General features: G+C 45.8%; 2 protein-coding genes across 3 annotated transcripts; both read left to right on the forward strand.

The window, feature by feature from the left end:
• The first annotated feature begins 22,803 nt into the window (after positions 1 to 22,803).
• CMTM8 (CKLF like MARVEL transmembrane domain containing 8) lies at positions 22,804 to 30,662 on the forward strand. Its single transcript, XM_089918973.1, has 3 exons — positions 22,804 to 24,675; positions 28,678 to 28,794; positions 30,237 to 30,662. The coding sequence occupies exons 1-3, from the start codon at positions 24,574 to 24,576 to the stop codon at positions 30,318 to 30,320; spliced, it is 303 nt and encodes a 100-aa protein (XP_089775099.1). The 5' UTR covers positions 22,804 to 24,573; the 3' UTR covers positions 30,321 to 30,662.
• A 10,518-nt stretch (positions 30,663 to 41,180) lies between these two features.
• CMTM7 (CKLF like MARVEL transmembrane domain containing 7) lies at positions 41,181 to 83,410 on the forward strand. 2 transcript variants are annotated; one of them, XM_022553701.2, is made up of 5 exons: positions 41,181 to 41,375; positions 73,803 to 73,976; positions 78,641 to 78,739; positions 81,199 to 81,280; positions 82,827 to 83,410. In XM_022553701.2, exons 1-5 carry the CDS (start codon positions 41,217 to 41,219, stop codon positions 82,838 to 82,840), a joined length of 528 nt encoding a protein of 175 aa, XP_022409409.1. In that variant the 5' UTR covers positions 41,181 to 41,216; the 3' UTR covers positions 82,841 to 83,410. The 2 variants fall into 2 exon arrangements, 1 of the variants encoding a protein (XP_022409409.1); XR_016394675.1 differs by lacking the exon at positions 41,181 to 41,375 and adding an exon at positions 41,778 to 42,167 and having other exon boundaries at positions 78,641 to 78,808.
• Positions 83,411 to 113,130: the final 29,720 nt, after the last annotated feature.

The raw sequence follows: 113,130 nt of genomic DNA on the forward strand, positions 1-113,130 counted from the left end.
ATCAAATCAGACTTCAAAGAAATGAAAATGTATGGCCACACAAACATTATGATAGTGAATCATAAAAGCCAAAAAGTGGAAAGAACCCAAATTTCCATCAGCTGATAAACAGACAAACACCATGTGGTGTGGTATACAATGGAATGTTATTCAGCCATTGAAAAAAATACATGCTGCAACAAGGAAGCCAGGCACAAGGGCTGGGTATCGCATGATTCCATTTATATGAAATGTCCAGAGTAGGCAGGTGTGTAGAGATGGTACATCAGTGCTTGCTCAGGGCTGAGGGTGGTGATGGTGGGAGGAAAGGGGGAGGGATTGCTGATGGGGAGGGGGTTTCTTTAGGGTGATGAAAATGTTCGAAAATGATGGTGACAGGTGTACAGTTCTGTGAATACACTAAAGTGCGTTCATTGCATTGTACACTTTAAATGGGTGGGGTTTATAGTGTGTAAATTACATCTCAATAAAGCTGTTATTAAATAGCATTGGATTAATTTACAATGCCTCGAGATGTACCTGAACCTCTTCCTTGCCATCTGTTTTTGCTTTTTGTCCTGGACTTGGGGTGTGGTAGGTGAGATGAGAGAGGAAGGCGATGTGGTTTCTTTTCATCTCTGAAACTCCATGTAAACTTAGTTTCTCTCCCCGCAAAATCACTGGAAAACAGAAGTGACTTTATTTGACCCTGTGATCTTATTTTACTTCCCATCCTTCATTCGGGGTTAGGACAGTGGTTCCTTTAGCAACTAATGGCTTCCTTCCTTCTCTACCCAAGACCCCCCCCCCCTTATTTTAAAGCATTGTTGTACTTCTTGGGCAATAGTCGGTGACTTTCCTTTTCTGGAGTTTTCCTATGTCGGCAGTTACTTTGGTCTTGAGAAATCAGTGCTGGTATCGGCTAAGGACCAGCTGTTTTATTTATATGACCCACAAGGAGACAGGGTTTAAATACAACACCCAAGGGGATTCCCTGGTGGTCCAGTGGTTAGGACTCTGCATTTCCCCTGCTGGAGGCCTGGGTTCATTCCCTGGTCGGGGAACTAAGATCCCAAAAGCCAAGTGGTGAGGCCAAAAAATTTAAAAAATAAAAGCAACACCCAAGTCAGAGGTGTATTTTCCTGCTGGTGTAAAAGCCGTGCCAGCATGCTTCCCAGGGAAACGTGGCGCTATTTAAACGGTATTGGGGACCTAAGTGAGGTTTGGGTCTTGCACCAGCTTGTTCACTTGACAATCTGCTGAAAATAGAAAGTTGTATGGGGAGAGGGGGAGGACCACACAGTTGGTGAAAGTGTGCCTGTGGGCCTGCGTGTGCGTGTGTGTGGACTGACTCCTCGGGCCTCCCTCCTGGGACACAAGAGGGAGAGGCACACCCTGTCCTGACATCTTCAGGGAGATGTTCTGGTGAGCAGCAGCGTGCCTCACAGGTAGGGGAGCCCCACCATAGTATCCCAAACCGCTTTTTAGGTGCAGGGAAATTGTGTCTGTAATCTGCTAGATCAGCAGTTGGCAGACTACAGCCTGGGGGCCAAATCTGTGCTGCTGCCAGTTTTCAGGAATCTTGGTTCAAACACAGCCATGCCTATTTGTTTGCGTATCAGCTGCTCCCAGGCCTCAGCCACAGAGATGAGCTACTGCAACTGTCTGTCCTGCAAAGCCTAAAATATTTACTCTCTGGCCCTTTACAGAAAAAGTTTGCTGACTTCAGTGCTCAGTGATGAATTCCCTTCCCATGGGAGTCCGGAAACAGGCCTATATCCATAGTACTTGGAACTTGAGCACTATGTGTGTTTGAGAGGAAAAACCACAGGTCCCAGAGCTAAACTACAGAACCCAAGTTAGCAGGCAGTTCAATCCAGATTATTCTGCACGGCATGTTAGCTCTGTATTAATCAGATGGCTCTTTCTTTTTTTTTTCCCTTGGAGTTACCAGGTAGGTCATTATTTTTGGTCATCTTGCAAGTGTTCTTTAGTGGTGGGTTTATAACTTATTAGGAGCATTTAAAGTCATTGAGGAGCTGGCATGAAGCTAATTTCCATTTTGCATGACATCAAGTTTAATATTTTATCCATGAGGGTTTTAATGTCCTCGTGGATTGGTAACCCAGGTAGCTTGCTTGCTGGGCCACTTTTAATGCTGTCCTGGTTCCAGACACCTGTTGAGTTCTTTGCTTACAGGGTTTCTAGGAATTTTCTTCTCTCTACAAATGGTGGCAGTGGAAGAGGCAATGGTGGCAGCCACCTCTCCCCAAACCCAGCCATGGCTACAGTTGGGTGGTCTGGGGATGGGCAGCTGACCCAAGTCGGCCCATCAATGGTGTCGCCGGGAAGTTTTTTTTAAAAAAATATTTATTTATTTTGGTTGCGCCGGGTATTAGTTGCGGCACGCAGGATCTTCACTGCGGCATGCAAACTCTTAGTTGTGGCATGCATGAGGGATCTAGTTCCCCAACCAGGGATCGAACCCTGGCCCCCTGCATTGGGAGCGGGGAGTCTTACCCACTGGACCTTCCCCAGAAAGTTAGACTTGAGACTTGAGTTGCTGTCATCTCTCCCTAAGTGGCCAGAGCACTGACACTGGCAACATGGGTGGCCTTTTTCTTCTTTGTGGCTGGGTTACAGAGAAATCCAGAGGTGGAGACAGCAGAGGGAGCTTCTTGCCTTCCCCACGGCATCTTGGTCAATCTTGGTTCCTGTTTCTGCCAAGTGGGTGTTTTAGGGGCGGGTGGGGTTGGACCTCCTGGAGAACCGTATGAGCTCTCACCATAAACGCTGGCCCAGGTGCCAGCCCTGGGGCCTGACCTTTCGCATAAGCAGGGAGGCAGTGAGGTCCAGCATAGTGGTTGTCAAACAGCCTGAGGTTGCTGGAGCAGATTCAGGCAATTTGGTTGGAAGAGGTTTGGTCCTCCCGACTGCACTCTGACAGCTGCTAAGCTCCCGAGGCCGGCAGGGCTGGGGGCAGAGACGGGGCTGCGGGGTGGATGTTGTGGACCTGCCCTGGTAGCTTTCCACTTGCTACTCTCTGCCAGGCTTCCTGTCCCCAGTTCGCTTCCTCGGGCTGCATTCATGGGTTTCTGGGAGCGAGCATCAGCGGTAAAACAGCCATTTCCGCTTCTTCCCCTGACTCTCCATCTTCGTCTTAAGTCGTTTACACACACAAGCTCTATGTATAAAAAGTGTGTTTTAAAATTTACACCAGCAGGGCCAGACTTTGACTCTCAAACTTGGTAACTTTCACCCATAATGTAGCTCTGTGGTTTCTACCCCTAATAATCCTCCCACATAAATAGTTCCCCGTAGCTCCTGAACCAGAGGCCGAGTCATCACAAGCTTTTCCTAGTATCTGGGAGACTCCCAAGAGCTCTGAGGCTCTGTCACAGAGCGGTGTCTGTCATCCAAGGAGTCTGACCTGCTACATCCCTTTCCGGCTTTTTGAGCATAACTCCAAAGAGGCGGCCCAAGATCTTCTAAGTGACCACAGCCTCTAGAATCAGAAAAGCAGGTGCAGATCCTACACCTGCTGCTGGCTTTGGGCAAATTGCCATCCTCACTTCTGTTTCTGCATTTTAAAATGTGGACAAAATTACCAACATTGTCAAGTTGTTGCCTTGATAGGTGGTGATACTTAGGAATCCCCTAGCCCATAATATGGACTCAAGGAATGCTAGTTGTTTCTTTTTTTTTCCCCCCCGTGTAAAATGATGCAGACCCAGCCCAAGGCTGATCAGTTCTGCTAGTTGCCAACACATTTGGGTAGACGCAGCAATGAATGGCTTTGAAACTGGCCAAGTGAATTTGGGGTATTTCTGGTGAACTTTGACTCGGATGCCAGCCCCCCGTTTCTACAACTCAGTTGGCTGGGCTTTATTTTGCCATCAGGGCCCTTCCCTTCATTTCTGTGTGTTCACTATGATGAGACTTTTCACTGGTGGCTTGCAACACGATCTATTGGACCGTTTACTTAAGAACAGTAAAGTGTGGTGTCGGGGGCCTGGTCGTGAAGCTGTTTGCTTGTAACGTGAAAACATTTCTCCCGTCTAGGAGCCCTACCTTGTGAGTGGTGGAAACCTTCTTCCATCCACAAATACCTTCTAGTTATCCCCTGTGAAAGATGTTCCCTGGGCTCTCCTTTCCAAAGACAACACGGACTTGTTATAAATATTATAAATGCCTGTTTGTTAAAATGCTCTGCCCCCAGTGGGCTGCTGCCAATTTAGTGTACCTCCTCTTAATGTGAAGCTCTGCCAGGCCTCTCTGCGAGAGCACAGGAAATAGCAGGTGGACCTTTTTTTCTCATTTAAGGAATTATTACTGTTAAGCTTGTTTAAGGGAAAAGGAGGCTGGGGTCTGTCACACCATCTTGCCCAGGAAGGAGCTTGGTGAACTGTTTAAAATTTCAGCTCCTTTGGCAGCAGCATCTTATTCCAGCTTTAATGGGAGCACTGGTTTGTGACCATGCCCGGTGGAGCATCGCCTGCCTATTTAAATTGTGAAATAAACTAAGGGGTTTCTAGGTGTAACTCAGCTGCAGGGAAGAAGTTCCAGTAATAGAGATGCATGGTTATTGGCAGCCTTAAAAAAACCTCCATGGTCGCCTGTTCTTCAGAGAAAAGTCCAAGCTGAGCCACGGATAATTAGCTTCTCCCAGGGGAGGGGAGGGGAGGGGACTTGTCATTTTTAGATGCTCAGTGGAAGGAAAATGTGACAGTAAGTATGCAAATTAACAAGTCTTGTTTCTATAAGCCTGGGCTTATCAAATTTTTCAACCAAAAATCTCCCCAACCTCTGAGAGTGAACTCAGGGATCTGAGGGTGAGGCTTGATGCTGCCCAGGTGGATTTTTCTTTTTTTTTGGAGCTTTATATTTTATTTTTAAAATTCCTGTGAGCCTTCTCCTCTGTGATATTTCTGGTTTTGATTTTCAGTGAAAAGGTACTGTCTTGGTCCGTTCGGCTGCTTTAACAGCATACCGTAGACTGGGTGGCTTGTAAACCTCAGAGATTTCTCTGTCACAGTTCTGGAGGCGGGAGGTCCAAGGTCAAGGTGCTGGCAGATTTGGTGTCTGGTGAGAGCCTATTTCCTAGTTCATAATTGGCTGATTTCTCACTGTGTCCTCGATGGCAGAAGGGAAGAGGGAGCTTCCTGATGACTTTTTAATTTTTATTTATTTATTTATTTATTTATTTTCAGTACGCGGGCCCCTCACTGCTGTGGCCTCTCCCGTTGTGGAGCACAGGCTCCAGACGCGCAGGCTCAGCAGCCATGGCTCACGGGCCCAGCCGCTCCGCGGCATGTGGGATCTTCCCGGACCGGGGCACGAACCCGTGTCCCCTGCATCGGCAGGCGGACTCTCAACCACTGCGCCACCAGGGAAGCCCCCTGATGACTTTTTTAGAAGGGGCCTAACCCATTCACGCACTGGCCTCGTGCAAGCTCCACCCTCATGACCTAATCGTCTGCCAAAGGCCCCACCTCCAAATACCATCACGTTGGGGGTTAGGTTTCAGCATATGAATTTGGAGGGGACACAAACTTTCAGTCTATAGCAGGTATTAAGTTATTTATCTGTGATAGCACTTTTGCCCTAACTTACCCCCAACTCTTTGGATAAAATTGATGCTAAGATAATGTGGCTTCCCATACAACTGTGCTGCAGTGTTGTTTTCTGTTTGTTTCATCTCCCTGGCCACACTGAGCATTCTTCAAGGGAAAGAGCTGTGTCTTTTTTCTTGCATGCGCTGGCCTCGTGTAAGCCCATCTCTTTGGTTGTCCTGGTGTACGGTAACCTTAGTGCCCCTCATTCAGCTGGTGGAAGAAGGAATGTGGCAAAGTGCCACGTCCTCCCCAAGATTAGTCATGTGTACAGTATTCCTGGACAGTCACAAAGGAAGTCCCCAGGGGCCAGTGGCTGACTGTAAAATGCCGGGTTGAGCATCTGAACCCACTGAGTGGAGGGACATTACCCTCCCAGGAGCAGTGGTAGGTGATGTCATCACCTAGGATGCAGACACTTAATGGGAGCCGTGAATAAGCCGGCTCAGGACAGCTGGCTTAGAACCTTCCCTCAGGAACGCAGGTCTGCTCCTAAGATGAAGCAGACGCAGCCAGGTGGTGCAGAGGGCAGCCCGGCAGGGGCCCCGGCACTCCCCCGACCTGCTGGCCGTCCAGGCAACATTACATTGAAACAGATCCTCCCAATGACGAGCCGTGCTCGATTACATGACTGGTTCACCCCATGCAGCCATTGCCAAAGGAGATTTTGAAGGTGTGCCAACTCAGAAATGCTGATGCCAGAAATATCTGTTTCCAAAAGTGCCTCTGGTCCTGTCATGCCCTCCTGGTGAATAAAATCTGAACTCCTTAACCTGCCATCCTGAACTCTCCACAGTGTGGCCCCAACCACTCTGTCCCTCCCCGTCTCTCGCTGCCAGCCCTCTGTTTTTGCCCACATCCTTAAAGCAGGTGGGTGCCAAGACCCCACCTCACCACTGCCTGCCATCCTGGCCTTCCTGAGGCTGTTAGTCCTCTCCGAGCACCCAGAGTCATTTTTTGCTCCTTCTGAATGAACCTCTCAGCATTTCTTGACCTGATTGCACTTCCTAGGCCCTTACCCTGGGCTGTGCTGCAGTGTTGTTTTCTGTTTGTTTCCTCTCCCTGGCCACACTGAGCATTCTTCAAGGGAAAGAGCTGTGTCTTTTCTCTTGCATGCACTGGCCTCGTGCAAGCCCATCTCTTTGGTTGTCCTGGTGTACGGTAATATTAGTGCCCCTTATTCAGCTGGTGGAAGGAGGAAAAAATGGAGTTTCACACAGATGTGCTATAAATAGATGCAGTCTAGGAAAACTCAAGTTTACATGGAGTTAGAAGGTAATTATGCTCCCAAACAGAATTTTATGCATCCTCTTGTGAATGGCACTTCTCTAAGGCTTTTAAAATAAATTTTGATTTACAGCAACTTGATAACATCTTTTAGGAAAAAAGCTAGAGTGAAGTTTGAATTTGAGACTCCCAAACAAGATTGCCAAAATAATCCCATTGCATTTTTCTTAATTACAAAATATCAGATTCAGCACATGAGGGGTTTTTGGAAGGCAATTGGAAGGGTCCATTCCAAACTACCAAACCGTATAAGCTGTGCTGCGGCCTCTCCTTGTCCTTAATGTAGAGAGAACTTTCATTTTTTATATGACAGGTCAAAAAGACTGAAGTGTAGAATATCCTGATAACGGAAACTGCCCGGACAGTCTTCAGTAATATGGCAAATTAGCCTCCTTCTCCGTGGATTCTTTTCTGTTGCAGTAATAGGTGAACCTTCAATCAGTGAATATTAAAACCCATGAATATATACCTATATGTGTGCTATAGAGGTATGTGATCCTCACCATCAAGAAAGAAACACTTAATTGGTTTTTTGAAAAGATTCAACAAAATTGACAAATCCTTAGGTAGGCTAACTAAGAAAAGAGAAGAAAGACTGAAACAAAATAAGAAATGAAAGAGGAAACATTACAACTGACGCCACAGAAATTAAAATGCTCATAAGAGACTGTTGTAAACGATTATACGTCAACAGATTGGGCAATCCAGAAGAAACAGATAAATTTCTAGGAACATATAATCTTCTAAGACTGAATTGTGAAGAAATTAAAAACTTGAACAGACGTATAACTTAGAAAGAGATTAAATCAGTAATCAAAAACCTCCCAAAAAAAGAAGAACCAAGGACAAGATGGCTTCACTGGAGAATTCTACCAAACATTTAAAAGAGAATTAACACCAGTCCTCTCAGACTTCCCAGAAATTGAAGAGGAGGGAGCACTACCAGACTTATTCTATGAGGTGAGCTGATACCAAAATGAGACAAAGATACTGTAAGAAACCTGCAGACCAATATCCCTAATGAACGTAGATGAAAAAATCCTCAACAAAATACTAAGAAACCCAATTCAGCAACACATTAAAAAGATTATACATCATGATCAGGTGGAATTTATTACTGGAATGCAAGGATGGTTCACCATATGAAGGTTAATGTATAACACACCACATTAACACATGAAGGGCAAAAGCTGCATGATCATTTCAATTGATGCAGAAAAAGCATGTGACAAGATTCTACACCCTTTCAAGATAAAAATGCTCAACAAACTAGGAACAAACTCAACATAAGTAAGGCTATATATGAAAGCCCATAGTTAACAATGTTCTCAATGGTGAAAAACTGAAAGCTTTCCCTCTGAGATGAGGAAAAAGGCAATTCTTACCACTTCTTTCAACATAGTACTGGAAGTCCTAACCAAACTAAGTGGGTAAGAAAAAGAAATAAAAGGTGAGATATCATGCAGATCCTATCATGCAGATAGGAAATGAAGAAGTAAAATTCGCTCTCTTCCCAGATGATATGATCTTGTATATAGAAAACCCTAAATATTTCACCAAACAAAGCTCCTGTTAGAACAAGTAAATGAATTTAACAAAGTTGCAGGATACAAAATCCACACACAAAAATTAGTTGCATTTCTATACACTGGCAGTGAATAATCTGAAAAGGAAATTAAGAAACAATCCCATTTACAATAGCATCAAAAAGAATAAAATACTTTGGAATAAACTTAAGGAGGCAAAAGACTTGTACAATGAAAACTACAAAGCACTTCTGAAAGAAATTAAAGAAGACAAATAAATGGAAAGACGTCTGTGTTTGTGGATTGGAAGACTTAGTGTTGTTAAAATGTCCGTACTACACAGAGCAGTCTACAGATTCAATGCAATACTGTCAAAATTCCAATGGCATTTTTTGCAAAAGCACAGAAAAAAAAATTTTTAATAACGTCTTTATTGGAGTATAACTGCTTTAAAATGCTGTGTTAGTTTCTGCTTTATAACAAAGTGAATCAGCTATACATATACATATATCCCCATATCTCCTCCCTCTTGCGTCTCCCTCCCTCCCCCCCACCCTATCCCACCCCTCTAGGTGGTCACAAAGCACCGAACTGATCTCCCTGTGCTATGTGGCTGCTTCCCACTAGCTATCTATTTTACATTTGGTAGTATATGTAAGTCCATGCCACTCTGACTTCGTCCCAGCTTACCCTTCCCTCAAGTCCATTCTCTACGTCTGCATCTTTATTCCTGTCCTGCCTCTAGGTTCTTCAGAACCATTTTTTTTTTTTTTTTAGATTCCATATATATGTGTTACCATATGGTATTTGTTTTTCTCTTTCTGACTTACTTCACTCTGTATGACAGACTCTGGGTCCATCCACGTCACTACAAATAACTCAATTTCATTTCTTTTTATGGCTGAGTAATATTCCATTGTATATATGTGCCACATCTTCTTTAACCATTCATCTGTCGATGGACACTTAGGTTGCTTCCATGACCTGGCTATTGTAAATAGAGCTGCAGTGAACATTGTGGTACATGACTCTTTTTGAATTATGGTTTTCTCAGGGTATATGCCCAGTAGTGGGATTGCTGGGTCATATGGTAGTTCTATTTTTTTTAGTATTTTAAGGAGCCTCCATACTGTTCTCCACAGTGGCTGTATCAATTTACATTCCCACCAACAGTGCAAAAGGTTTCCCTTTTCTCCACACCCTCTCCAGCATTTATTATTTGTAGATTTTTTGATGATGGCCATTCTGACTGGTGTGAGGTGATAACCTCATTGTAGTTTTGATTTGCATTTCTCTAATGATTAATGATGTTGAGCATTCTTTCATGTGTTTGTTGGCAATCTGTATGTCTTTGGAGAAATGTCTATTTAGGTCTTCTGCCCATTTTTGGATTGGGTTGTTTGTTTTTTTGGTATTGAGCTGCATGAGCTGCTTGTAAATTTTGGAGATTAATCCTTTGTCTGTTGCTTCATTTGCAAATATTTTCTCTCATTCTGAGGGCTGTCTTTTCGTTTTGTTTATGGTTGCCTTTGCTGTGCAAAAGCTTTTAAGTTTCATTAGGTCCCATTTGTTTATTTTTGTTTTTATTTCCATTTCTCTAGGAGGTGGGTCAAAAAGGATCTTGCTGTGAGTTATGTCATAGAGTGTTCTGCCTATGTTTTCCTCTAAGAGTTTGATGGTGTCTGGCCTTACATTTAGGTCTTTAATCCATTTTGAGCTTATTTTTGTGTATGGTGTTAGGGAGTGTTCTAATTTCATTCTTTTACATGTAGCTGTCCAGTTTTCCCAGCACCAAAGCACACAAAAATTTTAAAATTCATATAGAATTTCAAAGGATCATGAACATCCAAAAAATCTTGAGAAAGAAAAGTAAAGCTAGAGGCCTCACACTTCCTGATTTCAAAACTTGTTATAAAGTTGCAGTAATCAAAGCAGTATGGAAATGACATACAGACAGATGTCAAGCTGAGTACCATCACTAGTTTTCAATCCCAAGGGAGGCGAACATCTTGAACTGATCACCAATCTCAGGCAGCACTTCAAACACTTCTGCCACTGCACCTTGGAATTGGAGTTACCAAGAAAAACACAACTGGATGGGACATCGCTTTACCTAAGTAGAGAAGAGACATCAGTTTCAATAGTAGACATCAGTCCCTCCTCACTAGGCAGCCCCCTGGTGCCCAACATAGGGCAGCTGGCCTGTGAACACCCTTCTTAAGCCACAGCAGAAAGCCCCCAACGCTTCCCCTTTGGAGTCGGAAAGCTGGGGACATGCCTGAGGGCCATTGTGTACATACTAAAGCAGAACAAAGGAACACTCGTTGCGATTATTGTGTACATACTAAAGCAGAACAAAGGAACACTCGTTGCGATTGAAACAGGGAAGGATATTCCCACACAAGGTGATAAGCCCTGCACAGGCTCTCTGGGTTCCTTATCTCTTGGTAATGCTGTGTTCCAGGCCCGAGGCCCATTCTTTTCTTTAAGGGAACTTTATTTTTATTTATTTATTTATTTATTTATGGCTGTGTTGGGTCTTCATTGCTGTGCGGACTTTCTTTAGTTGTGGTGAGTGGGGGCTACTCTTCATTGCGGTGCGTGGGCTTCTCATTGCAGTGGCTTCTCTTGTTGCGGAGCATGGGCTCTAGGCACATGGGCTTCAGCAGTTGTGGCACGAGGGCTCAGTAGTTGTGGCTCGCGGGCTCTAGAGCGCAGGCTCCTTAGTTGCGCCGCACAGGCTTAGTTGCTCTGCGGCATGTGAGATCTTCCTGGACCAGGGCTTGAACCCGTGTACCCTGTATTAGCAGGCAGATTCTCAACCACTGCACTACCAGGCAAGTCCCTGCAAGACGGATTCTTAACCGCTGGACCAGCAGGGGAGCACGTCACTGGTGCCTTTCCAGCTCCATGGAAGCAAGACCTGACTGCTGAGGGATCCGAGCCCTCAGCTAAAGATGCGCAACCTTATTTCCTGCACTCAGAGTCACTTAGACACCCAAAGGGCGTGTGGACCGAGGGAAGGACAGACTGCATAGAACAGCAGCCTGGACAGAGAGCTGCAGAGCCCCCAGCGTCCAGCACATTGATCCGGCTTCCTCAATGTGAGGGTTCGGCTTTTCACACCGCAGCTGTGGGTCGAGCGCTCGGCATCTTTGGTGGAGGAAAGCGGTTCATAATCCTCCTAGCTTGGTTTTTATTACAGTGCTTTTAAGGTTGACATTAAAGAGCGGCCGTGTGACTTCTGATACTGTACTGTTTACAGTGTCTGAACTGCTTTGTCTGACCTCCTCCTTCTCCTGGTGCCTCAAGGGCGGAGGACAGAGGTGGAGCCCCACCCCTGGGGGGATGTGCCCACAGGGGGCCTGAGATGCAGTAGAGTCAGTACACAGGAAGGCTCGTTCGTGTGAGATGCTTCCTTGACCTCAAGCAGAGCTGTGCTCCTGTGGGCGGTGCTGGGAGGTTCTATAGCAGAAAGGAGTCCTCAGACCCGGCTTTGTAGACTGTGGATTTGGACCTGACCTTACACTGGGGAGCATGACTCTCTACACCATGCGGCTGTGTGTGGCTGAATGAGATGAGTGATGTAACTGGCAATACCATAGGCAGACACTGATGCTGATGAGAGAGCAAGACAGTTACGTTGTGATGGGATGGAGGGTCCCCCCAGGTCAAAGAGGAAGGTGCTGCTTTGTAGTGATCCCCACTCCCCATAATTCCTTTTTTCTCCTCCTTCCTATTGCTTCTTCCCTATAAGCCTTTCATCTCTCTTCTGTTCCTTAAAAAGTATCCCTTTTCCTTCCGCCCTTTGCCTTTTATACCCCAGCGCTTCACCAAAAGGGAAGGAAGCCAGCATTCAAAGAACTCTGCTGAAAGAAGCAAGCAGGGCTGGGAGCCGGGCCGGCGTCTGACCACAAAGGGCTCTCTCAGCCTCAGGGACTGAGGAGGCCTTTGGGTATCACTGAACCCAATCCTTTCACCCTGAGAGTGCTGCTACCACACAGTTTGTTCTGTTTTCTTGAAGACTCTTAAGCTGTTTGACCAGGACTGACTGCTCCTTTGCTTACTGGTGACCCAGGACCATGAATCCAGTGTTGTTCACTGATTCATGGAGAATATTGAGATGATGTGTGTCCTTTGTGAGGCCTGAAATCTTTGATCAGGTCATTGTCACCCAAGATCCCTCGTAAGCCCCTGGTGTATGGGGTTCGGGGGAAAAGAGGGAAGAAAGGTGGGCCTTCTCAGAGCTGAGCTGCTGGAGGCTTTCAGAACACGTGGCTGGACCCCTCCCCCAGGGATGTCGATTCAGTGCTGGGTGGCCTGAGAATCTGCATTTCTTCTTTTAAAAAATATTTATTTGGCTGCGCTGGATCATAGTTGCGGCATGCGGGATCTTTAGTTGCGGCATGCGGGATCTTTAGTTGCGGCATGCGATCTCTTAGTTGCGGCATGTGGGATCTAGTTCCCTGACCAGGGATCGAGCCCGGGCCCCCTGCATTGGGAGCGTGGAGTCTAAGCCACTGGGCCACCAGGAAAGTCCCAGAGTCTGCATTTCTGACAAGCTCCTTGGAGGTGTGACTTGCTCTGGGGACCACACACTTGGAGAAGCAAGGCTCGAGGGCAGCGGCTGGCAGATGATAGCCTGCCGGCCAGTCCAGCCTGCCACTTGTGTCTGTAAATAGTTTTCGTGGAACACGGTTACTCCCATCCTTTTGCATATTGTCTGTGGCTGTTTTCATGCCACAGGGGCAGAACTGAATAGTTGTGATGGAGACCATATGGCCCAGAAAGCCCGAAATACTTACTATGTGGCCCTTCACAGGAAAAGTGCACCAGCGTGTCCTCTAGCACATCCTTAATGCCCTGAGCCCCATGGTTCTAACTACAGGAATAGACCCCACTTTATTTCTAGGACCCTTACTGCCAAGATGCCAGCTCTGCTAAGCATTGCATCATGTTTCCTAGAGGAGAAAAGCATGAGACCAGTAATCACTGCTGTTTATGTAGCTCTTTGCAGGTCACAAAACACCTTCAGACCCTGCAGCAACCTAGATGGTGCCATGCCCATCTCATGGAGGCACAGACTGAGGCTTAGAGGGGCCAGAAAGTTAGTGACGAACTTAGGTCTTCCGTCCTCCCTCCCTACCACTCTGCCTCTTGGACACAAGCCCACATTGGATGAACTTCGTGTATTAGTCATCTATAACTGCGTAACAGATTACCCCCAAACGTAACAGTTTTAAACAGCAGTAAATATGTATTATTACTTGCAGTGTCTGTGGATAAGGAATTCAAGATCAACTTAACTGGGCATTTCTGGGTCAGGCATTTTCCTGGGGCTCAGTCAGGTGTCTTCTGGGGCTGCAGTCAGTTAAAGCTTGACTGAGCCTGGAGATCCATTTCACCAAGGCAGTCACTTGCCTGGCTGGCAAGTTGGTGGGAGGGCTCTGTTCCTCTCTGTGTGGGCCTCCCCGCAAGACTGCTTGAGTGTCCTCACAAAGTGGCTGCCAGCTTCCCCAGAGCCCAGGAGAAGCTGGATCCTTTTTATGACCTAGCCTCCCAAATCACGTAGCATCTTCTGCCGCACTCCGTTCAACAGAAATATTTGAGAGGAGCCTGTACTCAAGAGGTGTGTCAAAGAATTTGTAAATATATTTGAAAACCAGCCCAGTATGCAGATTTCCATTCAGTCGCCTGCTGGGACTATTGAGGTTCTGTGGTTTCCCTGAGAGCAGGCCTTTAATTGATCATAGATGTCACACTAAAGTTCCAAGCGAGAGCAAGGTTAAGTCACAAACTACTAGCATCACGTAGGCCTCAAGCTTTGTTCTGCTCTGCAGCACCCAAGGGTCTCCTGTAATGGTACTTGAGGAGCGGTCAAGCAGGGCCAGAGGGAGACACCCACCCTCATGGTGTGTGAAAGTGGGAAGACGACCAAGAAGAAAGTGGTTAGAAATACCCCCAGGTGATTCACATATGCATCTCCCAGGTGCTGGTCCCCCCACTCCCATTTGAAAACTACTTTCCTAACTCTGTCTTCCCCATTTCCCAGATTGGGAAGCAGAGGCCTGAAGAGGCACAGTTTCTTGTTGAAGAAAGCAGCAGGTATTAAGCATACTTCAGTAAAGCTTAGTCGGGGCGCATGGATTAAATTTGCCCTTCCAAGTCTTTGTATTAATTAATCCTTATCGCAAGCCAGCCGAGTACATTCTTGTCAGATCTGTTTCCAGGCAACATCTGGGTCTAATGGGTGGGTCCCAGACCGAGTTTATTCTTCCACATCCTGCCACCTCTGTGGAATGTGCTTCAAGTGTAGGAACTTAACCAGACAGATGGGTAAACTCTGATCTCATCCCACCTTAGAGGGACCGTAGCTCCTAAATCTTTCGTAAGCAGTGTTTGGTCACCCTCTAGTGGGTAAATGGAAAAGTTCGCCATGCTTGCTGAACAGAAGCACTACTGATCTGGAAGGGGCGTGGAGGTGACTCGACAGCACTCAGCAGGTGTAGGGAGCTGTCATCTTGAGTATGATACAGTTCCTCGGTGGTGCAGGGAAAGGGTGCACGCTTTTTCCCTATCATCTCCTCTGGCTCAATGTGTTAGTAACCTGGTTTATTTGAAACAATGCAGGAAACAAAACTGTAACAACTATATGTGCACGTGTGTATATTTCCTGATGCAGAGAGTAAGTGTGACGGTTAACAGGATTGGCTAAATTTTTTCTGTAAAGGTCCAGATAGTAGATATTTTAGGCTTTGCAGCCAAAGGCCATGCACTCTGCTGTTGTAGCATGAAAACAGCCTTAGATAACGCTTAAACGGATGAGCATTGGCCATGTTTGTGGATTGTACATAACAGGCAGCGGGGCTGCGGGTGACCGTGGCCCACAGTTGTCAACCCCCATGAAAAAGAAGGAAGTGGATTGTGTTCATCTCTCACACGAGGTGGTAGAGTCCTCAGGGGTGGGGACTCGTGCCCTGCTCACCTTTGGACCCTGAGCACCCAGCACTGTGTCTGGCTTGTAGCAGGTGCTCACGGCGTGGTTGCTGACCTGAGGTGGCTCTGATGTCAACCTCTGTAATATATCAGCTTTCTTCCAGGATTTCTTGGTCTTCATTGAGTTAAAAACAGCAACTCTCTGAACCGGATGTTTAAAGCATCAGAGCAGATAGGATTTGCAGCCATCCCTGTTTTCTTTCTATTTGTCTCTATTTTAAATGAACCAAGGTGCCACATGAGAGGCCAGCAGATAATAGGCTTTGTAACGATGGGCTCGAGCGCTGCCTGGTGGCCCAGCATCAGTGGGCAGCTCTGAGGAGTTTTGTTTTGCAGAACCAGGCATGGGTTTGCATCAAGGCATCTGCTCATTTTACCAGAGCTTATTTCTGCCCAGAGACTTGCGCTTGGGAGGGGTTGGCTGGTGGCATTCTAGGTGACGCTCCGAACCAGCACAGCAAGAAAACAGAGCAGGTGCTGGCCTCTTCAGCCTTGCATGTGGCTGGCCCTCAGGGCAGGTTTGTGGTCTGCCAAATGCTCTGTTTTTGACATTATTAATCACAATAGTAGTTATCATTTATAGAGCATCTTGTCTCATGTGAATTCTAGAAGATACATTTTATCCCTGGGTACAGATGAAGAAACTGAGGCACAGAGAAATTAACTGATTTGGGGCATGTTATTGATATTATGTGGCAGCATAGTTAAAAGCCTGGGCTAAGTTATGTAACACGTAGTGCCTGTTTCTCCATTTGTAAAACTGTCCTGATGAAAGTTATTCAGGGGGCAGCTGTGTGGGTCAAAGTGAGGCGAGGTATGTAAAGCTCTTCCTTACTCTCTAGGACATAATATGCTATTACTGTTACCTGGGGCCTGGGCACATAGTAAGTGCTCAAAAAATATTGGTTAAAGAGATAAATGTTATTTGCCCAGTCACACAGCTGGTAAGAATTCAAAGCCTGAATCTTTCTACCAGGCCACATGGCCTTGGCATTGTACCATTTAACCAAATAGGAATGGAGGACATGGTAACCATGATATTGAGGGTGTCCACACAGGCAGAGGGGACAGAGCTGAAGGGTCAAACGCTCCTGGTTCACTTAGCCTGGCATCTTGTTGGGCATCTTGCCCATAGGAGAGGCCTCAAGTTCAGTCCATATGTCCGGGAGCTGGACATAGGTAAGACTCCTTGGCTCCATACAGGTGTAAAAATCTTGAAAGATAGAGAAGAGGATACTGGGAAAGGAGGAGGGGACGGCTTCCCGGGAGTCACTGTCAACCCTGTTAATAATACTAGCATAATAGTAATAACTGACCTAGCACCCAGCTGATCCCAGGCACTGCTGTGCATATATTAACTCCCTTTGTCTTCCAACAACCCTATGAGGAAAGTTTCTGTATCCCCATTTTACAGATAAGGAAACAGGCTCAGGTTGGTAACTTGGCCAAGGACAGGCGGAATCTGGAGTACCTGATTTCCCCACTGAGCCAGCTCTGCTTCTCAGTCTGATGTTACCGCGAGTGCTAGCACATCACCCCAGCCAGAGAATGGGGAAGTGGAGAAGCGGAGGAAGGCATCAAGACCCGATGCTACAAATTAAAATAACATCAGACTAGATGTTTGGTTCTGCTCTGGCCACTAACTAGCTCTAAGCTTGTTGATCCCAAACATCTCCTGAACTTCTCTTCCAGCATTCACATTCTTTGGCCCTCAAACCACTATGGAATGAGTCTTGACTTTGAGAAAAGGTGCTGTCTGGAGACTGACATCCGATGCCAAGCCATGGGTCAGTCTCCTCTGGAACTGAACTTCCATGTGACCTTCGTGTATTGGGTCGGAGCCTGTGGGAGACTCACGTCATCAGATGGGATGTCTTTGAGATCTCAGAGTCTTGGCTTTCCCTCCATCACCCAAATGTTGCCTGGCTAACTCCCATTCACCTACTTAATCTTAAACTGCCTCTGACCATCCAGACCTGGTTGGGTCCTTGTGCTTTACATTATTGTATCAGCCTAGTTTCTTTTCATAGGACTTAACCACAGTTCATAGTCGAATATCCATTGACGGACCTTTTCCAGAGGCAGAAACCATGTCTGTTTTCCCACATCATTGCACCACCAGTGCACACTCAGTGAGTTTTTTTTTAAATAAATTGGGTCTTCGTTGCTGCGCGTGGGCTTTCTTTTTAGTTGCAGCGAGCAGGGGCTACCCTTCGTTGCGGTGTGCGGGCTTCTCAATGCGGTGGCTTCTCTTGTTGCGCAGCACAGGCTCTAGGTGCGTGGGCTTCAGTAGTTGTGGCACATGGGCTTAGTAGTTGTGGCTTGCGGGCTTTAGAACGCAGGCTCAGTAGTTGTGGCGCACGGGCTTAGTTGCTCCGCGGCATGTGAGATCTTCCTGGACTAGGGCTTGAACCCCTTGTCCCCTGAGTTGGCAGGAGGATTCTTAACCACTGTGCCACCAGGGAAGCCCTCAGTGAGGTTTTTTAATGTTTGAATGTTGTCTCGTGTGTGTGGTATTAAACATGACAGGAGGAGACAGCCTGGCGTGGTCATATTGTTTGGTTCTCTCCTTGCAGGACACATAAGAGTAAGTCTACAGTAGCCCGTTTTCAACGCCACTTTATTGCAAGGAATTAATATGGTCAATGATCTAAAGCCCAATGAGGTATTTTGGAGGTGTGCTGAGCTCACACCTGGATCAACACAACTCCCCCAGGGCAAAGCCAGCTGGAAACAGCTGGTGCGTTGCTCCCAGGGTAGCCTAGTTCATTGTCAGTAGTCACCTGTTTTCAAGGCTGAAGGACAGATGGTGTCCATCCCAGTTCCAGGCTAAAGTCAGAAAGAAATCAGCCAACCCGTCAGCCAACCCGTAGTGCCTCGAAAAAGCCCTGGCTCATAAGAGATGCTCAGTGTACATTTGAATAAATGAGACCCTTTAAACTCCTCTGAGCAGCAGAACAGCTGTCACAAAGTTCAGAGTCAGGAGAGAACTCACAGACAAACTCAGTGTGTCTTTCAGTGTGATTTTTAAAAATCTAAGGCATCTGTTTCCTTGGTCCACAGGACCCTAGAATAAGGAAGCTGCGTGGGGGCATGTGCATGCGGAGGGTCCAGCAGGGCTGTTGGAATCAGCTCACTGACGGTCTCAAGAGGTCACGACGTTGAAGGTTTTCCGTTTTAAAAAACTTTCTTCATAGTAAAAACACATATCTGGTACCATTCAGGAAGCGGGGTGGGTAGGGCAATCAATCTCATTCCACAAGGCAGTTAATTGAAATATTCAGTCCATTGCATCATCCCTATTGCTTTCCTCTCCTTGTTATCATTTGTTCAGGTCAATATTCAGTATTTGTTATCTCTGTGTAAATATTAGAGTCAAGTGTTACAGTGAACACTTAACTACAAACAGCTGCTAATAGTTTCTTCTGGTATTTAGTGACGTTAATAACGTACATATTTTTTAAGAATTTGCTCACTTTTCTTTGTAGCTAATTCACCTCGCGTTTTTCTAATAGCCTTTCAGTAAAGTTTCCCACAAGCCATTCCCATCAGATAATCAGAGTTCTCATTTTTATCTTGGATGCATTTCTCCTGGGGATCTCCCTTCACCTTGGAATTCCCTTTACCTTTCTGTTGGGCTGACTTTCTGGTTTCCTGGATCCCTTGTCTTCCCCTTTCTTGGCTTCCTCCCTCACTTGGGGTGGAGCAGATTCCCTAATCGACTCACCAGGTTAAGAAGGTAAAGTGACAAAAGGCACGGTGGTGATGGCCTTCACCATGCCTGTCTTTTGTTTTTGGGTTTTTTAAATTATTATTTATTTGGCTGCGCTGGGTCTTAGTTGCGGCGCGCAGGATCTTTTAGTTGCGACATGGGGGGGATCTTCCCAGACCAGGGATGGAACCGGGGCCCCCTGCATTGGGAGTGTGAAGTCTTAACCACTGGACCACCAGGGAAGTCGCTGTCTTTTGAGTCACTCGGCTCCGATCTGACTGGGTTATACCTTCTGTGCCTGGGTCGTTTGTCATGCCTGGATTTCCCCTCCTTCTGGGGATTACCCTCACCTTTCTCCCACAGCGTTCTGTTGGTTTACTCAATAGTTCCTCTTTTAGAGTTTATACCCTCATTTTGTTGGGTCATATCCTTCAGTAGATTACTGAGAGAGAATGTGTGGAAGGTGGATTCTTTTTAGATGTTGCATATCTGAAAAAAAAAAAAAGTCTGCCTCTTGCTCTTCACTGATTATTTTCCTGGGTAATTTCTGGGTTAGAAACCACTTTCCAATTTGAAAGCATTTGCCATTATTTTCTAACATTCTGTCTGCTTCTGGAAAAGGTTAAAAGCCTTTCTGTTTTCTGATCCTTGGCGGTTCTTTGATTGTTCAAAACATCTTCTCTTCGCACCTGAGGTTCTGAGATTTCTGAACCTCGGTTGGGTCCGTTTTCATCCATTATGCTGGGTACTCAGGGGAGCCCCTTCCAAAAATGTGTCACTTTTGTCTCCTTTCCTATTCATCTCATTCTGATGATAATTTTAGAAGGGTTTGGGAAAGGAACAAAGTTAGATTCATGTGTCCATTTTGACATCTTTACCTAAAAGCCTAAAATACATGCTGAAGCTACAGGAATTGGTGGTGGCACAGCAGTCAACATAGATGAGTGGAATAAAGATTCCAGAAACTGACCCAAAATGTGAGAAGTCATCAGTAAGTGATAACAGATCACCTGACCATCTGCTGGAAAAAAATAAAGTTGGACTTTCTTCACCCCATATATAGAATTCAGTTCTAGTTTGTTTAAAGATTTAAGCATACACACAAAACTATGAGAAAATATAGGAGAATATTTTTATAATCTTGTGCCGAGGAAGCCCTTCCTAAGCACATAGGAATAGAAGAAGGCTCAAAGAGCTACCAGTTAACTGTGTAAAAATGTTAAACTCCCACATGACTAAAGACTGAATTTAAAAAAGCTGGATGGGAAAATATTGCCTCATATGTAGTTTGTTACCATCCCTGTTATGTAAAGATTTCTACAGATCAGTAAGAAAGTGATTTTTTTAAAACGTCAATAAATCGGAACTAGAAGTGGCTAATAAGTATTTGAAAAGATGCTCTTCCATCCTCAGGACTGATCAGGAAAATGCAAACTAAAATAAGCAAGAAGGATACAGTACATCTGTTCTTAGTGTGTGGTCCCTGAACCAGTGGCATCCCCTGGGAACTTAGAAATGCAGGTTCTCAGATCCCTTCCTAGACCTACTGCTAATCACAAACTCTGGGGGGAAGCCCATCCGCCTGTAGGTTAACAAGCCCTTCAGTTGATTCTGATGTTTGAGAACCATCGCTGGGCAGCTGAGAGAGTGAACAAATGACGTTCAGTGTCGTGGATGAAACTCATGATGTTGAGTGAGAGAAATCAAACATGGGAGCATGGACGATAGGATTCCATGTCTCTGAAGTTCCAAAACAGGATGACAGAAACCAGGGGGCCTGGGACCCTCGGAGGAGGGAAGGAGTAACTAGACGTGATGGAACCCCCCCGCTCCGCCACAGCAGTGCTAGTCATGTTCTCTTTCTTGAGTGGATGCTGGTGACACAAGTTGGTCCAGTTTGTGAAAATTCATTGAGCTGTTCACTTAGGATTTGTACACTTTTCTCTGTGCTGTACTTCAGTCAAGCAGTGAAGGGCAAAACATGAGATCTCTTTTGTTTTGTTTTTTAGTCAGGTTTTTAATCATTTAAAACCTGGGCATTTAATGAGGTTGGAAGGGAAGAGCAGACATACTCAGATGAGAGGATGAGTTAGCACAAGTTTTTTGATGAGTAATTTGACATACCTCTAAAGCTTAAAATATTCTAGAAATTCCACTTCTAGGAATCTATCCTGGAATTCACGTTTGCAGAGGTATACATTATATAAGAATGTTCCCTGGGTATTTTTTGTACAAACATAAAGGAGACAACTTAAATTTTTCTCCATAGGGAACTGGTTACATGAATTATGGAAAACTGGGCAGCTGTTAAAATCGACATAGATCTGGAAAGAGGCCCTCGGTGGCATGGCTGACTGAAAGAAACAAGTTATAGACACCATATACTGAGTGATCCGTATTTTTAAAGGAGAAAAGGATTTGCAGGTGGTAGTTATAAATGCAAGCGAAAGAAGTTAGGAAGGCTCAATGTAAAATTTTTATATTGGTTTCTCGAGAATTTACAACTGGTGTTTGTAACTTCTTTGTGTGTTTTATATATAGTTTTTATACTGCTGTGCTTATTTTTACCTGCACGTATCACTTTCTTAAACTTTAAGTCTTAGATTTACCATTCAAAAAAAAGGGTTGGCTTAAAATAATGTTTATCAGTGAAAAAACAAACTATTTTTGTAGTCTAAACAAAGATCTACTTACACACACACACACATACACACACAGGGCTGAGTAACATTTTTGTAGAGTGCTTTTCATCAGTATTGGTTATAGTGAGCGACAAAAAGTGTGCTTCTGGATATATTTCACTTGCCTAGGAAATTCACTTGGGTAGAGTAATTGTTTTCTTGACAGTTCTTTTCCTGTGTTTGCTGATAAGATCTTGGGTCAAGGATTCCTGTTTTTTGAGAGACATCTCAGTTAGCGATATTATCTCTGTGTGTAAAAGATGACCACCGCTAGCACATTAGACAGAGCGTCTCTGGATAGTGGACTGCACTTGCTTTAATAATGAAAACCATTTTCACATTCAGAGCCGAGAGCTGTTAGCTGAGCCTGTTTAGCTGGCACAAGCTTACGCCGGCAGCTCTTAAACTCTTGCACACTCCTGGAGAGACAGCTGCCACATTGCCGTGGCTCTTCCTGTGGTTATTTCCTGTGTGAATCAACAGAGGGCCCTTCTGACCTCTTCAGTTTGAATCAGGAAGCCCTTCTTGTTGTTTCAGACCCTGCCATGCTGGATGAGGTGTGTTACCTGTCTTACTGATCCAATGGAATAGCACACCTGTGTGTGTAGATGACCTGTCAGTTGTGATGAATTCTGGACCAAAACCCCATGGGTGTTGAGGCTTGGCACTTCCTGGGATTTTATCCTGTTTTGTGCTGCTTCACTTTCAATTAATTCCGTTGCCACAGATGTAAACACAAAAATACGTCTCCATTAAATGTTTCTTTGGAATTCATATACGACATCAAGCAGATAAAAGAACATCAACTTTCGGCTCTAAGGAGGGGAAGCAACAGCACTTAGAGTCTGTTCCCTGTTCCCCAGCACAGACATCCAGACCTCGCCAGGGAGGTGGGCTTGTCTCAGTGAACAGTTTAAAAGGTCCCCTGGAAGCCTGTCTGAGGGCTAAGTGATCCTAACACGAAGTCTTTCCTAAAGAGGGGCCTGAACTCTTCCTCCTGGACTGTCCACTTCTAACCCCATCCTGAGGTCTCTGGCTCCCCTAGACTGGATAGGTTGTAAACTGAGCCCAGGTCAGCCCTTTAACCTGTTCCTCTTTCATCTTTCCAGCTGAGGAAGTGACACCCTAATCCACTGGGGAGTCTTTCCAGAAACCTGGGGGTAATTCCACTTTATCCTAATCTAATCTGTCAAATCTGTGAAGGTTCTGTCTCCTTCTGAAATTTCCCTTGAATCACTCACTTCCCAGTATTCACCAGCATCTTGGTGTTGGATGCATCCTCTTCTTCCACTTGGATTATTACAGCAGTCTCTGAACTGTTTCCCTACCCCTGCCCCCGACTCTGCTTGCCTGTTCTCGCCATGCAGTCAGAGTGATCTTGCAAAAACTTAAGCTGATCTTATCATTGTCTGGCTCAGAATCCTCCTGTAGCTCTTAGGATAAAGTACAAAATCCTTAGGTGTCCTGGGCCCACGTAATCTGACCCTCCCCAAACCCTCTAACATCTTGTACCCACGTCCTAACGTCCTCCACTCTCGTACAGGTTCTAGAAGGCCCCTCCCCTGCAGCCCTCTGCCCATGCCATGCTCTCTGCCTGGGACGGTGCCTTCTGCCTGTCTTACTAGCTCCCACAGGGTCTTCACGCTCTTCCTCAGCACAGCCCCCTCGGACATTTGTTGTTCCTGCCTAAAAGGTCACAGCCCCCGTCACAGACCCTTGTCACACCCTTTATTTCCTTCAGAGCATTTTCACAACTGTAACTATTCAGATATTTCCCCCCATGAGACTCTAAGTCATGCATGAGCAGGTCTGTTTGGTTTCTGCCCTGCTCTATCCTCGGGGCCCACGGAGCAGGAAGCCCGGCCTGTGGCATGTGCTCAGGGCAGGTGCTCAGGTGTCAATGCCGAATGACCAGCTTTGTGATCAGAGTCACTTTCACGTCTTGTCCCACATCCCATGGAGAGAGCTGAGACAGGAAGGAAATCACTTGCCCCGAGTTACACAGCAGCCAGATCTGCTGCCAGAGTCCGTCCCACACGCCTCATGCTGTCTCCTGGGAATAGAGTTTAGATGCCAACTTTCCTGAGTTAGGAATAAAGTCCTTCTGGGCCCTGGAAGGCACACCTCACCGTGGCCTCCCTCCTTGAGGACCAGAGACTCACACAGCGTAGACCAGCATCCTTCCTTCACTCAGTGGTGATGTGATGGGGCTTTGGGCTTGTCTTGCTCTGTAGCAGCAGTGAAGTTGGGTGACCATTGTTGGAATAAATGCATGACTTATATCTTGTTCCCTTCACAGGTATCGGGAGCAGATTCCAGCCACAGATGTGTGTTGTTTTGCCCCTCTTTATTAGTGCTGACATTTAAAAATCGAGATCATCATGTACAAACTTGAGTTTCTGTGTTCTCCTGGGGGTGGGGGTGGGAGAAATATCGAGAAAACCAGCCCACAACTGGCCGGAGCTGGGCAGAGACTTACCCCGGAAACAAGGCGTGGGTTTCTTGTTTGTCCTGGTCTCTGCCCTGCCTGTTCTGTTCATTCATTTTACCTTCCTAGCATTTGCAAGAATGTGAGCTTGCGGCCAGATCACATTTGGTACATGTACCCATATATATGAGTAAAAATTGTAATTACTTTTTTCTCTGTCCCCACTTCCTCCTCCTCCTTCATTTTCTCTTCCGCCTCCCTTTTCTTTTCTCTTTTACAGGTTCTGGGACTGCTGGTATGGACACTGATCGCTGGAACTGAGTACTTCCGGGTCCCTGCGTTTGGCTGGGTCATGTTTGTAGCTGTGTTTTACTGGGTCCTCACTGTCTTCTTCCTCATCATCTACATAACGATGACCTACACCAGGATTCCCCAGGTGCCTTGGACCACGGTGGTAAGGAAACCATGGGTGTTCTTCCTGTCCACTGCCCATTAGGTAGGACGGAACTTAGTCCTTCTCCAGACAATTTGGGATTGTCTCTGCCAACAAAGCAGAGGGCAAAGCCAGGGAGAACCCAGCACAGGTGTTTTAAACCTGAGTGTGAAACAGCATTGTTGGAAGGTCCAGGAATTCCTTTTAGGCAAAGTAGCAAACCGGTCCTCAGAAGACTGAATCAAGAGATACACTGCGTACACTCTTGTTTTAGTAATTCCCTATAAACAGTGTCATCTAGGAACAGGTGTGTCAGGGCATAGCCCCTGCAGATCTTCTGTCCTCCAAACCCCTCCTGGGGCCGTGGCTTTAACCCTTTTTGTACCAGTGTTCTTTGATGTTGAGAGGTGAAGAGTTAGAATGAAAAATGAAAGTCACTGTTAGAGCAACTAGGTGACCTCACATGGGGGAGCAGGAGTGGTCAAGAGCGACTGGATTCTTGGGCTTCCCTGGTGGCGCAGTGGTTGAGAGTCCGCCTGCCGATGCAGGGGACACGGGTTCATGCCCCGGTCCGGGAGGATCCCACATGCCGCAGAGCGGCTGGGCCCGTGAGCCATGGCCGCTGAGCCTGTGCGTCCGGAGCCTGTGCTCTGCAACGGGAGAGGCCACAACAGTGAGAGGCCTGCATACCCAAAAAAAAAAAAAGAGTGACTGGATTCTTGTCCTGACTCCATGCTGGGTGCATGATTACAAAGGGAGTCACAGCCTGGGGGTGGGGCAGGGGGAATAGATAAGAAAATGTGTAGATTACAGAACCTGTCTTTGTCTGCTTGGGTGCCAAAACAGAATACTCTAGACGGGAAGCTTCAATGACTGAAATTTCTCTCAGTTCTAGAGGCCAGAAGTCTAAGATCAGGTGTCAGTATAGTTGGTTTCTGGTGAAAGCTCTCCTCCTGGCTTGCAGATGCCTGCTGATCTTGCTGTGTCCTCATATGGCAGAGAGAGAAAGAGAGGATGTGAGCTCCCTTTCATCTCTTCTTAGAAGGGTACTAACCCTCTCAGGGGGACCCCACTCTCATGAGCTAACCCTAATTACCTCAAAGGCCCCATATCCAAATACTATCACGTTGAGGGTTAGGGCTTCAACATATGAATTTGGGGGGACACATTCAGTCCATAATATTCTGCCCCGGGCCTCCCTGGTGGTGCAGTGGTTAAGAATCCGCCTGTCAATGCTGGGGACACGGGTTCGAGCCCTGGTCCGGGAAGATCCCACGTGCCACGGAGCAACTAAGCCCGTGCGCCACAACTACTGAGCCTGAACTCTAGAGCCCACGAGCCACAACTACTGAGCCCACGCGCCGCATCTACTGAAGCCCACGGACTCTAGAGCCTGTGCTCCTCAACAAGAGAAGCCACCGCAATGAGAAGCCCGCACACCACAACGAAGAGTAGCCCCCACTTGACTCAACTAGAGAAAGCCTGTGTGCAGCAACGAAGACCCAACACAGTCAAAAATAATAAGTAAATAAAAATAAATAAATGTATAAAAAATACTATACTAATATCAATAAAAATAATATATTTTAAAAAACTCTGCCCCCCCCCCAATCTTGACCATCTCACATGCAAATACATTCGTTCCATCTCAACATCCCCCAAACTCATTCCAGCATCAACTAAAGTCTTGATCCAAAGTCTCCTTTAAGTATCATCTATGTCAGATACGGGTGGGGCTTGAGGTACAGTTCATCCCGAGGCAGAATTCCTCTCCAGCTATGAACCTGTGAAACCAGACAAGTTGAGTGCTTCCAAAATACAGCGGTGAGACGGGTACAGATAGACATTCCCATTTCAAAAGGGAGAAATACGAAAGAAGGAAGGGGTGACAGGTCCCCAGCAAGCCCAAAAGTTACGAGGCAAATTCCATCTGATCTTAAGGCTCCAGAACAATCCTTTTTTTTGGTTCAGTGCTCTGCCTTCCTGGTGCATTGGGGCAGCATTGTCACCCTGGTGTCTCTGCAGGGCGGCCCTGCCCCTGGGGCACTGGGTAGGGACATCCTGACTCACAGAAAACCCACCCTTTGAAACTGAGGAGGAACCAGCCTGCCCACTGGGCCCGCGATGAGAGTGGCAGCCCTGATGATCTCTGAATCACCTTCGGGTGATTCATTCTTTTCGTGAAAGATAAAGCTATTTCGCAGTCAAATAGTTCTGTGGTTCATTCTGTCCCGTAGAATCCAAGAAGTTCCACAGCCCTCCTTCATTTTGGCCGATCTGCATCGCCTTCAGTTCAAACTTGTAATGTTTCTACTGGTATAATCCCTTACCTATTCCTGGCTTCTGCTGAGATGGTCGATTAGATCTGTGGTTTGTACCTGTAATCTCTTTCTCAAAAGGCTGTTCGGCCACACCCTGAGTGTTCTCTTCTCAAAGAGCTTTCTCATTTTTCACAGTATGGCTGAGCTGAGAATTTTTCAAATCTTCAAGTTCTGGTTCTTTTTGGTTTTGTTATTTTTATTTTTTGGCTGCGCCGCACGGCGTGTGGGATCTTAGTTCCCTGAGCAGGGATCGAACCCGTACCCCCTGCATTGGAAGTGCGGAGTTTTAACCACTGGACTGCCAGGGAAGTCCCAGTTCTGGTTCTTTTTTGCTTAACAATTCCTTCTTCAATTCATCTCTCTCCTTTTGCATTTTCCTCCAAGCTGTCGGGGGAACCAGCCCACTCCTTCGGCACTTTGCTAAAAAAATTTCCTCAGCTAAATGTTCAGTGTCATTGCTTAAAGTTCTCCCTTCCACAAAACACTAGAACACCTTTCAGACAAGTTCTTTGCCACTTTATAGCAAGGATCACCTTTCCTCCAGTTTCTAATAACATATATTCCTCATTTCCACCTGAGACCTCACCAGAATCTCCTTAAACATCCATATTTCTAGCATGTGCCTCAGAACTCTCCAGCCGCTCTTCATTAGCCAGTGCCAAAGCCACTTCCATATTTTTAGCTATTTTGTGACAGTTCTGAAGGGACTCGAAGTCTTGGTCTCCTGACTGCTGGTCGGGGTTCTTATTTTGCTGACCTCTGGCCTAGGGCATCTATTAGTCTGTCTCTCCTCCAAACCTAAGCCTCCTTCATTGATTTATTACATTAAGAACTTAAAATATTGCCTTTCATGTTACTTTTTTTTTTCTTGTTTAACACTGCTCCCTTCCGAAACTCCCTGGCTTTAAAATGCTCTGATTTGCATTTGCAGAATTTATCATCATGAGGTGTGTCCCCATTTTATAGCTAAGGAAACAGGTTTGGAGCCTCCTGACTTTGCACAGGTTCACGCACAATTGGGCCCATGTCTCTCGACTTCCATCCAGCAGTTTTTTCTGATGTCATCCTGCTCTGGGTGCTCCTCTGCCTGAGTAGTGAGTAGAGCCCTGGCCAGCAGTCAGGAGACCCCTCCATGTTGGGGTTCCACACTCACGCGTGTGAAGAGACCAGAAAGTCATGCAAGTGAGCGTAAACTGTTGAATCCTTGCCACCCATATGCACTGACTTAAACAACAGCAGGATATTCTTCACAGAGAAGTAAGCTGGAAATGTGCTCCCAGGATCGCTAGATCTTCTGTTGTTGTTGTTTTTTTCCCTTCCTAAGGGAATCCAGAAATCTGGGTTTCTGTGTAAACTCCCCCAGTTTTAAGATGTTTACAGACAAATTTTGAAAATTTTGCTTGCTGCTGGCAGATGCTAAACGTCAGACGCGTCTGCCTTCTGGTTGGGATATTTTATTTGCTGCTCCAACTGAGGAGCCCCTTTGCAACCCCTCAAAGCGTTGGTAAGCGAGGCAGCAGCGTGCACTGAGTACCCCCAAGGCGCCGAGGAGCTGCCTTCTCATCGCCCTTGTCCCCTGCCCTGCTCACGAGTCCAGGTGGGCCCCTTGCCACAGCCGGGGTGCGCTTCTGGCCACTTCTGAGGTCCGGGTATGCCCGGACCTTCCCAGGCTCCCTAAACACTCTGCGCCTCTGTCTCCCAGGGTCTGTGCTTTAATGGCAGTGCCTTCGTCTTATACCTCTCAGCCGCTATTGTGGATGCGTCTTCTGTCTCCCCGGAGAGGGACAGTCACAACTTCAACAGCTGGGCAGCCTCGTCGGTGAGTGAGCATTTCATCCCCACGGTCTCCTCCTCCCTCCCCAAGGCCGGCTGAGGATCTGGGCGAGGAGGACAAAGTTATCTGCAGGGAAAAGCATCACCTGTGGGAGGGACACCTTGGCAGTGAATTTCCTGGTTTGAGCATCATGGGGCCTCCCGATGGCCTGGAGCACAAAGAGGCTGAAGGAGTCCGCTCGAGTGAAAGCCAAATGCTAGAACAAAATAAGTGTTTGAGGGAGAAAAAACGTTTGAGGGATTCTAAGAATAATTCTGCTGCCTACAGTGTCAGTGGGAGAGAGAGACAGAAAATGAGCACACTGGGATTCTGTTTGTTGAAGTAGAAATGTTTGTTCATGCTCTAAGGAGGCCTAGGAAGATAGACACCAGCAGAGGCTCCTTCCAGGGACTGTGATGGACCATGAGGAGTGTGGGATGAGGGGCTTCTGCTTTTTAATTTATGTGTTTATGTACTGTTTGCATTTTTAAACCATAAGTGTGTATTTTTCAAATTTAAAAAACTAATTTTAAAAGTTTCTCTGAGATGGGCCTTATAATATTCCATCCGCAGTAGAAGTGATGGGGGCGGGAGGCAGACAGACAGGAAGACCAACAGTATGATGTTAAAGCTGGTGGGTGATCCATGGGTGTTCATCGTATTCTTGACCTATATCTCAAAATCTCTATTTAAAGGTAAAGAGCGTGGGTCCATGTGAGATTAAAAGTCACAGGGCTCAAGTTAGCACACAGCAAGAATCAGCTGGGCAGATGCAAACTAGGATATATAGGATGGATAAACAACAAGGTCCTACTGTATAGCACAGGGAACTATATTCAATATCCTGTGATAAACCATCATGGAAAAGAATATGAAAAGGAACGTACATATATGTATCACTGAGTCACTTTGCTATACAGCAGAAATTAGCACAACACTGTAAATCAACTGGACGTCAATAAAATTTTTTTAAAAATGAAGAATCAGGTGGAACTGTGCTGCGGTTGCCCCAGGAGAGGGCCCGGCGTTTTCCCGCCTCTGCACTCACACCCCATGTGGGCCTCTGGCTTCCTTCCGCCCACTCAGCTTGTTTGTGTAAACTGAGCCTGTGACAGTGTGAGGTTAAGCTTTGGTCTAAAATCACCGATACTAAATGAGAAATACACGGGCTTTTCTCAGATGCACACCACCATATTCACCCCCACGTGAACACCCTGGGCGTATTGGAGTAAGACTACAGGCTTTCCAGATAGGTTCCAAAAAAGAAAAACAGCCTAGCCTGAAATTGTTTCGGAGGGAAGGTAATTGAACCAATAAAGCAGGTTTAGATGAGAAAGCTTGGAGTCAAGGGATGCCGTAAGTGCATTAATCAATAGAGGTGAAATGACAACTTTTGCTGATTCGGATGTGCCCTAAACCCCCTTTCTATTATGCTTTGTTTTCTCCAGTTCTTCGCCTTCCTGGTCACCATCTGCTATGCTGGAAACACATATTTCAGTTTTATAGCTTGGAGATCCAGGACCATACAGTGATTCGCCATTTTGAGAATTAAAAGGGAAAAAAAAAAAGGAAGAATCTCCCTGTAAAAACAGCTGTAGGTATAATGTATATTTCCAGAGAATTGTATTTAACTAATGTTTTTATATACTTAGTTAAATTTGCTCACAGTGGTTTGTTATAATTAAACTGGATACTTATTTGCAAAGTGCTGTAGCTTATAATGAATCTTAAAGATCTTGTTGATGTCTTCATAGACCTTATTTTCTTAGGCAATGTATTAGAAATAGATAAATTGCTAATATTAAGAATGCATCAAGTTTGTAAACCTAACTTTTAAAAATGCCAGATTCTTTTTTCATTAAATGTTTCGCAATCCAGGGTAATGTGGCGTCTGACTCAAGAAAGGAGACTTATTGCTGAAGCCTGAAGCTGGGGGCTGTGGGGAATTCTCCATCCTCATGGGGTTGCCTGGGGTGATATTGCCAGGAGACACTGTCCACAGCCCCCAGGCCAGCGTGGTCAGAGAGACCCATCTCCCCAAGTCTGGGGATCGCTGGCGGCATGAGTCTCACGTGCCAGCGGGTTGGCACAGAAAGCATCTAATGAGACACTAGCCTTAGAACTTAGTAATGAGCTCGCCTTAAGTGGTGCTCTGAGCACAGTGGCTGATGTGCTGGTGGTATTTTTTTCTAATACAGATTAAAATAAGCTCATAACCATTAAAAGGATAAATACTTGCATGTACCTTAAAAACCATCTTGCTGATCATAGAGACACAGGTACCATATTAGGTGGAACATATTGGACCAAAAGGCTCCAAATCTCCAAGCCCTAATATTTTGTAACATTGTTATTAGATATTATGAGACCATGGGAAGAACTGTGTTCCGAAGGCAGATGTGCACTTAGAGGAAGTGTTTTTAGGCAAGATGGTTCTTGCTGGAATGGCAGTGTATCTTGGGTGATTTTTCAAACTGAAAAACAAAAAACCACTGAAACGTTAGTATAGTTGATGATAGGGAGAGGGTTCAGCCGTGCACTCTGTGGACATGGCCCCGTGGCCGCCTCTTTTCTGCTCTTGTGGCAGTGCTGTTTCTTTCTGTTGTGTTGTTTGCGTTGGTTTTCCTGTTCATCTGATTCCTTAGCCAACAAGCTCTGTTTCCCCCTATAAAGGAGAGTTGGGATTTCTTCAGTGTCTAATGACACCCACCCCAGACCTTTGAAAGGAACAATGAAGAATGTTCTTGGGTTGTGTGTCCAAAACACAGGGGGGGAGGGGACACCAAGAGGGAGAGGTGGGGTGGACGGTGGGAGTGGGTGGGCATGGGGAACACGAGAGGCCTCTTTGGGTCCCGCATGTAGCCATGAAGCTTCAGCTTCAGTGACGCAGACCTGCAGGTGACCAGGGCTGCGATCTTTCTGGAGCAGTGTTCCCAGTCATCACCCGGACAGCCTCCGACTCGCTGATTTTGCAAGAAGAGCTGAAATAACTAGTCAGGGTTTGTGTGTGCTGCCTCTCTGTCTATCTCTCCCTTTCACACTCCCAGAAGCATGTTCACCTTGCATGCACCTGGTGGATTTTTTTTTTTAATTGAAATATAGTTGATTTACAATGTTGTGTTAGTTTCAGGTGTACAGCAAAGTGATTTAGTTATATGTATATATGTACACATATATTCTTTTTTACATTCTCTTTCATTACCTGGTAGATTTTTAAAGTACTTTATATTGCAATCAAGTCTCCATAAGAGGCAGAAAAACTGTAACCTAAGAGGTCTGTTTCTGGAAACAGTCATAAAGAAAGAAGCCTGCTTTTATGATTGTGTGGGGGTGTGTGTGTGTGAGTGTGATTTCTGTAATCATGGACACATATATAGCAAGTAACTTCTGGAGTAAAAGATTTCATAAGCCACTTTGAAATGTCTTCCAAATAGACCACAACCAGCCATAGGCCTTTCCTGAACCGGTAGCGCCAAAGAGATCTATTTCAAGAGATCAGTGATTCATTTGCATCCATGTGGAGGGGACTTGCTGTCATGTTTTTATATATGGCTTTTCAAGAGCATGACCATTTGTGTTGCCTTAAAAGTTCACCCCAAAAAACCACTAAAAAACCAAAAAACATTTATTTTTGGCTGAAAGGAAATTATTTCTTCTTTTGAATGCTGAGAGACTTTGTTCATGAATAATTTTTAAGTGTGGGTTTTTAGACAACAAAATGATTCTCTGTTATTCAGCTGAAGCTGTAAGTTTTGAACTGGGTTTAATTTTTCTCTCGAGAAAGAAGAGAAAAACAAAAGCAACGCCACATGCAACACAGCCAGCATAGCAAGAAGAATAGGTTTCTGGGGTTGAAAATGTTGTTACAGGGATAGTATAGAGTGTGCTTACACTCTGCTGTCTGCATTCACCTCTCAGCCCTTCCAGAACCATCACGTTCTCTTTGATAGAGCCGGGTGGGTTTTAATTTGATGTATTTCCACACTCATGGCAAATCAATGAAATGCTTTAGGCATTTAATCTCTCTCCATTGCTATTTCCAACTCATAGCCCCCAAAGGTAAATATTTAGCCAATATTTTAAAACTATAAGAAAATCTAGGGACAAGAATGTTCAGTGTCAGTTGCTTTTGTACATTTTTAAATTGCTCCCTTCATAGGGAAATCCCTTCAGGGTATCAGCACACAAAAGATTTTAAATACATAAAATATCTCTGCGTAGAGGACAGACATTTAAAACCACTAACTGAAGATGGGTAGAAATCAATTTAAAAGTCTGTATTTCTGTTCCCTAGACAATTATTAAATCGAAAAGAGAGATTTTCACAGAAAAAAATAATCCAGGCATACAGGCAGACCTCATTTTATTGTGCTTCACCTTACTGCACTTCACAGATACTGTGTTTTATACAAATTGAAGGTTTGTGGCAACCCTATGTGGAGCAAGGTGCCATTTTTCCAGCAGCATTTTCACACGTCATGTCTCTGTGTCACATTTTTGTAATTCTCCCAGTATTTCAAACTTTCTCATGTTTCTTATGGTGATCTGTGATCAGTGATCTTTGATGTTACTATTGTTCATTGTTTGGGGGCACCACAAGCCATGCCCATACAAGATGACAAACTTAATCGGTAAATGTGTGTGCTCTGACTGCTCCACCAACCAGCCATTCCCCGTCTCTCTCCCTCTCCTCAGGCCTCCCTATTCCCTGAGACATAACAATATTGAAATTAGGCCAATTAATAACCCTACAATGACCTCGAAGTGTTCAAGTGAAAGGAAGACTCACATGTCTCTCAGTTTAAATCAAAAGCTAGAAATGATTAAACTTAATGAAGAAGGCATGTCAAAAGCCCAGACAGGCTCAAAGCTCAGCCTCTTGTGCCAAACAGCCAAGCTGTGAATGCAAAGGAAAAGTTCTTGGAGGAAATTAAAAGTGCTCCTTCAGCGAATACACGAATGATAAGAAAGCAAAACAGACTCACTGCTGATATGTAGAAAGTTTTAGGGGTCTGGATAAAAAGAAGATCAAACCAGCTTCAACATTCCCTTAAGCCAAAAAAAAAAAAAAAAACCTAACCTAGAGCCAGGTCCTAAATCTCAATTCTGTGATGGCTAAGGGAGATGAGGAGGGTGCAGAAGAGAAGTTTAAAGCTAGCAGAGGTTGGTTCATGAGGTTTAAAGAAAAAAGACGTCTCAACATAAAAGTGCAAGTGAAGCAGCAAGTGCTGATGTAGAAGCTTCAGCAAGTTGTGCAGAAGATCAGATAATTCATGAAGGTGGCTGCACTAAACAATAGATTTTCAGTGTAGACAAAACAGGCTTCTGGAAGAAGATGCCATCTAGGACTTTCGTAGCTAGAGAGGAGAAGTCAGTGCCTGGCTTCAAAGCTTCAAGGGACAGGCTGACTCTGTTGTTAGGGGCTAATGCAGCTGGTGATTTTAAGTTGAATGTAGTGCTCATTTACCATCCTGAAAATCCTAGGGACCTTAAGGGTTAGGCTAATAAGTCCACCCTGCCTGTGCTCTGTAAGTGGAACAACAAAGCCTGGATGGCAGCACATCTGTTGACAACATGGTTTACTGACTATTTTAAGCCCACTGTTGAGACCTACTGCCCAGAAGAAGATTCCTTTCCAAATATGACTGCTCATTGACAAGGCACCAGATCACCCAAGAGCGCTGATGGAGACGTACAATGAGATAATGTTGTTGTCTTGCCTGCTAACACGACATCCATTCTGCAGCCCATGGATAAAGGAGACATTTCAGCTTATTATTTAAGAAATAACATTTTTCATAAGACTTTGACTGCCATAGATAGTGACTACTCTGATGGATCTGGGCAAAGTCAATTGAAAATCTTCTGGAAAGGATTGACTGTTGTAGATACCATTAAGAACATTCTTGATTTATGAGAAGAGGTAAAAAATATCAACATTGACAGGAGTTTGCAAGAAGTTGATTCCAGCCCTCAGACTTTAGTGGAGGAGGTCACTGCAGATGCGGTGGAAACAGCAAAAGAACTAGAATTAAATGTGGAGCCTGAAGATGGGACTGAATTGCTGCATCTCCTGATAAAACTTGAACAGAAGAGAGTTTGCTTCTTATAGATGAGCAAAGACAGTGGTTTCTTGAGATGGAGTCTGCTCCTGGTGAAGATGCTGTGAAGCTTGTTGAAATGACAACCGAGGGCTCAGACTGTTAGTTGATAAAACAGTGGCAGGGTTTGAGAGGATTGACTCCAGTTTGGAAAGAAGATCTATGGGTCAGATGCTATCAAACAGCACTGCAGGCTGCGGAGAAGGCATTTGTGAAAGGCAGAGTCAATTGATGAAGCCGACTTCACTGTTGTCCTATTTTAAGAAACTGCCACAGACGCCCTGGCCTTCAGCAACCGCCTGATCAGCAGCATCAACATCCAGGCAAGACCCTCCACCAGCAAAAAGATTAGGACTCACTGAAGGCTCAGGTGATGGGTAGGATTTTTATTTTTTGCGGTACGCGGGCCTCTCACTGTTGTGGCCTCTCCTGTTGCGGAGCACAGGCTCCGGACGCGCAGGCTCAGCGGCCATGGCTCACGGGCCCAGCCGCTCCACGGCATGTGGGATCTTCCCGGACCGGGGCACGAACCCGTGTCCCCTGCATCGGCAGGCGGACTCTCAACCACTGCGCCACCAGGGAAGCCCTAAACAGAACTTTTATATGCACCAGGAAACCAAAAGATTTTTGTGACTTGCCTTATCGTGGTGGTCTGGGACCAGACCTGCCGTATTTCCAAGGAAAGCCCATATAAGCCTGGGGCAGACGTGTGCACACTTACGCTGAAAAAGGGCAACCTGAGAAGTATTTCCTAATTTGGCCTTACATAAATGTTCTGGCTATGTTCTTGCTGCCAGTTGTAAGCAGACAGCTGTAAAGGAAGGTGAGGTAACTGTTCCAGTGCTGATGACCTAGGATAATGGGGAAGATTAGAATATGTGTTGTTATAAGTAAACTTAGTTGTTCGGTGTATATAAAAGAGGTTCAGGTTTGGGGGAAAGTGCTTGGCAATCTAGAGGTGATGATTTTCAGAAACTTAGGAGGGTGAGTGGCAAGAAAGTTGAAGAGACATTCCATTTGGAAGGTGTGTTTTGAGAAAACGTGTGTCAATGGCAGACTTTTTTCTAGAATATTCGGAATAACTCATCCAGGATGTAGCCGACCTTGTTGCTGCCTCAGCATCCCTTCTCCCCGCCTCTTGTTATCCGACTACCCTAGTTTTTATTGCACATCCATACCACCCACTTATACCCCAGCAACTTCGGGGAAAGCCAGCTCCACTGTGCTCTAGGGATGGCCTAAGCCAGTCCCACCTCAGCCACAGCGACTGGTTCAGGCAGGGGCACGTGACCAGGCTTGCTGGGGAGTTCTGGGAAAGGAGTTCTGAGGAAATGCGTAGGCAGGAAGTTGTTGGCAAATATCTTGCGACCACAAGGAGAAGCCAGTCGCGGGATGAAGGTGACTGGAAGAGAGATGGAGGGGGAAAGAAACTTCTTAATGATGACATCATTGAGCTTCCAGCTCCTCCAGCGTAGTGGATAGAGAACATCTGTACTGTGAGGAAAGGAACCAGGTGAAAACTACATAGGCTGTAGGGATGAAGTGGTACATTTCCAGAAATCTATTTCACTATACATATGAAGAGCCTTAAAAGTTATCCATTCCCTTGAACTTGGGGATGTTTCTCTTAGGAGTCTAAGATTCACGCACAAAGATGCTAATCCTGGTCTTATGTATAATGGGGGGGGGAAGAACTAAATTAGCCTAAAACCCTAACAGTAGGAGAATGATTCAATAATTAATTAAATCCATTGAATGAGACTTTAGAAATGAATGCACTACAACCCAAGTTTATTCAGAGTCACCATCATTAATGATTTAACTTTGTATTTTTAACACATTTTTCAAGCTGTGCTTGAACTGTGGTTGCTAGATTGGTTATTAAAACGAAGAGCAGTTGTTAAAGTGCTGTGTTCCTAAAAATATATAATGGAGAAAAATAAGTTGTGCACACACAAAAAACCAATGCTGCCACTAAAAACCCTTTGTGAGTAATTTTTAACAGGAAATGTTTGTGGTATAACTTGGAGTTTACAAAAGGCAGAACAAACCAAACTGTAAAAGGTGGTGGGATCATGGGGTGATTTCAATTTTCTTTGTTTTTTCTGAATTTCCCCCAATTTTCTACAATGAGCAGGAAATACCTTCATCATCAGGAAATAAATATTTTTAAAAGACAAGAGAAGGCAGCGGTTTCAGCAGGTCAAAAAAAAAAATGATCCTTATTATTTGTGGAAAAAATAACATCTTCAAGTTCTCTTATGGGCAGGTGACCAGAGCCATTGCATAAAAACCATTCAGAGGACCATGCCCATTCCTTTTGAAGGGAAGTGTAGTCATCTTTGGTCATCATTTATTTCATTTATGAAAGATTTCATGGATAAAGAAGGAAAAAGAGCCTCCTCTCCTCTCCTCCCTCTCCCCTTCCTTCCCTCCCCTGTCCTGATAACTTCATAGGAATACTGATGCTGATAGAAGACGTTAGCACAAAAAGCTAATTATTCCTTACATTTGTATGTTGCTTTGTTACCTTTCTTAACATTTTCAGATTCATTTCTGTTTGAACCTCAAAAATGAGCGCTATCAGCCCATTTCACAAATAAGAACACTGAGGTCCAGATAACTTCACTTATGGGCAGACCAGCAACCAAAGTCCCATCTCCTCATTCCAAAGGTCAAGCAAATAAAACCAGGACCTTTATGCAGATTGTCCCACTGCTAAAGGAGTTAGGGGTCCTCCGTTGCCCCACTCTTGCAAATGTACAGCCCCAAAGCATAGCAAGTCACAGCCAGTGGAGAGCATTCACAAAGCAGATGGTCTACAGGGAGCCTACAGTCTACTTGAGGAGTCACGGCAACACACAGGAAATTATCAGAAAATGAGAGAAAATTGTCCAAGGTCAGCTCCACTGCTGATCCATCCAGTGTCACCATGCTCTCATCAACCACTGCCAGACATCAGTCTGCAACGTGACGTCCACCATACAGGGTGGGCTTTCCAGAGACACATTGGGCGGGGGTGGGGGTAATTCGGGGACCACCTGTGTGAGTCAGCGCCAAATTCTCAAGTGTAGGCAGGAACCAAGTACAAACATCCTGAGCGGGGCAGCAAGCGTTAGCAATGTTTCGTGTCCCTCAGTTGTTTACAGACGTTTCTTGGGGGTATCGGAGGGACATGGTACAAGGCGTGTAAGCTGGTCAAGGTTTATGAACAAAAAGGGCAGGTCTGAACCAAGGGCAGCCCAGAGGTATTTGCTTTGTTTGCTTGCTTGGTTTTTGCTAGGTCCTGGCTCAGAATGGTGTTTGCCCGTCTGCCAGTGCCCCAAACTGCCAGACACAGCCGTCCTCCATCCCAGCCTATTTCAGGGTCTACTAACGTGTACCAAATGCCTGAACACGTGTAATCTCATTCACTTCTCACAGCAGCCCTGTGAGTAAGCAGCGCCGCCCCCTGCTTTGCAGATCTGGAGATTCCTGCTCCAAGGCACCTGGATTCCCAGCCAGGTCTTCTAACTCTGAATCCAGTGCTCTTTCCACGCTACTCTTTTCTTGAATCTCCAGATAGGTTTCCCCCCATTTTCAAGTAGAAGATTATTCTTTATGCACAACAAATAATGCAAAGTGAGCATTCATGTTCAGACTTAGTTTTAATTTAATAGACCAGTGAAATTGATGTGACCTGTTAGTCACACCTGATAGTCACGATTATTCTTGGGCTTCATGGCAATTAAGCATAAATAAATGGTTCTTCCACTATCAAATTGAAAAGTAATAAAGATGCACCGTTGTGTTCCAGGCATTGTGATTGGTGCCATGGATGTCAGGATAAAGGCCCAGAAGAGCCTGCACACTGTTGAGGACTTGCTATATGCCAGGCACTGTGCTGAGGACTTTCCAGGCCTTAATTTATCTAATCCTCATAGGAGTCGTGGCAGGTGGTATTTTCCAAAGATGACTTGACAGTATCACCATGCAACTTCCTAATCAAATGATGGGAGACCACCAGGGTCACCTTACCCTTACTGGAAAGTGGTGGGAAGTCAGGGAAGGCTTCCTGGAGGAGGAGGGGCCATCTCAACCACACACACTGAAGGATAAAGAGCTGTTAACCAGCCATCAGTGAGTGGAGAAGGGAGTTCAGACAAACACTCAGAAGCGTGATATAGCAGGGGGCGTGACGTTCATTCAGGCTTGAGCATGGGGTCCAAAGGAGTGGAAGCTGCTAGATGTGGCTGGAGAGGTGGCAAGACAAGATGGCAAAGGTGGGTGGGCCCCCTCACTCTTTTGAGTGCACCCAGCCCTGCACCCACCAAAGCCCTTCCTCCCCAGGGGGCAGCCCTTCCCACCAAGAAGTCATCACCCCGTGTAGACACCTCCGTGTACTTGGCCGCAGGTCTGGTCTGTGGAACCTCTTCTTGCACTCCGGGCCAGCACGCAGCTCTTGTGCTGCCAGGCCTCTCGCTCGGGCTTTTAAGTGATCATGATAAAATGATTAACACAGAGTGGCCACCAGCAGTGATTATTTCCGATCTAAGCTGGGTGGCACGTGGGCCAACAGCAGTCCGAGAAACCCAGCCAAGTCTCAGCTCCAGTGGACTCCGGAAATGCCAGTGGTTCTCAAACTCCGTCATGCATCTGAATCACGTGGGAGGTGGAGGGCCGACCTTGCCAAAACACAGATTGCTGAGCCTCACCCCCAGAGGTTCTGATTCAGCAGGTCTGGGGTGGATGGGGGGGTGGGGCTAAGAATTTGCATTTCTCACCAGTTCCGGGGTGATGCTGGTGCTGCTGAGCCGGGGACCATACATTGAAAATCACTGATTTAGAAGATTGCTGGAGAATTGGATGAAGGCCCCTGGAAGGAGGGGAAATTATCCACTGCTGGGTTTTTCTGCTTCCCTGAAGCCTTCGCTTCAACAAAGACCCCCTGTCATCTCCATGATGGGTTCCGAAGCCTTGGAAAAGTACAAAAGTGAAGATGTAAATCTGTATGGAAAACGACATGCATCTGGAGCCGTCACAGAGCGCCTGCACGGCTATCACATTGTCACAGGAGCCCCGAGATGCAACTATCTTTGTTTTATAGAGAACGAAATGGAAGGCACCGTGACTATTATCTAAACAGAAAACAGATATTAGAGGCAATTTTTTTTGGTCATGAAAACTTTCAAATGTACACACAAGTAGAGAACATGGTATTACAATTCCTGAAATGCCTCAACTTTGGCAATGATGGTGCTCAACTTGAGTGGTCATCAGAATCACCTGGGAGACTTGTCAAAACAGAGATTGCATGATTATCTCCACATTCTAGAATTATCAAGACTTTGCCACATTGACAGTCTTCTGATGACAGGACAACACTAGCATCCAATGATGTCATGAGGTAGATTTTTTGTGTTATTTTGAAACATTTGGAGATATATCAAGTTTGGCCACAGGGACACACTGCTCAGAGAGAACACTGATAACATTTCATTTCTGTAGTCCTGCTTGCTCATTTTAAAAGTAACCCGGAAGGAGTGCAATGTAGCATCTCTGTTTGACAGCTTCTACTAGAAGTAAACCTATGTTCACCTTGTGACCCAGCAAACCCACTCATTAAGTATTTTGCCGGGAGAAATGAGAGATTCTGTCCACCAAAAAGTCTCACCAGAATGTTCACCACAGCTTTATTGGGATTAATCTCGATGCATCTTGTTGAGTGAAAAGAAGCCAGACACAAATGAGAATATTCTGTATTATTTCAAGTACATCAAGTCTGAGAAGAGGCAGAACGAATCTATAGTGACAGAAAGAGGGAAGGAGGACGAGGGAAGTTTTTTGGGGGTATCGGCCCGGTATTTGTTGCTGTGGGCGGTGGTTACACAGGTGTACATACACATACAGAACAATTAACGGAGCTGAACACGGAAGGTTTGGGCATTTCAGTGTATGTGAGTTACACTTCAATCAAGTACACTTGGCACATACCCGCAGCCGCACCCAAACCAGATCCCAGGAGGCTGAGACCCAGCTGTGCCCTGGCCTCGCCCATCTCGGAAAGGCCACGGTCCAGGGCGTCCGTTTCCCTCCTCCCTCCAGCCCAACTTTCGCGCCTCCCAGAGGGCGGGGGCTGCCGCCACCTTTCCGGAGAACGCGGGCCAGGCCCTCCCCCGCGCGTCCGGCGGAGGCTGGGTGGGCGTCCTCAGCGCGGGCCAGGGGCGCGGGCCCCGCCCCACCCCAGGACCCCGCCCCTGCGCCACGCCTCCGAGGCCCCTCCCAGCCTCTCCTCTTCTGGCCTTCGGCCTCGGCAGCTGGAGGCTGCCGGCCGGCGAGGGCCGAGCGATGTCGCATGGACCCGGGCTCGTCCGCACCACGTGCAGCAGCGGCAGCGCCCCGGGAGCCGGGGCCGGCGCGGGGCAGCTGGGCGCGAGCTCTTCGGAGGGGCTGCTGGACCCCGTCTACCCACGCACCCACGCAGCGCTGCTGAAAGTGGCGCAGATGGTAAGAGAGGCCCGGGCGCGAGCCGGGGTCACACGGGGTGGCCGCGGAGGGGCCGCTCCCGCGGCGGGAGCATCGCGCCCCGGGCGGGGGTCCCGCCGCCCAAGTCAAGTTGGAGGGGGCTTCCTCGGGCGAGTTGTGCGTGCAGTCCCCGCGCTGGAACTCGGCGCACCCGCCAGGCCTGTTCGCGCCGCCCCCTCTCGGAGGTCCCAAGTTTTTCCAGCCACTCTGCGGAGCCTGCGAGCTGGTGACCGAAACCACGGCTAAAGTTCCTGTGTGTCTTCCTTCCTCTTCTCGGGCAGCGCCGCTTCGGACCCGGGCCGGGGCTGGAGAGCGGCCGGGCGGCGGCGCTTAGGCCGCGGAAGCCGACCTTCTCCCGCCGTCTCTTTCCCCGGACCCCGCGCCGCAGGGCTTCCTGCTCGGGGCTCACCCTCGCCCGAGCGCGGGGTCAGAAGGCCAGGCGTTCCCTGGGGTAGAAAGCCCTGGGACCCTTGGGGCAGCCGTCCCGGGCCCTGCCCCTCAAGTTCCAAGGGCGGGCCGGTTCTCGGGGCCGTTGGACGGCAGCGGTCAATGGGGAAGGCCTTTTGGGGAGCCGGTACTTATCTGGGGAGAGCGGGAGTCGCCGGAATGGGGGTCACTGTGGAGCGGGCAGGACGAAGGCCTGGGCGCCGAGTGCCACCGGCGCTGCAGGGACCTCCAGCAACGCAGACCTTTCCCGGCCTGTTCTCCTGTTCTCCTTCCCATGTTTTTCTTCCTTACAATTTTAAAATTTTAAACACCTTTCCCGTTTGTTCGGTAAGTTTTGAAACTGGGCTGGGCTCTTTGTGACTCCACTCCTTGTCATGTTTGCAGCCAGAATGGTGAGGGGGAAGTGGTAGTTTTGAAAGGGGGGGGGCGTCAAGGAAGGGATGTGGGTTAGACGCAAGGTCACAGATCCAGAGGCAGGGCCTACCAAGGTGGGCCAGCCCCAGGCCTGGACACGGGATGAGGGCTGCCCAGGCATCCACAGCTCTGTTACTCTGGGTGCTGAGTGTGTGTAGAGGGGGGCTCTGGTTTCTTGCTTGGGCTAGACCTGAAGGAAAGAGGGACTTAGTTCCCTTTTCTCAAAGAAGAGCTTCTAGATGGACTAAAAATTAGGAAGTAGAGGCATTTTAGTTACTAACAAAAAAAATTATGCTGAGCTGTGTTGGTTTTGAGCAAGGCATTTTTGGGGTTCAGGCTAAGAGATCTGATCAGCCAAATAGAGGGGACCAGCCTACCTCCCCATCCTTAAAAAAAAATGGGTGGGAGTGGGTCAGGCCTTAACTGAGCATTGGAAAATGTTATCAGGAGCTGAATGATGAGTTTGGTGGAGAAAAATCATGGTCAGATCCTCCGTTTCGGTCCATGAGTTTAATGGACAAAGATTATGGAGAAGAGAAACCTCCGTTTCACTCTAAGCTCCTAAGCTAGCCTCTTACATCAGGCTCTTGTGCCAAGTTGCAGGTGACAGTGATGGGCCGCTTGTTCCAAAGAGAACAAAGACTTGGAGGATTGCTTCTCTTTGTGCCCAGAGACTCTCACATCTTCCTTCCCTGGGGACTGCCGTGTGGCTGCAGGCTGGTTTGAGCAGAGCCCCTGGGAATGAAGTTGCCCTTGCTGGATGGTCATATTAAAACAGCGAGACCACTTAGGACTCTCTGCGTGGGCCCCTTGTCCATCTCTTCCGCATTCTCCTCCTTCTTCTCTTTTCTGGGAGTCTCCCCAAGTCCACTACTCGAGGAAGGAATGTCCATCTGGAACTTCACAGAGTGTAAGCTGGAGCCGGGTCTCCTGGCATCACCTGGATCCCTGAGGGGCCTGAGCTGCAGGGATCCAGAGGGCCTTGCTCAGGGCTCCACCAGCACTCCTCGTCAGTTTGTTTGTTCAGCAGACATTTGTGAGTGCCGTGTTCATCTCCACTTCTGCAGAAACAGATGGATTTGACAAAGCCCTTGCCCTCAAGGAATCTTTGGTTCTGAGGAGACGCACAAGTCCCCAAACTCCCTGGTTGGGGAGATGAAAGGTCTGTGGTTGCCCACATAAGGGAGGAAGGATGGAGGGAAGACGAAGGTGACATTTGAGTTGAATCGTGAGAGATGAATTGGGTGTGTCGGGCTGGGCGTGCCCCGTTGGCCTCTCCATATCCTTATTCAGTGTGCGTAAGTCAGAGCTGGGTGATGCTGGGGTGGTGGAAAGGAAGGAGGTAGGGTGAGACATGGGCCAGTGTTGGGCAGTTCTTCCCCTTCCCACCCTGACACGTAGAAAGAGGCTTCTCTCACTTCTTGAGCATCTGCTCTCTTCTTACCTCTGTGCAAGCGAGGCGTGTGGAATACAGCCGTTAGCAAGATAGATCCTTTCGGCAGTGACTGGGACATTTGCAGAACCATAATAGGGAAGGAGAATCAGTGTGTAGTTTCATAAGCAGTAAAGATGGAAATTTAAGTGTCTTCCAGGAGGTTCCTTTATTTTATTTTTATTTTTTGGCTGCACCACGGGGCTTGTGGGATCTTAGTTCCTCGACCAGGTATTGAATCCAGGCCCTTGCAGTGAGAGCATGGAGTCCTAACCACTGGACCACCGGGGAATTCCAAGAAGGTTCCTTTACTTAGTAAATATTGAGCACCTACTATATGCTAGGGCAGTGTGGAAAGCAGAGTAAACCAGACAGGTCAGCTCCTGTTCTCTTTATGCTGTAATAGGGAAAGTATTAATCAAATTATTTTAAATATAAAATTATAAACTGGGACAAAAGCTATGAAAGAGAGGTCCTCAGTGTCATAGAGAATTAACTAGGGGGTCTGCCCTGTCTGGGAGGTAAGGATGGGCTTCTCTGAGGAAAGGATATTTGAAGGATGAGGGAACAGTGTTACCAAAAGAAGGAAGAGCACAGACAATGGCTCTGAGGCTGGAGGAAGGAGTAGTGATAATGGTTGGAGGGAAGGAACAAGGCTGGGAGTGATGTGGGTGAGTCTGGAGAAGTATTCCAAGACTAGACCATCTAGGGTCTGCCAGATAGTGCTGAGGATATGGTCCTTATTCTGAGACTATCCCAGAAGTAATCATGTCGATATCAACCCACCATTGAAGGGATGGTTCTCAACCTGGGGCTGTACAGCCCCCTAGGGGTCATTTTGGAGCTTTGTGGAAGCTTTGTTTGGTTGTCACAGGGATTAGGCTCATATTCAGGATGCATCTTATTCATTTCAGTATAGAACGAAGGCACTGCAAGTACTTATTTGCGATTCTAAAGAGGTGAATTGTCAGAAATACGATTGAAGGAGCCTAAGTGGGTGTGTGAGTCGGGGGAGAGTGCCTGAGTTTTCTGGCCAGAGAGAGCATCCTAAAGACTTTCTAGGAGGTCGGAGCAAGTATGGTCTTCCCTTGGACATTCACAGCCGGGATTCCAAATGGAGTTAGACTTTGGGGGATTGCAGCCTCCGATATAACCGTGAATAGACCTGTGAGTGGAGAATGAGCTAGCATAGCCCAGAATGGCCCACCCATCCGTGTTCTGTTTCAGATCATTTGGTTCCCAAATGCAACCTGCACCCCCATGCCCTGTTTCCTGGAAGCTGCAGAGTTAAGGGCAGCAAAGAACCTCACTGTCAAGAGTCTTTGACCCCAACCCAATCCCGATCCGAGAACAAGAAACTGCTGTCCATCAATGGTCAAACAAATAAAAATGATAAGACATAAGTTATGGGCTTTATTCCCAATAACAGAAGTAATACTTGCTCATTGTAGAAACTTTGAGAAACACAGGGAAGAAACTAGAGTCTCCCACTCCCTCTCCCCCAAGATTGATATTTAAAGTAAGATTTTCTACTATTTCATAGGAGAGAGATAATTTGTACTTGTTGGTTTTGTTTTGGTTTTACAAAAGAAGGGTGATACTCTACAGCTTGTAAAATGCTTTTTTTGCTTAATATGTGATGAATGATTTCTCGTGTCACTTAAGATTTGTTTGCAATTAGGTTTTCAGTAGCGTTTTTATAGCCAATCACAAATGTCCCTTAGTCTGTGTGACCAGCCCCCTCCCCCTTTTTGTGGCTCAAGAAGCTTCCAGTTCTGCCCATTCACGAACAAGACAGTGATGAACTCCCCTGTAGAGAAGTTTTGGTGTGCAAAGCCGTAAATACTTCCCAGGGATAAAGGGCCCTCACCTTTCACAGAGAGAGGAATGGAGCGCCTCTTGCCCTGCTGGGCATGCTGGCATTAAATAACTGTCTAGACTTGTTAACATCTAGAAACCAATGGTTGTCCCTTTATAGCCAAATGTGATAGTAGTAATATTTTAAGTCATAGTAGTATTTTTGGTGTCTCATGGTTTGGAAAAGGAACAGTGACATGGGTGGACTGGGGAATTTCGTAATGCTTTTATTTTATTTTTTTAGAGGTGAATAAGAAAAGATTTATTTCTTCAGAGTTTATATCAGTCATTGGTTGCTGGTGTGAAAATATATCTTTTTCGCAAGTCACACGGTGCAAGGCTGATGGAGTCACCACTGTGACTTTGGGACACCTTCTATGACACATGCCTTCTTCAACTGAAATCAAAGAAGATAATAAGCACATAAGGATCTTACAGGTTCTCTTTTATTCTTTGGCTCAAAGGTGATACCATTGGTCAGAAGCAGCCGCATGTCCTTTCCAAAAGCAAGGGGTCTTGGAGAAATCATCTTCTGTATGTCCAGTATGAAATGAGAATTGTATAACGTCTACTGCAGCGTTTCTTTTCATCAAATACTTTTTTTTTTTTGCGGTACGCGGACCTCTCACTGCTGTGGCCTCTCCCGTTGCGGAGCACAGGCTCCGGACGCTCAGGCTCAGCGGCCATGGCTCACGGGCCCAGCCGCTCCACGGCAGGTGGGATCTTCCCAGACCGGGGCACGAACCCGTGTCCCCTGCATCGGCAGGCAGACTCTCAACCACTGCGCCACCAGGGAAGCCCATCATCAAACACTTTTAAAGGCACTTGTATTTAAGCTATGGCAATAGCCGCGTACACTGGAAGGATGATAGTACCACGCGGGTATGAGGCATTATTTATTCAGGCTGCAGAGCATGTGGATTTCGTAACTGCTGGCAAGAATTCCCCTCCAGGGCACCCCAAATAACTGCCTGTCCCCTCCACCCCCGATTGGGAACCGGTGGCCAGAGAAGATGGTCCAGCTGCAAACAGCAGCTGAGGGTCCATGAGGCTGGGGGACCAGGGTGGGGATGGGGCTGGTGCATGGTCCCGCATGAGTCTGGACAGAGTTGCACAGGGTTTCTGGTATTACAGTGGGTCCTGGAGACCCTCCAGGACATTCCGAGGCCTCCCTGTGTGGGTCAGTGCATTGATTTCAGTTCTGTACCAGGGAAGGCGTTCTCTCTGCTCCCTTCCTCCCATCCCTCATCCCCCACTCTCAGTGCTGGCGCTTCCTGCCCGGGCCCCTGGCTGTCCATCTGTTTCCTCCCCCTGCCATCTGCCCGAGGTGCTGCCCCAGGCCTGCTGCCTGGGAGCCTCCTTCTGACCCGCCGCCGCCTGCCAGATGCTCTCCTTCTTTGTCACCAGTTTGGCTCAGCAGTTCCTTTGCCCACTGCTCACTCCCGGGCATTCCTCTCTGGGGTCCTTAGCAACTCCTGGCATCCGTGGCCTGGCTCAGGGCCTGGTGCTGGCGGCTGGTGCTCCAGCCCCGGGTCTTCCTGAGAGATGAGGGCTGGCAAGGAGAACGGGGCCTTTCCCCAGCGCAGCCCTGTCCTGCTCCCTGGCGGAAATCAGCACCGTGAAGCTTCTCAGCATCCTGCTGAGAACGCCTTTCACCTGGTTTGTGTTTTACTTCGCAGCGGCAGTGACAAGGCTCTTCCTTTCCCTTGAACAGCCTTTTACTTTACATAAATAGAAGGATAGATTGATTGATAGAGAAAGAGAAATTGTCTATAAAATGGTTGCCACACATTACTCACGGAAGGGGTTGCTGTGAAATTTAAGAGTAAAGAGGGTGTCATTTTCATTTTTTAGAGATGGAGAAAGTGAAGGGAATTCAGAAGGGAATGAGAAGGAGGGGGAAGAAATTAAAGGCTTTCGGGTACAGAGTAAATTGGACCTTCTGGAAGGCAGAGGGAGCGATTAAATATAGCATGACCCTCCATATCTCTTTACTCACTTCTTCCTCTTAGGTTTTCTTTATTCCCCTAAGGAGGTGGCAACAACGCTAATATTGTTTATAAAGAAGTCTTTTTTAAACTTTTCCTCTCAAATGATGAGAGTGATACTTAACTAATTATAATAGCCTCTATCACACATTGAGTTCCTGTTAGGTGACAGCCACTGGGCTAGGTGTTTTACACGTGTGACCTCATTTAATCCTCATGACAGGTAGGTCCGATCACTATCTACGCCTTACAGATGAGGAAACACAGAGAAATTAGGTAACTTGCCCAAAGTCACAAAGCCATAAATAGCGAAGCAGTTTGAGTCCAAATCTTGAGCTCATAAAAGGACAATTTGGGGTTATTTTTTTTCATTATCAGTATGCCATGAGAATTTTTCCATGTGATTAAACCTTATTTGAAAAGGATGCTGTGATAACTACACATGGTAGTTGGTTGGACCATAACTTATCCATTTGTCTCCTCATTGGTGGGCAGACGGTAGCAGAGCTAAAAGGAGGTGCTCTGAGATGTGACAGCAGGTACTAATGACAGTTTCACCTTTTGCCAGAGATGAACTCAGCCAGAGTGGGGAAAACCCCTCACTGGGGTATAGGCCAGACAGTGGGCGTCGTATTTTATAAAGCGTTTCACATGTTACTCTCTGGGCTGCTGGAAGGCTTAAGAGGAAACCATTAGTATCATCTTTGTGTTTAAGTCCTAAGTTCCTCCTGAGAGGAGAACTAAGGTTCGGGTGTCTGCTTTATTATGTCAGGCAATTTTACATGCAGTTTCCCTTTGTTTAACCCTGAATGACTGTTATTTATTTTCCCTTTCTGTTGGTTGAATGAAGGCTGAGAGGGTTTGTAACTTGCCCAAGTTTCAAAAATTCCATTAAATTCTGGAGCCAGCATTTGAGCCTAGGTGTGGCCAAGGCCCAACCCTTCCCCCAATGGTGTGCTGTCTGCCTGTCTGTCTGTGTATGGCAGACAGGCTCCCAGGCTAGCCCACTGTGGCAGACACACCCTAGGGGGACCCCCAATGAGTCACAACCTTATGTAATTCCATCCTCTTGAGTGTGGGCAGGACCTGTGACTTGTTCTAACCAATAAGAAATAGCAAAGATGATGGGATGTCATTCCCATGGTTATGTCATATGCCAAGGTGAAGGGATGCTGCAGATGTAATTAAGGTTCTAAATCACATGATTCTGAGTTGATCAAAAGGACATTATCTCCAGGTAGGCCTGATCTAATCAGGTGACAGCCCTCAAAAGAGGTACAGTTAAGTCCCCCACATATGAACGAATTCCGTTCCAAGAGTGCGTTCGTAAGTCCAGTTTGTTCTTAAGTCCAACAAAGTTAGGCTAGGTACCCAACTAACACAGTCGGCTATATAGCACTATAATGTAATAGGTTTATAATACTTTTCACACAAATAATACATAAAAAACAAACACAAAAAATAAAGAAAACATTTTTAATCTTACAGCACAGTACCTTGAAAAGTACAGTAATACAGCACAACAGCTGGCATACAGGGGCTGGCATCGAGTGAACAGGCAGGAAGAGTTACTGACTGGAGGAGGGAGAGGAGGTGGGAGATGGTAGAGCTGAGGGATCGTCAGCTATAGGAGATGGAGGGCGAGCTGCAATTTCACTCACACCCAACATTGATGGCACAGGTTCTGGTTCCTTGCTGGATTCAATTCTATCTACCCTCTTGAAAAATGATCCAGTGATAGTAGTAGCTATCACTGCTAGTAGCTCCTTTTTTCTCGTCATGGATGACACGGTAGCACTGGATTGCATTTTGAATGGCTGCTGCAACCTTTATGTACCATTCTATGTTCAGGACCTGTGCTTCAAAAACTAACAGTGCCTCCTCAAATAAAGAAAATCCCCTTGCCATTTCCTGCATTGTGAATCTCTGTGGACATCCTGGGCTTGAATTAAAGATACTGCACTACTGTACTCTCTACAGTACTGTACAGTAAAGTACACAAAAGCACAACCACTTGTAGAGGATGCACGCACGTGTACGCCAGACATGTGAACTAACTTATGTGATTGGACTTGCGAACACACGTTCGCATGTTTGAAAGTTCGCAACTTGAAGGTTCGTACATAGGGGACCTGCTGTACTGGTTTCTTCCCAAAGGAGAGATGCTCCGGCTGGCCCTGGAGAAGTAAACTGCCTTGCTGGGAGAGGGCCTGGCAGAGGAGCACGTGGCGAGCATCTGTAGGTTCTGTCTAGAAGCTGAGAACAACCCTCTGCTGACAGCCAGCCAGAAAACAGGGACCTCATTCCTTTAGCTGCAGTAGCATATGAGCTTGGGTGAGGACCCCAAGCCTCAGATGAAACCCCAGTCTGGCCACCACCTACACTGCAGCCTTGAGCAGAAGTCTCTTGCCAGGGCTCCTGACTGGTGGGAACCGTGAGATGATAAGCTACCAACTTGGGATAATTTGTTATGCAGCAGTAGACATCTCACGCACCCACAGAAGCCTGGGCCTCCTGCATCAAATCCGGTGCTCTCACGGCTGCTCCTTAGCAAGAAAACATGGGGCAACAGCCGTGCAGGAGACAGGAGGTACAGTGGCCATTTTTACAATAACAGTTATACAAGTTTTTATCTGGGCTGTGGTCACATGTCATTGAATTCCTGTGGAGTAAATCTGTTGGCTGAGTTCTTGCTCTTGGCATTATGCTGAATGCTTTAAATGCAAGAACTCACTCGTCATTACAGCATCCCTCAGGGGTGTCAGTACTTCCACTTTACAGATGAGTAAACCGTGTGGGGAATTTAAATACCTTCTGTGCAGCTACTAGACATGTAAGAACGGCCTCTACCGCCCAGTAGTCCCACTGTCCTCCAGGGTCACTTCCCAGAGCCACTCTAAAAAATAAAAATCCTGATGCAAACTAATTATGGTTGTACAATTGTTAAAATTGTATTTGGTTTTTTTGAACAGATAACATTCACATGATCAAGATCTTTAAAGTTCAAAAAGTCCTCCAATTCTTGCTTTCCCTTCCTGGAGGCTACCAGTGATACTGGTTTCTTGTATATCCTTCAGGAGTTATTTTATGTTTCGATGTGTGTGTGTGTGTTTGTGTGTTTGTCCATCTTCTTTCCATCTTGGGGATAATTCTGTATGTGTTCAGTGTATTCTCATTCTCCTCATTTTCCTTAACAGCTGCGTTGTGTTCCAGAGAATAGATGTACCATAATTTATTTAACCAGTCCCCTCTCAACAGGCATTTAGGTTATTTCCCATCTTTTGTTATGTCGTAGTGCTGTTGTGGATACCTTTGTACATATCACAGTTCTGTGTGTGTACAAGGTAATCAGAAGGAGAAACTCCTAAAAGTAGAATTCCTGGACCAGATGTTGCCTGCTCTTGGAAATTTTTTCATCTGTCCTGTAATTTAGTCTCACACATCTCCTGTGATCTCCCAGAGGGTTTCAGGGGTCTTCCACATTCATTGCCATTGAGAGACTCTACTTCATGTTCAGGGTTCAGAGTTCCACTGCTCTAGACTCCCACTGAACTTTATTTAAGATGTTAAGAACCAGAAAAGTTCAGGGAACAAGAAGACCTGCGTGACCAGCATTTTTCTTAGAATTTCCCAACATCCATCACAGGGAGTGTTGAAGTCAACTTCCCTAAAAGCAGAGCTAGAGATGGGCATTCTTGTGCATCTGGTCCTTGAGTGAGGGCAGCAGTCAAGGGCAAGAGGAGGACTAGACAGATGGGTTTGAGAAGTCTCGCCTCAGCCTGATCTTGCGGGGAGCTCTGGAAAGTGAGGTGCACCACAGAGATGCTCCTCTAGCCGTTAGCGAGTCATAATCTTTTGGCTGGTGGAGGGTCTGGCCTTGGTGTTTGATGGCTGCTGACTGATCAGGGTGGTGAATGCTGGAGATCGGGGCTGCTGTGGCAATTTCTTAAAATAGGACAACTGAAGTTTGCCGCATAGATTGACTCTTCCTTTCACAAATGATTTCTCTGCAGCCTGCAGTGCTGTTTGATAGCATTTGACCCAGTGGAGAACTTCTTTCAAAATTGGAGTCAATCCTCTCAAACCCTGCTGCTGCTTTATCCACCAAGTTTTTGTAATATTCTAAATCCTTTGTTGTCATTTCAGCACGCTTTATAGCATCTTCACCAGGAGCAGATTCCATCTTAAGAAACAACTTTTTTGCTCATCCATAAGAAGTGACCTCTGTTCTGTTCTAGTTTTATCAGGAGATGCAGCAATTCAGTCCCATCTTCAGGCTTCACGTCTGATTCTAGTTCTCTTGCTGTTTCCATCACATCTGCAGTGACTTCCTCCACTGAAGTCTTGAACCCCTCAAGGTCATCCATGAGGGCTGGAATCAAGTTCTTTCTAACTCCTGTTAATGTTGCTATTTTGACCTCCTCCCATGAATCATGAATGTTCTTCATGGCAGCTAGAATGGTGAATCCTTTGCAGAGGTTTTCAGTTGACTTTGCCCAGATCCATCAGAGGAATTCCTATCTATGGCAGCTATATAGTCTTAACAAAATGTATTTCTTAAATAATAAGACTTGAAGTCAAAATGACTCCTTGATCCACGGGCTGCAGAATGTTTTGTTAGCAGGCTTAAAAACAACATTCACTTTGTACATCTCCGTCAGAGATGTTGGGTGACCACGTGCCTTGTCAACGAGTGGTCATATTTTGAAAGGAATCTTTTTTTCTGAGCAATAGGTCTTACCAGTGGGCTTAACGTGTTCAGTAAACCATGTTGTAAACAGACGTGCTGTCATCCAGGCTTTGTTGTTCCATTTAGAGAGCATAGGCAGGGTAGATTTAGCATAATTCTTAAGGGCCCAGGATTTTCGGAATGTAAGTGAGTATTGGCTTCAACTTAACGTTGCAGTAGCCTCAAACAAGAAAATCAGCCTGTCCTTTGAGGCTTTGAAGCCAGGCATTGACCTCTCTAGCTATGAAAGTCCTGGATGGCATCTTCTTCCAATAGAAGGTTGTTTTGTCTACATTGAAAATCTGTGGTTTAGCGTAGCCACCTTCGTGAATTATCTTAGTTAGATCTTTTACATAACTTGCTGCAGCTTCTACATCAGCACTTGCTGCTTCATCTTGCACTTTTATGTTATGGACACAGCTTCTTTCCTTAAACCTCATGAACCAACCTCTGCTCGTTTCAGACTTTTCTTCTGCAGCTTCCTCATCTCACTCAGCCTTCATAGAATTGAAGAGAGTTAGACCTGGATCTGGATTAGGTTTTGACTTAAGGGAATGTTGAGGCTGGTTTGATCCTCTAACCAGGCCCCTAAAACTTTCTGTATATCAGCATTAAGTCTCTTTTGCTTTCTTATCATTCGTGTATTCCCTGGAGGAGCACTTTTAATTTCCTCCAAGAACTTTTCCTTTGCATTCACAGCTTGGCTGTTTGGCACAAGAGGCCGAGCTTTCAGCCTGTTGGGGCTTTCGACATGCCTTCCTCACTAAGTTTAATCATTTCTAGCTTTTGATTTAAACTGAGAGACATGTGAGTCTTCCTTTCACTTGAACACTTAGAGGTCGTTGTAGGGTTATTAATTGGCCTAATTTTAATATTGTTGTGTCTCAGAGAATAGGGACACTAGAGAAGAGGGAGAGAGATGGGGAACAGCTGGTCAGTGGAGCAGTCAGAACACACACAACAGGGACTTCCTTGGTGGTCCAGTGGTTAAGTCTCCACGTTTCTGCTGCAGGGGGCATGGGGTCAATCCTGGTTGGGAAACTAAAATCCCACATGCCGTGGGGTGCGGCCAAAAAAACCCCCAGCAAACAAACAAAACCCCACAACACTTACTGGTTAAGCTCACCATCTTTTTTTTTTTTTTCTTTTTTGCGGTACGCGGGCCTCTCACTGTTGTGGCCTCTCCCACTGCGGAGCACAGGCTCTGGATGCGCAGGCTCAGTGGCCATGGCTCACGGGCCCAGCCACTCCACGGCATGTGGGATCTTCCCAGACTGGGGCACGAACCTGTGTCCCCTGCATCAGCAGGCGGACTCTCAACCGCTGCACCACCAGGGAAGCCCTCTCACCATCTTTTTTTATTATTATTATTTATCTATTTTTGGCTGTGTTGGGTCTTCGTTGCTGCGTGCAGGCTTTCTCTGGTGTGGCGAGCGGGGGCTACTCTTCGTTGCGGTGCGCGGGCTTCTTATTGTGGTGGCTTCTCTTGTTGAGGAGCACGGGCTCTAGGTGTACGGGCTTCGGTAGTTGTGGCACGCAGGCTCAGTAGTTGTGGTGCACGGGCTCAGTTGCTCCACGGCATGTGGGATCTTCCCGGACCGGAGCTTAAATCTATGTCCCCTGCATTGGCAGGCGGATTCTTAACCTCTGCGCCACCAGGGAAGTCCCAAGCTCACCATCTTTCACGGGCATGGTTTGTGGTGCCCCGAAAGAATTACAATAGTAACATCACTGATCACTGATCACAGATCACTATAACAAATATAATAATAATGAAAAAGTTTGAAATACTTCAAGGATTACCAAAGTGTGACACAGACATGACGTGAGCAAATGCTGTTGGAAAACAGGCACCAATAGATACTCCAGGAGGTCAGTGACGCCAGTGCTATTGTAAAAAATGCAATAAAGCAAAATGCAGTAAAACAAGATATGCCTATATTTAGCGCTATGATCACCATTTCAACATATAATTGTCTTAGTGTCATTTAGGGATAAAAAATTGATTTCCAGATGTAGTGGGTCATCTGGTCCCCCTCCCCTCAAATTTATATCCCCGTCCTAAACCCAGGGACCTGTGAATGTTACCTTATTTGGAACAAGGGTCTTTCCAGATTTAATCACGTTAAGGGTCTTTAAATGATTATCTAGATTTTCTGGGTGGGCCCTACATCCCACGACAAGTGTTTTTATAAGAGACTCAACAGCAGGGTTGTGGGGAAGGCGACGGTGATGTGAAGATGGGGCAGAGCTTGAGTGATGCAGCCATGAGCCAGGATGGCCAGAGCAGCCGTGGAAGCTGGGAGAAGTAAGGAACACACCCTCCTGAAGCCTCCAGAGAGAGCTCAGCTCCGCCAACTCCTTGATTGCAGCCCAGTTATATTGATTTTGGACTTCTGGTCTCCAGAGCTATGAAAAAATAAATTTCTGTTGTTCTAAGCCACCAATTTTCTGGTAACTTGTAACAGCAGCCACAGGACACTAATAAACCAATTAAAGACTGTCCGTTGTGGGCAGACTTTTCATAGTTTGTCCTTTTAATTGATTATTTATTTTTAATATTTATTTATTTGGCTGTGCCGGGTCTTAGTTACAGCACATAGGATCTTTAGTTGCGGCATGCATGTGGGATCTAGTTCCCCGACCAGGGATCGAACCCAGGCCCCCTGCATTGGGAGTGTGGAGCCTTAGCCGCTGAACCACCAGGGAAGTCCCTAGTTTGTCCTTCCAGAAGCATGAAGTTTTGGAGAGGTGATGGCCACCCTCTGCCACTCTGGCTGGCAGTTACGCCTCCATCTTCTTTATTTTAGCACATTTTTTTCCTTAATAGCTTCTTCAGAGAGAAGCGGTCCTTGAATTTTTGCTGAGAAAAGCAGAACCATAAAGACAGAGCAAACTTGAAGGGAGAGAGCATCAGAGTCATTCTCAGATGGCAGGGTGGAGGCAAAAGATGAAAAGTGGGTTCCAGAGATGTGCTGTCTGGCCTTCCACAGACAGTAAATGAAGTGTCCCCAATTCCCACAAGCTGTTAGAATGCCAAATAAATTTTACCGCGTTCTAGTAGGATCTTCACAGATAAGAGACTGCAGCTCAAATACATCTTAAAATGGTCGAGTGAACCCTGCTTAATTTACTGCTTGTGAAATAGTTGCTGTTTTAAATGTTTGTTGAAGTGCCCAATGATTTGTCTCTAAACTATATATACTTTTGTAACTTTTTATTTATAAACAATTCCAGATATACAGAAACTTTGCAGGAACAGCACAAGGAACTCCCCACATACCCTTCCCTCAGGTTCTCTGGTCGTTAACATTTTGCCACATTTGTTTAATCATTTTTAATTTATATACACGTTATTACTTTTCTCTGGACCATTTGAGAGTAAGTTGCAGACATGATGCCCTTTTGTCCCCAGTGCTTCAGTGAGCATTTCCTAAGAAGGACCTTCTCTTACAAACTGCAGTATGGCTCCCTCCATCAGGAGATCAGTGACACCAGTGCTGTTGTGCCTAATCTATCAGCCTTATTCGGGTTTCACCAGTTGACCCACTAACGTCCTTTTTCTGGTCTAGTGTTGCCTTCAGTGGTTGTGTCTCTGTAATCTCTTCAACCTGGAACGGTCTCTCTTATCTTTTGTGACTTTGACATTTGTGAAGAGTCCAGGACAGAGCAGCCCCATCATTGGATATTGAAGTTGGTTTGGAGGGACCCTCTGATTCTCCGTGTTTTGTGGCTACAACAGAGACAAAAGAGAAAGAAAGGAAAGAAAAGTGTTTGGATCATGGTGACTTATCCCCCTTTTAGTGCTTTTGTTTTCACAAAAGTCCCTTTAGCAGACTTCCTATCTGGAGGTAATAGTTCAAGTTGAGCTTAACTGCATGTCCTGTTAATAAAAAGAAAAAACAAAAATGGCTTAGCTCAAAGGTAACATCCTTAAGGGACTTCCCTGGCGGTCTAGTGGTTAAGACTCCACACTTCCACTGCAGGGGGCACAGGTTCGATCCCTGGTCGGGGAACTAAGATCCTGCATGCCTCATGGCTCGGCCAAAAAAAAAGTAATATCCTTGGGACAACGGCTAAAATTGCTTGGGGGATTCCTCACAACAGCCTCTATCATTTAGTTACTGTTATTTTCCTTTCTTTTTTTTTTTTTTTTTTGCCATGCGCCCTAGTTCACAGTAATTTATGCCATCATATACAGAGTTCAGCTGAAGTATTTAGCTGTTGACCAAAAACCCGTGCTCCCTCTCCCAGGGTGCAGGCTTGTTTCTGGTCGACAGCTGTGCAGCCATGCAGCTAGTTCCCACCCATGGAATGAGCGTAGAAGTGTTATTTGTCGCTTCCTTTTTGAGGCTTTTAAGAGGCAGGATTCTCTACTCTTTTTTCTGTCAGCTGTGTGCAGAGGACTCCAAGGCCGTATTTTTCATATTTATGGTTTTGTTTTGTTTTTTTGGGCCACGCCACATGGCTTACAGGATCTTTGTTCCCCGACCAGAGATCAAACCTGGGCCCTCGGCAGTGAAAGCACTGGGTCCTAACCACTGGACCGTGTGGTTTTCCCCTTTTTTTCCTATTTAAAGATAAGGAAACAGAAACAATCCCAGGTCTAGAGACGGCCTGCTTCCCCGTTCTGCCTCTGAAGGACCCCCGCATCTAAAGTAGTCCCCCACAACTCCACCCAGCCACCCCCCCATCACCCTGTTCTGTTGCCCAGTTCTGCTTTCTTCCCAGCACCTCTTTAGCTGAAATCCCCTTGCCCACATCTTCATTACCTGTTGGTGGTGGGTCTTCTCTACCAGGACCTGAACCTGCGTAGGGGCAGTGACCGTCCTACCTGGGTTCACCACAGGGTGCCTGGAATTTAGAAAGCACTGAGGATCCTTTTTTCTTGTTGTTGTTTTTGTTTGTTTTTGCTTTTTTTTAAATTTATTTTTTATTGAATATGGTTGATTTACAGTGTTGTGTTAATTACTTCTGTACAGCAGAATGATTCAATTATATATATATATATATATGTTCTTTTTAAAAATTATTCTTTTCCATATGGTTTATCACAGGATACTGAATGTAGTTCCCTGTGCTCTACAGTAGGACCTTGTTTATCCATTCTGTGTATAATAGTTTGCATCTGCTAACCCCAGCCTCCCTCTCCATCCTTCCCCCGACCCCCTCCCCCTTGGCAACGACCGTGCAGAATCTTTTTTTTTTTTTTGAATGAAATGAAAGATTTTCTTTGCCAAAGCCTCTGGTAACAGCACTCCTTTCAGAAAAGTCAGCTTGGGTGAAGTGCTTGAGAGACGTGGACCTCCTCAGAAGACCCAGTAATGATAATTATTAATCATGGTCATTAATAGGGATAATGAGGGAGAGGGGAGTGGCCCAGCTGTGGAAGGGCCCCGGGGCAGTCGCTTCAGGCCTGCAGGCCAGGAGGCAGGAGCCTGCGGGGAGAAGCTGGATGCTCAATTTTATTTAGTTCTTGGGTCAACAGCTTTCCACTGACTTACACACTCAAAACGGGGTTCCGACGCCAAAGCAAGCAGAGATGAGCTGAGGGATGAGAGAAGTGTCTGCTGGTTTGTCAAGCTGTCAGGACAGGGCTCCTAATTTAAAGCAACACCAGCAAACACTGAACAATGGCATCGCTGTAGTGGATTAAAGGCTGAGAGAATAGAAGACCTGACGCAGCCAGCTCACTTTCGGATTTCTAGTTCTGGCTTGAGTGATAAACCTTCGTGTGGTCCTAGTCGTGGCTCTTTGTCTGGCAGAGGCTCTGCTTCAGATATTTATTTGATGCTTCCTCTGTCCCAGCCCTGTGCCAGATGTTGAGGGGGACAGCGGTGAACAAGGCTGATCAGACCTTTCCCCTTGGGCAGAAGATCTGGACACTGTACAGGTGTTGTGTTTCATCACCTCCAAGGCGGCATTGTTTTAAGCACTGCTAGGAAAGGAAGCCAATGTTAACTATATGAGGATGCAAATCTCTTATCATTTAGAAATTTTATTTTATGCTCCTTGAAAGAGTTCCTTTAGACTTAACTAAATGGAGATTTTATATATTCTTGTGAATACATAAAAAGGAAACGATGAAGGAAAATAAATTGGTTAAGGTATTCCTAAAGTGGCCCTCTTCTAAATTTCTTTTTTTTTTTTTTAAGGACTCTTTTTAAAGAAATCCTTTTTAAATATCTTTGCATACTCTGGTCCTCTGTGCCATCCAAAGAGTGAGCAGTGCAGCATTCTTTAGAAGAATCCATGAAAGAACTAAAAGCTACTGGTGCTGGGCTCGTAAGCTGGCTTTTGACTCCTGCTTCTGGAAATGATGCTAAATGTGCCTGTTTCACCATCTCACCATCTCAGCCCCACAACCTCTGGTTCCCAGGGCTTCGAAGAGTGCTCCGCTCTGGCCTCTGGGATTTTCTTCCATGTGCTGACATCCATTCGCAAGTTTTGATGCTGGCACATGGCAGGCAATGGTAACTGCTCCACAGGTGCTGTCTGGTCTGGCCAGGTGTAGCTCCACCTCCGGCTGGAGGGAAGGGATGGTGTGAAAAGACGGGGTACCTTTGAATCCTTGAAGTGTGATTAGTATAGGGACCCAAGGTTTTGCAGGAGGGGGCAGAGGGTGCTCTGGGTCCTCCCAGCCTGTGCTCAGACCTTCCCGGCAAAGGCGCCTCCAGGCTGAGACCTGAGCATGGGATGATGGCGAGGCAGGAGGTAAAGGCGGGAAGAGGGTTCCGGAGGAGGGAACGGCCTGTGCAAAGGCGTAGAGTTTGGAAAAATTCTTGATTGCTTCACAGAATGGGCGTTTTGGTAGTGGTGAGGTATGGAAGCGCTGTCAGCCATAGAAATCAGTTCGTCATGGTTCTGTTAGGCTTTGACAGCTTCCCCATTGTTGTCGACTGCCTCATCAAAATTGCTGGGGGAATTAATCAAGCAGTGAGGGTGTTAATTTACCTGTATCATCTGGGTCTTTCATTGAAAGTCTAAACAGGATAAACTGGGAAAAAGTTTCTTGACACCTCTGTTCAGCTGCCACCCTTCCCTGGTCGCAGCATTATTTCCATGGTTCGGGTCTACTCACAGTTCTCTGTACGTTGCTTTTTAAAGTTTTTATAATGGGGAATTTTCAACATAAAAATATTGAGAATATTCTAATGACCCTGCATCCATCACCCAACTAAAACAATTATCAACACACCGTCAATCTTGTTTTATGTCTGTCTCCCATCTACCCCATGGATTGTTTTGAAGCGAATCCTAGATTCCATATTTCAGTATGTATACTTTTTAATAGTGACCACTATTACTATATTATATTATATTGTTATACTACTGTTGTCATAGCTTAAAAGACAAGCAATATCAAATATCCAGTCTGTTCAGGTTTCTGCAGTTATGTGTGTATGTGCCTAAACAGTTGGTTTGTTCAAATCAGGATCCAGATAAAAACCACACACTGTATTTTGTTCATGTGTCTCTCAAGTCTCTTTTAATCTACGGCTTCCTCCTCTTCCTTCTTTTTCATTACAATTTATTTCTTGAATAAAGCTGTTCATTCATTCCTGGTTCACTCCCATTGAGTAGATGCGTCTGAGTGCATCCCTGCAGTGTCCTTAACAAGTTCTTCAGTCCCCAGTATTTCCTACCAGTTGGCAGTTAGATCTGCAGGTTCAGTTGATTGTGGTATTGATCTTGAAACCTGTGACATTGCTAAACCCATTTATTAGTTCTAGAATCTTTTTCTGTAGATTCTGTTGGCATTTTCCACATAAATAATCATGTTGTTTACAAATAAAGAAGTTTTGTTTCTTCCTTTTCAATCTACATGCCTTTTATTTCCTTTTCTTACTGCAACCTTGGGAAATACGTTGAATAAGCGTGGTGAAAGAGGACATCCTTGTTCCCTATTTTAGGGGGAAACATGCAGTCTCTCATTACTAAGTACATTGTTAGCTTTAGATTATTTTGTAGATGCCTTTTATCAGGTTAAGGAAGTTCCCTGCTATCCTAGTTTGCTGAAAGCTTTTATCATAAATGGATATTGAATTTTGTCAAATGCTTTTTCTGTATCAGTTGATATGAGTATTTGGGTTTTCTTCTTCTGTCTGTTAATATGGTACATACATTGATTTTCAAATGTTGAACCAGCCATGCATTCCTGGGACAAACTTTAGTTAATTCTTGAGCATTTATGTTTTTTTATAGATTGTTGGATTCAATATGCCAATATTTTGTAGGGTTTTGATAGCCTGGAAAGAGTTGATCCAGCAGCTTACTAATGACCCAGCCCACTTCCAGACCTTCTCTTTGAGACATTCACATACTGATAAGCCAGTGCGGGTTGTTCTGAATCCTTGTCTCTCATTCCTCTTCCTGTGGTTGCTGCTCTTTTGGGCTTTAGCTGTGTCTCACTTCTGCCCATGTGTTAGAACAGCATAACGTAGTGAAACTCAATTCAGAAACAGGATGTGAAAAGAAGCATTTGATTCCAGATCCAAGGTGATTTGTCTCACTTTACTGAGGTCCTGCTCTGTGCCCGGCCCCAGTGCAGCCCTGGGGACAGTGTATTTGTGCTGCATTTATCTGAGTGGTCTGGTTCCCTCTTAGCAGGTGCACGAGAGGGGGCTTTGTTTAGGATGAACTTTATGTTCATGTCTCTGTCCTTCCTGCTTCCTCCACAGGCATCTAGACCAGGGCAGAGGCAGGGCTGCTCCGTGGGGACCGAAAGGCCCTGTGTCTTACCACCAGGCAGGTTTTACAGCAGCCAGGAGGCTCAGGGTGACCCTGCAGGCCTGGTGAGGGGAAGTGTAGGGAGGGGCCACGTTCTAGCCTTACCCATTATTTTGTAAGTGAAGGTCAAGGGGGTGGGGAACTTTCTGAAGGAAAGTCTTTGTTTTCACCGGGCACACAGGTGACTCGAAAGTGAGAGAGCAAAGGAGAGCGAGGCATCAGAGAAGGGCCTGCTTTTGGGAGTGATGTCACTGAAGCTAGGGGCGCAGGTCACAGTAACTGTGCCCTTGAACCGAGGACATGGTGGCTGGAGAGGGAAGAAGACAGGGGCGAGGTGTCCATGCCAGCCCCAAGGTCTTGTCCTCTCTGGGGAGTTGTTCTCTAGAATTGGGCCAGAGAGCAAGAGAGGGGGCACTGGTGGCCCGCAGGAGGGGGAGGCCTGGCACATTTTTCTTTCATGAGTGGCTTTGTGCCAAGGTCTGGACAGATGGGACTGCTGGCTCATTTGGATCCTGTGGTCAGCAGTCAGGAATCCGAGGCAGCCCCCTCCCGAATGGGCTCGCAGGGGGAGTTTCCTGTTGGCTTCCGCCTGCTGTGATGCGGGGGCTGCTCCCCACGCCACCCCCAAGGGTCCCCGGAACATCTGTGCTGCCTGCCGTCCCCCTGCCACCCACCTTCCCTGCCCGCTTCTCTGGCTGAATGTCTGCTTCCGCTCCTTGTCCCCTGCAAGGATGGACAGCCTCCTCCTAACTGATCCCGCACCCCTTCTCCCCCAGATCCACTAGATTCGTTTTCCAAGCCTGCAGTTCTGTTGTGGTTCTTCCCTGCTCAGTAACCTTCACTGGCTCCCCATTGCCTGCCCGGAATATCTACTTCCTCAGCTTGGAATCAGACGACCGCCGCCCCTGCCAGCTCTGCTCCCGTCATGCACTTGTGCGGTTTGCTTACAATGGAGAACAACTCACCTGTCCCCAAATACACCCTGTGCTTTTCCACCCTACGCCTTCCCACCAGGTTCCCTCAGCTGGAAGCCTCCTTTTCCCTTCCCTGTGTGTTCAGATCCTGCGTCCCGTGGGTCCACGGTGGGCCACACCCGCTCTTCACAGAGGACGTCCCTGGCCTTCCTCTCCTCCAGCATCCTTCCTCACAGATGATACCTCCCTGATGGCATTCGTCCCCTGTTTTCTTTTTAGGTACCTGTGTCTGGGTCTGAGGCTCCTCGCCCTTTGGACAGCATGGGTGTCTAAACTGTCCTTACGTTGTGCTCATCTCCTGGTGACAACTGGCTGCACTTAGATGAACCACCATTTAAGTGCTGCTCTGTGCTAAGAGCTTCTCAAACATCATCCTGTTTATTCTTCCCAAAATACCTCTGCAAGGACTTTTTAAAAATTAATTAATTTATTTATTTTTGGCTGCGTTGGGACTTCATTGCTGTGCGCAGGCTTTCTCTGGTTGGGTGAGCAGGGGCTACTCGTTGTTGCGGTGCACGGGCTTCTCATCACAGTGGCTTGTTGCAGAGCAGGGCTCTAGGCGCACAAGCTTCAGTAGTTGTGGCACGCAGACTCAGTAGTTGTGGCTTGCGGGCTCTAGAGTGCAGGCTCAGTAGTCACGGCGCACAGGCTTAATCGCTCTGCGGCATGTGGGATCTTCCCAGACCGGGGCTCGAACCCATGTCCCCTGCATTGGCAGGCAGATTCTTAACCACTGCACCACCAGGGAAGCCCTATCCCCATTTTAAAGATGAGGAAACTGAGGCCCAGCGAGGTTAACTGGCCCATTAGTAATTGTGTTTGTTAAGTGACTATTTGACCTATCATGGTTGCTGGCCGTGCTTTACTGTTCCCCTTCAGCCTCACTCGTTCTGATTGGAGGTAGCCTTTGGCCAACACTCAGGCGTCCTTCTCCACTCCTCACAGGATACCAGATGACAATCATGCATCCTTAACCACTGTGGTTTTCCATCAGTGACACATGCTTACAATCCTTTAATGGTTCTTAGGTACTTGCTTTGTCATTTTTTAGCCCAGACTGATTTCTTTTTCCCCCAGGCTGGCACTGATTTGGCATCATGCTGCCTGGGTTTTTAATCAAGGTGTCCCACACCCACATTCTCAAATTCACCAGGCGCTTACTTCTGGCACGTGCCCAGGGCTGGATACCAGGCCTCCTGCTGGGGCCGGCCGCACAGCTTCTTCAAATATTTACTTCCCCAGGATCTGGCCAAAGTACTGAGTGGCATAACCCTTTCTTCTGCATCAAGGTTTCTGTAGGATTGTCTTTGGCAAAGTGGAAACCAGTGTAGCCTTGTGTCCCTCAGCAGGGCTGGGAACATGGTTAGGACTCAATAAATAATCACTGAATAAATAATTTATTCTTCTTTCCACTTTAAAAACTGGGGTTGCCTGAATGGGAAACCAGGGAAATTCTGAAAACAGATGCATCGGTTAGCTTTTGCTGCATGACAAACAGTCATAAAATCTTGGTGGCATCAACAATGAGTGTTTGTTGCTCACATGACGGAGGTCAGCTGGGGTTGACCCTGCTAATCATGACCCGGGCTGGCTTCCATGTCTCGAGGTTAGTTTCTAGTCTGATCTGAGCTGGGTTCAGCTGGAGTAACTGGGTTCAGCACTATCCACGTGTCTGTCACCACGTGTCTGTCACCTTCTGGGAGTCTAGCAGCTTGAGTCTCGTGACATGGTGGGAGGTGGTGTTGTCACAGAGCTCATGGTGGGCAGTACCCGCTCCCCAGACTTAAGGAGCTGCCTGTGCTCAGCACTGTGTAGACAGTTGCCGCCCTGAATTTAAAGAAAATCAATACGTAGATGTATTTGGTAGGAGGATCTTCTTTTCAAGTGAAATCTTACCAGGAAGCATAAATAAGTGGTTCTCACCAGCTGAGCCACTCGGGGTGGGCTGAGAGGATGCTAAGGCAGCTGTCCTGGGCTCCTGCTTTTCCCTCTTAGATGCCACGGCTGCAGGGAAGCCCAGACCGAGAGCTCGAGGATGTAGCCTCTGACTGTCACTGGCATTTTTCATTTTTCTCAATCGAACCCGGAGCCTCCAGGCCCAGCAGTTTTTGCCCCATCAGAGCCTCTCGTCGAGGACGATCCAGGACAAGCATCCTCTCGGATGCGATGTGGGACGGAGGTGGGGATCTATCGAGCCATCCTCCGCCGTCCCCTTTACAGCCGCTTCGTTATGTAATAGTCAGCGACAAGGTTTTCGGAGGCGACAGCTGCCTTCCAGCTGAGCTGCCCCAAGAGCGTCTCCGCAGAGGGGACTTGTCTAAGCCAGAGTGCCAGGTGCGAGACGCAGATGTGATCTCTCACCTGGGCACACCACTGCCCTCTGAGTGGACCTCAACTTCCCCTTGCAAAGAATCAAAACACGAAACCCAGAACAATGCATATGCAACTTTCAAAACAGACCAAGCGGGACCTTTTTTTTTGTTTAAGCGCCTGCTCCAGCTGCTGTGCTTGCACAGCAAATCACGCCCAAGGTTAGTAGCTGTAAAACAGCCACTTACTACGCTCACAGAGTCTGTGGGTCAGGAGCTTGGGCAGGATGCAGTGAACAGGGCTTGTCTTTGCTCCAGGATGACTGGGCTGCATCTGGGAGACCTCGAGAGCTGGGGCTGGAATGACTGAAGACTAGCTTTCTCTCTTGTGGTGGTTGATACTGGCTGGTGACCAGCCCTTAGCTGGGGTTTTGGCCAGACGCCCACCCGTGGCCTCACCAAGTGACCTCTGGTGGGAGAGTTCCAGGGGTGCATCTGCAGATGGGGAGGCCACAGGGAAGCTATGTCGGGGCCCCTAACCCAGCCGTGGGAGGCCTGCCCTGTCAATCCCACCACATTCCAGGCGGTGCCAAGGCTGCCCAGATTCAAGGGGAGCGGATGGATTCTGCTTCTTGGTGGGGAGCAGCAAGGTTCTGGAAGAGCACAGGAGCCTGGAAATGTTGCTGTGGCCGTTTTTGGAAAACATAGTCAGCCATAGTCAGTGTGCTAACGGGGGGTCGGATGTTCCCTTTACCCTGCACTGCTGAGGCCAAAGGAATTAGAATATCTGGTTGCAGAGAGTTTAAGCTTCTTGTGCAGCCCGGTCCGGTCCCGTCCCGTCTCCTACCACAGGCCATTGAGTCTTCAGGGAAAGCTTTACAGTTCAAGCTTTGCTGATGAAGTCATCTGCCCAGTCCCACAGCTTGGGGGAAAAAAAACACATAAAAGAGGCAGGAAGCAGGGTACTGTGGTTAAGAACCGCATTTGGGAACCAGATGGAAAAGACTGAATCCCATCTCTGTGCAAATAGCTCTGTGGCCTGGGGCAGGCACCTCTCCACATCTGTTTCCTCATCTGTAGAAGGGGAGTCATAATAGCACAACCCTGTCCCGGGTACGTGGGCGGTACCTAATGAGTAAGTAGTAGCCATTCGTGAGAATAATCATCATTCTTTCAGCACTTTGTAAAAAGCTCATGTCCCAGCAAGGGCTGTGGACCCTGCCCTGCTCCCCCTGTCCTGGAGAAGATTCTTGGCAGTCACCCTCTTTTATTTTATTTTTATTATTCATCGGGGAACCTCTGGGAAACACTAGCTCCTACTGAGTCGGACCCTGGCTGCACACAGGGGTCTCATCATCTGATTTTATCCTGATCTTAGAATCTTAAAAAAGAGCATTTAATGTATTTTCTATGTTTCCCCCTGTCCTAAATTAATATTGTGTTTCCTCAATTGAAAACCCACCACTGGGGAATTCCCTGGCGGTGCAATGGTTAGGACTCAGCGCTTTCACTGCCGAGGCCCGGGTTCAGTCCCTGGTTGGGGAACTAAGATTCTGCAAGACTAGAAGCCAAACAAAAAAAAACCCACCACTGTTTCAATAGGATAATTTACTAGAGATGGCATTACTGGGTCAAAGAATACGCATTTTTAAAAGATATTTGACAATTTGGTGTTGAGCCCAGCAGTGCCTCCCAAGCCCATGCTCAGTTTTTTTTTTTTTTAATTAATTAATTTATTTTTGGCTACGTTGGGTCTTCGTTGCAGTGCATGGGCTTCTCATTGCAGTGGCTTCTCTTGTTGCGGAGCACGGGCTCTAGGCGCACAGACTTCAGTAGTTGTGGCACGCGGGCTCAGTGGTTGTGGCTCACAGGCTCAGTAATTGTGATGCACGGGCTTAGTTGCTCTGTGGCATGTGGGATCTTCCCGGACCAGGGCTCGAACCCGTGTCCCCTGCATTGGCAGGCAGATTCTTAACCACTGCGCCACCAGGGAAGTCCCCCATGCTCAATATTAACCCTCACATGTTAGTTCACTGTTAATATTATTTCACGGTTCATTGCATACTTATTTGGGGTGAAGCACCAGGACTTTCCATGTGTTAACTGAAGTTAATCCTCATCGCATCCTTAGAGGGTGTACTGTCACCTTCATCACCCGCTGTAACAGTCACCAATTCATGCCCAGTCCTCCTTGAAATACATCCTCATCCCCTTACTCTTCCCATATTATTTTTAACAGCTTTATTGAGGCATAATGTACATATTGTAAAAGCTACTCGTTTTAAGCATACTATTAAGTGATTTTGAGTAAACTGACAGGGTTGTGCAGCCATCACCGTAATCCAATTTTAGAACATTTCCATCACCCCCCAAAGACCCCTCATGCCCACTTGCTCCCATATTACTGTGAAGCAGCTCCTATACTATGTTCTGGCTCATCCATAAATGTTTCAGGGTGTGTCTCAATTGCTGGGCACTCCATCTGCTTGTTGTGGTGGCCCCTGCTAAGGCAGCCCCCCTCCTGCTTGTGCCCCCAAAGCAAACCCCTGCGTCCAGTGCTGCCTCCTGTAACCTGAGAGCCAAGGGGACGTGATTGCGGAGCAGAGGCTGCAGTCCGCCCACAGGCCATGTTTACTACGGGGTCCCGGTGAGAATCCAGTTTCACCCCAAATGCAGTTCTGCACACGTCACTGAAGGCCTCCTCTGTGCTGGGCCCTGGGAGTACAGCAGGGAGTTCGCTCTGGGCCCTGCCCGTGTGCCCACAGCTGACCCATCTCCAATGAGGAACGCAGTGGCCAGCGGTGGCCTCGGCTGGGGTGGCCAGCTTGTCAAAGCGTCACTCTGGCCTGATCCACACCTGAACGTGTGCGTGTGTATTTTGCACAGCTTCCCTGGTGACCCCTTGCTTCTGGGGTTAAAGCTCGCAGTTGTTTCAGATGCACAGGAGAACCGCAAACATACTGGCCTCCTCCTGCGCGTAAAAGGTAGGGCCTGTCCAGGGCGGTGCTTTTTCCTTTCTCTGTCCCCCTCTCAGCACGAGGCAGCAGGAGCGTGGCCTTGCCCAGTGCCTGGAACGTGGAAGGCCTCAGAGGTGCACCGTAAACTATATTCATTCATTCCAGCCACAAATAACTATGGAGAACCCACGCACCATTCAGGGTTCCTGGCTCTGGGGCAACAACAGTGAGCAAAACAGAGCAAAGCCCCCTTACGTTCGGGGGGTGACAACAAAAATAAACAGGTGAAATACACAGCTTGCTGGGGCTCTAAAGCAGAATAACCGAGTGAGGAGAGACTGCAAATGATAAAATACTTAATCTTTTTGCAAAGCAGAGTATGAAACTGTATATAGCACGTAATCCAATCTTCAAAAAGGAAAAATAATACGTATGTGCTCATAACATCCATATGTGGAAAGAAATACCCCAAAATACCAGGGGTGGTGGTTATCTCTGAGAAGTGGGATTATTGGTGATTTTTGTTTTCTTAAATAGACACCTGTATGAATTAATTTTCTATACTGAATAAGTATTGATTATGTAATTAGAGTAACCCTATTGTTTGAGCAGGACACTTGACATGACCACCATTTTTAACGGGCCCACCTTTCTGAGTTGGAGCCCCAGAGCCCTGCCTCCGAGTGTGTGGGAATCTGAATCAGGGTAGGATTCCCTTCTTTTATCCGGGGTCCCACAGGCTGTTCTGTGCTCGCCCCTAGTGGGAACTGGACAGAGAGTTCAAGCCCTTGGCTGAAAACAGAGGCAAGAGCCAGGAAATGGTCCTGGAGAGAAACAAACAGGTCCTGTAGGCAGGGCAGCATCATGGTGGGGAGCAAGGACATGCAGTCGCATGCCGGGGGCCCAGCGGGCTCTACTTCCCTGCTGTGTGACTCTCAGCAAGCCACTTAACCTTTCTGTGCCTCATTTTCCTTGTAAAATGATGACAGTAGTATTTACCTTCTAGGACTGCTGTGTGAGGATGAACTTGGTTAAAAACTGTAGAGCACTTAGCCCTGGGCTTGGGTATAGTAAGTGCTCACGAAGGGCTGTCCTTTGTGGAGCATCAAGTCAAGGAGGGCCAGTGTGACAGAAAGGAAATCCACATGTGAAACAAGAGACCGGGTGGCAGCTAGGCATTTTGCAGGGCAGCCCCCCACGACAGTGCATCCTCCTGGTCAGTGTCGGTGGTGCCAAGGTTGAGAGACCCTGAGTCCAGTGAAGCCACAGCTGATTAAAAGGAAAGGGTACATCTATATATGTGCCGTTAGAGAGCTCCAAGACGGGTCATAAGGTGCTTTTTACAACTTGACATGTGATCTTTGTAATACAAGAAAGCAAAATAAGTGGATTTTAATAACCAATGAATAATCCTGTGGCACGTGGCTGTTCATGAGATTGCATGGGGCCATTTCCTGGTCCCTAGAGGGGGCTTCACCAGCAGACAGGTGTGTCTCCCCGTGCCCCAGGGCAGAGCTCAGCTGGAACACTGCAGAGTCTCCTGCCTGCCTGCCTGCTGCCAAGCAGAGTCACTAGGGGCCTGCTTGAATCTACAAATGCAGTTTCCCATCCCTGCATCATCGTCCACATCTCTGACTTTTTGAACAAGCTTGGCTTTCATCTCCTGGGTTTTTCCAGAAAAGCCTCTTAGAGTTGGTCTGAGGCCTTTTGATGTTGCCTTTTATCAGTTACTTTCTCTCCTCCTGCCTGTCTCTCTCACTGAGACATTATCCCAAGGTCAGAATAAAAACCCTGCGAGAGGGTGGGGTGGGTGACCTGCTGGCATCCAGCCCCGGGCTCTCAAACAAAGGTGTCTGGTGCCATCTGCAGCCAGACACAGGCACACTCAGTGCCCCAGACGTGGCAGGGCACTGGGGGACAGGCCTGCCGAGGGAATGTCCCTGGGCACAGGCAGCCGGGACCCTGAGACCACCAGAGGTCATCTCCTGAGCACTGCCTCTGGAGGCTTCTCCAGAACTTGTCCATCTTAGACTTCAAAATTCCATTTCCTCCTTGAGGGAGACCCACCCAGGCCTGGGCCTGCTGCCTAGCACCTGGCCGTGGACTTAGGGACCAGCCTGTTTTAGTTCCAAAATTCTCAGGGGTCGATCGTCTCTTTCAGGTAACGTTCAGTGTGCTTCGTCTCCTGTGAAATTGAAACACACTGCTGCTTTCACAAAAATTATCTCCTCCTTTCACAAAAATTATCTCTTCTTTCTGGTAAGAATTCTGATAGCATGGAGTCAGAAAGGACACAGTTTGAGGGAGAGGAAGTGGTTTCTAGTCTGAGGGAAAGCCAGTGTCTGTAGACAGCGCCACGGGGCGTCTGAGGCCCGGCTTTGAGTTGAGGGTTCTTGCAACATGACTTTTAAACCCCTGGACATTTATGTTAGATACCTTATTTTCAACTTTCATGACAGTTCATTATAAAAGAACAGACCTGGGGCTTCCCTGATGGTCCAGTTGTTAAGACTGTTCACTTCCACTGCAGGGGGCATGGGTTTGATCCCTGGTCGGGGCACGGGGCACTAAGCTCCTACAGTGAGGCCAAAAAAGATAATAATAATAATAAATTAAAAAAGAACAGACCTTTATGAGAGGAGCTAGGAAGCACCCAGAGAAACAATTGAGTCCTTTTAGGTGGTATCACATTGACGTTACTCTAAACAGAGCCAGAACTTCCTTGGTGGTCCAGTGGGTAAGACTCCATGCTCCCAAATGCAGGGGGCTCGGCTTCGATCCCGCATGCATGCTGCAACTAAGAAATCTGCATGCCGCAACTAAAAGGTCCCACATGCCGCAACGAGGATCCCGAGTGCCTCAACGAAGACCCAGCACAGCCAAAAACTAATAATAAATTTTTAAGAAAAAATAAATGAATAAACAGAACCGTATGTGTCTTCCAAAAGCCTCCCAGCCTTCTTCACTTCAGTTTCTCTGAATTCAGGCTTTTCTCACTGAGAACAAGAAAAGGTCCTAATAGATAAACAACAGTGTCCTACTGTACAGCACAGGGAACTATATTCAATGTCTTGTAATATTGAATAATAGAAAAAGAATCTGAAAAAGAACATATATGTATAACTGATATATATATATGTACACACACATATATACACACACACACACACACAACTGAATTATTTTGCTGTACACCTGAAACTAACACAACATTGTAAATCAACTCTACTTCAAATTTTTAAAAAGGGTGGGGGAAGAAGAGGTCATGAGAGGGCTGGTTGCAGGGGGCGGAGCAGTCACCCACATCCCAGGCCTTTTCTTTCCATTGTCTGTTCTTTCTTCTGCTTCACCTTCCTGGCTGACCCCTAAGTATTGATCTAGAGGATTCAGGGCACTTGCAGAGGTTACCCACTGGCCCTGGAGGAGTTCTTGGAAAGTTTAGAGTCAATCAAGTCTCTCTTTTTTTCTTAAGTGCACTAGCTAAGATGCTGGCTAGCTAAAGTAGTAATAAATGACTGCTTCGGCAAAAAGGACACTTTTGGTAATGTACACAAGTACACACCATCCGCTGTCTAAACGAGATTGTCCAAAATTGGGCTCTGCTGGAGAAGAGCACGTGGTAGGCGGCCTGAGACCCAGGGGTCAGAATTCAGGAAGTCTTATTTAACAGTCAGATTTCCCAGAGAGGTCTGAGACAGTTTGGGGTAGAGCAATAATGTACTTCCTGCTGCACGGCGCTCAGCCCCGGGGCTCAGAGGGGAGGACCTGCCCGGGCCCCTTTCGTTGGTTGGGGAAATTCCCACCCATGTGTCTGCAGACTTTGTCACAGATGAAGACTTATAAAAATTATTCTAGTCTTTGAATTAGGTGCAAAACAGCTTCTCCACCTAGAAATCCACTGCATAATCCTGGGTTATTTGCATTTTAAGGCAGGCCTTGAATTAAAATGCCCCAGTGTGTGTGAGAGGGTCAGTGAAAGGCTGGGGAGACCCCCCAGACTCCCCAGAGAGACGAGGCCTGGAAATGGGGGCTTATAGGGCAGCAGAGCTCTGACCATCATGCACACTCCTGAGTGAAGCAAAGCCTCCCTTTGAGGCTTTAAAACAACCTCAAGGTGTGAATCATTGTATCACTGTGGCGGGCTGGCTGGAGAGGAACTGAGAAAATGAAAATCCTCATGCTGCTCATTAGCAAAGGGAAATACGCAAATGTTGAGGGTCCCTGTGTGTCAGGGCCACACTCTTCTGCTTTGACCTGTTAAGCAGAACACTCTTCACGCCCACTTTAGGCTTAAGCTGAGTGTTCTTCGCGAGCTGGTGTCCCTGTACCCGAGGACCTTGGTAGAATGCTAGCAATGAGGGGCTTTGGAAAATAGAGTTTTTAGCGTTAGCCTCTTTAACCAGCGTTAGATCCATTTCGTGATCTAATTCTCATTGTAGACTCAATTTTCTACAGCGGGGTTTCTCCACAGTAGGACAGTAGTTTGAAGGCTACACTTGAGGGCCTGTCCTGTGCATTGTGGAGGGTGGGTAGCATCCCCCCTGCAACTGTGACAACCAGGAGTGTCTCCAGACATTGCCAAATGTCCCATAGGACACGAAATCACACCCTTGGAGAATCACTGTTCTGTAGGAAAGAGGCAGTGTGAAATATTTAACCTTTGTCCTAAATTAGTTGTGCTTTTAAAATAGACCCTGAGACTTTACATACGTTTAACACCTGTGTATTATTGGTTTATCCCCTGTGTGGGGTGAACAAGACTTTGTTCTCTGTGAGTGGCCTTCCCAGAAACTCAGAACCTTCTCTCCCCTCTTCCAGTCTGCCCTTCCATGGTATTCTTATGTTGCTAATAATTGACCTGATCGTTCATTCATTAGTACTAGGTCATTAGTTTATTTATTCTGCACACTCATTCATTCATGTAACAATATACTTAGCAAGCTCTCACCGCAGGCCCAGCGGGGAGCAAGCACCACCTTGTAGCCAGGATTCCCACACATTTGATGGCACATCTGCCTTCCTCAGGTCGTTTGTGGTGAGGGCTCATAGTTTTTGGAAGGCAAAGCTGCATCTGACTTGGAGGAACACGATCCCTGGAATCAGATAGACTAAGGTTCAAATCGTGCCTCCGCAGCTTACAGTGGACGTAGCCTTAAGCTAATTATGGAGGCTTGTGTGCCTCCATTTCCCCTTATGAGCATGGGGGTGATCTTGTTGACCTGGCAGAGTTGTGGGGAGTCTCAAGGAGATCATGTACATCAAGCATCAGTAAGTGGTAACTACGAGGAAAATCGTAAATTTTCTATGGCAGGACAAACAAACAGAAAAAAACAAAAATAGCAACAACAAATGACGTGCCCCCTTTGTGGTAGGCCTTACCCCATGGGCAGTGTGCATCTGCATTACACATTAACCAGACCTCCTCAAAGCAGGAGGATGAGATCAACCTTTGAGAAAAAGCTGGCCCCTTTCTTCACATGCCAGCATTGTAATTCTATGATTAATATATTTCTTTTTCATCTTCTATAAGGGGTTGCATTAACTAAAAAGTTTGTCTCTACATGCATAATTGAAAAAAAAACAAACACTTGAGGAACTGTGTACACAATGCTAACCTGTCAATATGATACATAATTTCTTTGTCTCAAAAATATATAAAACTGTGGGACTTCCCTGGTGGCACAGTGGTTAAGAATCCGCCTGCCAATGCAGGGGACACAGGTTCGAGCCCTGGTCCGGGAAGATCCCACATGCTGTGGAGCAACTAAGCCCGTGCGCCACAACTACTGAGCCTGCACGCCTAGAGCCCATGCTCCGCGACAAGAGAAGCCACCGCAGTGAGAAGCCCACGCACTGCAACGAAGAGTAGCCCCCGCTCGCCACAACCAGAGAAAGCCCATGGGCAGCAACAAAGACCCAATGCAGCCAAAAATAAATAAATTTATTAAAAATATATATAAAACTGCATTTCTAACGCCTGATCAATGGAGCAGTTCTCAGAGCTTCTGATAATTTGTTTCCCAGGTTATAGTACTCAGTTTGGCTCGAATACAATTCTCTTTTCTTTCTTCTTAGCTTGCTGGTTATTTGATTTTTCGTTGACAGTAACTTACTGTCTGCCAGCTGGTAGGTTATACGTATGAACTGACATCTTGGTGGGTCAAAAACAGTCAAATATTGGCAAGTTCCTTCAGTTCAACCTAACATGGATACCTGGGGTTCAATATCACGCTGACTCGGTGGAGGTCCAGCAAATAAGGGAGGTGGTCCTGCCTGGTTATTTCCAGAATTCCTGCCCTCTCTCTGAGGATGCATCCTGCCAGCACATGGACCTCAGAGAACAGAGAGAACAGACCACTCTCTGCCGTCCTTGGCATTCACAATGGCTTGTGTTTCAAAAGCTTGTACTGTGGGAAATTACACTGTTCCAGCCAGTTTGTGATGGGGTAACCTGGATTGTGGCAGCTCCTCGGTCCCCTGTGGTTGTCTGTGTTTCTGTTGTGTTGTTGTTCGTTCCCTGGGTGCCCATCTTGGGTGGGCATTTCTCTGATATCTCTGTGTTCACGTCCCAGGTCTCGCTGCTGATTGCCTTCATCTGCGTGAGGAACTCTCTGTGGACCAGCTACAGTGCCTACAGCTACTTTGAAGTGGTCACCATTTGCAACTTGATCATGATTCTCGCCTTTTACCTGGTCCACCTCTTCCGCCTGTACCGCGTGCTCACCTGTATCAGCTGGCCCCTGTCGGTAAGGGAGTGGCCGGGCCTGCTCTCGGCTTGCACGAGTCAGGATGCAGGCTGGGCACTGAGACCTGACGGAGTCCTTCTTGTCTGCCTACCCCGCCTCCTGCACCATCCTTGGCTGCTTCAGCTCTGAATTTCCCACTGTTGGGTGCACGTCTATGCCTCATATCCCACTGGTTTCTAAAACTCACCACTGGTTTCTAAAACTCACCTTCCAGCTACAAGAAGGCTGTGCCTCTCACCTCAGTGCTTGTTTTCTCAAGTGACAGAAAATGGGCTGTGCGTGTGTGTGACTTGGAGGAGGAACATAGAAGGAAGAAGCTGATAGGGGTAATGGGTATTTACACTGTGTGAGTATTGATAAGATTTGTCAGCTAAAGTGGACTGGCAGAGTCTGAGGAAATATGTCAGAAGTTGCTAGGGTTTTTTCTTCCCACTATGTTCTTTTTAAAAACAGCTTTATTGATATATAGTTCACATGTCATACAATTACCCATTGAAGTGTACAATTCAATGAATTTTAGTGTATTCCCAGACTTGTGTAACCATTACCTCAGTTATTTTTAGAATGTTTTCATCACCTCAAAAAGAAACTCTGTACCCTTTAGCTGTTACCTCCTATCCCTCATCACCTCCAGCCCTGAGCAACTACTAATTGGCTTCCTGCCTCTGTAACTTTTCCTATTCTGGACATATCATGTAAATGGACTCATATATTTGGTCTTCTGTGACTAGCTTCTTTCATTTAGTAGAGGGTTTTCATGGTTGATCTATGTTGTAGCATATATCAGTACTTCATTTCTTTTTATAGCTAATATTCCATGGAAAGGATATACCACATTTTGTTTATTCATTCATCATTGATGGACATGTGGCAATTATGAATTTCCACCTTTTGTCAATTATGAATCATGTTGCTATGAACATTTTGTGTACAAATTTTGTGTGTGGACATATTTTCATTTTGCTTGGGAATATACCTAAGAGTGGAATTGCTGGGTCACATGGTAACTATGTTTAATTGTTTGAGGAACTGCCAGACTGTTTTCCAAAGTGGATGTACCACTTTACATTCCTAGCAGCGGTGTATAAAGGTTCGAATTTTTCCACATCCTTGTCAACACTTGTTATTTCTGACTGAGATTTTATTCCAGTGAGTGTGAAGTTACAGCTTGTGGTTTTGATTTGCATTTCTCTGATGACTAACGGTGCTAGTCATCTTTTCATGTGCTTTTTGGCCATTTGTATATTTTCTTTAGAGAAATGTCTTTTCAGATCCTTTGCCAATTTTTTGATTAAGTTGTCTTTTTATTATTGAGTTGTAAGAGTTCTTTGTATATTCTAGTTAAATGTCCTTTATCAGATATTTTCTCCCATAATTTTTTCTTTTTCTTTTCTTTTTGTCTTTACTTTCTTGATAGTATCTGTTAAAGGACAAGTTCTTTACTTGATGAAATCTAATTTATATTTTTCTTTTGTTGTTTATGGTTTTGGTATAATATCTAAAAAGCCATTGCCAATTCAAGATCATGAAGATTCACCTCTGTGTTTTCTTTTAAGCCTTCCATACTTTTAGCTCTTACATTTAGGTGTTTGATCCATTTTGAGTTAATTTTTGCATATAGTATGAAGCAAGGATTCAGCTTCATTCTTTTGCATGTGAATATCCTGTTGTCCCAGTTATCTGTTGGGAAGGCTGTTCTTTCTCCCATTGAGTGGTCTTGGCAGCTTGTTGAAAATTAGTTGGCCATAAATGCATGGATTTATTTCTGGACTCTCAACTCTGTTGCACTGATCTTACTATACTACCTTGATCACTATGGATTTGCAGTAAGTTTTGAAATTAGGAAGTGTGAGTCTTCCCATTTGTCCTCTTTTTTCAGGATTGTTTTGGATTTTTGCCATTCCATATGAACTTTAGAATCAGCTTTTCAGTTTCTACAAAGAAGTCACCCGGGATTCTAATACGAATTGCATTGAATCGGTAGATAAGTTTGGAGAGTATTACCATTTTAACAATATTAAGTCATGATCCATGAACATGGGAGGTTTTCCTATTTATTTAGATCTTTTAAAATTTCTTGGGCTGCCCTGGTGGCGCAGTGGTTGAGAGTCCGCCTGCCGATGCAGGGGAAGCGAGTTTGTGCCCCGGTCCGGGAAGATCCCACATGCCGCGGAGCGGCTGGGCCCGTGAGCCATGGCCGCTGAGCCTGTGCGTCCGGAGCCTGTGCTCCGCAATGGGAGAGGCCGCAACAGTGAGAGGCCCGCATACCGCAAAAAAAAGAAAAAAAAAAATTCTTTCAACAATGTTTTGTAGTTTTCAGAGTATGAGTTTTATACTATTTTTGTTTAGTGCGTTCCTAAGTATCTTATCCTTTTTATACTATTTCAACTGTAATTATTAATTTCATTTTTGGAGTGTTCATTGCAAGTGGATAGAAATACAATTGATTTCTGTATATTGATCTTGTAGCCTCAATCTTGTTGAAATCATTTATTAGATCTAATAGATTGTTAGTGGATTCCTTAGGATTTTCAAATCTATCTATAAGAGCATACCATCTGTGAATAGAGACAGTTTTACATTCCTTTCCAATCTAGATGCTTTTTGCTTCATTTTCTTGGCTCATTGCAAGAAATTAGTTGAATGTTGCATTAAAGTGGCAAGAGCAGATATCATTATCTTGTTCCTTATTTTAGGAGGAAAGCACTCATCTTTTATCGTTAAATATGATGTTAGGTGGGGGTTTTGTAGGAGGTTTATCAAATAGAAGAACTTACCTTCTAGTCCTACTTTGTTGTTTCCATCATGAAAGGGTGTTATAATCTGTCAAATGCTTTTTCTTTGTCTATTGAGATAGTCATGTAGGTCTTCCCCCCAGGATTCTATTAATATGGCATATTACATTGATATTCACATGTGTAACTAACTTTGCATTCCTGGGACAAATTCTGATTGGCTGTGGTGTATAATTCAGTTTATGTGGAGCTGGATTTGGTTTGCTAGGATTTTTGCGTTTGTATTCATAAGATATATTATTGGTCTTTAGTTTTCCTGTGATGTCTTTGGTTTTGTTACTAGGGTAATATTACCCTCATAGAATGATCTGGGAAGTGTTCCCTCCTCTTGTGTTCTTTAGAAGAGTTTGGGAAGAGTTGGAATTGATTCTTCTCTAAATGTTTGGTAGAATTCTGCAGTGAAGCCACCTGGTCCTGAGCTTTTCTTGTGGGTAGTGTTTTTATTATTAATTCAAATTCTACTTATTATAAATTTTATTCAGATTATTCCTACTTGAGTCATTTTCAGTAGCATGTCTTTCTAGGAATATCTCCATTTCATCTAAGTTATCTAACTTATTGGCATATGATTGATCATAGTATTCTTTTAAAATCCTTTTTATCTCTGTAACACCAGTAGTGATGTCCCCGCTTTTATTTATTTATTTATTTATGGCCACGCCTCTTTGCTTGTGGGACCTTAGTTTCGAGACCAGGGATTGAACCCAGGCCCCAGCAGTGAAAGCACTGAGTCCTAACCACTGGATCACCAGGGGATTCCCATCTGTGTTTCATTTCTGATTCTGGTCATTTGAATGTTTTCTTTTTTTTTCTTGATCAGTCTAGCTAAAGGTTTCTCTATTCTGTTGACCTTTTCAACGAACCAGCTATTGATTTCATTCATTTCCTCTATTTTTCTTCCGTTCTCTGTATCATTCATTTCTGCTCCAATCTTTATTTCCCTCTTTCTTCTTGCTTTAGGTTTAGTTTGCTTTCCTTTTTCCAGTGTCTTAAGGTAAAGGTTAGGTTATTAATTTGAAACCTTTCTTCATGTTTAATATAAGCCTTGACAGCTATAAATTTTTCTCGGGAGCACACCCCACTGTCAGTGGCCCTAAGCCCCAGTTCTCCTCTGATCTGGCGTTTGTGGGGAGGGGAAAGGATGAGGCGAAGCATTCCTTTGTTGTCGAATGATAGAGGCCCCGCCTCATCCAGGGCCTGCAAAGACCCCATTTTATCATGGAGAGTGAATGGGGCAGAAATGGATGCCCCTGTGGACCCAAGGGAAGCAAAGGCAGAGTCAGCCCTTCCTGCAGACCCCTCAGCAGTCTGGCCTGAGGGCACACTTCCAACAGAAAAGAAGAGGGAAGACAAAATGAGGACAGAACTGGGAGGACTTTTGTTCACGGAATGGGGAGACCCTCCAGGCAGCCACCAAAACCAGCACATTGCTAGCGCAGAACTTTCTCTGAAGCAGAAGCAAAGGCACACATCTTTTTAATGGGCTTTGCTTCTCAGAGCTGGAGCTTCATTTAAACTCTCCATCCTTGGAGTTAGAAGCAGCTCATTTGCTTGTTAGTAGCTTTGGCCGGAGGTCAAGGTACCGTGGACAGATTGACCTCAAGAGTGGAGTGGTCCTTACGAGAAGCATCCTTTCTCTTTGTCGCCTCTCTTCCTGCCTGCCTGGCGTCTTTTCTCTCTTGTGTGGCCTCATTCTGGCTGGCCTTCCTTTCTCGTTGCCAGTGAGCTTCGCTGCTCCTGCCGGGGTGTTACAGGGAGAAGAGGAAGTGTCACTCCCTCCCCTCCATTCATCTCTCCTAACACCCAGGTGCCTCTGAGAACCAGGAATGGAGCTCCCTACCCACTGCTCTGCTTTGTTTTTGCCCCCAGGAACTCCTGCACTATTTAATCGGTACCCTGCTTCTCCTAATCGCGTCCATCGTGGCAGCTTCCAAGAGTTACAACCAGAGCCGACTGGTGGCTGGAGCGGTGAGGACATTCTCCGGGAAGCGGCAGGAGTGAATTCCTGTTCCGAATGCTCATTTTCTTCCTCTCAGGGCAGCAAAGGGGTTGTTCTCTGGGGCCTTTCTTTCTCAGAATCAGTCTGAACCTTGATCCACCAGCAGTGGTCTCCAAATAGCCTTAAACTTGGGCCCACGGTGGAGGGTGTCAGAAGGTGGATGGGCAGGGCTGTAACGAACTCATGGCCCCAGCGGCCCAGGCCTCTTTCTCTTACAGCCACTCCTTAAATCACGGGGCAAGTAGGTTTTAATTCTCGTGTTCACTCTGGTCATTTGCTCATGGCTGTCTCAGCCCCATTCAGGGAAAGGTTCTGAGGCCTTTTTCCAGCCCAGGGGAACATTTTTGTGATCAGCTAGTGATAATCTGCCGTGAGTGCTAGCTTTGCCCTTCCTGACTTTAACAGTATTCAGGCCAGGAAATAACACTCCTATACCTTTCATAGGTGAAAATTGACCCATCTGCTAACATGAATAGAAGTAGCATGGAAGTGGACAAAACATAGTGCTATGGGAGCTATATATATTTATCACACAGATACACATATGTGTATATACATTATTGTAAAAAGATCTATAGATTGCTGTCATCTGATTTCTGATTTAGCTAATTGTTTACAGTTTGGAAGTCTGTAGGCCAGAACTGATTTGCCTCACTTTTCAAATAAGTTTGAAGAAAAGCTCTCTGTGTGATAGTCACTCACTTCCGCACGGTACCAAAATTCTCTGGACTTTGGGCCAAGAGTGGATGAGTGCCTGGAATTCCACGGAGGGGTGGAGTCTGCATGGGGCAGAAGGTCACCGCGGAGGGGCAGCCAAACCCCTGAGCACTCTTGCCCCCTACGCACCTTCCCCCCCTCCCCAGGCAGTTTCCAAGAAGAGGAATGGTTGCCCCCTGCCCAGCTGCAGGCAGGCTGGCGGAGGGGGGGACAGAAGAGCTTGGCGCCCGCTGTGTTTCAGGACCACGCGGGGAGATTCCCACTGGGTTTCCTCATTGAGGTGGCACATGACAACGTTAGCCCTGGAATCCCAGTAAACCCCATTTGTCGTACACGATCTCTGTGCCTAGGACCAAGCATGGGCCGGGCAAGGGGCCAGGAGAAATGAAAAGACATGGTCCCTGCTGATGAGAAAGTGGTGATCTAGCTTAGGCCGGGGCACATGAAACAATGAGCACACAAGGCACTGTCATCCAGAGGAGCATTGTGTAGCCCGATAATAAACTGTTCAGTTATGCAGTGTGGACAGTTGGAGACTGGGATGGTGTGTAATGTGCTAATTGTGCGGAACAGACAATGAGAGGCCAGGACAGGCTCTAACAGGCTGATTATGTGGTGCAGACACTTGGTACAGAAGGAGGCACGGCAATGGACGGGGTCGGGGGTGGGGTGACGGGCAGCCACGTGTGGAAACCAGCAGCTAGGTTGGATGATCCCGCGCTTGGTCTGGCTGCTCCTGGGCTGGACCTCAGGGAGCTCCCAGCCGTGCACTTGGAGGGCCCGAGGACACCTGGGCAACAGGCAAGCAGAGGTGGACTCTGGGCTCAGATCTCTGGTCTGGCCCTTGCTGGCTCCACATTCCTGGGCTGAAGAGTTGACCTCCTGTCCCTGGTTTCTTGAGCTGAAAAATGGGGGGAGACGTAACAGCCGTGCCCACCTGGCAGAGCTGTGCGGGTTCCTTTAAAGGGCTTAGAACACTGCCTGGTACGAAGTAAGTGCTCAGTCAGGAGAGGCTGCAGGCTTCCAAGTTCCAGGCAGAGACACCTGAGTCCCTGCCTGTTTCTTGCTCCATCATTTAATGCGCCACCGTGAGGCCCTTTCCTTACCACAGATGAGGCAGCTGCTCTGGGCTAGGTGCTCACAGCTGAGCACAGAAAGGAAAGGCACGCTGCCTGAACTTACTTCAGCCTAATGTTACTGAAATACATGCAAACCTAAGCCTAGGCATTGGGGCCTCAGCTTCTGGCTCCGACACAGCTGTAAAGGCAGACGGACAGAAAGCCTTTATGGGTGAAGTGCACATGATGCTACCACGCCAAGAAAATCCACTTGAACGTTAATGTGTTAAAAACCCAAATTAAAAGGTACCGTTCCTCCTTTTTCTGTCTTATTAGCCCAGGATAATTAAAGTCCGGTGGCTTGGCCCCCGGCTCTGTTGTAAACATAAACCCGAGCGTGGGCAGGTAGCTGCCTAGAGAAGAGGCGAGGGGTGGCGACCGGAGGCCTGACTGTGTCCCAGCTGCGGGCCCGGCCAGGGCCCGGGCATCACCTCCACACCTGAGCGAGGACAGGCGGCCGGGTCACTTGAGTCCCTGAGCTCCCTCCCAGCCACAGCTGGTATAGGAAACAGGCCCAGGGATGAGCAGCAGAAGGGGCTGCCCGAGTGACTGCCCTTGGCCTGGGCGTCTGCTGCCCCCTTTCTCCCGTGCAGATCTTTGGCTTCCTGGCCACCTTCCTCTGCCTGGCGAGCGTGTGGCTGTCCTACAAGATCTCGTGCGTGACCCAGTCAACAGGTGAGTTCTGGTCTGAAAACATGACCAAGAAGGTTCCCTCTGCTCAGGCACGGGAGGACACAGGCTCTGGAGCTCGGCAGTAGGGAGCCACCCTGCTGCAGAGGACCCTCTGCTCCGTCTCTCTGCGTCTCTGATGGCCAAGCGTTTTCTTTAAATGAGTTTCCTAATGACAAAAATAAAATGTAGTACGTTTAGAAAATCGAAATAAGAAAAAGAAATTAAAAAAAATAAAAACCATTATCACAGTACCCAGAAATAGCACCTGCTGGGTGTCTCTCCCTCCTGCATTTCCTGAGTATATATATATAGAGAGAGATGTGCTTGTTTTGTTTGTTTGGCTGCCCCGTGCGGCTGGCAGGATCTTAGTTCCCCGACCAGGGAGCGAAACCATGCTCCCTGCAGTGGAAGCACAGAGTCTTAACCACTGGACCGCCAGGGAAGTCCCAACACATGTGCATTTATTAAAGGATCAGAGTTCATGTATTATTTTGTAACCTTCTCTTCTGCTCCTACCTAGCCTCCTGTCAGGCACTTTCCCCACATCATTAGGTGTCCTTCTCTGGCATCCTTCGTGGCTCCACGGTGTTGCACTGGCTCCATTGCATGTCGGTGCCGTAGTTTACTTGTCTCCTATTTGGGGGCATTATGTTTGTTTTTTTTTTAAAATTCTTTCCTACTAAACAGTGCTGTAATGAATATCCTTGTAAATATATCCCTATACACACACTTAATATATTTTATCTTTAGAATAAATTTCTAGAAATAGAATTGCTGAAAATCAAACCAGCTATTTCGGTTAATTTACTTCTTTCTTTGATCCAGCACTTCCTTTCTTTCTTCTTTTTCTTTGTTTTTTAAAAATACATTTAAAATATCGAAGCACCTTACCTTGCCCAGCAGAGAGGTTGCCAACAGCAGCGCTTCAATCTTAATGGTCCCACTGGCAAAAAGCTAACAGAAGGCTAGGTGAAAGGAGCCAGTCACCAAGGACCACATATTGTAGGATTCCATTTAGGAAAAATGTCCAAAATAGACAAATCCACAGAGACAGAGAGTAGGGTAGGGGTTGCTTAGGGCTGGCGGGAGGGTATACAGGGGTGACTGCGCATGCCTGTGGTGCTTCTTTTGGAAGTGACGAGAATGTTCTAAAATCGGGGTAGCTGCACAATTCTGTGAATATAGTGCAAACGGCGGAATTGAACACTTTAAATGGGTGAACTGTATGGTATATGACTTATATGTCTGTGAAGCTGTTTAAGAAAAATTGAATGATGAAAAAAGAATGCGAAAAAGTTAATAGGTAATGTCTAAAAGTAATCTATAAGTGTAAGTATACATATACTAGGTAAAATTACGGAGGAAGAGCCAAAACAAACAGCTGAAGAAGTTACAGTACCTCTGAGGAAGGGGCCTGGGGTGGAGAGGAGCAGGGAGAGGAATCATCGTTCCCACGGGAGGTGGTGCGGGCGGGGGTAGGCAGCGCATGCGCAGCCGTGAGGCGGCCCTGCCGGCCGAGCTCTCCCAACTCTGCCGCTTCCTTCGCCAGATGCCGCCGTCTGATGCCCTAACAGCCCGCCAGCCCTGTAGGAGGCGCTGCAGGACGTGTGACCCACGCTGATGGAGGGGCTTGAGCCGGCGGCCGCAGGAGAGACCGGGGTCTGGGTCCCCGGGCCGGTGGGTGCGGGACGGGCCCTTCCTGCGGCTCCTGAGCGGGTCCAGCCTCTCTCGCCAGCCTTCTTCACTTCCTCAGAGAATATTCCTCCCCGTCCGGGAAAGAAAAGCAGCCTCCAGGGAAATCTGATCTCTCCCTCCTGCTTTAGAGCCGCCTCAGGGACTGATGCCCCTCCCCCCGTTAAGGTGAAGGGGTGGTTTTTGAATACTTTGCCGAACCCTTCCCCTCTCCCCAGACCTCGAAGGGGCGCTGCCTTAAATCCTCTTATGAAAACACAGCCACCTCCTAATTTATCTCGCTTGGAAATCTGGTCTTGAAGGTACCCTCTTTCTTAAAGTGAGGCTTACGGGAACGCCATGCGGTCAGCCTGTCCCCAAATAGGAGACCTTGGCTCCTTTCTTGTTGTTACCATTGTGTACTTGTTTGTGTGTTTTTAAATAAAATGTTGACTTGGCCAATTGCAGAAGGATTTCTTATTAAGTTAGAAGAAGGCTGTGAAGTGAGCGCTACCTGGAGGCCCACTAGAGGTAAGAGGAGCGGAGGGTGCAGATGGTCCTGGCCTCTCAAGATTTGAGTATTTTCTTTCTTTTTTATAAATTATTTATTCAATTTTGGCTGTGTTGGGTCTTCGTTGCTGGGCGCAGGCTTCCTCTAGTTGCGGAGAGCGGGGGCTACTCTTTCATGCGATGCGCGGGCTTCTCATTGCGGTGGCTTCTCTTGTTGTGGAGCACGGGCTCTAGGCGCGCGGGCTTCGGTAGTTGTGGCGCACGGGCTTAATTGCTCCGTGGCATGTGGGATCTTCCCGGACCAGGGGTCGAACCCGTGTCCCCTGCATTGGCACGCGGATTCTTAACCACTGCGCCACCAGGGAAGTCCTTGTGTATTTTCAAAGTAAATTGATATAAAGGGTGGAAGCCAGTACTGTTTACACAAGACTCAAAAGCAACACAGGCAGCCTTTAAAAAGAGGGCAGTTCTGACACATGCTACCCCATGGATGAACCTTGAAGATATTGTGTTAAGTGAAATAAGCCAGACACAAAAGGAGGACAAATATTGTATGATTTTAGTTACATGAAGTGCATAGCGTAGGCAGAATTTAGAGACAGGAAGTAAAATGGTGGTTGGTTGCCAGGGTCTGGAGGGAGGGGCCCTGGTGTGAATGTTTAATGCGTACAGTTTCCATTTGGGAAGATGAAAACATTCTGGTTGGGACTTCCATGGTGGTCCAGTGGTTAGGACTCCATGCTTCCACTTCAGGGGATACAGGTTTGATCCCTGGTCGGGGAACTAAGATCCCACATGCCGAGAAGCCAAAAAAAAGCATTCTGGAGATGGACGGTGGTGATGGCTGCACAATAATCTAAATGTAATTAATGCCACTGCGCTGTGTTAACTAAAATTTGTTAAAACGGTTAACTTTTATGTTACGTATATTTTACCACAATTTTTTCTTTTTTTAAAGCAATGCAGGACCTTCTGTCTAAGGCACCTAAGTAGCTGCAAAGCTACTTGGGAAATGGAGGAAGGCAGAGGTCCAATTACGCACACCCCACAGCAGGCACCACAGTCCAGCAGGGGCCAGCGCCGTGTTCTAACAGCTAAGCGTCGCAGGTCTAAAGGATACAGGCTGCAGGACGTGTGTGTCTTCTCTACACCAGGTGCTCTCTGGGGCTGCTCACCCAGGGGGAGTGCCCAGGCGTAAGCCAAACTCTGTCGCAGCATGGGGAGGTGACCCACTGAGCAGACAGCTGGGCAGGACCAAGCCAAGGTGTGACAGGAGGGAAGACTGGACCCATGGGGGAAGGATGGGAGTCAGGTACCTGCCCCAAGGACCAAGAGCTAGCCTTGGCTCATTGTGGCCACCGTAGGCCCGGGATAGGGTGTTGGCACCTGGGGCACTAGGGACACTGGGAGATGAGACCAGAGTGGGTCTGCCCACATCATCTCCCACGAGCGGGCAGCTCCTGGCCAGCAGAGACCTGGTGCCCTTTGTCTGGCAGGCCTCTGCACAGGCGTTTTCTCAGTACCCACAAGAAAGACTGCTGCTCAGAGAGGCTCTGGAAAACAGCTTAGCTGTGCTTCTCTCTGCAGGAGGTGGCGTGCAGCCATAGTACTGCCTCTTTCTCTGAGGGCCCCGCTAGGAAGCACATCTATCCTGAAGGTCAGGCCATGGAGTAGGGAGACCCAAGGAGACAGCCGAGGGGAAGTGAGGTTAGGGCTAGAGCTGGGATTTGAGTCCAGGTCCTCTGGGGGGGCAGGCCGGGCGGGGCCAGAGCCAGCCTGTGCCAGCTGATTTCCTCCACAGGCGGGTAGCCCTGGTGTCTGCAGGAGGCCCAGAGGAGACAAGTGTGTTCTTTTTTTTTTTTTTAATAAATTTATTTATTTTTGGTTGTGTTGGGTCTTTGTTTCTGTGCAAGGGCTTTCTCTAGTTGCGGCGAGCGGGGGCCACTCTTCATCGCGGTGCGCGGGCCTCTCACTATCGTGGCCTCTCTTGTTGCGGAGCACAGGCTCCAGACGCGCAGGCTCAGTAGTTGTGGCTCACGGGCCCAGTTGCTCCATGGCATGTGGGATCTTCCCAGACCAGGGCTCGAACCCGTGTCCCCTGCATTGGCAGGCGGATTCTCAACCACTGCGCCACCAGGGAAGCCCCACAAGTGTGTTCTTGATGGAGGCCCTGGCCTGACACAGCCCTTGTGCTGCAGTGGGCCTGGCAGCTTCTCTTCCAGACATGGTGACCTGCTCGGCCCTCAGCCTGGGCCTCCAGCCAGGATGCTCAGGTGACCCAGAGCTGTCCCACTCCCTGTGCCACCACCTCCCAGGCCTCTTCCTTAGCAAGGATAGCTAACTTCTGTTGCCATGGAAACACCGCAGACCTTGGGGCCCCTTCTCAGCCCCATCTTTTCCCCACTGTAGTGGTTTCTGAACTGCAGCCTGTAAACTCTCACAGGTGCTCCGAGGAGCTCACAGATGTCGATTTTATGTGCAAAGTAATGTTAACATCTTAAAACGCACACTCTTCTGTTATCAGTGGCGAACACTGAACGGTGGGAACCCCTGGGCCGGCCGTGCTCCAGCACAGGCTTCCTGGCCTCATGCAGCCCTTGGGGAAGGCTGGCCTTGCACCTGGGCTGGTCCAGGGAGACACCAGGAGTGGGAGGTGAGTGGCTGAGAACCTTCCACGACGTCCTGGGCGAGCCAGGCTTCCTCTAACTCCTGCCACCAGCACCAAGCAGTGGAATGAATGGAAAATGAGGCTACAGCCCCAGTTAGCTCCTTCCTCCAAATCATACGCTTTTCAAATTAATCCCATTACTCTTCTAGACTCACTTCATAATAAGTCAGTGTTATAAATGTAAATGAGTAATTTATATGAATACTATATTTTCTGTTTTATATAATGGAATTTCATGGGGGATTTTGATTGAGAAAGGGGATTTCTCTGCTTTAAAAAAGAAAAAAAAGTCAGGCACCCCCTGCACTGAAGGGAGCTGCCAGGCTGCCCACGGGGCACCAGACAAATGGACACAGCGACCGGCCCAGGTTGGAGGGGGTGGACACCGGGAGAAACTTCCTCAGGAGACAGCGGTGAGAATATCTGGTGCCTCTGGACCTTGTAAGAAGACTGAGGCCACTGGTGGCTTGTTGAGGATTTACTGTAATTTTCTGTATAGATAAGTAATTATGCCAAAAAAAGACCATGATTAATATATAAAATTGTGCAAAAGAGGAAATGCTATGGTATGAAGCGCGCAGGGCCCAGTTCTGAAGAGTGATAGCCGCCAGGAAAATGGGCACTCTATTGATCTGACCAAAACTGTAAAAAGGAAAAAGAAACCCTCATGCCCCAAGTGACTGAGCGAAGTGGAAATCTGGATTTTTAAGGCCAAACAAAACTTGCGTGGGGCTGGCTGCGGCCTGCGGGCTCCAGGTTTACTACCCCGCCCCGGGGGCGGCGGTGCTGGGGCGGGTGGGCGCGGGGGGCGGGGCGGGGGGGAGACGCAGGAAGTCAGCTGCTCCCTCCAGACCAGTGGGCTGGGGCGGGTTCTCCCCGAGGAGCGGGAGCGGGGTCCCCAGCCCGAGGCGCGCTGCCCGGCGCCGCCGCGGCTCCCCGGGGACTCGGCCTGCCTTTCAACGGGAAACTCACCGGGCCCGCAGGTGGCCGCCCGCGCCCGCAGCGCCGCCTTTTGGTGGCCGCGGGGAGCCCAGTTCGTCCGACTCCAGGGTTCGGGAACAGAAGGACAACTTGCACGTTTTATTTGGACTTCAGGCGCTCAGATGAATCATAATCCTCTCGTTCGTGACCGCAGCCTCCATTTAACTGTAACTACACGCTTCCCATTACCCCGCCCTGGTCCTCTTCTCTTCCGAATCTACCATCCACCACACCTTTGCTTTTCTTATTACATAATTCTAGCGTCGCTTGATGTATTGCCTAAAAAGTGCAGCTAAGTATGGCAGTTATTTATTAAACCCCAAACTGTATGTCATTCTTACGCAGTGTTGCTGTAACAGACACCGCCTTTTAGGAAGCACTGGACATCCTCTTGCCCCCCCCCCGCCCCATCTCTTAATCCCCCCGGCACCAAGTGCCTGCCCTGCAAGGGCTGTGACCAGTTTCACTCCAGCGCAACCACGGAGCTGGGCTGCACGCTTCACTGACAGGTCTTGACTGTCACACCAGAGCTTTACTGTGGACGCCGCCAGGGGTGTCCAGCCCGCAGGTGCAGGAGTTCCTGCCCCGTGGGGTGATGCTGGCTAATGGTACATAGGAGTCAGTGGATACATTTGTCTTGCTTCTCTCCCGGGACAGACTGTCCTGAGGCAGGTTTTATACAGTGTCTCCAAGGACAGTCCCGTGGGACCATGCAAATGATCACACAGGGTGGTCCACTCGGCAGCGCATCCTCCTACTGGCTGGTTCTCTCTCCTTCCCGGCTTCACTGCCCACGTAGATGGTTCATCTGGATCTGTGGTTACAAGCCAACAATATGCGGCGGCTGCACCAACAGCCTTACTCAGGGGCAGCCTCAGAAGGCGGTAGTGGAGATTGGCGGCCCCAGTGGCCAGAGCTCTGAGCGTCTGCTCATCCAAGGAAAGAAAATACACAGCCTCAAGGGGGCAGTGAATGGCCAGGGACCCCAAGAAGTGGGTGGACAGAAAGCCACTAAGATTCTCAGATGATCGAGTCGTTTGAACAAGAGGTGAGTCACCTACCAAATAAAAATCCTGGGTAATGAGGCCACTGAATGCCAGGAAGAAGGCAGCCCAGGAAAACTCCTGCACAGATGCATCTATTTTACGACTAAAAGCCAAGTCAGGTGATTGACAGCCTTAAAGGGGCGGGCGGAGCGGACCAGCAGAGGCAGAAACCTGGAGCGAGTCCACGGCTCCTGTGCAGCAAAGAACTACTCAGCGTGAGCTGATACCACTCAGGCCGGATAAACTACAGCCACGAGACAAGCAGGGACAAGACTCAGGTATAGGATCGGGTGGCGGGATTCATCCCCACCCAAGGGGAAGCCCTACATATTCCTAAACTCTATTATAGATACTGCCTGTAGTTTCGTGGGGTTTTGGTTGGTTGGTTTGGGTTTGGACTGTGCTTCCTGCTCTTTTGTAAGAACCTGCTCACGGGATCCGTTCATTGTATCCACTGTTGGTGGCTCATGTAAGGGGGTCAGAGGCAGAGCCGAGGACAGGGTTTCCCCATAAAGCTCGCCGAGCATTTGAAACAGTGCCTTTTCCTGGGGGAAGAAAAGGTACAAGGTCTTTTCACCCAAGGTTTCGGAAGGCCAGGGGTGCTTCGCATAGCTTCCAAGCTTCCTTAGAAGTTGCACCCCGCTGTCTGGCCGATGGAAGCTGGGAGTTTTACTGTGGACTCTGGGCGCTTAAATAAGAAGGTGGCCAATTTCATTTCCACAGTGCCCGACGTCTCCAAAGTGGATGGAGGTGCTGCTGCCATCATACCTGGCCCTTAGTTTGCAGCCTGGGGTACTGCTAACACTTTATTTTTTAAATGGGGGCGTGGGGGGGTGAGGGACAGATGGAATCAGTTTGCCTTCACCTGGCACAGCACACAGCACACTTATTGCCCTGAATTCTCCAGTGAGAGAGCACCAGTGGTTTGGACACACCTGGTATCATGTGAACTGTTGGTGGGTATGCAGGCATTGTAATGGCTCCACAGAGAAAACTACTTTGCTGCATCACCCAAGCACAGCTGATGAAAGACAGATGGGCCTCTCAATGAGGACAAAATCCAAGTGACCTGCCTTCCAACTAACCATCTTGGGAGCTGCGTCACAGCCAAAGAGACATTTCACAATCAATTAAGGACAAACTTTGTCGTAGCCACTGCTTACCAAAAAAGGGGCCCCACTCCCAAACTGGCCACTTTGCATATTGGCTGTTGGAGACAGTAGTACATCCCAAACCTGGAAATATTCCCACAGCCTCCACCCCAAGTCATCAGACATGTGGCCACCTTTGAATGAGGACCCCAAATAACCAACAATCTTGGAAGCCGTTTGGGCAGCAATGAAAGACGCCTTACCCTAGCACCTCTGTCTCCTTCAGACTTAGAGGAAGTACAGGTGTCTGTGACAAACCGCACAGCTGAAGGGGGCCTTTGGTAATGCCCACTCCTCCAGTTCTCCTGGGACTCTGAGCTTTTGAACTTGAGAATTTTCTCCTACCGCTGAGAAGTGACTGTGAGAATGACTGAGCTCTAATCAAAACAGCCTCCAACTTGACATCCTGCAATTCTGAACTAAATTCCATAAGTAGGAAAGTTCTATCCTGAAAATATCATGGATCTTCCAATTAAGGCCAGCCCCTAAGCCTTTAACTAACTTTACAAACAGGTGTCTTCCCTACTGGGCTGCTGGTTTCATGAAGGCCAGCTGCCAAGAATCAGTGACAAAGGAGCCCACCGACCTCCAAGGTGAGCAGGTCCTCTATGATGCTAGAGCCTTTCAGTGAGAGCAAACGGCCGATGGCTCACAGCAATGGATGCCCCTTGTGATGAGCTGAACTTAAGGTGGGACTTCTAGCCAGAGTGCACCCCCCCAGGACTTAATGAACAATATCTGTATATAAGCTCATGGGCTGTCACTAATGGCTTAGCTGTAATGGTCAGGTCTTTGGGCCACCCAGGACTGGACTTGTAAAGACATACCACATATTGGGTGCATCCCCCTTGGAAACATAACTAATTACAGACTCAATATTTACATTATATGTATGTTTAGATGAAGCAACCACATCTAGAGAAAAGTGTTGAGTCAAACATACGTGGAAAAAGCCAACATGCGTGGCCGTCACCTCTGCCACAGACCAGTGGACCGTGCTCAGGTCCACCATGGGCAAGCAGCCACCATAAAGCTTGAGATGCCCAGTGAGAAATCATGCAAGCAACTCTTCACTGCAAAGACTTGTATTATTTGCCAACTATACCAGAGTCCTCAGTGATGACTTCCCCAGGGCCAGCTGGTCTGTCTCCACCTATTTACCACTTGCACAAGGTGATTACCACCTCTGTCTGCCTGAGCTCCTAGGTACTCAAGGACTCTTGCACCTGCTTTGACCTCAACAGATGACTGGGTGGATGTTTCATTTCATTCAAATCTATGTAGACAAACTTGGACACTTTGTTCCAGGTATTCTATGGCCACCCTCCTCCGCCCACTGTCTACTTACATTGGAAAATGGCAACTCCTGAGTCCAGAAAGGAGGATGATGTGGCTCATCCCTGGCGGGGGATGACAGATCTCAACTGATCAGGTGTGAACATGTCTGACCGCAGAAATACACGGAGGTCAAGGGGACATGAGTAACTTTTTTTTTGCCCCCTTTTACAAGTATGGACCAACAGTTTCAAATGTCCTTCCCCTAATCTTCTAGTTCTCGTGATGTTGAATATGTCACCCTCATCTAACCCGGCTGCAGGGCCCCAGGGCCAGGGGTGGATTAAGACAAATTTGGATGGCCCTGGAGGTTCATTTCCTCCCTCATTTTGGTAGCTTATTGGAGAGATGACTCTAAAGGTCTGAGTTAGCCCAATGGAAAAACATACTGATTCCAGCCTTTGAGTTTTTGTTTTTGTTTTTTTTAATTTTTATTGGAGTATAGTTGTTTTACAATGTTGTGTTAGTTTCTGCTGTGCAGCAAAGTGAATCAGTTATACATTTACATATATCCACTCTCTTTTAGATTTCCTTCCCATTTAAGTCACCACAGAGCACTGAGTTACCTGTGCTATACAGTAGTTTCTTGTTAGTTATCTATTTTATACATAGTAGTGTATATATGTAAAGCCCAATCTCCCAGTTCATCCCACCTCCCCTTCCCCACTTGGTAACCATAAGTTTGTTTTCTACATCTGTGATTCTTTCTGCTTTGCAAATAAGTTCATTTGTACCATTTTTCTAGATTCCACATATAAGTGATATTATACGATGTTTGTCTTTCTCTTTCTGACTCACTTTGTATGACAATCTCTAGGTCCATCCATGTCACTGCAAATGGCATTATTTTGTTCTTTTTTATGGCTGAGTAATATTCCATTGTATATACCACACCTTCTTCATCCATTCCTCTGTCAATGGACATTTAGGTTGCTTCCATGTCCTGGCTATTGTAAACAGCTGCTATGAACATAGGGGTGCATGAACATAGGGGTGCATGAACATAGGGGTGCATGCATCCTTTTGAATTATGGTTTTCTCTGGATATATGCCCAGGAGTGGGATTGTCCAGCCCCTGAGCTCTTGAGGGTCTCCTTTTCCAATAAGGCTGCTCTTCCAGAGAGCTTCCATTCTTTGAGAGTTGAATGATTACTCGAGTGCCCCCTGTACCTTCTGTACAAACACATGGGAGCGCTGTGGGGTGGGGTCCCCCTCTGCCTGTGGTCTGTTCATGTCCCGAACAAACTAAAGGCTAATGAAAGCTTAGGGAACTGCACACACTCAACTTCTAACCTGCTTCATCGCCCCCAATATGCCTTACTTATATCTGTACCAAGAGGCACAGTGTCATATTAAATCGGATATCTTTCCATATCAGTAGAGAATTTCTGTATTCCATTCAGTTGAACGTATTCCCCTATAGATTCACATTTGAGGGAAAATAGCCTTTAATCAGAGGATGCCCATCAGGGTGGCAGCTACCATCCTTCCTTGTGAGGGCATGTGCCCAAGGAAGTAGAGACATGGGTGGGATGTTAAAACAGGATAAAACAGGGACCTGAAAAGCACTTTCCCTTTGGGGCTTGTCCCTCTTGCTTCTCCCACTGCCATGAGAACATGTTTGGGCCAGCCTGCTGGCAGGATGTGAGAGGCACATGGAGGAGGACCGGTTTCCCCTGTTCACAGGGAGATGATCCAGAAGCATGAGCTTCCAGCCAAGAGCAAGCCTATGCCCAGACTTCAAGTCAGCCCTGCCAAGGAAAGAAAAGCCACACAACCTAAACTGTGAGCCACAGACTCGTGAGCTATATACATAATGTTAAGTCACTGGATTTGGGAGTTACTTAGTATGCATCATTATTTGTGGAGATAGCTACAGAAGGCACCAAGGCGGGGTTTAGAACTTCAGGGTCTCCAACTATACCTCCTGCTCCATAGAGGCTGGTTTTATTAAGAGCTGGCTTCTGGGAATTCCCTGTTGGTCCAGTGGTTAGGGCTCCGGGCTTCCACTGCAGGGGACATGGGTTCGATCCCGGATCAGGGAACTAATACCTCACATGCCTTGCAGTGTGGCCAAAAAACAAAGATCTGGCTTCTTCTCTGTTGCCCATGTAGATTTTAGGTTAAACCCTAACTTGAGAGGATTTCAAAGGCAGAAGCAATGGGTTGACGTTGGTTTGTCCAGAGCCAGGATTAGGTTCCAACTGGCTACTGGCTTCTGGTGGAACAATCTTTTTGTAGCTGTTAAATATTCTGACTGTGAGGGAAGGGGGGGGGGTAACTGGTGGCTGGGAAAGGTATTCAGAAGCTAGGCCAAGTGTACAGGTGGTTGAGTCGAACTTGAGGATCAAATAAAAAGGGCTGAGCCATTGGAAACCTGGAGTTTTCACTTCCAAAGGATACAGTGGAACCAATGTGAGGAAGATTCAGTAAGTCCAACAAATAGGAGAATTAGCATCAAAAGAACTTAGGATCTTCGTAGAATAATCTGAAAGAAAATAAAGTAAATGAAGTTAAAAACTCAATGGAGCTGCTATACTGTAAATTAGAGTTAAAATACAATGAATACGTGAAGTACAGCTTAAGAAAAATATTAGTGTTTGAGGCTACCATCCAGAATGTAGCACAGAGAGATAAAGAATTAGAAAATATTAAAGAGTTCATTGTTACAGAGGATGGGACTTCCCTGGTGGTCCAGTGGTTAAGAATCCATCTTGCAATGCAGGGGACGCTGGTTCAATCCCTGGTTGGGGCACTAAGATCCCACATGCCACGGGGCAACTAAGCCCACATGCCACAACTAGAGGGCCCGTGTGCCGCAACTACAGAGCCCACATGCTGTGGAGCCTGTGTGCCACAACTACAGAGTCCATGCACTCTGGAGCCTGCATGCCACAACTAGAGAGAAGCCCACACACTGCAACGAAGAGCCCATGTGCTGCAACTAAGACCTGATGCAGCCAAAAAATAAATATAGTTTTAAAAAAACACACACATTTCTCGTAAAAAAAAAAAAAATTACAGAGGATGGAATGAGAAGGTCCCACGCATGTCTGATGCAGAATCTAATCCAGAGGGAGAATAAGGAGAGCTTCTTTCAAAGTGGAAAACAAATGAGAATTTTCTAGAAATGAAGAACATCAATCCTCAGACTAAGGAAGCATACCACATCCCTCTCAAGTTACATGAAAATAAATCCACCTGGATGTCTTCCAGTGAAACGCAATACCAAATGCAAAGATAAAATCTTAGAAGAACCAAAGATGACCTACTATGAATGTAGGCTCACAGCAGATTTTTGTTTTGCAATGTTAGAGCCCAGATGACAATGGAATAATATCTCTGAAGGATTGAGATTTAAAAAAAAACAAAAACTGTCAATCTAGAATTCACCATCCAGCTTAGCTATTTTTTAAGTGTAAGGGCACTCTTGCTGAAAGGACAACTAACCCTTGAGTCAGAAGAAAATAGAATCCAAAAATAAGTAGAATGTAAAGAGGCAACGGTGAGGAAAAAATAAAATATATTGGCAAGTCTAAAAAAGCAATGGTTGCATAAAACAACAATAATAGCTAACTTGAGGGAGATGTTAAAACAAGATAAATTTAAACGACTAGGCAACAACAATGCAGTAGATGGGAAGAACTGATGGGCATTCATTCTAAGGTCAGATTTGTTTGGGAGATGGGTAGGAACACTGATTAAATTTATATGTTTGTATAAAATCAAATATGCATTCTAAAAATGTAACAGTATTACTGAAGAATTTTAGTTAATAAAAGTGGTAGGAATTACAGAATTATAAAGTCACCATTTTGCAACCCTTACTAAAATAACAGATTTAGACAAAGGTCAATGGATGAAACTTTTCAGCTAAAAAGGTGATGGGAAACTTTACAGTGGGAGGAGTCAGGCTTTCAGCACCTGAACCCACTGATTAAGTGTGCATTAAGAGTGGCACTACGTCAGGGTACACACTGCCTGATGAAGTACACAGCATCACCTACAAGAAACGCTTAAAACAAGAGGAAGCCTAACCTGAATTTAAGCAAGACTTTAGAGCTTGCTTTCTGTTTTGAGGAAACACTAGGAATAGAGGAACAAGATAAATGACACAAGAACACAAACAGATAAATCCAGAATGTGAGATGTCTTACAGGAATCCAAATTATTAGAGGGAAAAAAAGATGCCAGCAACATTGCTGAATACAAAGTAATCAAAATTAACCCCATCCTTGTTCCACAATTCTAATCAGAATATGTAACTTTTAAATAAAGATCCCATTCTGGGGAATTTCCTGGTGGTCCAGTGGTTAGGATTCCATACTCTCACTGCCGAGGGCCCGGGTTCAATCCCCGGTCAGGGAACTAAGATCCCACAAGCCGCATTGCGCGGCCAAAAAAAGAAAAAGATTCCATTCTGGGTAGCTACAAAAATTAGGATGAACCTGACGGAATATGGGCAAGACTTTTATAAAGAAAACCATGAAACTGTACTGAAAACCAATACAGGACCTAAATCAGTGAAGATCCTATGTTCATGACTGTGAGGTTCAACAATAAATCATTTTTCCACAAATGAATCTATTAATGCAATTCCAAGAAAAAAATCAAAAAGGTTTTTTCATTTTTTAATGAAACTTGCCAAATCCGTCTTAAGAATTCATAATAAAAACTAAAGTGCCTCTGTAATCTTCCTCTCCGTTTTATTGTAAACCAAAACTTCTCTAAAAAGTCTTTAAAATTAAAAAAAGTGCCAAGAATAAAACAATTTAGAACTTGCCATATCAGATATTAAGATTTTTATCAAGACTGTGGTATGAGCAAGGGGAAAAATAGCCCAAGAAAGTTAGCATGAGACCCAGGCATATACATAAACCTGGTAAATGACAAGGGCAATATTGTCTATTAGAGGAGCAGAGTCACTCACTGAAATAATAAATCAGAGGGGATGAGAGACTCACACCACACACAAAAATCAAGGCAGAAGCAAGTACTAAATATAAGATGCAAATCCTTAAACATTTTAGAAAGTAGAGAACATCTCTGACCTTGAGGTAACTACAGAAGCAAAGTTAAAATATAATTCATAGAATATGAGAAGATATTTCCAAGGCATGTTACAAAGGGTAGTATCTATAATATGTTAAGAACTCTCAAATGAAGAAAATACTCAATATTTTAAAAAAGGCAAAGGAACACTGCTATATATAAAGTAGGTAACTAATAAGGACCTACTGGAACTCTATTCAGTATGCTGTAATAACGTATACGGGAAAAGAATCTAAAAAAGAGTAGATATATGTATATGTATAACTGATTCACTTTGCTGTACAGTAGAAAGTAACGCAACATTGTAAATCAACTATACTTCAATAAATTTTTTTTTAAAAAACGATGAGGCTGATTTTTGGCTCACTGATAAATTTAAGTATGGTGAGAGGCAGTGCATGAGAGTTGGAAAATATCCTAAGAGGTGAGAGAATTTGAAGAGGTTTAAAGGATAATTCAATTTTAGATTTTGTGTAGTCAGGTTGATTTCAAGGGCCAGAATAAAACCTGACATAGTCACGGCCGGGGCAGTTCATTTCCAATAATGAGGCATAGTTATTTGTGGAATTGTTGGTGGGGGGATATTGTTGGAGAGAACGAATCCAGTGAAGTTGCTTCTGGCTAATAGACATTTGATGGAATTGATTAAGAGCGGGTGTTTTCACTGATGATAATTAATGTAGAGAAGCGAGGTTGCCCTGGGAGCAGGAAGAAAAGAATTCCAGTGCTGTAGACAGCTGGGAGCGATGCGGTGATGAGAGTGACTAACAGGGCTCAGGCGTTCGTATATGACGCGTCAGGAGTTTCCATCATTAGGTCTTTGGGATGAAAACCTGTGAGGCAGGGTCTTCCTGTTCCCGCGAGGCTTCCGATGACCAGAGATGTTGCGGTAAAAGATACGGCTTTCCATAAATTTCCTGTTGTTCGAATGTCTTGTTCATCGTTTGAATTGTGGATCATAGATCCGGAGCATAGAAACAATATGGCTTTGAAGAAGGCGCGTGTACAAATGTGCAGGAAGGCTCAATGAAGTTGATTCTTGCCATTGTTACTATGATGAGGCCTACTTGGCTGGAAGTGGAGAAAACAACCATTTTTTGGATGTCGTTTTGGGTGAGAACACCCGTTGCTGTAAAGGGTGTGGTGATTGCTCCTAAGCGTAATGCTGTTGTTTGAAGGAACTTGTTATTTTCTACTAGGGGGTAAACGTGAATAAGTAGAAAAATGCTGTTACCAGTCTTGCGTTTTTGTACTTGAGTGGAGTAGGGCTGTGGGCGGGGGAGGGGGTGGGAGGGGTAGGGCCTTTGCTTGCTGAGGGAATTCAGGGGGGGAGGCCAAATGGGGCGGGTTTTTCAGTTGCAGCTGGAAAAGAAGTCCTATGAAGGGTAAGTTTGGGTAGTCTAGGTTATGTATAAAAATTTGTTGTAGGGCTTCCCTGGTGGCGCAGTGGTTGAGAGTCTGCCTGCCGATGCAGGGGACACGGGTTCGTGCCCCGGTCCGGGAAGATCCCACATGCCGCGGAGCGGCTGGGCCCGTGACCCATGGCCGCTGAGCCTGAGCGTCCGGAGCCTGTGCTCCGCAACGGGAGAGGCCACAACAGTGAGAGGCCCGCGTACCGCAAAAAAAAAAAAAAAATTGGTTGTAAATCCCATGCATTTAAGTTGAATAAGAATCATGCTATCGATATAAGAAATCCAGTATCTCCCATGCGGTTATAAAAGATTGCTTGCGGGGGGGGGGGGGGAGTTCCCTGGTGGCCTAGTGGTTAGGATTCCATGCTTTCACTGACAGGGCTGCTTGGATCCCTTGGTGGGGAACTAAGATCCCACGAGCTCCACGGCATGGCCGCAGAAAAAAAAAAAAAAAAAAAGATTGCTTGAAGGGCAGCTGGATTTGCAGCTGCTCGGCCATGCCATCATCCAATCAGTAAAAAAAGATATAATTCCAACTCCTCCTCTGATGAAAAGTTGGAAAAGATTGTTGGCAGTACCAAGAATTAGTATCGTAATTAGAAAGAGGAGTATTTGAAAAATCAGTTAATATTCAGGTCTGTGTATATATATATCACATTGAGAATTCTATAATAGATCATGTAACAAATAGTGCTAGTGGTACAAATATTACTGAGAAGTCATCTATTTTGAAGCTAAGTGATCATTTGAAGGTTTGGAAGGTGACTCAATGTCCGTTTGAAATCATTATTTCTTGGCTTGAGTGAATGAATAATATTGTGGGGATTAGACTGGTAATAAAGCCTCTGAGATAGTGGTTTTTATGTAGGATGGATATATGTTACTTTCATAGATGTTAGAGTTTGTTGTTATAATTGGTGGTGTTAAAATAAATCATGTAACTGTGTGAAAGAGGCAAATGAGTTTATTACATTTATTTGGAGTTGCACAAGTGTTCTGGCTCCTAAGATCAAGGGATGACTACTATCCTTTAAAAGTCTGAAAAAGCCATCCTGTTAGGTATGGAGGAGTGAATTAGCAGTTCTTGCATGCTTTTTTGGTAAATAAGAAGGTTTGAGCTTCTGTTACTAGATGCACAGTCTAGTGGGCTTTTTTTAAACTATATTTATGGTAGAGGGGCCCCCAAATAATTTTGGGATTAAGTGACAGGAGTAAAAGAGGTAAGAGGTGGAGAGTTATAAGGGCATTTTCTCATGTCGGTGATGGTTTGATGTTATTAATGTAATGTATATATTTACCTCGTTGTGTTATGATTAGCATTTATAGGGAGTCTCAAGCAGTCATTACTATTTTAATTCCTATGAGGATAATGGTAATGTTTGATCATGAGAAAGATGACATTACTACAAGTAGTACTCTAGGAACCCTCCTACACTGTTGGTAGGAATGTAAATTGGTACAAGCACTATGGAGAACAGTATGGAGGTTCCTTAAAAAACTAAAAATAGAATTACCATATGATCCAGCAATCCCACTCCTGGTCATGTATCTGGAGAAAACCATAATCCAAAAGGATACATGCACCCCAGTGTTCAGTGCAGTACTATTTACAATAGCTAAGACATGGAAGCAACCAAAATGTCCATCAACAGTGGAATGGATAAAGATATATATTTATGTACCATTATATATACCAATATATATAATGGAATATTATATATATATTATGGAATATATATAATAATATATATAATAATATATATTATATAATTATATATATACATAATTATTATATATATTATATAATATATTATATTATAATGTATTATATATTATATATATTATAATATATTATATATACATAATTATATATATTATATAATATATAATTATATATACACATAATAATATATATTATGGAATATTACTCAGCCATAAAAAAGAATAAAATAATGCCATCTGCAGCAACATGGATGGACCTAGAGATGATCATACTAAGTGAAGTAAGCCAGAGAGAAAGACAAATACCATATGATATCACTTATATGTGGAATCTAAAAAAGGTACACATGAACTTATTTACAAAACAGAAATAGAGTCACAGATGTAGAAAATAAACTTATGGTTACCGGAGGATAAATTGGGAGATTGGGATTGACATATACACACTACTATATATAAAATAGATAACTAATAAGGACCTACTGGATAGCACAGGGAACTCTACTCAATACTCTGTAATGACCTATATGGGAAAAGAATCTAAAAAGAGTGGACATATGTATATGTATAACTGATTCACTTGGCTGTACAGCAGAAAGTAACACAACATTGTAAATCAACTATAGTCCAATTAAAAAAATTCTCCAGTTAGAATGAGAGTTGGGGGTGGGGCTAAATCTGTAAGGCTTGCTGGTCATCATCATGTAGCTGTGAATGGGAGGAGTGTTTGTGGGCCTCTGTGCTGGGATGATTGTTTGGCTGTGAATGCGTTGGTGGTGTGAGTTTGCTGGGAGAAAAGTATACATGATGTGAGGTGGTGGTCATTGTTAGGGCGGCAGCTCCTCTCTAGCTTCAAAGTGTTTGGATGAGAATGGCTACCACGACTAGTGCTGTGCAGCTGACTGATGAATATGTGGTGAGTGACCGTAAGTCTGTTTGTGTGAAGAAATGGAGCGAGTGAGAACTATTCCTCGTCAGGAAAGGATGAGAAAGGGATATGCTCTGAAATCTGTGAGTGGATTTAGAATTGTTGTGACCATAGCACGCTGTAGCCTCCACGTGTTGGTAGTACGGCTGCAAGGACTATGGATCCTGCACTGGGGTCTTCTACCTTCTACTATGGATCTTGCACTTTGGGCGATCAGAGGTGAAGGCTGTCGAGAAGTATTTTTACACTGAAAGCTATTATGCCTGCTAGTCCTATGAAAATGTTAGATCAGGAGTCGGGTATTATTTGTGTTTGATGTTGAATTATTAAGAAGTTAAAAAAATTTTTTTAATTGAAATATAGCTGATTTACCGTGTTGTGTTACCTTCTGCTGTACAGCAAAGTGACTCAGTTATGCATATATAGACATTCTTTTTTCCTATTCTTTTCCATTATGGTTTGTCACAGGATATTGAATATAGTTCTCTGTATTATACAGTAGGACCTTGTTGCTTATCCATTCTGTATATAAAAGCTTACATCTGCTAATCCCAGCCTCCCTCTCCATCCCTCCCCCACCGCCCTCCCCCTTGGCAGCCACCAGTCTGTTCTCTGTGTCCATGAATTATTAAGAAGTTTAATGAGCCTGCAGTACTGTGGATGTGTCCTAGTGCTGCTCAGAGTGACTGGGATCCTGCTAGCATGCAGAATGAGAAAGTCCTGTGTGAAGTCGTTCTGTTTCATTATCTCATCGGGTAATGACATTGAGTGTTGGAACTAGTGTTGCTTCAAATAAAATATAAACTAGGATTCGTTCTACAGCAGGCAATGTTATGTAGAAATATTTGTAGTATTACTAGTATGGTGATGTAGAGGTTTTTTTTTTTCAGATTAGGGATTCTTGGACAGGTGGGATTGGCTGGCTAGAAGTATGAGTGGCAAAAGTCGTTTGTTAAAACTAATAGTGGTGCTGATATGGAGTCAGAGAAAAAAGCTAGTGAAGAGTTGAGGCTATTATCATTAAATTGGCTGAGAAGAAGTAGGCTTATTCAACTAATCAGTAAGCTGTGGGCTATAGGGTTAATTCAGATTATATTATTCTTTGATAATCCTGTTAGTGGTATTAATATAATTGTAGGGATAATGATTTTTGACATTGGAGAAGGTTAAGATTTTGTACCTAGTTGGTGCCATACATGTTTGATTATTATTATTACTCTTATTATTATATCCCTATTATTACTAACAGGGATAATGCAAGTGCAGCTTTGTAAGCTGCAAATACTAGTAGGAAAATGGGTATTCTGCTGGCTAGAGTGAAATGTGTGTTTAGAATTATTAGGGTTGCTATCATGAATTGTAATAATATTATTCCTTCTCAGCATAATATCTAGTGAGGATATTAGGTGAGATTAGTATATTAATAATCCTACAAGAGATACTGTACATGCTAAAATAATATTTATACATACTAAAGGCACTTGCTAATTATGAACTTAATCATAATCTAGTGAGTTAAAATCATTCATTTTAGCTTAAACTAATGATCATATTCAGTTCATTCTAGTCCTTTTTAGATTCATTCATAGGCCAGGCTTGTCGCTAGTAGTATGATTAGAAACAGAGCTAAAATGAGCATTAAAAAAAAAATTGGGGGGACTTCCCTGGTGGCGCAGTGCTGGAGAGTCCGCCTGCCGATGCAGGGGACACGGGTTCGTGCCCCGGTCCGGGAAGATCCCACATGCCGCGGAGCGGCTGGGCCCGTGAGCCATGGCCGCTGAGCCTGCGCGTCCGGAGCCTGCGCGTCTGGAGCCTGTGCTCCTTAACGGGAGAGGCCACAACAGTGAGAGGCCCGCGTACCACCAAAAAAAAAAAAAAAAAATTTATTGGAGTAGAGTTGATTTACAATGTTGTTTCAGGTGTACAGGAAAGTGATTCCAGTTATTCATATGCATATATTCATTCTTTTCCAGATTTTATCATATAGGTTATCACAGAATATTGAGTAGAGTTCCCTTTGCTATACAGTAGGTCCTTGTTGGTTATCTATCTTATATATAGCAGTGTGTGTATGTTAATCCCAAGCTCCTGATTTGTCCCTCCCCGAACATTTCTCCTTTGGTAACTAAAAGTTTGCTTTCGGTATCTGTAAATCTGTTTCTGTTTTGTAAATAAGTTCATTTGTGTCCGTTTTTTAAAAAATTAGATTCCACGTATGAGTGATATATGATATTTATCTTTGTCTGACTTCACTTAGTATGATCATCTCTAGGTCCATCCATGTTGCTGCACATGGCATTATTTCATTCTTTTTTATGGCTAATATTCCATTGTATGTATGTACCACATCTTCTTTATCCATTCCACCGTTGATGGACATTTAGGTTGCTTCCATGTCCTCACTATTGTAAATAGTGCTGCAGTGAACATTGGGGTGCATGTATCTTTTCGAATTATGGTTTTCTCCAGGTATATACCCAGGAGTGGGATTGCTGGATCATATGGTAGCTCTGTTTATAGTTTTTTAAGGAACCTCCATACTGTTCTCCATAATGGTTGTACCAATTTACATTCCCACCAACTGTGTAAGAGGGTTCCCTTTTCTCCACACCTTATTGTTTGTAGACTTTTTAAAAAAATTTATTTATTTTTGGCTGTGTTGGGTCTTTGTTGCTGTGAGCGGGCTTTCTCTAGTTGTGGCGAGCGGGCTTCTCAATGCGGTGGCTTCTCTTGTTGCGGAGCACGGGCTCTAGGTGCACAGGCTTCAGTAGCTGTGGCTCGTGGGCTCTAGAGCGCAGCCTCAGTAGTTTTGGGGCATGGGCTTAGTTGCTCCACAGCATGTGGGATCTTCCCAGACCAGGGCTCGAACCCGTGTTGCCTGCATTGGCAGGCAGATTCTTAACCACTGCGCCACCAGGGAAGCCCACTGTTTGTAGACTTTTTGATGATGGCCATTCTGACTGGTGTTAGGCGATACCGCATTGTAGCTTTGATTTGCATCTCTCTGATAATTAGTGATGTTGAGCATCTTTTCATGGAGCATTGTCTTTAGGTTATTTGTTTGGGATGCTCAGGGTAAAGGTACAATAAAAGGAGAGCAATCTCTAAGTTGAAGAGAAGAAATATCATAGCCACTAAGAAATTTTATGGAACACGGTAAGCATGCCAATCCTGTGGGGTCAAATCCGCAGTGATAGACACTTGTTTTTTCTGTGTAAATATTTAATGGAGGGGGTCAGAATGCGATATATATAAGTAGTGAGGCTAGTTCTCTATTTGTGATTCATGTCAGTATAAGATTTCTTCTTTTTTGGATTATACTGACACTGATTGGAAGTCAGTTGTACAATTTAATACTAAAAGAGTAAGATCCTCATCAATAAATACATACGCAAAGGAATAGTCATACTATGTCTACAAAATGTCAATATCAGGCTGCAAAGTCCAAGTGGTGATTGGATGTAAAGTGAAATTTTAATTGGTGTAAGAAGCAGACGATTAGGAAAGTAGAATCAATCATTCCATGTCGGCCGTGGAATCCTGTAGCCATGAAGAAAGTTGATCCATATACCCCACCTAAATTGTAAAAGACGTTTCGTACTATTCTGAGGCTTGTAGAAGTGTGAAGTAAACATGCAACACAATTGTCATAGAAAGGGCTTGGAGCGTATGTGTTTGGTTTCCTTCTATGAGGTTGTGGCAGGCTCAGGTGATGGGTACCCCGGAGGCTAATAGGACTGAGGTGTTGAGAAGTGGTCCTTCTAGTGGGTTTAGAGGGCAGATGCCTGGGATGGTCAGCATCCGCCTAGTTCAGGGGTGGGGTGAGGCTCGAGTGATGGAAGGCTCAGAAAAAGCTGGTAAGAAAGAGGGCTTCTGAAATCATGAAAAGAATGAGTCCATATCGAAGTCTTTTTTGAACAACTGGTAACAGGATGACCTTGGAAGGTGCTTTCTCAGATGATGTTTCATCATCACTGATACATTATTAGAGTATTAGTAAGCTTTGTGCTATCAATAATATTGAATTAAACTGAAATCTTGTGATGAGGCCAGATGTTATTAGGAGGGCTGGAAGAGCTCCTGTAAGGGGTCAGGGACTAGGATTTACTCTATGACATGCAGGGGTTTGGTGGGTCTGTGTGTTGTCATTTAAGTGGAGACTTAAAGTAAGTCCTTAAAGTAAGTACTTACTTAAAGTAAGTCCCCTACATACGGACCTCCAAGTTGCGAACTTTCAAAGATGCAAATGTGCATTTGCATGTCCAATCACGTAAGTGAGTTCACATGTCTGGCGTACACTGTCACATGCCTGCATCCTCTACAGTTGTGCTTTTGTGTACTTTACTGTACAGTAATGTATAGAGTACAGCAGTACAGTATCTTTATTTCAAGCCCAGGATGTCTGGAAGCAAGAGGGTGGGTAGAATTGAATCCAGCAAGGAACCAGAACCTATGCCATCAATGTCAGGCGTCAGTGAAATTGCAGCTTGCCCTCCGTCTCCTATTGCTGACGATCCTTCAGCTCTACCGTCTCCCACGTCCTCTCCCAACTCCAGTCAGTAACTCATCTTGCCTGTTTACTCGATGCCAGCCCCTGTGTGCCAGCTGTTGTGCTGTATTACTGTACTTTTCAAGGTACTGTGCTGTAAGATTAAAAATGTTTTCTTTATTTTCTGTGTTTGTTTTTTATGTATTATTTGTGTGAAAAGTATTACAAACGTATTACAGTACTGTATAGCCGATTGTGTTAGTTGGGTACCAAGGCTAACGTTGGACTTATGAACAAATTGAACTTACGGACGTGCTCCTGGATCAGAACTTGTTCATATGTAGGGGACTAACTGTACTATTAGGGTGAATATGTAAGCTTGAATTACAGGGAGAGCAAATTCGAGGATCGTGAGATAAGAATAATGACTGTCACAAGGGCTGTGGTGGTCCTAATATGAAATACTGCTAGAGTTGCCCCTCTGATTCAATGAATTAGTAAGTGACCTGCTTTAATATTGGCTGTTACGTATGGCTAAGGCTATTGGTTGCCTAAATAGGCTTATAGTTTTGATGATGACTAACACAGGGATAAGAGGCACTGGGGATTCCTTGTGGTAGAAAATAGGAAGGGGACTTCCCTGGTGGCTCAGTGGTTAAGAATCTGCCTGCCGAAACAGGGGACATGGGTTGGATCCCTGGTCCGGGAAGATCCCACATGCTGCAGAGCAGCTAAGCCAATGTGCCACAACTACTGAGCCTGCGCTCTAGAGCCCGTGAGCCACAACTACTGAGCCTGGGTGCCACAACTACTGAAGCCCGTGTGCCTAGAGTCCGTGCCCTGCAACAAGAGAAGCCACCACAATGAGAAGCCCGCGCCACAACGAAGACCCAACGCAGCCATACATACATACATAAATTAATTAATTAATTAATTTAATTTTTAAAAAAGAAAAGAAAATAGGCCAAGGATGCTTTTGTTTTGTGGGGAAAACCAGTCATTACATTTCCTGCTCATAGAGGGATTGCTAGACCTGAATGCATTGAGAATTGTGTCGTGGATATAAATGAAGGTGGTAGGGGTCTTAGTGAATTTGTTGACCCAATAAATAGAATAAGTGATCGAAGTATTTGTGTTCAGGTCCTCTGTGATTATGAATGTCTGTTATTTGTTTCGATGTTCATTGGACTCGTCACTGTTGAGTAGAAATTATGCGGTTGGGCTTCCCTGGTGGTACAGTGGTTAAGAATCCGCCTGCCAATACAGGAGACATGGGTTCGAGCCCTGGCCCGGGAAGATCCCACATGCCGCGGAGCAACTAAGCCCGTGCACCACAACTACTGAGGCTGCGCTCTAGAGCCTGTGTGCCTAGAGACCGTGCTCTGCAACAAGAGAAGCCACCACAATGAGAAGCCCGCACACCGCAACGAAGAGTAGCCCCTGCTTACCGCAACTAGAGAAAGCCCATGTGCAGCAATCAAGACCCAGCGCAGCCTAAAAAAATAAATTAAATAAATAAATTTGTATTTAAAAAAAAAAGAAATGATGCGGTTGTGGATTCGTGGGTTAGGAGTGAGGAATACAATGCTTGGGACTAGAGCAATGAAGATAGCAATAGGAAGTCCTATTATTGTTGGGGTAATGAAAGAGGCCAATACATTTTCATTCATTTTGTTTCTCAAGGGATGGATTGTTTTCGTATTTTTTTTTTTACATCTTTATTGAGGTATAATTGTTTTAAAATGGTGTGTTAGTTTCTGCTTTATAGCAAAGTGAATTAGTTATACATATACATATGTTCCCATATCTCTTCCCTCCTGCGTCTCCCTCACTCGCACCCTCCCTATCCCACCCCTCTAGGTGGTCACAAAGCACCGAGTTGATCTCCCTGTGCTATGTGGCTGCTTCCCACTAGCTATCTATGTTACGTTTGGTAGTGTATATATGTCCATGGCAATCTCTTGCTTTGTCACAGCTTACCCTTCCCCCTCCCCATATCCTCAAGTCCATTCTCTAGTAGGTCTGTGTGTTTATTCCTATCTTACCCCTAGATTCTTCATGACATTTTTTTCCTTAGATTCCCTATATATGTGTTAGCATACGGTATTTGTTTTTCTCTTTCTGACTTACTTCACTCTGTATGACAGACTCTAGGTCCATCCACCTCATTACAAATAGCTCAGTTTTGCTTCTTTTTATGGCTGAGTAATATTCCATTGTGTATATGTGCCACATCTTCTTTATCCATTCATCTGATGATGGACACTTAGGTTGTTTCCATCTCCTGGCTATTGTAAACAGAGCTGCAGTGAACATTTTGGTACATGACTCTTTTTGAATTATGGTTTTCTCAGGGTATATGCCCAGTAGTGGGATTGCTGGGTCATATGGTAGTTCTATTTGTAGTTTTTTAAGGAACCTCCATACTGTACTCCATAGTGGCTGTACCAATTCACATTCCCACCAAAAGTGCAAGAGGGTTCCCTTTTCTCCACACCCTCGCCAGCATTTATTGTTTCTAGATTTTTTGATGATGGCCATTCTGGCTGGTGTGAGATGATATCTCATTGTAGTTTTGATTTGCATTTCTCTAATGATTAATGATGTTGAGCATTCTTTCATGTGTTTGTTGGCAGTCTGTATATCTTCTTTGGAGAAATGTCTATTTAGGTCTTCTGCCCATTTTTGGATTGGGTTGTTTGTTTTTTTGATATTGAGCTGCATGTGCTGCTTGTAAATTTTGGAGATTAATCCCTTGTCAGTTGCTTCATTTGCAAATATTTTCTCCCATTCTGAGGGTTGTCTTTTGGTCTTGTTTATGGTTTCCTTTGCTGTGCAAAGCTTTGAAGTTTCATTAGGTCCCATTTGTTTATTTTTGTTTTTATTTCCATTTCTCTAGGAGGTGGGTCAAAAAGGATCTTGCTGTGATTTATGTCATAGAGTGTTCTGCCTATGTTTTCCTCTAAGAGTTTGATAGTTTCTGGCCTTACATTTAGGTCTTTAATCCATTTTGAGCTTATTTTTGTGTATGGTGTTAGGGAGTGATCTAATCTTATACTTTTACGTGTACCTGTCCAGTTTTCCCAGCACCACTTATTGAAGAGGCTTTCCTTTCTCCACTGTACATTCCTGCCTCCTTTATCAAAGATAAGGTGACCATATGTGCGTGGATTTATCTCTGGGCTTTCTATCCTGTTCCATTGATCTCTATTTCTGGTTTTGTGCCAATACCATACTGTCTTGATTACTGTAGTTTTGTAGTATAGTTTGAAGTCAGGGAGCCTGACTCCTCCAGCTTTGTTTTTCGTTCTCAAGATTGCTTTGGCTATTCGGGGTCTTTTGTGTTTCCATACAAACTGTGAAATTTTTTGTTCTAGTTCTGTGAAAAATGCCAGTGGTAGTTTGATAGGGATTGCATTGAATCTGTAGATTGCTTTCGGTAGTAGAGTCATTTTCACAATGTTGATTCTTCCAATCCAAGAACATGGTATATCTCTCCATCTATTTGTATCATCTTTAATTTCTTTCATCAGTGGCTTATAATTTTCTGCATACAGGTCTTTTGTCTCCTTTGGTAGGTTTATTCCTAGATATTTTATTCTTTTTGTTGAGATGGCAAATGGGAGCATTTTGTTGATTTCACTTTCAAATTTTTCATCATTAGTGTATAGGAATGCCAGAGATTTCTGTGCATTAATTTTGTATCCTGTTACTTTACCAAATTCATTGATTAGCTCTAGTAGTTTTCTGGTAGCATCTTTAGGGTTCTCTATGTATAGTATCATGTCATCTGCAAACAGTGACAGCTTTACTTCTTCTTTTCCGATTTGGATTCCCTTTATTTCCTCTTCTTCTGATTTTTGTGGCTAAAACTTCCAAAACTATGTTGAATAGGAGTGGTGAGTGTGGGCAGCCTTGTCTTGTTCCTGATCTTAGTGCAAATGCTTTCAGTTTTTCACCATTGAGGACGATGTTGGCTGTGGGTTTGTCATATATGGCCTTGATTATGTTGAGGAAAGTTCCCTCTATGCCTACTTTCTGCAGGGTTTTTATCATAAATGGGTGTTGAATTTTGTCGAAAGCTTTCTCTGCATCTATTGAGATGATCATATGGTTTTTCTCCTTCAATTTGTTAATATGGTTTATCACATTGATAGAGTTGCGTATATTGAAGAATCCTTGCATTCCTGGAATAAAACCCACTTGATCATGGTGTATGATCCTTTTAATGTGCTGTTGGATTCTGTTTGGTAGTACTTTGTTGAGGATTTTTGCATCTATGTTCATCAGTGATATTGGCCTGCAGTTTTCTTTCTTTGTGACATCCTTGTTTGGTGTGGGTATCAAGGTGATGGTGGCCTCGTAGAAGGAATTTGGGAGTGTTCCTCCCTCTGCTATATTTTGGAAGAGTTTGAGAAGGATAGGTGTTAGCTCTTCTCTAAATGTTTGATAGAATTCGCCTGTGAAGCCATCTGGTCCTGGGCTTTTGTTTGTTGGAAGATTTTTAATCACAGTTTCAATTTCAGTGCTTGTGATTGGTCTGTTCATATTTTCTGTTTCTTCCTGATTCAGTCTTGGCAGGTTGTGCATTTCTAAGAATTTGTCCATTTCTTCCAGGTTGTCCATTTTATTGGCATAGAGTTGCTTGTAGTAATCTCTCATGATCTTTTGTATTTCTGCAGTGTCAGTTGTTACCTCTCTTTTTTTATTTCTAATTCTATTGATTTGAGTCTTCTTCCTTTTTTCTTGATGAGTCTGGCTAATGCTTTATCTATTTTGTTTATCTTCTCGAAGAACCAGCTTTTAGTTTTATTGATCTTTGCTATCGTTTCCTTCATTTCTTTTTCATTTATTTCTGATCTGATTTTTATGATTTCTTTCCTTCTGCTAACTTTGGGGTTTTTTTGTTCTTCTTTCTCTAATTGCTTTAGGTGCAATGTTAGCTTGTTTATTCGAGATGTTTCCTGTTTCTTAAGGTAGGATTGTATTCCTTTAAACTTCCCTCTTAGAACTGCTTTTGCTGCATCCCATAGGTTTTGGGTCATTGTGTCTCCATTGTCATTTGTTTCTAGGTATTTTTAAATTTCCTCTTTGATTTCTTCAGTGATCACTTCGTTATTAAGCAGTGTATTGTTTAGCCTCCATGTGTTTGTACTTTTTACAGATCTTTTCCTGTAATTGATATCTAGTCTCATGGCGTTGTGGTCGGAAAAGATACTTGATACAATTTCAGTTTTTTAAAATTTGCCAAGGCTTGATTTGTGACCCAAGATATGATCTATCCTGGAGAATGTTCCATGAGCACTTGAGAAAAATGTGTATTCTGTTGTTTTTGGATGGAATGTCCTAGAAATATCAATTAAGTTCATCTTGTTTAATGTATCATTTAAAGCTTGTGTTTCCTTATTTATTTTCATTTTGGATGATCTGTCCATTGGTGAAAGTGGGGTGTAAATGTCCCCTACTATGAATGTGTTACTGTCAATTTCCCCTTTTATGGCTGTTAGTATTTGCCTTATGTATTGAGGTGCTCCTATGTTGGGTGCATAAATATTTACAATTGTTATATCTTCTTCTTGGATTGATCCCTTGATCATTATGTAGTGTCCTTCTTTGTCTCTTCTAATAGTCTTTATTTTAAAGTCTATTTTGTCTGATATGGGAATTGCTACTCCAGCTTTCTTTTGGTTTCCATTTGCATGGAATATCTTTTTCCATCCCTTTACTTTCAGTCTGTATGTCTGTCTAGGTCTGAAGCGGGTCTCTTGTAGACAGCATATATATGGGTCTTGTTTTTGTATCCATTCAGCCAATCTGTGTCTTTTGGTGGGAACATTTAGTCCGTTTACAGTTAAGGTAATTATCGATATGTATGTTCCTATTCCCATTTTCTTAATTGTTTTGGGTTTGTTATTGTAGGTTTTTTCCTTCTCTTGTGTTTCTTGCCTGGAGAAGTTCCTTTAGCATTTGTTGTAAAGCTGGTTTGGTGGTGCTGAACTCTCTCAGCTTTTGTTGTCTGTAAAGCTTTTAATTTCTCCATCAAATCTGAATGAGATCCTTGCTGGGTAGAGTAATCTTGATTGCAGGTTTTTCTCCTTCATCATTTTAAATATGTCCTGCCAGTCCCTTCTGGCTTGCAGAGTTTCTGCTGAAAGATCAGGTGTTATCCTTATGGGGATTCCCTTGTGTGTTATTTGTTGTTTTTCCCTTGCTGCTTTTAATATGTTTTCTTTGTATTTAATTTTTGACAGTTTGATTAATATGTGTCTTGGCATGTTTCTCCTTGAATTTATCCTGTTTGGGACTCTCTGTGCTTCCTGGACTTGATTAACTATATCTTTTCCCATATTAGGGAAGTTTTCAACTATAATCTCTTCAAATATTTTCTCAGTCCCTCTCTTTTTCTCTTCTTCTTCTGGAACCCCTATAATTCGAATGTTGGTGCATTTAATGTTGTCCCAGAGGTCTCTGAGACTGTCCTCAGTTCTTTTCATTCTTTTTTCTTTATTCTGCTCTGCAGTAGTTATTTCCACTATTTTATCTTCTAGGTCACTTATCCGTTCTTCTGCCTCAGTTATTCTGCTATTGATCCCATCTAGAGTATTTTTAATTTCATTTATTGTGTTGTGCATCATTGTTTGTTTCATCTTTAGTTCTTCTAGGTCCTTGTTAAATGTTTCTTGCATTTTGTCTATTCTATTTCCAAGATTTTGGATCATCTTTACTATCATTATTCTGAATTCTTTTTCAGGTAGACTGCCTATTTCCTGTTCATTTGTTAGGTCTGGTGGGTTTTTATCTTGCTCCTTCATCTGCTGTGTGTTTTTCTGTCTTCTCATTTTGCTTATCTTACTGTGTTTGGGGTCTCCTTTTTGCAGGCTGCAGGTTCGTAGTTCCCATTGTTTTTGGTGTCTGTCCCCAGTGCCTAAGGTTGGTTCAGTGGGTTGTGTAGTCTTCCTGGTGGGGGACTAGTGCCTGTGTTCTGGTGGATGAGGCTGGATCTTGTCTTTCTGGTGGGCAGGTCCACATCTGGTGGTGTGTTTTGGGGTGTCTGTGGACTTATTGTGATTTTAGGCAGCCTCTCTGCTAATGGGTGGCGTTGTGTTCCTGTCTTGCTAGTTGTTTGGCATAGGGTGTCCAGCACTGTAGCTTGCTGGTCGTTGAGTGAAGCTGGGTGCTGGTGTTGAGATGGAGATCTCTGGGAGATTTTCACCATTTGATATTATGTGGAGCTGGAAGGTCTCTTGTGGACCAGTGTCCTGACGTTGACTCTCCCACCTCAGAGCACAGCACTGACTCCTGGCTGCAGCACCAAGAGCCTTTCATCCACATGGCTCAGAATAAAAGGGAGAAAAAGTAGAAAGAAAGAATTAGTAGAAGTAGAAAGAAAGAAGGGAGGGAGAGAGGGAGGAAGGAAGGAAGGAAGCAAGGAGGGAAGGAACGAAAAAAGAAAGAAAGAAGATAAAATAAAGTAAGATCGAATATAATAAAGTTTTTAAAATAAAAAATAATTATTAAGAAAAAAAAACGGATAGAACCCAAGGACAAATGGTGGAAGCAAAGCTATACAGACAAAATCTCACACAGAAGCATACACGTACACACAAAAAGAGGAAAAGGGGAAAAAAATCATAAATCTTGCTCTCAAAGTCCACCTCCTTAATTTGGGATGATTCGTTGTCTGTTCATGCATTCCACAGATGCAGGGTACATCAAGTTGATAGTGGAGCTTTAATCTGCTGCTCCTGAGGCTGCTGGGAGAGATTTCCCTTTCTCTTCTTTGTTACCACAGCTCCCAGGGGCTCAGCTTTGCATTTGGCCCCGCCTCTGAGTGTAGGTCGCCGGAGGGCGTCTGTTCTTCTCTCAGACAGGACCGGGTTAAAGGAGTCGCTGATTCGGGGGCTCTGGCTCACTCAGACCAGGGTGAGGGAGCGGCATGGAGTGTGGGGCACACCTGCGGCGGCAGAGCCCTGCGTGTCATTGCAGCAGTCTGAGGTGCGGCGTTCGTTCTCCTGGGGAAGTTGTTCCTGGATCCCGGGACCCTGGCAGTGGCGGGCTGCACAGGCTCCCCGGAAGGGGGATGTGGATAGTGACCGATGCTCGCACACAGGCTTCTTGGTGGCGGCGGCAGCAGCCTTAGCGTCTCATGCACGTCTCTGGGGTCCGTGCTTTTAGCCATGGCTCGCGCCCGTCTCTGGAGCTCCTTTTAGCAGTGTTGTTAATCCCCTCTCCTCGCGCACCAGGAAACAAAGAGGGAAGAAAAAGTCTCTGGCCTCTTCGGCAGGTCCAGACTTTTCCCCGGACTCCCTCCCGGCTAGCCGTGGTGTACTAACCCCTTCAGGCTATGTTCACGCCGCCAACCCCAGTCCTCTCCCTGCACTCCGACTGAAGCCCGAGCCTCAGCTCCCAGCACCGCCCGCCCCGGCCGGTGAGCAGACAAGCCTCTCGGGCTGGTGAGTGCCGGTCGGCCCTGATCCTCTATGCGGGAATCTCTCAGCTTTGCCCTCCGCACCCCTGTTGCTGTGCTCTCCTTCGCAGCCCCGAAGCTTCCCCCTCCGCCACCCGCAGTCTCCGCCCGTGAAGGGGCTTCCTAGTGTGTGGAAACCTTTCCTCCTTCACAGCTCCCTCCCTCTGGTGCAGGTCCCATCCCTATTCTTTTGTCTCTGTTCCTTGTTTTTTCTTTTGCCCTACCCAGGTACGTGGGGACTTTCTTGCCTTTTGGGCGGTCTGAGGTCTTCTGCCAGCGTTCAGTAGGTGTTCTGTAGGAGTTGTTCCACGTGTAGATTTATTTCTGGTGTATCTGTGGGGAGGAAGGTGATCTCCGCGTCTTACTCTTCCGCCATCTTCCCAATCCCCCCTGTTTTTGTGTTTGAGTGAGTTTTAGTTCT

This window comes from Delphinapterus leucas, chromosome 10 (assembly GCF_059928025.1).
Source record: "Delphinapterus leucas isolate spDelLeu-1000000601 "Yukka" chromosome 10, BTC_Dleu_Yukka2, whole genome shotgun sequence".
NCBI classification, from domain to species: domain Eukaryota; kingdom Metazoa; phylum Chordata; class Mammalia; order Artiodactyla; family Monodontidae; genus Delphinapterus; species Delphinapterus leucas.

What these genes read in the sequence shown, in the direction of transcription:
- CMTM8 (XM_089918973.1), top strand. Translation starts at nt 24,574, where the DNA reads ATGTTTGTAGCTGTGTTTTACTGGGTCCTCACTGTCTTCTTCCTCATC. An exon ending in AGGTGCCTTGGACCACGGTG is followed by an intron (nt 24,676 to 28,677) that starts GTAAGGAAACCA and finishes TCTGTCTCCCAG; the next exon opens with GGTCTGTGCTTTAATGGCAG. An exon ending in ACAGCTGGGCAGCCTCGTCG is followed by an intron (nt 28,795 to 30,236) that starts GTGAGTGAGCAT and finishes TGTTTTCTCCAG; the next exon opens with TTCTTCGCCTTCCTGGTCAC.
- CMTM7 (XM_022553701.2), top strand. Translation starts at nt 41,217, where the DNA reads ATGTCGCATGGACCCGGGCTCGTCCGCACCACGTGCAGCAGCGGCAGC. An exon ending in TGCTGAAAGTGGCGCAGATG is followed by an intron (nt 41,376 to 73,802) that starts GTAAGAGAGGCC and finishes TTCACGTCCCAG; the next exon opens with GTCTCGCTGCTGATTGCCTT. An exon ending in GCCGACTGGTGGCTGGAGCG is followed by an intron (nt 78,740 to 81,198) that starts GTGAGGACATTC and finishes TCTCCCGTGCAG; the next exon opens with ATCTTTGGCTTCCTGGCCAC.